General features: G+C 40.3%; 2 protein-coding genes and 1 long non-coding RNA gene across 7 annotated transcripts; 2 read left to right on the plus strand and 1 right to left on the minus strand.

Moving 5' to 3' along the window:
* The first annotated feature begins 1,706 nt into the window (after positions 1–1,706).
* On the plus strand, positions 1,707–2,284 carry LOC104588012 (uncharacterized). The gene is made up of 2 exons (XR_733700.2): positions 1,707–1,950; positions 2,062–2,284. It is a non-coding gene; the product is annotated as an uncharacterized LOC104588012 (long non-coding RNA).
* A 16,515-nt stretch (positions 2,285–18,799) lies between these two features.
* Positions 18,800–60,974, plus strand: CTC1 (conserved telomere maintenance component 1). Of its 4 annotated transcripts, XM_010245804.3 has the most exons (17): positions 18,801–20,072; positions 20,211–20,329; positions 20,465–20,539; positions 20,625–20,703; positions 20,830–20,892; positions 20,994–21,071; positions 21,528–21,725; positions 22,193–22,297; positions 22,452–22,736; positions 22,857–23,369; positions 23,489–23,812; positions 24,068–24,115; positions 24,209–24,300; positions 25,776–25,974; positions 26,149–26,266; positions 59,771–60,102; positions 60,617–60,974. In XM_010245804.3, exons 1-17 carry the CDS (start codon positions 18,924–18,926, stop codon positions 60,782–60,784), a joined length of 3,945 nt encoding a protein of 1,314 aa, XP_010244106.1. In that variant the 5' UTR covers positions 18,801–18,923; the 3' UTR covers positions 60,785–60,974. The 4 variants fall into 4 exon arrangements, 3 of the variants coding, with proteins under 3 accessions (XP_010244107.1, XP_010244106.1, XP_010244104.1); XM_010245802.3 differs by having other exon boundaries at positions 23,489–24,115; XR_016077575.1 differs by lacking the exon at positions 26,149–26,266 and having other exon boundaries at positions 18,800–20,072; positions 23,489–24,115.
* A 23,019-nt stretch (positions 60,975–83,993) lies between these two features.
* Positions 83,994–87,292, minus strand: LOC104588010 (Abscisic acid-responsive (TB2/DP1, HVA22) family protein). 2 transcript variants are annotated; one of them, XM_010245800.3, is made up of 7 exons: positions 87,055–87,292; positions 86,291–86,432; positions 86,090–86,188; positions 85,815–85,871; positions 85,648–85,711; positions 85,346–85,555; positions 83,994–84,599 (listed from the first exon to the last, which is right to left on the minus strand). In XM_010245800.3, exons 2-7 carry the CDS (start codon positions 86,320–86,322, stop codon positions 84,165–84,167), a joined length of 897 nt encoding a protein of 298 aa, XP_010244102.1. In that variant the 5' UTR covers positions 86,323–86,432; positions 87,055–87,292; the 3' UTR covers positions 83,994–84,164. The 2 variants fall into 2 exon arrangements, with proteins under 2 accessions (XP_010244102.1, XP_010244100.1); XM_010245798.3 differs by having other exon boundaries at positions 83,994–84,602.
* Between the last annotated feature and the right edge of the window lie 15,619 nt (positions 87,293–102,911).

Here is a 102,911-nt window from a genome sequence, read left to right on the forward strand (position 1 = left end):
TTTCGTCCTTGAAGGCAAAATTTCCCAATATAGTGCTAGCGTTGCTGGCTAGAATTGGTAATCCAGTTCACTTGTAGTTGCAGACTCATTCAACGCTGAAAAGTTACCCAAATAATTGTCCCACCAATCTGTTGTGATGATTCTTTTTTCTATAAAAAGTATTAGATTAATTATGGGTGAAAGACTTAAACCTCCCTTAATATTTCTCCTAAATACTAAATTTCCCTTCTCTTTTAATTAAATTGGACTAAGGTCTTTTTTTCTTTTTAAAGTTACATCTAACTAAATTATTAAAAAGTCTCTTTTATCCTTGCTAATTCTTCAAATTTTTGAAATAGTGGAATCCGAATCTGAGAGGGTGTGAAGAAAGACTTGTGATTTGTTAATTCATCAAATTCTTCAAACTATGGTTGCCATAGCAATTTCACTCTTTCTTTCCAGTTTGAAAAAATGAAAAAAGAAATAATAATAATAATAATAACAATAATAACAACAACAACAATAATAATAATAATATATGATCAAGTTTCTCATTGTAGTTTCACAAAAAGTGAGATTGGGGCATAATTTTTCATGTATCACAACAGTTTTCTCACATTGTACTGGCCTTTGATTGATTTATCCCTTGGAACCACCATAGAAGCTGTATGCGATTTTATCAATAACAATCAATTATTTCCCAACTTCTACTTAGGGGTGTCAATTGGATCAGGTCTAGTCCAATCTAATGAATATTTTGGATCATTTTGAACTGATCCAATTTAATGTATGGATCGTCCAATCCATTCAAATATGTTTTAATTTAGATTGGTTTCTACCCAAAGAGGCCACTGGTGTGCCCCCACTGATCAAAGGTCCGGGATCCACCATCGGCCCATCAGGGATGGGGTTTGACCCATCATTTAGAATTGGCTTTTCAAAATTAGGTTTTTCAAAAAAAAAAAAAAATCAGTAACATATAATGTTTTTGTCTGGAACCCACATTTGCTACCACAGTTTCATAGCCCTGCAATGAAATAAGTAAATCAAAGCCTTTACTTTGCTGACATGGCCCCACCCTGAATTAGATGAAGTGACTTCTTGGTGGAGCCACTTAAGTAGATCCAAGGTCATGCTTTCATAAAAGTATTTTTATAAAATTATTTTTATCGAAGTGGTTTTGAAAAAATATTTTCATAAAAGTGTTTTCATAAAAATTCTTTCATAAAAGTGCTTTTATAAAAGTAATTTAATAAAAATGCTTTCAAAGGGTATATTTTGAAAATTTGAAAGAAAATGAAGGATAAAATAGTCACTAATGCTTATTTAAGTGCTTATTGGAGAAAGAGACTACCAATGACCCAATATAAAATAAGTGCTTACTTTAAAAAAAATAAGCACTTATTTTTAACTTAAGCACTCCCAAATTGAGTTTTTCATATGATGCCATATGCTAACAGATCCTAACAGAATGCCAAGGGGGAAGGGAGGTTTTTGTCTAATGATGTCAGATAACAGGGGTGATCTTAGTCTAAATCCAAATGTGAGGGAAGATTTTAGTATTTATGAAAAATATGAAGGGAGGTTTAAGTCTTTTATAATTTTAATTACCCATAATACTTTCCTCACTGTATTTCCTTTTTTGTGTGGGTTATTTTCATGGTTTCAAACTTAAAGAAGTTTGTCTCATTTGGTGGAAACTATTAAAAAACTGAAAAAGATTAACGAAAAGGAGGGTAGAACTTTTTCTTTCATGTCTTTTTCAGTCCAAGATGGTGCCGTCGCGTGATCTTGTTCTTCCAGAGTCTTTCATCTAGGACCATTAACATCTTTGGCGCATCTTTCTTTTCCCTGAGACTCAAAGAGAGGGGATTGAGGGAGAAAGATGGAACCACCATCGACCCAAGAGATGGGCTCAAGAAACAATTTCTCGGCAGGCGAAGATGAGCAAGACAAGATTGTCAACGAATGGTAAGTTGTAATGAACCCAATTCTTCATTTCTCTTTTGTCCGTTCCTGTTTCATTAGATCTATATTTGTTATTATTCATTCTTTTTTTTTTCATTGAATGTTTTAATGCAGTTGTTCGTGCTTCTACGACTGCTTGGAGAGCCTCTTCGATTTCTTGTGCTGCTCCTATCTCTGTTAGCTCTATAGTCTTAATGTAGCTCTGTCTTCTTCTTTTTTTTTTTTCTTCCTGATTTCTCTGCAAATCGGAACTCAAGTACTGATTTTCTTATCTTCTAACTGATGCTATTTAGTACTCAACCGGTCATTATGTTGATATTGTTCTTTTCCCTGTGTATGTTTGCTGTCCACCTTCTAAAAGCAAAGATTCAGATTATACAATTTAAGGACCTGAGAAAAGGATGATAAACAAACGATGGAGCAAAACTCTATGGGAATTCCGATCTGGTTTTTGAGTTCTGTTCCATCCATTCTATTCGATCAAAAATGTGAGCCAGGTTGAACGCCGTCGGTTGATAAGCAAGAGAATGCATTTGTTGGTATGACTTGGGAGATTGAAGAAACCATATAGAATACAGAGAGTTCGGCTTCAGTCGGTGTAAGCCTGTTCAAACAGCCTTTACAGCGTAGCATTGGGAATATATCTCTACTACTGTATTTTATTTCATGGGGAGATATTCCCGATGTAAAATTGCAAGAGGCTGTTGGAATGGTGTGAGCACGGACTTGCACTGACTGAAGTTGATCTCATTTCTTACTCACTTTCTCTACCCACAGTACACTGCAGCCGCACATCATGGAATACAAGATGGAGATGTGCGGTTATAATTCAAGGTAGATAGAGTGTGGGTAGGGAGTTGTGGGCAGAAAATCCAGATTGCAAAAATACTTGGGAGTCCGTGGGCTCCGCCTCCTATGTTGATATATAGCCTATGGGTTATGCTAAATGAATAACATCCTTAAATCATGAATGCTTAAATCAGGAGATTGGCTTCAGTCAGTGCAAGGCCCCGTTCGAATAGCCTTTACAGCCTTGCATTGGGAATATCTCCATACTTCTGTGCTTTATTTAATGGGGAGATATTCCCGATTCCGGATCTTTTACAAGTACTTTTACAAAAGCACTTTTACAAAAACACTTTTATGAAAACATTTTTACGAAAGTACTTTTATAAAATTAACTAAGGATAATTTTGAAAGAAAATTTGAATAAGTGCTTATTGTATAAGCACTTAAAAAAAGCTGGAAATTTGGGCTTAAAAAATAAGCACTTATTTTGGGCTTATTTCCCAAACACTAATAAGTGTTTAATAGTATGGTCCTAGCCCAAATAAGCACTTATATTTAAGCACTCCCAAACATGGCATTAATATAATGAACATTTGAATATATTTATTTATTTACTTATTTGTTTCACATTGAAAGTTATATAGAATCGGAAGACAGGGGGAGGCTTCTCCATTCCATAAACCTCTCCCTTCCCCCTATAAACTCAGCGTGAAACAAACATGTTGGATTGACCACCACTCATAGCCTCTATAAACATATCTGCATACCATTTCTTTGAAGTTTTAACTTTCAAGCAAGGTATTTGATGAAAATAAAACGAGAAGTGTACGCTGATCCTCACAGGAAATGTGGGAAGGTTGTTCCACTTCAGTTGTGTTTGGTTTGAAATAAAAGGTAGGGAACGGTAAGGAAATCTGTCTATACCAAGTTTTCCACCTTTCTCTACCTTTTCTTTCAATCCAAACACAGCCTTAGCGTAGTAACATAGCACGAGAAAAAATGCAAAGTGGAAATATGACTAGGGGCCCAAATAGGTTGAAATGGAACTTTTCAATAAAATTATATAAATAATAGCTTTATTTTCTCCTATGTTATCCAACACCGCTATCGCTTAAGTTGCTTTTTGTTCTTATCAATTATGGACAATTTTTTCACACAAAATGTGAACAACTTTTTGGTTGAAGTAATAAGAAATAATTTAAGTACTCATTATTTAACAATAAATATGGCACTCAATAGTAGGGGTGAGCATGGGTCGTTTCGGTTCAGTTCTATGGTAGAACCTAGAACCTATCCTGTGAAGGTCGGTTCTAGGGTCAGTTTTGACTTTATTGGTTTCTAGATCTACCCGTGGAACCTGTTATTTGTTTATTCTCCTTTTAAAAACAAAGCATACTCTTTAAAAATTTGATTTTTAATAAATATAATATATATAGTTTAAAACTCATGTTATCTTTGTTGATTAAATTAAGTTAATATGGAGAATATCATTATAAGGCTCAAATCTAGATCTACCCATGAGTGATTGGGTTCAAATCTTTACATCCCCAAAAGTATTTTGTGGTTTATTTCAAGGCAGGTTCAGTTTCAAGGCAGGTTCTACTAAGTTCAACTAAGGTCAGTTCGGATAGGGTAAACCCCTAGACACTAGAACCGGCCGGGGCAAGGGTCGGCTCCAAGAATTTGGAACCAGACCCTATCCTATAACAGGTCGGATAGGGTCAGTTCAAGGCCAGTTCAAGATAGATTCCATTCAATTCTGGGTAGAACCTACCCATTTACTCACCCCTATTCAATAAAACCTAATGACAAAATAGGACTCATGTAGTCGATCTATAGAGTTGGGAAAAGACTTGGATGACGATAATATGCTAAATCCTATTGGAATGAAACACAAGCCCTTCCGCTAGGAAACACTTTCAATTTCTTTATGCTCGTCTATAGTATTCCTTGTCTAGGTGGTACCTACCATATGATATTAAGAACAATATTCCTTCGGGTATGATTGCAGAGCAATGACAAATAAACAAGTTCGCAGGAAAAGTGATATTTATTAGGATCTTCAAACGGATCTCCAGCATTACTTGGTATTTAGCAATTTAAGGTTGTGTTTGGTTTCAGTGCAATTTTATTTGCATTTGTACAAATGCATGGGAGTGCAAATGAAAATGCAACCAAATAAAAGTAAATCAGAATTTGAATCCAAATCATCTGCACTACAATAGTTTTGCATTAGTGCAAATACAACCAAACACAGCCAAGCTTGTGAGCAAATGGATGTGTCCTATTTCTACCTCCTAGACACTCCCGAATGCAAGGTGGTAGTTGGTAAATGTTCTGATGTGAGTCATGTGACATTATCAAACGCTGCCTAATCCCCTGAATTTTGAAATGTTGAAGAGGGAGGAATATCACTAATATTGTTTACAATTGCCAACATTGTCAACTATGTAGGTGAATTTTGAAATGTTGAAGAGGGAGGAATATCACTAATATTGTTTACAATTGCCAACATTGTCAACTATGTAGGTGTTTGGCATCGATGTCATTGCTTCAAAGATGTTTTCTGAGAAAACGGTGTTGTATGCATGAGGATCTGTTGCACCATTTTCTCAGAAAACGGTTCCTTTTTTCTTTTCTTTTTTTTTTTTTGCATCGATGCTACCACATAGGTTGTTTTCTTGGAAAACAGCATTGGTTTTGTTTGGTACCAGTGTTATGGAACTGTATTCAGCATTGGTCTATATGAGCTCCAAGAAACTCATGGGCAATTCGAAAAGATGGAGTCGCCACTCATTTTTTAGAAGAAATGGGACCTCATTTTCAGATTTGAAAAATTAACTTAAGTCTTTAATGGTAACTCCATTCTCCATGGAAAAGGCATACAACCAAGAAATTTTGGATTCCAAGAATTGGGAGAGGGAATGTGTTAGGCACACTTCTATCCAAACTGCTATAACAGCCCAATACGAGTCGTCTGGGCTCAAATTCTAGCGAAATGCGAATTAACAGGATTGCTCAAAGCTCCTGAAATTTGGAAAAAACATTCCCAACTTTTCTCAAAATTGATTTGGGGTGATGTTATCGGGTCTTAGGTACTGGTTTCCCTATAACCCTCGTATTTCTACCTCTTTTTCTCAATTTGGAGGAAACTGTGAATTCATAATTAATTTACTATAAATTACTACTAATCAATAGCAATTTCAATATTTTTTGAAATTTTAATAATTAGTTATAGAAAATTATTAGAATTGTGGGGATGACAATTTTCCCTACAAAACTAGGGCCTTACCCAACCCCAAACGGGGCAAGTTTTCTCAAATCCTAATCGGGGATGGGGCAGAGACAGAAAATATTTTTGCCCCAAATTAGGGATGGGGTTTGCATATAATTCCCTGAACCCGATGGTAAATTAGTAAAATATTTGAGGATTTAATATTGATTTTTAAAATATCTCTAAGTTTTCCTCATATTCTTATAATCCTAGGATCCCATAATTTGATTTATAAAATACTCCCAAATTGTCATAATCCAATTCCTAAAATGCTCCCAAATTATACATGTCAACTCACATTTTCTTGGTTGAAAAAATCGGGAAGAATTTCAAGGCCTCCGTTCTAATCACAACCAGAGCCGACAATTGGAAATTCTATGGAAAGGGTTGTATTGCTAAAACGAAGATGGAAGAAGATGCAACTAGGAAGCCGGTCAACAAAATAGTAGACCGAGCTGCACTCGAAGTTGCGCCTGTCAACTCCCATATTATTGGTAGAACAAGACAGGAAAGATTTCGAGGCCTCTATTCTTATCACAATCGGAGCCGACAATTGCGCATGTCAACTCCCATATTCTTGGTTGAAAAAGTCAGAAAGGATTTCAAGGCCTCCGTTTGTATTACAATCGGAGCCAACAATTGCACATGTCAACTCTCATATTCTTGGTTGAAAAAGTCAAAAAGGATTTCAAGGCCTTCGTTCGTATCACAAACGGAATTGACGCGCATGTCAACTCTCATATTCTTGGTTGAATAAGTCTGCAAGGATTTCAAAGCCTTCGTTCTTATCAAAATCGTAGCCGAGAATTGTGCATTTCAACTCCATATTCTTGGTTGAAGAAGTCAAGAAGGACTTGAAGGCCTCGTTCTTTCCATAATCGGCGCCGACAATTGGAAATTCTATGGAAAGGGATGTATTCATAAAAAGAAGACAGAACAAGATGCAGCTAGGAAGGAGGCCAAAAAATAGTAGACGGATCTGTGCTCCAAATTGCACGTGTCAATTCCCATATTATTGGTTGGAGAAGGTGATGAGCCTTTCGCATGACTGACAAGAGTTTGTTCTTGCTCAAGAGGCCTATCCTAATTAATTACAAAGGAATGATTTAAAAGCTCCAAAATTTCTTGAATGAAGTCTATGTTGATGACCGCATTTGCAAGCTTGCAACATAACACTGAATTCTGGGTCGTTTTCTATTGTGTGTGATGTAGGCGCATCTGGCTGGGCCAATGGCGAGCCTACACGCGTCAGGCGGCGAAGCACATAGCGGAACCAATTGGGTTGCGGGCAGAGCCGGTGTCAACACCTTGCGCTGGACCAATCAGGGCACACGCTAGGCTATGCTGGGTAGGCCTCGCGGAGCTAATTGCGCACCCTCACCTAGTGCTCCCAAACAATCACACCCTCAGTACGGACTACATCCAGGCCGTCCGAGGTCACCCTCCTCCTGGTGGCCTCAAGTACAAATAAGAGGTGATCTCCACAAAGTAAAAGATCCCAAAACTTAGCTCTCAAGCACTCTTCTTTCTCTCTGAGATCTCTTGCTCTTTAGTGGCCTTGTCCTTGGTGTCCGCACCCAAGACCTCATCCACCTTCCACCTCCTGTTACTTACTTGACAGTCAAAGTCTCCACCTCGGGTGCCAACCCAAGGCCTCTAACGAGCTCTCTCACCTCACAAGATCAATCTACCCGCCCTCGACCACCTCAAACACTTCGACTTCGGGCACCTCGTACCTCGGCTTAGGAGCGAACTGATAGTGTTGACCTCGGCCAATCGAAACATCAACAATAGGCGCCATCTATGGGAACGTCGCTAAGACTTCCATCAATCTAACTTGCAACCAAGACTTCCTTTAACATGGTACAAAACACCAGTAATGCCCAGAACTTGGTCAACAACATGCAATTCCAAGCGGTCCTAGACCGACTAGACCACCTCACCCGGTGTGTTAGGGAGGCATGTCCCTAGGCAGGAAGCTGCCCTCAGGGTGGCCGCCCCGCCCGGGCATCAGGCCAGTGGGGGCAGCACATCTACGGACCCGCTAGCCCTCGGCTCCGTCGACTCACACCAGGACAAGCCCTTCGAACTTGGTAGCAGCCGACATGCAAGCCAACCCCCTCGGCATGCAAGACCTCCTAGCCGAAGGGAGAACGAGCAGTATGGTCTTGCAACTGACGCCAAAGCCAAGGACACCGCCACCAATAAGAAATGCCACCTCCACATCGCACCTCAGACATTCGAGGCTACCACGATGACAGATGGGCCAAAAGGAACCGAGACATAGCCGGCCCATCCCACCGCCGAGGAGAACGAAAGGAAACTGAGGTACCCACCAGCCAGCAGAACGCTGATATACAGACACGGCTTGGCGTAGTGAAGAGATGAACTTCGGTCCAAGGCACATGACACTCGGAGGTCGTATGCCTAGTCAATGGGTCCCCCACCTCGCTCAACAGCCTGGTCGTGGTATACAACCTTTGCCAAGGTTACATGCCCAGACTAGATGTCAGGCCAAGGAATACGACCTGCTGGAGGTCACTGAAGGGATGGGAGATCCATCATATGGATGGCCGAACCATGCATGGTGGTTGGGAAAATTTTCAAAAATTTTTTCTCTTCCATCCGGAAATCGTATTCCCATAATTTAGAAAACTGCATTTTCAAGGTCGTTCTTGAAACAGAACCGACCCATATTTGAAACCAAAAGCAGAAATAGGAATATACCTGATACAAAATAACAGTAACAACCAACGTAGGTGTTCACACCCAAAGAGGTGACCAAAACCCGCCTCCACTGAAGATGACACAGGTTTTGGTGAGGCAGGATCAGTAAGGTGGTTCTTCAGCAAGAACCCTAATTCTTTAGCAAAAATCATGCAAGGGGCTGGTGAGCACAACTTTAGATTGTTTCTTGTAGCAAGAAACAATATCAAGAATTGTTCTTGATCAGATCAAAAGTGGAAATCAAACTAGGTAGGGGCAGCAAGAACTAGAGGAGAATTCTACAGATTTTCTAAGTGTATGAAATTGGTGAATTCGCCCCCTATTTATAGCCTTCTTTGGATCAGATTCCTAATCCAATTAGGAAGGAGTTTCTTCATCCAAATTTGATATTTAAATCTAGACTCATAAGTGGATAAGACATATCTTATCCTCTTGTTGATCCTAATCAGCTTATAAACCAAATTTGCCCCATTTAATTAAGTCACTTCAGCCTAGTTCGAAATGGGCTTTAGGCCTATTAAGTCACATAGCTCATTTTCCCTTTTATATGTTGACTAGTTTGGCTCTCTTTGTATGGTGTGGGACCCTAGCATTGATCTCCACATAAGCCATATGAGTTTAGCCCAGCCTCTATTACAAGGCTTGGCCGAATTCACTATTGAAGGCAGTAAACCCCTGAGCCCATCAGTATGGGCTCTTAATAGGCCCAACATTTATACTAAATGGTCCTTGGGTCCAGCCACCTTATGAAGACCCAAGGACTATGTACTTATGTGAGATTAGTCCATTTGGTATAACCCTAAATGGTCTTACACTTAACCACTCAACCCATAATGATCAAACACTACTCTACAAGAGAGGACCTCTCCCTCGGCTACAAGGTACAGTGTTGCACTCTCTACTCACATGGATCCCGGGAATTAAAACCTTTTGCAAATATTTTGTGAAACCATAATATATAAGTATATCTATATATAAATTTATTTTGCAAAAACAAATTTCAACAAGTTCGAAATTAATTGTCGGCAGTTTAGGATTCCATCAGAAATAGTGCATTCCTCGACCATTCACTTTATTTGACAAAGGGGTTGATCCTGTCACTATGATCACCCACTCAGGTGAATTCTCGGACTGCCCCAGCATACCTAGGTTTTGACTCCCGCTAAGGATCTCACTGATTGGCATATCAAAAATAGCCCAATCCGACACCTAGTGCAGTACCATAATCAAGTCTAGGGGTCAGGTGTAACATTCCAGTTTTGCACATCTATCTCCAAGGTCCAAGGCAATACTGGAATTTGGTCCGGTTCAGAGTTTTAATCAAACCCACACTACATGTGCTTTGGTCTGTCCCTGGAAGCTGAGACAAGTCACCCCAACCTTCTTGGCAGCACATTAGTGTTAGCCTTGGCAGGATATACCTCCCCAGGTTTATCCATCGACTGTGAAGATTCTAAACTAACACGAGTCTCATAAGTGTCCAGTTTAAGGGTATTAGACAGAAAACACACCATAAGAACATGAATCAATTATGCACTTTATTCAATTACAATAAATGTCAATAAGTACATCAATCTGATTGGAGCTAAGGGCATAACTGTCTAACAGCTCCCACTTGCACTTAGGTCCAATCGGGTACAAGTCAAAGTCCCATACTTTCCACGTGTTTCTCAAACACTTTATGTGTGAGTGCCTTAGTTAATGGGTCTGCTACATTTTTCGCTGATGCTATCTTCTAAATCTAGACATCCCCTCTACCAACAATCTCCCATAGTACATGGTACTTCATCTTGATACATTTTGACTTCGAGTGGGCTCGTGGCTCCTTAGCCTGAGCAATGGCTCCAGTGTTGTCACACAAAAGTGGAATGGGTGATGTGCTTGATGGAACTACTCCTAATTCCTGAATGAACTTCTTCATCCAAACGGCTTCATTGACAGGTTTACTTGCGGCAATGTATTCGGCTTCGATTGTGGAATCTGCGGTGGACCCCTATTTGCTACACTTCCAGCTAACTGCACAGGACCCCATCGTGAAAATGTATGCAGATGTAGAATTTTATCATCTGGGTCTGACTGGAAGTCGGCATCGGTATTACCCTAGGATCTATAGTAAACTACCATCGAATACCAAACAAAACTCTTTTGTCCTCCGAAGGTATTTCAGTATGTTTTTCCCGGTTGTCCAATGCTTTTGTCCTATAGATCTTTCAGGCTTACCTACAAATGGCCATTTCGTCACCTTACCCTGAAAGCAAGGCTCATAGGTTGGAAGATCTTTTACAGTTAGAAAATCCAAACGACTATCTTTTACCAACCTTGTGATACGGTCTATATTAATGTGGCCAAGTCGGTAATGCCACAGGCACGTAGGATTAACTATATTACAAGTTCTCTTCTTGGGGATTATTTCTGACATAGTTTCGGTTAAGTTTGTTTCTAGAGAATGATGGAGAACATAGAGACTGATGAAGCCAAAAATGCGCCCACCAATAAATGAGGCACAGAATCTGTTCACTCCCTCATGTCTAATGAGGTGGCTCGAACTGAGTTCAGTCTGCGGTGCAAGGCGAGTTATTATGCCGAGCTAGAGGTCCAAGCTAGGAGCTAAAAGGAAAAGATGTTAGACTGCCTAGGTAAATTTTTACCCAGAAGGACACTCTGATGCTTAAGTCAATGAGTGGTTCTTAGAGAGATAAAATACAAGAGAGTGAGAGCTTATGTGCGCTTAACCCTTGGGAGTTGTCCTGGGGTCCTTTTATAGCTTCTTGAGGTTCAGGTGTGGTAAGGCAATGTCTCTGAGCCTTGTGTGGAGCCGTTTCCTAAACCCCAGGGTGTATTGGTCAGTTAATTGCTAGATCCAAGCTGCGGTTACAGGTCGGGAGGTGGTCAACTTAGTGGTCCATTCTCCGAGCTACGGTTATAGCATTGTCGCAAGCATTGTTCGTGGGGTTGTTTTGGGCAAGCTGGGGCTGTCGACGGATAGAGCTCACCCTAACTTGACTGTGTACCTGATGCCGATTGCCATGTGTTACTCCGACGAGCTACTCTACTGTATTGGACGTTGTGGGCTGAGCTTATTCCAGCTCGGCTACATACCTAGTGTTGGCTGCCACGTGTCGAGCAGGCGAGCTAGTTTGCTGAGGGGGACGTTGTGTTGTTGATAGCATCCACATGTCCATCATCAAATGGGTTGACCAAAATGCCCCTCATTAATAGCCCCCCACTCTCGAGTCACTTTTCAGTGGACAATGAGAGTAGAAGCTCCTGGGGCATTTTTCATTTTTTTACCTAATTCATGTCTTTAAGTTCGGTTTGCGTTCGCGACTAGTCTAGTTCATATCATTGCTGCCTGATTTGCATGTTCGGTTAAGCCAGTTTGGTTTGGCGCAATTGGTGAGACCCATTGATGCGGGCTCTTTTAAATTTCAAAAATGTGCACTTCTTTCAAGTTTCGTGGTTGGCGCATTGACAAATTCAGCGCGTGTATCTGTAGCTATCAACAGCCTGTCAGCTGCAAGTGCTATTGGGATGTGGGAGATGTGCTCCTGTCACGAGCCGTTAATTCTTGATTATTGTCAGACGAGCTTTTAAATAAGAGGGGCCCTCGAGGTCCCCACTTTGCCTTTAGACTTTTTCGAGTAAGGTGAGGTTTTGGAGTTTTTTCCTGTTGAGGCAAGCTCTGTTTCTCTTGGGCGAGTTGTGTTTCTCTTCTTCTGTCAAGTCTGGTAGCAGTAGTTCCAAGTCCTTCCCAGCGTCTTTTCTTACACTGCCCGACAAGAGAGGACCTCTCCCTTGGCTGCAAGGAACAGTGTTGCACTCTTCACTTATATGGATCTCGGGAATTAAAACCTTCTTGCAAACATTTTAGAAACCATATATATACTTTTATGTCTTATATAAAATATATTTTGCAAAACAAATCTCAACGGTTGAAATCGGCTGTCGGCAGTCTTGGTTTCCATCAGTGAGAGTGCATCCCCGATCATTACTGGAAATCTGGTCCAGTTCAAAGATTCAATTAATCCTACACTGTATGTGCCTAGGGTCTCACCCTGGCAGCTGAGACAGGCCACCCCAACCAACTTGGTGGCACCAAAGTGTCAGCCTTGTCAGGATAGGTCTCCCCAGACCGACCCACTGGCTGTGAACATTCTAAACTAACACGAGTCTCATTAAGTGTCCAGTTTAAGGGTATTACACAGAAACATACCAAGGGAACATGAATCAAATATGTATCTTTATTCATTTACAATAAACTCATAAAGTACATCATTCTGATTGAAGCTAAGGGCATACAAAACTGTCTAACAAGCTTTTGTTCCTTGAGTCCGCTCATCCTTGATAAAGCGTTGGTTGCCTCGCTTGATGAGGTCCTCGATTTCAATCTTCAGGTTCCAACAGTTCTCAATGTCGTGCCCGTAGTCCTTGTGGAAACGACAATACTTGTTCGGGTTCCTAATGCTGGGGTTCCCCCTCATCTTGGGAGGCCATTTTACGTAATCATTTGATTGGATATGCATGAGAATTTCCTTTCTGTGAGCATATAGCGATGTAAATATCCTGCTTATGTGGGGGGTGTTCCCGGTCGTCGTCCTGCTCTTCTGTTTAGCGATTTGCTTTTTCGGCACGGCAAGCTGTTGTGCCTTCTTCTCGGGGATCTGCTTTTACGAGGCGATCTACTCCTTCGCCTAGTTCAGCTGGTGCTTGCTTCTTCATCCGTTTGTTTCCTTTTCCCTATAGTCTTGGTCTCCCCACCTACTGCTTCTTCTGTCCTGATGTATTCATGAGTTATAGTGAGGAATTTTTCCATAGTAGTTGGAGGGTGGAGTTCTAAATCTCATTTCAACTTTTTGTACTTAACACCATTTTTTGCCACTATTAGCTGTACAGAGGGATCCAAATCAGGATTTTGCAATCTTTCCATGTTGAAGCGCCGAATGTATTCCCTAAGTGGCTCGTTGGATTTCTGGACTATGTTGAATAAGCATGTAGTTAATTTAGAGTGTGGCGTTCTTGTGATCAATTGGTTGATGAAGAGTTGGGCGAACTGGTCCTAGTTTTTTATGGACCCTGGAGCCAATCCCAAATACCATAACCAAGCTTCTTCTTTCAAGGTGGTGGGGAACGCTATGTACATAGTAGCATCATTAGCTCTATGAAGGAGCATTAAAGCTTGAAAGTTGTTAACGTGCTCTACCGGATTCGACTTTCCTCGATAAGATTCCAAGGTAGGTGCCCGAAAGTTTTTAGGACATGGAGCTTTGAGGATTTCTGGTGCAAGGGGGTTTCCCTAGTCAGATCGGGTTGTTCAGATAAAGAGATTATTCTCCTCGTTGTTGAGCTACATTCTCTCGGTTGAGCTTCGCTCCTCGCTAGGCGAGCTGTATCTTTCTTCCTGCACGATGCTTTTTCTTTCTCCTGGTACCTTCGGTGGAGCTCGCCGCATTAGATTTGATGAGGGATTCTGCCTGGCTTTCTGTTGGTCCCTATTCATCTGGTGCCGCAATGCCTTCTCCGTTTGGAATGTGGATCTAGTTGCGCACTCGTGATTGTGGCTAGTCTTCTTGATTCAGGTGGTTGGATAGGGGAGGTTGTCAATTGTTGTGAGGTTGGCTGCTCCTGGGTGCTGGTAGTCCAGACATCGCTGGGTGTCAAGGCTGACTTCGTTGCTGAGATTGTTGGTGAGGTTGCTGGGATTGCTGATGGAACTATTGCTGAGGCTGCTGTTGGTGTGGTTGTTGTTGGGATTGCTGATGGAACTGTTGCTGAGGCTACTGCTGGTGTGGTTGTTGTTGGGACAGCCGCTGAGGTCGTTTTTGATATGGTTGCTAGGATAGCTACTGCTACTGTCCAATGATAAATGCAAACATGTTTCCCCATGATCGCATTTGTTCAGTCACGTTATTAACACATCATACCAAGTCATTAAACTGTCGCACATCCACTACTGTAGGAGGTGTTGTTGGCTCCACAGATGGGGGGGGGGGCATACTCACATTCTCTGCTTGTGGTAGTGGAATGTCGATTTGACCAATAGTGATGGTTGGGATTTGGCCATTGATGTTGGTGGAGGGATTTCCCGAGAGTGCCATTTAGAGAGCTTTCTTTCAGGAGTGATAGATGATAAAATAAGAGGTAAATAGGAGGGAATACTAGCTTTTTGCTGCGTTTCCCACAGACGACGCCAATTGATGAAGCCAAAAATGAGCCCACCAATAAATGAGGCACAAAATCTGTTCACTCCCTCGTGTTTGATGAGGTGGCTCAAACTGAGTTTAGTTTGCGGTGTGAGGCGAGCTATTATGCCGAGCTGTGAGGCCGACCTGGAGGTTTGAGCTAGGAGCTGAAAGGAAAAGAGGTTAGAGTGCCTGGGTAAATTTTTACCCGGGAGGACACTCTAATGCTTATGTCAATGAGTGGTTCTTAGAGAGATAAAATACGAGAGAGTGAGAGCTTATGTGCGCTTACCTCTGGGGAGTTGTCTTGGGGTCCTTTTATAGCTTCTTGTGGTTTAGGTGCTGTAAGGCAACGTCTCTGAGCCTTGTGCGGAGCCGTTTCCTAAATCCCAAGGTGTATTGGTCAGTTAATTGCTAGATCCAAGCTACGGGTATAGGTCAATTGCTGGTCGGGAGGCGGTCAACTAGGTGGTCCATTTTCCGAGCTACGGTTGCAGCGTTGTCGCAGGCATTGTCCGCGGGGCTGTTTCGGGCAAGCTAGGGCTGTTAGCGGATAGAGCTCGCCCTAGATCGACTGCCATGTGTTACTCTGGCGAGCTACTCTACTATATTGGATGTCGTGGGACGAGCTTATTCCAGCTCGGCTGCATACCTGGTGTTAGTTGCCACGTGTCGAGCAGGTGAGCTAGTTTGTTGAGGGGGACGTTGTGTTGTTGACAGCACCCACGTGTCCATCATTAAGTGGGTTGACCAAAATGTCACTCATCACAAAGTAACTTGGTTAAGAAAATAAATGAATAACATCATGATTTTCTTGAAACATAAGTACATTCTCGTCATCAAGGTGAATCCAATTTGGAGAGCAAAACCTCCGTTTCATCAATAGTAAGCAAACACGAGGGAGTAACAGTTACCTAGACAAATAACCTGTTATTTTTTTTTTCCTTTTTAATGGTTTGTTCTATAACCGATTGTACAATGAACTCTAAATTGGAATGGGCATGTGAAACGACCGAATTGTTTAAACTCCAAATCCAAATCGTCAGTACCCTATCACTTTGTTCCTTTTGTAGGGAAGAAATCTTAAAGGAAATGACACAGAAGAAGAACTGAGTTTGCAGGGAAGAAAAAGAAGAATGGATTTATGAATGAACTTTTTGTCAACCGTTAGTTGGTGTTGGTCGCCGGTAATTTGGTAACAGGCTAGGTTCAGATGAGAGGGTGGGAATAGAGCTTAAGTCTGAGATGGGAAGGGTAAATTGTGTTTTGGAAGCTTCAAGAAAAAGGCGCCTTTTTTTATCTGTTAGTGGCCGGTTCAACCAACCAAATGAATTTAGCATCCAAACCCTGTTAATTTGTTGTTAAAACCAATAGGGTTATGGGCAACTTTTGGGCCCTAATATCAATAAAAGCAATATTTATAATAAAATTTTGAAAATGAATTAATTTTTTAAAATTAATATCAATTAAAGACAAAAATACTGTTCATCTTCTTCCTCTTGCAATCTATTCATCAGAGCCACCGTCCGTCGCCGCCCACTGCCTCTAGCAATGACTCCGTCTACCTCCACCACCTCCGCCCACCTCGTTTCGAAACACTGCCGCTTTAAGAAACTCGAGAAGAGGAAGAAGAACCTAACAATAATGTCTGCTGTTCCGAAATATTATTGTTCTCAGTGATCTTATTCAACAAAAGTAGCTGCTCCCATGAGAAAACACATTATCTTTTGGAGTATAGGATGGTCTGTGCCATGGAGAATTCATCAGCACCTGCAACAGTTGTTGTCGGTTCAACCCACCAAGCTCAAAACCGACATTTCCTGGTAGCACCTCCCACTCGATGCTCGACTAACATGTTATGGTCTGCAGTGCTCTAAGTTGTGCCTTCAGGAATTCTATGTACTTGTACGCCTCTTCCAGCAACGTTGCCATGCTCATCTTCTTGTCCCATGGCATCAGCTTCAGCAAGCACCTCGTCCTGTCGCCGATCTTCTTCTACCGCTGCCTAGCCAATGTGCTCATGTGCACTGCAGCCGGTGACGGAGGGCTTCGCTTTGGCGCCTGTAGCCAAGCAATGGAACTAAGGTTCAGTAACGCGAAGTTTCTCACTATAGTTTCCAGTGTGTAAGAGTCGGTTGATGACGACGACTGGAAATTTACCTGAGGAGAAGATTCAACGATGACGAGCTCATTTTGCTGCATATGAGAACTAGTCAAAATTCTCGGATCCTTAGAAGCTTGTTCGATAGAACGGAGCTTCCGTAACCAATGAAATCTCCAATTGCAAAGAGGTAGAGTCTGATCGAAGCTTTCTGATTTGAAGCTGCACATTTCGATAGGATTGTCCATCATCAGTTGCTCATCGAATGGCTCGGGTTTGGGGAGTATTATCTTCTGCGAGTTGATGAAGCTAATAGAGCATTTCGGTGGTTGATCTCCGTCTGCATCGCAATCAAACATATTTTTGTTCCGAGGAGGCATGAGAGAGTCACTGAAGAAGCTGAAAGCCATAGGATCTGACGTCGAATTTAGTGGAATTCCGATATCTAATGGAGTAATTCCTTGATTTATGCCGGATGCAGCGGGGAAATGGAAACCCGCCGCCCCTAGGATGTTGAGGTTGAAGAAACCATCTTCGTTTCCCGATCCAGTGAAGGCGATAGGCAAAAGAAGGCCAGATGCTTCAGCAACAGGATTTGATGAAATATCTCTCTCCATGTTCCTTGTTCACACTTCACACGGTTCGCAGATGTTGCAGGCAACAAAACCGAAAATACATAAACTTTGGGAAATCAAATGAAGAGATGAACAAGGGATTGTTAGAACTTATTCATATAGCTTAAGATGAATCAGTAAACTGGGACTCAGTAGTGTCTAGAACTAGCTGCCGAAATGGCAAGCTGTTCTAGAAGCCCACCTAAGGCTCCCATTAAGAGAGGGAGTACATGGTTTTATATCCAATGGTTTGTAAAACAGAGGTTGATGGAGCTTCTTGTTTTACAGTTCCTTAACCATGATGGAAGGCCCCTCTCTAGGCGGTTCGGGCTCTACAAATAGAACCCCGTACACACCCACACTAGCCATCCATCGGTTGAGAGCAACCGTGACTAGAGAGAAGAATCTCCATTATGCTCTATTTTTTAGACTTTGCAGTTCAGCAAGGAGCAAAGTGTTATCTGGTTGGTTTTCTTACAGAGAAGAGAGAGAGAGAGAGAGAGAGAGAGGGAGAGAGAGAGAGAGAAAGTAACAAAGCTAGAAGAGGTGTTTCTGAAGGTCTCTAATGTCGGAATAAAGCCATGGATGCCAACTTCACATCAATAGCTTAAGGTCAGTTTTACTTATTTCAGTCCGTTTCTAGAGCAAAGAATGCTTCTATAGTCATCATTAGATCTAACTGGGATATCTCCTTACTCCTTCCAATCGTATTCATTGTTGAGATTTAAAGAGAGCGGAGTACAAAACGACAATAGAGGGATAGAAAGCAGTGTCGGGAGAAATGGGATAAGTTGATGGCGGAGTACAAGGAGGTTTCTTTGACGAATCTTCTCTGGCAATGTTGCTGGAGGCGAAGGCGGAGGTAGGCGGAGGCATTGTCGGAGGTGGGTAAAGGTGACAGAGGTGTTGACGGAGGTTACCGGAGGTGATGACGGACGATAGTACTGATGAATAAATTGGAAGAGGAATAAGATAAGCAATATTTTTGCCCTTAATTGATATTATTTTTAAAAAATTAACCTATTTTTGAAATTTTGTTAAAAATATTACTTTTGTTGAGATTAGGGCCAAAAGTTGCCCTTACATGCTATTAACCCAATCCAACAAGGCGACGTTTACACTCTGCACCCACACCCACCACGACTCTACGAGCGTTTAAAACCCCAGTTCCCGCTTTAACTCAGTGAAACACTCATCGTCTTCGCGGGAGCTTGAGAGAGAGAGAGAGAGAGAGAGAGAGAGAGAGAGAGAGAGAGAGGAGCTCCTAAAAGCTCGTGGTGGCATTTCATGGAATGGATGGCGTGAAGATCGTAACGATAGCGGAGCTTCTAAAACGCTCTCGCCCCCTCACAGGGGCTTCTTCGATCCACCTCTCTTCTTCCTCCACCATATTTACGAACGGTACACCGACTTCTCGTATTCCATCCGAAAGAAGCCGTGAATTCCAACTTCTCGTCGAAGCCCCAACGACGTCTTTTCCATGTCAAAAACCCAACCCTAACGTACTTAGCTCTCTCAACCATCCCACACTTATCATTGGAAATCTAAATCTTCCCTCCAGTGATGGTGGTTCCACTTCGATTCCGCTCTCTTGCAGCTCTAGATACAGTTGCTTTATATTCTCTGATGGCTCATCTACTGTTTGTTGTGATGTTCTGGACATAGATTTTAATATTGTCGGAAAGCAAATCCATGTTCTCGCTTGGAATTTTGTTCCTTTCAAGTATGGTGACTGTGGATTTTTGGAGATAGTTAGGTGGAGTCTTCCAGACACCACCGTATCAAACCTGGATGCATTTCCCTTGGGTTCAACTTCTTCTGTTTGCAAAGAGCACTTCAAGGCTGGTTCTCGTATTTTTGGCAGATTAGAATCAGTCAGTCCTGTTTCTGTCGTTCCCTGTACTGTCCAGAATCGTACTTCTGATTCTGAAAGCAATTGTGGCCAAAACTCCAGCAGTCGAAGAAACATGAGTGGATTCCTTGTGGAAATGATGCTCTGTGAGTGTCCCTTGTGTGGTTCCAAAGCTTTGGAAAATGCTCTTCATGACTCAGTTCAAGGAAAGAGTTGTCATGCTTTCCTTCGACCCGTGTTTGTGTACCTATTTGGCTCTGCTTCTTCTTGGCATCCTGCACTATATAAGTTGATTGGGAATGTAGTTTTATTTACAGGCCTGAAGAAGAAGTTGATTTTTACAGGGAAAGAGTCTTATGCGATGTTCACAACTACTGACAAAGCTTTATTGCATCTACCAAGGTTACCCGCACTACGGTTGCCATTTCGAAGTACCTTAATGAGGGGGAAGGGTGAGTTGGATTTGTATACTGGCATTATCACAGGGGTTTACATGCAAGGCATGGTTGTTGAATTGGACGGGAAAGTGTGGCTTTTGCTAACAGACCTTCTACTCGTCCCACCACATTCTCTAAGGGTGGGTTCTCTGGTATGTTGAGCTTCTTTTCCCTCGTTGTAGAATGCATTTATATATTTATATTTGTACATCCGTATACAATGAACATGGCAAAGTTGTAAACAAGGACATATAAAATGCTTACATATCTTAGTGTCAGATTTCTTGTAGATCTCTCTGAAAAATGTTCATTTTGTACAACCAAAATTTTCTTGGACAAAAGTTCTTTTGCTTGGGGCCTGCTATAAGACTTGCATTAATGTGAAGTCTTTTTCGCCATTGGAACCTCTGTGAGTATTACTAACTTGATCGTTCCCCCTTTTTACCGTTTCTGCTAACATAACGTTTCTAATGTAATTTATGCATTTCTTTTTACTTTGTGATGAGAAATTATTTGTATGACAAAATATACTTTTCTGTTTTAGGTGCCATATCCAGGCTCAGAAACAGAGCTTGTTGCGGAAATTTATAGATTCCTTGGTATTTTCTGCTAGATTATGGTAAAGGGTTGATGATGAGGATTCTAAAGTTTTGGATTTACTGATATCTGTTACTGTCCCTCTCATCCAACTGGTTTGGTTTCAGGTTATTACTTATGGTCTCAAGTTTCAGGAAAAAATTTTCAGGGATCTTATCTGAGAAGGATATTTTGGGATCTAAACATGTAACATTCTAAATTGGCTTCTTGTTGATGTGGGTTAATTCAATGAGAGCTTCTTGATTCATGCGGAAGCTTTTTTTTTCTTTGTTTCTGCCAAGTTGATATTGGATTTGTGCAATGTGCTAACAGAAAGTGGGACTGGTTCAGATGTATGCTACCTCATACTTACCTCCATGTGTATTTCAACCTCGGGTAAGTTGGTAATAACAGTTGCTTTAAGATGCATGTAGACATATATGACATATATGTTGGGTTTCATATATTTTTTATTTTCTTTTTTCCCCTTTTGGCAGCATGGGGTATTCATGGAATTCTGCAAGCATGATGAGTGTGGCTGTGGCAGTGAATCAAATTATGCTGACTTGAAATTGGTAAATTGTTAAAATTCCCTTTTAAAAGCTATATAAAAGCATCAGTTTTGTAGAGTACGAAGCATGGAATTATGCCTTTTGTGTTGGGTTTCCTCCTTTCTGGGAAACACGCCCTTGATTTCTTCTTTATATACAATACAATAATGTCACTTTTTTATTGAGATTAGTTTTGTTTTTTTAATAATTTGAAATTGAATTAAATAGGTCACCCAGCCAGCAACCTTTAACTCCAAATCCTTTTGTAATAAGCTACTTATGAACCACATAGCGACTGACCAAGATTTGCATATGGTTGTTACTATAAATCTCAATTTGTGACTTTTAACATTGGAATACAAATAGAACAATGTACCCACTGGCATGACAAAATTTTGACACATGTAGTGTTGCAAGGACTTATCTCAATTACGAGAATGCCAAAGAGTCATTCTGCTAATACTTTTCTCATGCTTGTAGGTTGTACCCATATCCAATCTTGTTGGCTATTGTGAGGCCATGTGGGTAAAATTGCTCGCGCAAATGGATTCTGATTCTGACATCATGGGGAATAGCAGAAACGTTAGTTTATCATGTGAAGAGAAATCTTATGGCAGGTTGATCAGAAGGATTTTTTCAAGTAAAGATATTGGTGTTGTTTTGATGGGCAATCTACAGGTTAAAATCACTAACAACATATGTTTCCTTTCTTTTTGTTGCTGTTCTTAATCCTTTCAACCACATGGACCTCTTCCTTTGTCTAAAATTAGTTATATCTTTTATTTGGACACTGGGGGAAATTTTTTATTTATGTTGCATATACATGCAGAGATGTGCATATAATACTTCTTTTGCACCGCAAACATGGATGCAAAATGGAGATTCAGACCTACTAATTTGCCTTTCAGAATAATAGATGATTGGGCAAAGTATTCAAGATGGACTTCCTGTATTGTGTATCTGTGACTAGATATGTGAATGTGTTCATTTGCCCTTTATGGAAGGAGGTTTTGTGAAGTTGGAATACGAATACCCTAAAACTAGTAACAAGTTTTTCAAGTGTTGGATCTTGGTGTGTCAATGAGGACAAGATAAGTTGCATGATCACTAATTGAAATATAATTGTGCTTATTGTTTTCATTCAGATTTCTCCATCTTCTGGGAGGTTGCAACTGAGCGATGTGACTGGTAGCATTGATGTTGTAATACCAGATTTTCCATCAAATTGGGATGTCAGCAGCATATATGAGGTGATATTTTCTGACAAATTCATTACCTGTTCCAAGCCCTATTTCATGTCATTTTTTTTTGAATGGGGTAATGGTTTCAGGACAGCTTTTCTGCTGTCCTTGTTAAGCCTCAAAAGTACTCATGACTTCTTAATTTCCTTTTCTTGCTTTTCAGGTTCAAGACTATAGTCTTGTCTTTGAAGGTTTACCCACACAAACTGATTCTTTGGGCTTGCTTAAGGGTGATCCGTTTTCGTGCAACAATATATTTCACCATGTTCCATTTACCAGAAAAATAGATAGATTGGCAATTTATGCCCACTTTTATCTGAAAGATGCAAATCGTGTGAATGTTCCCTTACACACTCCATCAATGGGTTGGAGTGGTAATCTCAAAGGACTTGAAAGTGGAATGTTCCACTTGCTTTTTATAACACACAAGTTTCCTGCAATGCAACATGTATGGTTTAAATGAATCTGCATATGCAATTGCTGATAATTACATTTCATGTTTCCTTGTGCTTTTTATTTTATTTATTACTATTCTTTCTTTCATTAAATATCTTATATAACGTGGCAGTTGCAAGGTGATCCAATTACTTCAAATATGCCAAGCTTGTTTGTTGAGGCCATGATGTTGCCTTGGGATTTGTTTCTCCCTTTGGAAAATGGAGGTACCCATCCATCCAATGCACCCATGGCCAAGCTAAAGGAAGACATGAAATATAATGTCACAGAAAATCTCCCAGAAAATTTATGTAATAAGAGACTTAAAATTGCTCCTGCATCAAGTAGGCCTTTAACTTCAGTCTCATTATGTGACCTGGGAAAATCCAGCGAGGAATCATACAATTGCCTGGGTGACTGTTTTAGTCCCTACTGGAAATTTAGCACCAACCAGAAAGCTGGTAGCTCAAATCATCTTCTTGAAATGCCATGTTTTGTCACTGCTAGGGCTTTCGACCATCAGAATACACTTAGGTCAGGAATCTTGTACCGCAAAAAACCCTATTCGAAGGATTGTATAGGAGCCAATCCAAGTTTTCAAAAGGTTTTGCTGGAGTTTAAGTTTGAAGGCTTTTTCAATTATCAGGTGTGATGGATTTTCATCCTGTTTATTTTACCATATTACATGTGGTTTTGTAGAAATCCATTAAGTTTTTTGCATGACCAAGCTTTGTAACACAAATTTTGTTCTTTTTTGTATTGCAGTACTTAAGAATTGGTCAATATTATATCTTGAAGCAGTGTATGGAAGAGCTACCATGTAATTCAGAGAACCATGGAAATCTCAACAATGGTCAAGCTCTTATAACTTCTACATCACCTCTGTGGAGCCTTTCATTTTTTCTCCATGGGACTTTGTCTTGTGAGCCACCATATGGGCACCCACCAGATGTTTACTCTAGCAGTAATACTGTGATTCTCTCTGATGGTTCAAGTAAATTGTTATTCCAGGAATTTCCAGGTCAAAGTCCTGAAACCTGTTCAGATGTCAATCTTTATCTCTCTTCTGATGCAATGAACCTCTTGAAGGTAGATATTGAAACATTGGAGAAGCAATCTGGTATGACCTTTGTGGCACCAGTAGAGGCTATTAATTTCTCTGTCTGCATTGGGATCAAGATGACTGTACCTGGATCTGCTATTCCAGATTGCAGACTGCCCGAGGGAAATTTAATATCACTGCATGGACACATAGTGGATGTTCATAATTTTGACTGTAATTCTGTTCAAAATTGTTTACGTTATGAAGCCATTGGTGATATTCATCATTTGAAGTTCTTTCAGGGATTGCCAAGCAACGTTTGTATTCATCTTTCCAATGACTGTAACATTGTAATTATGCTTTTCATCCCTTATTAATTTTATTTTTTATGTTCCAATTTTGATGTCAAATTTGATATCTTACATGGCATGTCAATTAATTAGGTGAGGATTCATGGTAACCTATGCAAACTTGTCTTTCCTATTGGAATGGGGCCAGGAGCAAGTGCAACTTTTCACCGTCTTCTTGTATTGGGGTATGCCTATCTTGAACTTATCCACTTGTATCTCTTTCCTTGAATTTAGGTTCTACTTTATATTGTCTTTCTATCTATCTTTTAGTGTCATTGAGTTCTTTTTAACTCAATGCAACCTTAAACCCAACTATATGGGGTCAGCTATGCCAGTCCTGGACTAGCACTCTTGGATTTTGGAAGCAAGATTCAAAGTACTGATGCACCCGTATACGGTGCAAGGGGTGTATTGGTTCTTCGAAGTTTGAACCTTGTGCCCACCTTTTTTCTAGTTTTTATTTTTCAAAAATAGGTCAGGGAGTAGGTTTTAGACCTGTCTAATTGTCTATCCCCTGAAATAGGTCAAACCCCCAAAGCTCTGTTATCTAGCATTCACCAGTATGGTTGTAATGGCTGATAGGGGTCAATATGTGACGAAATTTTGAACCTTGTTTGAAAGTATAAGCACATTAGAAGAGAAGTGAGGCACGTGGCCATGTATCAAAGATAAGTACAGTATGGTTGATACTGTTGTGTTGGAGAAAATTCACCCTGTTCATGAGATGTAAAAGAGGACGAGAACATTGGGTAGGCAGCAGGGGCTGGCCTAAAATCTTATGGGTGCCAGGCACACACACACACACACACACCATTTGTACATCATTCCTTTTCATAGCATAATAAAATTTTAAAACTTACCAATAAAGATAAATAATGCATTACTTACAATTAGAAAGTTCACCAGTTGAGAATATCAGATAGGTAGAAATGGATTGTGAGTTTGGAACAACAGGAGTAAAAGCATCTATTGCCATACTATATATTAAGAAAATGAAGATTTTTGGTTGAATAGAAAACTGATCCAACAGTGTACAAATTGTGATAATACATGTGAGACTGTATTGAAGTGAACAGGATAGTGCCACCAGCTAATTGAACTGAATGAAGTAAATAGATTAATTAGTTAGTAGTTACACAAGGCAATTAAAAAGCTGAAAGTAATTAGTTTCATATTTTTTTCTCAATGGAAGAACTTCTCATAGGGGTCATTGCTTGGTTTGATAGTAAACTCTTGGGCTGACAAGCATGAGAACACAGGTTTGAGTGAGAGCAGCCACTTTGTCCTAGAAATGTCCAAGGTAAGGTATGTATGCAGTCCACCTCTTCCAAGACCCCCAGATTGTTGGGACCAGCATTGGATGATTGCTATTTTTAATGGAAGGAACTTTTCATGTTGATCTGGTCATTATCCTATGATCCATGTTCTGTGTTGTCATGCTTAATTCTTAGACCATGGTTTGCATGTTAGACTCGCAGTTATTGAAAAAAGAGGCTTTCAATCTCTTGGTATGATCTATCCCTGTGTATATATCATGCTGAACTCTCTATTTATGATCTATCCATGTGTCTATCATGCTGAAATATTTATTTCCACACGTTTTACCTAACATCTGGAATTTCTAGTAGGAATCATTCGAAGATCCTTTTTTTTTCCTCAGGCAGTATGAACTGATGTTGACACCAGTGTCATTCATTGTAATTAACTCTGTAAAGGAAGTCAATCACCTTAGTGATACATGTTCTCATCAACACCCTAGTTCAGATGATTCATATGATTCTTTACTGGAAACAACCCCATGTGGCTTAATATATGAACTTCAGTGCTTGGAGAGTAAGACAATGCGGTTCAATTGCAGGGTAAGTTGGCCTTTGGACTGTTCACTTTTGTGTCCTTTTTCTGTGGACCAATATTTTGCATTTGCTCGGTTTTTGCCTTTCTTAATCTCTTATGACTTTGAAGGTTGATTTCTGGTTTCTTGAGTTGGAGATCTTGTATATTTGTTTATGGATTGCCTCTTGGGAATTTGACAGGTTTTGGCAATTAATGTCCTTGTCCTGGAAAAATCCGAAGGAAAGTTTGAGAAATTACCATTAAGGAAGCAGTCCAAGACACTTCTTGTCCGTATTCCACTTGCTGGTTTTGTTTTGGGTAAGTTTATGTTGTTGACACTACAAACACTTGATGTTAATCAAATAGGATGATCTATTTTAGGGCCAAAGAAAGATGATTCTAGAACTTAGGTTAAAGAAGACAATTTAAGAACATGATGCAGGATAGGATTTGCGTAGCCATTGAAGAATGTGATGACTGGACAAGATTTGTGTTAGGTCCAGCCCAATTCAGTCAATTCAAGTCCCAACTACTGAGAGGAGCTAGGACCCTTACCCCTAATACCTCAGCAGTTCGAAAGCAGGAAGAAGTTCTAGGTTTCCACATAAGAAGATTCCCTGTCAGAAGTCGTTTCTCCCATTATTTGAAGTTAGTTACATGATCATGTAATCTCTGAGCCAAATATATATGGCTAGAATGATTCCTTTAGGGCATAATAATCAAATTACCTTTTCCTCTCTTCTCTTTCAATTGTTTTTTCTTTTTGATAAATAAAAAAATCATATTCCATTAATTCAAAGATTGGTTACATGAAAATCCCCTTAGAGAGAAAGGTTTAAAATGTCGATGTCGGTGGAAATATCGGCCATCCAAATATAAGAAACATGTCGGAAATATCATATGGAAATATTGTAAAAATTATTGTTAAAGGACTTGTTCCCTTCGCTTTTTTCTATTTCTTTGTACAAAAAAGAGGTGGTCTCAAAATTTGTTTCACCTTTGGGAACACCCTTAGATCCTACTTGGGATTTTGGGTTTCGTAGAGGACTTAGGGATGCTGAAATTGAGTCTCTTTCTATTTTGCTTGGTTGTCTTAATCAAGTTTGTTTGGATCCCTCCAAGCCAGATAAGAGAGTTTGGACTCCTAGACCCATTGGAACCTTCTCTTGTGCTTCTTTCTTCAAGTCCATCACTCAACTTTCTTCTCACTAACCCTTTCCATCTAAAGAAATTTGGTGCATGCCAGTCCCCCCAAAAATTATGGCTTTTTGTTGGGAAGTATTCCATGGGAAAGTAAACACTTTAGACAACCTACAAAAGAGAAGACCTTTTCTCTATATTTCTCCTAATTGGTGTATCCTCTGTAGAGCTCACGGTGAGGATTGTTACCATCTACTAGTATCTTGTCCCTTTTCTGCAGACATTTGGGCTTGGCTACTTTCGTTGTTTGGGGGTAGTTGGAGTCTACCAGCAGAAGTTCACATGCTCTTCAACCATTCTACCTTTTATTGGCCTACAAAAATAGGGAGAATTATGTGGAGATGTGCTCGTGCTGCTTTGACTTGGACTCTTTGGGAAGAAAGGAATCTCATAATTTTTCAAGACAAGGAAAGGAACAGCCAAGATTTGAAAGACTGTGTGTTAAACAGGGCAATACATTGGCTGAAGACCTTGGAAATCTTCCATCAATTCTCCTTTAATGACCTTTGGAGAAATTGGTCAGCAGTAGCAAGGTGCTCATCTTTAAAGGACAAATCAATTACAAGCTGGTCTCCTCCACCCGAAGGCTCAATAAAGTTGAACTTTGATGGAAGCAACATGGGTAATCCAGGATTATCCGGAGTGGTTGGTGCTTTGAGAAATGAGAAGGGAGAGATTTTGTTGCTCTACTCAGGTCCCTTGGGAATTGGGAACTCCATCAGGGCAGAACTTTTAGCTGCTGTACAAGGGGTGCAACTTGCAAACCAGCTGGGGTACAATACCTAATAATCGAGGGGGATTCCAAGGTGGTGGTGGGTTGGTTAAAAAATTCTGAAGAGGCTATGTGGCGATACAAGAATGAAATGAAGAAATTTAGTTGGTTGACAAGGAATATGTTGGTCACTGTACAGTGGGTGGGGAGATCAGCAAATACTTTGTCAGATGTGTTAGCTAAGCAAGGGGTAAATAGGGAAGAATTATTTTGGGCTCAGTTGTGATTATTGTTTTTCTTTCCTAGTTTACTTGTAAGATTCAAGGAGGGGCTGCAACTCGTGCCTCTCGTTGGGATGATGTATGAACTCACTCTAAAGTTGCTTCTGAATCAATAAACTTATTATTATTCAAAAAAAATTATAAACATGGTGGAAACATTTTAAAATATGCAAAATATAGAAAGATGTTTTATGAAATGATTAAAGAAGGATAGGCACACCTTTTTAAATTAGTATCTTGTTGCAAATCATTAAACAAAGCTAAGAAACTAAGGTTATAGACAAAGAATACGTTCTGAAGTTGCCTTGTGAACTTCAAGATTCAGAGCAAGAAAATATTTAACTCATAGAAAATGTAAATGATTGTAATAGACCAACCAAATAATGTATTATACAAACAAAAAACTAATATTTAATTTCATGTTTGAAATGAATATTGAGCCTTCTCAAAGTGGTAATCATGTAAGTTAGGTGGACAATAATATTGTTACTTAACATATTTACAATAGTGTGCCACCTTATGTTATAATATTATCTCTTGGACTCTACATAGTATTGGTAGTGTTCACTGGGGAATATGTTGATTCTAGTAAAATTTCATGTCACTACCTATGGAAGTGGAAATGGAAACATGTCATGTTAACTATTTGTTGTACTCCACATGGTGCTGGTAATGTTCATTGGGGAAATGTTGATTCTTGTAAAATTTCGTGCCGCTACCCATGGAAGTGGAAATATTAGGGAAATTAGGGACATTTTAAACCATGGGCGCGAGGTGACATCCTCCGCATTATTTAATCAGTCCACCACTGTCTTAGAGTCCCCTTCAATCAGAAGCTGCTCCACACCCATTTCTTTTGCAAGAAGTATTCCTTGTATTGCAGCTAACAACTCTGCCCGATAGAGTTCCCAACACCTAATGGGCCAAAGTAGAGTAAGACAACCTCTCCAACCTCATTCCTCAGTACACCTTCCAACCTAGAGGGACCCGGGTTACCCTGGCTGCTCCCATCAAAATTCAGCTTCAGTGAACCGGGAGGAGGGGGGACCCAGCTAGTCAATACCCTTACCTTGGAGGAGGAACAACTTGCTACTGATAACCAATCCCTCCAACAATCAGTATAGGAGAAATGGTCAAATAATTCTAGTCTTTAGACAATCCCTCCGGCTCTTCTCTTTCAGTTGTTCAGGAGGCCGAGTCTCCCTCGAAGAGGCTCTTGTGGTGAGCAGTACTCACCAGATTGGTATTAGAGCCTGAACGGCACCCATGCCTCAGACCAGATCGACCATTGTAGATTGGATCAACCAGATGGAGGTTAACCCTCAACCAGGTGACCTTGGAACTTAAGGCTGGTAATACAGAGGGATCCAACCACAACAGTTATCAAATGGGAGCTCCACCACACGGGAAGGTAACAAAGGCTGATTTCCCTACTTACTCTAGTGGTGATACAACCCCTTGGATCTTCAAGGTGCAGAGGTTATTTGAGTATCATGAGACACCAGAGCATCAAAGAGTTGCCATAGCCTCCATTCACTTGGGTGGAGAGGTGGTTTTGTGCTTTTAGTGGTATAGAAGGTCCCATCCTCAGGGAAGAGTTGCCATAGCCTCCATTCACTTCAGTCTGCATGCCTGTGCTCACACCGTTCGAACAACCTCTTGCAACCTTACATTGGGAATATCTCCCTATGAAATAAAGCACAGAAGTACGGAGATATTCTCAATGCAAGGCTGTAAAGGCTGTTTGAACGGGCTTTGCACTGACTGAAGCCGAACTCATCTTCAGGTTAGCTGGTCGGAGTTCATAGAGGCTTTGTGTATGTGTTTCAGACCTTCAAGATATGAAGATTATGATGAACATGTAGAAATGGGGTGATGGGACAATGTTTATATTGTACATTGCCTGTATCTTATCTTGTTGTAATTTCTCCTTTTTTCCTTGTATTTGTATTTTCTCTTGTTTGTAAGGGGCATAATTGTCGTTTCACACTATTTAGAGTTAATATAATATGTTCTTTTCTGGGTGGATGAAAATACACACCTGATTCAACTTAGTGTCGTTTGAACTGCTCTAACATGGTATCAGAACAAGTTTGACCTCACTTCCTATGAAAACATCTTGGTTGTTAAGACTGTGATTGGGGCCTTCAAATTGACTTGTTGGAGTTGTTAAAGGGTTCTCTTTGTGATTGTTTTGATCAGTACGAGGTGAATTGCATTTATTGGGAAAAACTTCCTTAGAATCAGTGTTCTTGCTCTCTTTCTTGATCAACTTATCTGTTGGGGCTGAGATATTGCATCTTGGGTTGCCCTAACTTCATTTTTACATCTATAAAATCTCGTGGATATAGGATTTTTCCTGAAGGGGTTTTGGTTTGAACAAGAGGAGTCACTTTTTTGCTAGAAAAGGACACCCCTGGAATGGTAATCTTGCGTTCTTTCTCATTTTGATGAATTTCTAGGGCTGAAACTGGAGATTTTGTGTTGCCCTAGGCTGATTTCCCTTCTCCTTAAGTCTTGTGGTGATCTGAATTTGTTTTTGATCCCTTAGCTTGACAAATTTAGTTTCTACCTTTTTTGGGCCTGGAATCATTGTTGTACTTGATTATCAACTGTTCTTTGCTCATTTGTTGTATTGTTTCTACTATTTTGTGATGGAAAAGCTAGATTCCTACCTGCCAAGTTTGATGGAACAAATTACATACTATGGAAAATTCACTTTCAATTTTATGTAGAAGGGGCTTTGAGGTCTGGTTGATGGTAAAATTAAGAAGCTAGATAGTACTGAAGTTGAAAAATTACAAACATGGAGGGTCAACAATGCAAACATGGTTTCCTAGATTCTTAGTTCAAGCACTACAAATGTTGCAATACCTATGCGGAGTTTTCATATTGCCAAGGAAATGTATTCATACATGGAGAAGGTGTATCAACACTCCTATCTTTCCCGTTAGTACTAGGTTAAGACTAAAAACATTTCCTATAGTCAGGTTGAAAGGAAGATTGTTATGGGCCCGAGAATAGGATCTCGTCACGGGTCGGTCCAAGGGGAAAACCTCCTGTTTTCCTTTGTTCCTCCTTGCTCTTGATGAACCTATCTTGGCGCCCTAATGGTGATTTTTCCAAGAGATCACCTAACTCTCCTTGCTCTCTTTCTTGACTGAAATTTTTGATGGTTTTATTCAATATTCTCAGCTCCTTAAATAGGAGATTACAAGAGATAAGAGTCCTACTTTTAGGAAGACTCCTTGCTAATTAGGAAGACTCCCTACTAATCTATCCTACTGAACTGATAAGATAAGATAAGACTCCCTTAATTTATCCTACTGAACTGATAAGATAAGACTCCCTACTAATCCATACTATTGAACTGATAAGATAAAAACACTGAATAGATAAGACTCCTACTAATCCCTGCTACTGAAAGCAGATAAGGTAAGAATACTGAATAGATAAGATAGGATGAGAACACTAATTGCTGCTGCTGAGAACACTAAATTACTACTGCTGCTGCTGCCGGCGCCCACATCATTACTCCCCTCCTGGACTACGAGCTTGTCCTCAAGCTTGAATTCAGGATGGGTGTCTTGAAACACAGTCAAAGGAATCCCGGATAGGTGGAATGATTTTGCCCTCCTGGATCGGGTTCCAATGAAGAGGGTTCATCCTCAGACAGCTATAGTGAGATACCAAGATTTGACCATGCATAGCTGCATTCTTTGCCACAGCCAACTGCAGCCTTAAGGTACTTCTAAGATGTCTTGAACTGTAGAGTACAAAGATTGTGAAGGCCAAGCTGGTGCCACTGAACCGCATCATCTGGATCCTCTTCTATTGCCTGCTTTAGTGTGTACAGAGCCTGCTCTTCCACTTCCGTCAATGTTGCTGCAATTTCATGCTGAGCCTTGTGAACCATGGCAAGTCCTGCCCATGCTCTATCCGCAACCCATGAAAGTTGTTCAGTGGGATCTTGAGACCTTTCTGCATCCTTGATACGATGAAGCACAACAGCATATTGAGTTGACATGCAATTAGGCTCTAGTTTTGCTGTCTTCTCCAGGCACCTTCCAGCACTTCTATGATCACCAACAAAATAATATGCATTAACAAGATTCACCCAGATATGTGCAGCCCTAGGATCTGATCTGACTGCAGCTAACAAACACTCTTTTGCAACATTTGCAGCCACAACATGAGGCATACAAGCTCCTTCACCAGCACTTGCCCCAACACCTGCAACAACTTGAAGATATGCAATCCCAAGATTCTGCAACACCTCGACGACACCAGATTCCTGCTTAATCGGGACATTCTGGGTGTTGCTAACCTGCGCTAAGGCAACGATTTGCTGCTCGCCCGACGATTCTGCCACGTCTGGTCGGTGGCCGGTTGTGTTTGCAGCTCCTTCCGGGTTCCTTTCCTTGTTGGAAAAGTACAACTCCATCAAGCGCCTTAATTCTCAGACATCGTCCTTGATCTCGCGCACCTCCATGCTGTTTTCCACAATCTTGAGCTCTAGATCCTGAACCCTAGTCTTCAACTGCTCAAGGTCACCAATGACGCCTTGCTCTGATACCAAATTGTTATGGGCCCGAGAATAGGATCTCGTCACGGGTCGGTCCATGGGGAAAACCTCCTGTTTTCCCTTGTTCCTCCCTACTCTTGATGAACCTATCTTGGCGCCCTAATGGTGATTTATCCAAGAGATCACCTAACTCTCCTTGCTCTTTCTTGACTGAAATTTTCGATGGTTTTATTCAATATTCTCAGCTCCTTAAATAGGAGATTACAAGAGATAAGAGTCCTACTTTTAGGAAGACTCCTTGCTAATTAGGAAGACTCCCTACTAATCTATCCTACTGAACTGATAAGATAAGATAAGATAAGACTCCCTTAATCTATCCTACTGAACTGATAAGATAAGATAAGACTCCCTACTAATCCATACTATTGAACTGATAAGATAAAAACACTGAATAGATAAGACTCCTACTAATCCCTGCTACTGAAAGCAGATAAGGTAAGAATACTGAATAGATAAGATAGGATGAGAACACTAAATTGCTGCTGCTGAGAACACTAAATTACTGTTGCTGTTGCACTAAATTACTGCTGTTGCTGCCGGCGCCCACATCAAAGATTAAGAGTACTATGCCGGTTTCATAAATCTCTGTACTGAATAAGAGTACTATGTTGGTTTCATAATAGAAAGTAATGCATTTCTTAATGCACCTAAGACCGCAATATGAAGTTATTAGGGCAACTGTCCTTAGTAGGGAAAGTACCCCATCTCTTGAGCCATCCTTGGTGAGTTGTTGAAAGAGGAAACATGTTTGGTTACTCAGTTGATTGGGGTGGAGTCGGTTTTTCTTGCCAATAAGCCGAAATAGAAGTACCTATCAAAAGTGCAGTGCTATGAATGTAGATAATATGGACATGTTGCTTCTTATTGAAAGAAGAGTAACCTGTGTACTTATGTAAAACTGCATGGGCATATAATTACTGAATGTCCTACTAGGCCACCAAAGGGCCAAAATTAGGGTCACAAGAAAGTTAGTTGAAGGCCTATCAGGCTACGATGGATGGATAGAATGATGATTATGTGATTTCCTCTTCCTCTGGATCAAAGGGTGATACATTTGGTGTTTTAATTGAGGAAAAGGTGTGGTGACTTGTACCCTCGGCCATGTTCTTAGCCTTTGCCTTATCTAATAAATCTTCTTGGTGTTCCTCATCTAGCCATATTTGGATCATAGACTATGGTGCTTCCAATCACATGACAGGGGCATACACAAGTTTTGGTTAGTCTCTTAAACTCCATTTATGAATAAATACATTAGTACCAAGGATAAAAAAATCGCCACGTATCGGGGCGTATTGGCCAATACGTATCGTATCGGTCTTCCTGATACGCCCCTATAGGGGGTGGTTTGGGGTTTGGTCTAGTTCAGGGGGTAAACCAGCCTTAAATTGACCCCTTTAAACTAGTTTCAAAGAAAAAAATAAAAGAAAAATAAAAAGCGACCAAAGATACAGGCCGATATGCCCCTATCAACGTATTAGATTGTATCAATATTTTGAGCCTTGATTAGTACTACTAATGGTGAGAAACATGATATAGTAGGATATAATGATTTGTACTTGTCTACCTTTACTATTTCTCAGTTTCACCTTCCCAAAACCCTTTTTTTACCTAAGCTCATCACTAATTTGATTTTTGTTGGTCAGTTAGTTGAAAATGGTAATATTATTTCCTTTTCTCGTGATGGTTGCTTAATATAAGACCAACACACTAGAGTGGTAAAGGAGAAGAGGCATAGGTTGGGGTGGTTGTTCACCTTGGATTTTGGATAAACATTGGTTTCTTACTTATTATCTACTACTTTGAACTCTGAAGTTATTTGTATAAATTTATGACATCTTTGGCATAGACGATTGGGCCATCCTTTTGCAAATAAACTAGAGTTTTTATTTCAATTTGGATGCTTGATTTCTAAGAACATTTCTTTTAACAATATTGACCAATGTTTAAAAATGCAGAGGCGTGACGTGAGGCATTCCATTGCCTAGAGGTGTGAGGTGTAATTCAGAACGTAAGAGGCATAAGCCTCCTTAAGAGGAGGGGTGATGAGGAGGAAGAAAAAATTCATTTTTCTTTATTTTTAATAAAAATCTTTTATATTAAGAAAAATGAAGATGCATAGCACTAGTTGAAAGGGGGGTTGGGGGTTTAGGGGGCGAAGCCCCCAGCCAAGGGGTCCGGGCTTAGCTTTCGACCCACTTTCTTTCCCCTTCTCTTTCCTTTCCTTTCCTTTTCTTTCTTTTTCTCTTTTTTTTTTTCTTCTCTTTATTTCTTTCTCTTCTCCTTCCCTTTCTTTTCCTTTCTTTTCCTTTCCTTTTTTTTTCTATTTTTTCTTTCTTTCTAGTTTTTTTTTTTTTTTTCCGGTCTTTTTACATGATGTGTGCATGAAGCGCATGAGGCGTACACCTCTAGCATGCCTCATGAGGTGTGCATGAGGTATGCTAGAGGTGTTAGTGCCTCTAGCATACGCCTCAGGGTGTTTTGGGGGCACCTCGCCTGGAGGTGTGCCTCCAGGCGTATGCCTCCCACACCTTTTAAAACACTGATATTGACAAATCTTGCATTTCTTGTTGTTTGAGTAAAAGTCATGTATTGCCTTTGCCTTCTAATTTAGAGCATAGTAATGTTCCCTTTCATGTTATACATAGTGATGTTTGGTTCTCTTGTGGTTTATAGACTTGGATATAAATACTTTGTATCATTTATTGATGACTGCATCGGGTACACATGGATATACCTTTTTGAAAAATATATTAGAGGTATTCCTTACATTTAAGTTATTTCTTGTTATGGTGAGGACCTAGTTTAATGCCTTGGTGAGAGTCCTACATTCAGATTTTGGGGGGAGTATTACGATGGAGATTCAAGTGCTTTTTAGACCTTTTTGAAAGAGCAGGGAATTAAATCTAGGAGATCTTGCCTTAGTACCGCACAACAGAACAGGGTGGTAGAACACAAGAATGGGCATATTAAAGTTTTGAAAATCATAATCGTATTGTAAATCATAGAGAAAGTTGAATTGAATCAGATCATGAATCATACTTAAATTGTAAGATGATATACATTTTTTACAAACTTATAAAAATTTAAATATAAATATACTAAAAGGCTAAATATATAAAGGAATAAGATTTTATCCTATTTTTAATCCATATTTACCATCTATGTACCTAAAAGAGTAGAATTTTGTACTTATAGATAGAAGCCTAAGATGATAAAATCAAGTTTACTAAAAATGATTTATTTATATTATTTTAAGACTAAATATTGAGTTTGTTTTAGTAAGGGATTTAAAACAAGTCTTCCTTAACAAAATTAAATATAAAAAAATAAAGTAGAGAACTAATTCTTAATGGAATTTGTTTGAATCATAATGAATTGTAAAAATCATATAAATCGTAAGATTTACAAATCAAATCATAAAATTCAAATAAAAATTGTAAGATTTTTGCATGAAAGGATTCAAACATTAGATTCAAATCAACACCCATGGGATTCATGATTTAAGTCGTGAATTGTATCATAAGTGGTAAGGTTTTTACAACATTGGGGCATATTTTGAGTGTGGGGAGGACCCTTCTTTTTGACTCCCTTGCACCTAATTCCTTTTTGGGTGGAGGCGGCCGACATTGTTGTGTTTCTTATTAATTTGTTTCCTTCGTCTGTGTTATACAATTCTTCACCATTTGGATGTGTTTGTTTTGTTAACCTTTTTCCTCATCAGCACACAAGCTTACTCCTCAGGCGGCTGTAGTGTATTTTTGTAGGATATAGCTTTGATTACAAGGGTTTTCTTTGTTATGATCCCCAATTTCGTCGTGTGCACATCTCTTGTAATGTACTCTTTCTGGAAAATATCTTTCTTTTAGTAGAAATCTGCTGAATTAAAAAATATAAAAGAAAAGTAGTTTCTTGAAGAGAGAAGAAGAGAAGAAGAGAAGTTGAAAAGAAAAGAGAGCAATAATCTGGATGCCCCCTTCACTTATTATTTATACTAAAATAATAGAATAGTACAAAGACAACTATGCCCTTATAGGGCGGCAAAACATAAAACAGCATATATAACACTCAAAAACATAATAAAATTTGGACTCACATAACTACTATGGTCCACATCTCCTATCTAACTAACATAAAACATATACTTAGAAAAACATCATAAAACTAATTAATCTTCAACACTCCCCCTCAAGTTGGGAGTAAATGTCACACATTCCCAACTTGCATAGATCATGTTCAAACTTGTTCTTTGCCACCTCTTTAGTGAGAACATCAGCCAGCTGCAACTCTGAAGAGACACAAGGCAAATAAACTTCTCCGTTGTTACCCTTTCTCTTATAAAGTGTCTATCAACTTCAATGTGTTTTGTCCTATCATGTTGAATTGGATTGTGGACAATATTGATTGTAGCTTGATTGTCACGGCATAACATCATAGGTTTTTCTGCTTTCACCCCAATCTCACTCAAAAGAGATCTAACCCAAAGAAGTTCTGAGACACCATGAGCCATGGATTTATACTCGGCCTCTGCACTTGACCTTGCCACAATCGCTTGCTTCTTACTCTTCCTGGAGATCAAGTTTCCACCTACATAGGTACACACTCCTGATGTAGACCTCCTGTCATCTAAGCATCTTGCCCAGTCCGCATCTATATAGGATTCCAGCTTCAGACTCTCATGATTTGAGGAAAGAATGCCTTTGCCAGGGTGCTTTTTCAGATATGTAATTATTCTCTTAATAGCTTCCTAGTGCTGAACCCGAGGTGTATGCATGTACTGACTCACAACACTAACAACATAAGAAATATCTGGTCGTGTCATATACAAATACAACAGTCGGCCCACCATTCTTTGATATCTCCCCACATCCTTTACCAATTCATCATCCACACCATTAATTCTGTGATTTGGATCAATAGGAGTGTCTACTGGTTTGGTCCCCAGCTTCCCAGTCTCTCACAGTAGGTCAAGTACATACTTTCTCTATGAAATGAAGATCCCATGCTTGGATCTTACAACTTCAATCCCTAAGAAGTATTTTAGCTCACCAAGATCTTTGATCTCAAATTCTTGCTGCAATGATTTTTTGAGATCATCAATCTCCTCCAGATCATTTCCTGTCACTACTGTATCATCCACATACACAATTAGAATTGACACCAGAGCATCTCTCATCTTCACAAAGAGGGTGTGATCAGATTGTGTCTGTGTTTATCCAAAACGGATGAGTGCCCCTTTGAACCTGTCAAATCAAGCCCTAGGTGATTGGTTCTTTCCATACAGAGATTTTCTGAGTCTGCACATCTTTCCTTTACCAACATTTTCATAAAAACCTGCTGGAATGTCCATATATACCTCCTCCTGTAAATCACCATTGAGGAAAGCATTTTTGACATCAAGCTAGAACAAGGGCCATGAATAGGTGGCTGCTAGAGATAAAAGGATATGAACTGAACTCATCTTAGCTACTGGTGCAAAGGTTTCCAGATAATCAACACCATAGGTCTGAGTATACCCTTTTGTTACCAACCTTGCCTTGTACCTCTCTATCTTGCCATCGGCCTTATACTTCACTGTGAATACCCATCTACATCCGACTGTCTCCTTGTCTGGGGAGAGATCAACTATTTCCCAAGTTTGGTTTTTGACCAAAGCATCCATCTCATCTTGCATGGCTGTTTTCCACTCAGGTTTGGAGAGAGCCTCAATAACATTCCTGGGTATAGACACAAAATCCAGGGAAGAAAGAAAAGCACAGTAGGAGGGTGATAAGGCATTGTAGGAAAGATGGTGTGAAATGCAGTGGGCTATACACTTTCTCTTCTCCTTACGGAGTGCAATGGGAATTTCAAGGTCAGTGGGATCAGGGATCAACTGCAACAATGGTGTTAGGGATATAAACCTTATCATTAGAAAACATAACAGGCTTAGGCTCAAGAGGAATACTTGGAACTGTATCTGCCGAATCTGGAGTTTTAGAAGGATTGACAGAGAGTGGTGTGGGTTGAGGATGTGTGGAGTCAATCATCATCTACCGGCGCTGAAATTTCTGTGAGGCTGCCTGTAGTGGCTCAGGTAATGAAACTGGAAGTGCAGGTGCTGGCTGAACTGATGGAGGTACCACAGAAACAGGAAGGAATAGATTGTGAGTTCTCCTTCCCAAACCCCCCCCCCTGAGGAGAACCACTCGAGAAGAAAAATGTGGATTCAAAAAAGGTAACATCCATAGTGCCAAATCTGCTCCTCGACACTGGGTCATAACAGCAATACCCCTTTTGGTTCTGAGCATACCCAAGAAAAACACATTTCTTGGCCTTAGGATCCAATTTCTTGCGATGAGGGCCAAGAATGTGAACAAAAGAAACACAACCAAAAACCCTCAGAGGTATATGAAATATCTCTCCATCTGGAAAAAGAAGGCTAAGTGGCACTTAAACCCCAAAGTTCGTGAAGGAACACGGTTAATCAAATGCATGGCTGTAAGAACTGCATTTCCCCAGAACTCCACAGGAACTGAAGCACACACCATAAGACTCTTTGCCACCTCCACAATGCGTCTGTTTTTCCTCTTAACAACTCCATTCTGTTGCGATGTATATGCACAATTGCTCTGATGAACTACACCATGTTCTAAGAGATACGTGGTCAGGTCCTTCTCAAAGTACTCTCTGGCATTATTTAATCTAAAAACCTTAGTTCTCACTCCAAATTGTGTGAGAACCATATGGTGGAATTGTCATACTAAGTTAGGAACCTCATCATGTGATCTCATCAAATATATCCAAGAATATTATGTATGATTATCCACAAACAAGAGAAAGTAACGGAATCCTCTCATAGAAGGGATTTGATATGACCTCCATACATCAGTGTGAACAATATTAAAAGCAGAAGTACTTCTTTTATTACTTGGTTTAAAAGAGTCTACAATGCTTTCCTAATTGACAACTTTCACACTTCAAATTAGATAACTGAACAGATTCAAACAACTTTGGGAAAAGACATTTCAAAGAACTAAAAGAAAGATGTCCCAAGCGATTGTACTAAAGCATAATCTGTTTCACTGACTTTGACCCACTACTATTGCTGCTGCTGCTAACATGATGGCCTAGATGTCTCGAAATCTCATCCAAAAGGTAGACTTCATTCACCTCACGACCACTCCCAATCATCTTCTTTGACTTCATATCCTGCAAAACACAATTACCAGGAAGAAAGGTCACGGAACAATTCAAATTTTTTGTCAAAGAATTAACAGACAATAGGTTAGTATGAAGTCTAGGGACATGCAAAACAAAAGGTAGAGTTATATCATTGGTCACTCTAGCTGTCCCCTTTCCAGCAATGGGCATATGTGAACCATCTGCTGTAGAGACAGTCTCTACCAGAGCACAACTGATAGGAACTGAAAATGGTAGGGGCATTAGTCATATGCTCAAATGCTCCTGACTCTATAATCCAGGGAGGTCCCTCTTTACCTGAAGTGGATGCAAGATTTGCAGTTGCATATGAAGTACCTATATGTGCAAAGGAAGTGGTGTAGTTGGCTCCTGCATTCTCTATCCATCTGGAAGGCTAGAGTTGGGTGAATCTTTCTTACTCATAAGCTGTCCAAACCTCTCCAATTCTGTTTTCACCGCTGCTACTGCAATGGATTCCCAATCAGTTTGGGAGAGAGGGGCTGAAAAGTCTCCTGTAGTGGCTACATTTGCATTTCCCTTCTTGTTTCTTATCCGAGCAGGCATAAGATTTGGATGAAGCTTCCAACAAGTGTCCCTGGTATGCTTAGGCTTCCTGCAATAATCACACACCAAATCCTTCTTATTTTCCCTTCTAGTCTCACTACTCCTCCTGTCTCCATTCGACTTAGGTTTGGTTGTACCAACCATAGCCGACTAGTCAATCCCAGGCAGCCTCAGCATTACATTTCTCCTACTCTCCTCTCTAGAGACAAAAGCATAGGCCTGAGAGAGTGTTACACCCTCCCTAGAAAGAATATGCTGCCTAGCAATGTCAAATTCAAAGTTCAGCCCCGCCAAGAACTCAAAAACCCTATTCCTCTCTACCAGTCTGTGATAAGTTGTTGCATCATTTACACTTTCCCATACCACAGTTTCTAAGTGATCTATTTCCTGCCATAGGGTTTTCAGCATGGAGAAATACACAGCAAGAGGTTTTTCTCCCTGTTTCATACTTATCACCTGAATTCTTAACTGATAGGCTCTGACTTCATTTTGCTTCTGAGAGTAGGTTTCAGTCACTCCATCCCAAATCTCCTTAGCAGTATTAGCCCATAGGAATTTTTTTGCAATATGAGGTAACATAGAATTACACAGCCAGGACATTACCATGTAATTCTCTTGCACCCATCGGGAAGAGTCTGTATCAGGTTTCTTCTCCTCCCCAGTGAGATACCTTGATTTTCCACGGGCACCAATAGCCATCTTAGCTGATTGTGCCCACTCCAAATAATTTGTACCATCAAGTTTTACTGTAGTAATGATTCCAGACCCAAAAATATCACTACTACCTCCAACACCCAGTCCCACAGTATCGGTAGATTTCATCTTGGTATTTCAACTCTCCATCTTACTTCAAATAGTTCAACAGTAAGAAAAAAATAGATTGGAGACCTTCAAAAAATAATTTAATATCATACACAGAAACCAACCCTTTTGGAAGAAGAAAATCCTAGCTGGAGGGAAATCTCTCTCCTCCCCATGCCTCCTAACAGAGAGAAAAATGAATCGATCACTTCGGGAGGCCCAGAAAATTCCAGAAACCAAACCGCTCTCTTCAGAAAATCAAAAGAAAACTTACAATATCTGGGTGCCCAAGATCAGATAAAAAACAAAGAGTCCAACTTTTCTGGGACTCTTCCCCGTACTCCAGTTTTTCCTGATTTTGATGCCGAACAGTAGATCACCTTCCTGATGTCTAGATCCCACCAAAAACTCCAAGAACTGGGCAATCTATAGTAGTTCAATCAGCCCTTTACCATTTCATGCAGTCAGCTGATCTAGGGCTGCATGAGAATGCTTCAAGAAACCCTAGCCGATGCTCTGATACCAAGTAGAAATTTGCTGAATTAAAAAATATAAAAGAAAAGTAGTTTCTTGAAGAGAGAAGGAGAAGAAGAGAAGTTGAAAAGAAAAGAGAGCAATAATCTGACCGCCCCTTCACTTATTATTTATACTAAAATAATAGAATAGTACAAAGACAACTATGCCCTTATAGGGCGGAAAAACATAAAACAGCATATATAACACTCAAAAACATAATAAAATTTGGACTCGCGTAACTACTGTGGTCCTCACCTCCTATCTAACAACTAACATAAAACATCTACTCAAAAAAACATCATAAAACTAATTAATCTTCAACACTTTTCTCACATGGAAAAATCATCTACTTCGTCATCTTTTCCTTCTACATGACCCTTCTAGGTCTACATGAAGAGGCATCATCAAACTACTCCAGCCCCTGCACCTTTGCCCCCTACATTTCCAACTATTGGATCTCTGTCTCCTATTGATCTAGTAAGCACTCGACTCTCTTCTACCCCTTATTCATCTCTTACCTTAGATCCATCTTTATGTCATTATACTTATGTTTCATGCCCACCTGATCACTATGGCTTCCCATCTGGCATAGTTCCTTTTCCATTGTGTTGTCTTTTATAGAAATTCCCAAGACTTACCAACAAGCTATGGTTGCCTCGCATTGGATGTTGAAGTTCAGGCATTACTAGAAAATGATATATAGGACTTGGTTCACCCTCCACCAGATGCTTTTATTATTGGCATCCACTACAAAGAGACTTTTACTCCTATAAATGGGAGCCTTGATAGGTAGAAAGCTCATCTAGTTTTGTAGGGTTATAAGGAAGAATATGGCATCGATTACGAAGAGACTTTTGCTCCTGTAACAAAAATGACCACGATGCATATGATTGTTGCTATCTTTGCTATTAAGAGGTGGGTCATTCATCAAATGGATGTGAAAAATGCCTTCTTGCATACGGACTTGAAGGAGACAATTTATATGAAGCCATCTCCTGGGTATGATGTTGTACCTAAGATGGTTTGTTGGTTGAAGAAGTTTTTGTATGGCCTCAAACAAGCACCTAGGGCCTGGTTTGAGAAATTTAGGTCCACCATTATTGATGTTGGGTTTACTCAAAGTTCTATTGAATACTCTTTGTTCTCCCTGAGAAGTCCTCATTGGCACCATTTTGTTGTTGGTATACGTGGATGATATTTTAATTATTGAAGATGATATTGATAGTATTTCTTCCTTGAAACAAACTCTAAGTCACTCATTCAAGTTGAACGATCTTGGTCCTATCTTACTTCTTGGGCTTAGAAGTGTCTCATTCTAAGAATGGGTACTTTGTCAATTAGCAGAAGTATACTCTTGATTTAGTAAAATCAGCCTCATTGATGAATGATAACTAGGTTAATACTCCTCTTGAACTTAATCATAAACTCTCTAAGGAAGATGGTGAATTTCTTGTTTATGATATCTCGTACCGGCATCTGGTTGGTAGTCTTGTATACCTCAGAATGACTCGGCCATAAATTTTATTTGCAATTCAGATTGTCAGTTTGTCTCTACCTTGTGGAAACCTCATATGTCAATAGTTCTTTGGGTTATCCATTACGTTTGAGGGACCCTGTCTCGTGGCCTCTTCTTTTCTTCATCCTCCCCATTCACTCTTAAGGCCTATGTTGATGTTGATTGGGCTGGGTGCCCTAACACTAGATGCTCTACTATGTGGTGTGGTGTTTTTCTCAGAGATTCTTTGATATAATGGAAATGTAAGAAGCGACAAACTATCTCTAAATCATCTACTGAGGCTAAGTACTACGCAATGTCCTCAGCCTGTAGTGAATTGGTGTGGCTCTGTGCTCTCTTGAATGACATTAGTCTTTCTTATTCTTTCATCCCTCTCTATGCTGATAATATCAGTTCAATCAAGATTGCCTCTAACCTGGTATTCCATGAAAGAACAAAACATATTGAGGTTGATTGCCACTTCATTAGGGATCTATACCTTGCTGGCCATATTACCCTTCCTCATGTGTCTTCTAGTCTTCAACAAGCAGATCTCTTTATCAAAGCTCTAATATGTGCTTGCCATTAATTTCTCAGTGACAAATTGGTGCTTATTTCCCAACATTAGATCGAGGGGTGGTGTGTCCAGAAGCGCGTCGTTAAACACCCTGGAACACCAGTTTAAACATTTATAATTTTTATCGTTTCTCAAACAACTACTACTGTAGTAAATGGGTGAGAACGGGTTGTATCCACAAGGAAGCAAGGGTAAAATTAATATATACTTAGATCCGGACAAGAGAACACAATCGAGAATTGCAGAAAATAAGAAAATAGAATCTATTATTGCTGAAATTAAATGTTTCAAATTTTAACAAAACAATAAATAAAAATCAGAATTTAATAAAGTATGGGAATCAATAAAGGAAATAAAAGAAATAAATAAAAAAATGACCCAAAATCCGGATTCGGTAGCGGTAGCTGCAGATCGGCCAGACAACTTGTAGAAACCCCTCCTGACAAGAACCAGGTGTCTGTCCTTTCTACAACCCTCGAACCCCTCGAGACACCTTAGCCTTGAACCGAACGAATTCAGATCTGCAAAACAGAGAAACAAACAAGAATTAAATCTAAAAGATTGCAGAAATAAAAATAACAGAAAAGAAAAGAATGGTTGATCAGATCCAGTGGTGGTAGTTGCACATTGGTTGAACAGCTTGCAGGAATCCCTCTTGACAAGATCTGGGCGTCCTCCCCTTCTACAACCCTTGAACTCCTCAAGAAACCTTAGCCTTGTTAACTGGGTGAATTGGCCAACCCCTTCTACAGGGCCCCTAGGACCCTTTTTGTAGAGAAGGGTGGACACAACTAGAAATAGGGAGAAAGATGAGGGGGCGGCAGCTGGGATTTAGCAAAGTTAGGGATGCCCTAGGGTTTCTAATGGATGGCTAAGATGGTTTTGAGGTGATCCTATGGCTGAAAATAAAAGGAGAGGGCGCCCAATATTATGTAGGGCTGAGATTTGGGCGTCTAGAAATAGAGGGTGTAGATTAGAACATCTAGGGTTGAAGGGTTAAGATTAAAAGAATAGGTGGTGCCCTAGATTGAATGGTTGGGATATAAGATGGAGGGAGTGGCTGAGGTTTGGAGGTGAGGGGCTGAATGGTGAGGATTAGTAGAATAGGTGGCGCCCTAGGGTTTAAAAGGTATAAAGGAGAGCCCTAAAATGAGTGGTTGAGATTAAAAGAGGTGGAGGGTGGAGATTAAACACCTAGGGGTGGCTAGGGTTTGCTAAGAGTGAAAGGATTAGGTTAAAAAGGCTCCCTAGGGTTTGCTAAGGAGAGGGGAGCATGGTAATACAATAGGATGGGCGCCAGCTGGGTTTAGCAGATAGGAGGCGCCCTCCTGTCCTCAGTTCTTTACAAAAACACCCCCTCTCTTAACTGGTCTTCACACCAGCTTCCCAAAAACTGCACTTCAGCCTCGAAAATTTCCCAGTTTTCTACATAATTTGCACCAAGACCCTCAGAGGTCACATAATTGATTTTAACTGGGAAAAGGGTATACTTTGACTATTCTAAGGCCGAAAATACCTCTGAATTGATGCCCTTAAGGCATCAAAATGCAGGGTTATCAAGGGGGTGTAGAAATATGGGCTGATGATGTTTATATTGTACAATGCCTGTATCTTATCTTGTAATTTCTCCTTTTTCTCGTATTTGCATTTTCTCTTTATTGTCCTTTCACACTATTTAGAGTTAATATAATTTGTTCTTTTTTGGGTGGGTCTTCATTCACACCCGATTCAAATCAGTGTTGTTTGAATTGCTCTAATAGAACAACTCTCCAAGCTGAAGCATATTGGCTTTGTTAGGGATTACCAATTGGAGTTTGAGAGGCTTGCTATGTTGGTGTTTGGATGGCCAAAGAAGGCTTTGGTGGGATGTTTGATCAGCAGACTAAGGGATGATATCCACCTAGAAGTGAAAGCTATTAGCTTTGTAGTCAGCTACTATTCTAACCACATCTGGTCTGGCCCAGTTCCAGGAGTGGCTTGACCAACTAAGGCAGGTTAATCGATCCTTGGGTCCCATCCTCAAGACTCCACCCAAGACCAAGTCCAATAACTCCAAGCCCAATGGAGGTTCAGCTAAGTCGGTGGGAATTAGGCCTAATGTGCCCTTCAAGTGCCTTTCCTGGGTCGAGATGCAAGCCCAACGCGAGAAGGGCCTGTGTTACAATTGTGGTGACAAATTTGGGCCAGGGCACAAGTGTAAGGCTCATCAAGTTTTAATTATGCAATTGGATGAGGAAGAAGATTGGCCAGACGTACCCAGTCTAGGGGCCAATGTGACCAAGTCCGAGGGCCAGACCAGGATAACCCAAAGATCTCTCTCTAGGCTCTAATGGGAGCCTATGTTCATTCCAGTCCATGAGAGTGAAAGGGAAGTTGTAGGGAGGGTGTATGTATTGACTGAAAATGGGTCTTCTATGAATTTCATCACCCAATTGTGTCTGTACCCGGTCTATGGTTCATTAGCTAGGTATGACTATACACCATATTTCCCCATTCTTTCTGCATGTAGCTAATGGCCAAAGAATTGTTTGTGGTGGAATCTATAAAAATGAAAAGATAATGATCCAAGGACACACCATCCATGTGGACCTCCATCCCTTGGACCTCTCTAGAGCTGATGTAGTCCTAGGCATCCAATGGCTATGTAGTTTGGGCCTATTGACTTGTGATTGGACATGTCTGATTATGGGTTTTGTGTTGGAAGGTTCACCTTGCCACCTTCAAGTGTCCACTCAATTGTTGCAAAGAAAGTCTTGGGACCATAGAATCCTACTCTTGCCCGGGTCCAAGCCCATTAATGCCAGGCCCTACCGCTACCTAGGAAGGTCTTGGGACCATAGAATCCCGCTCTTGCCCGGGTCCAAGCCCACTAACGCAGTAACGCCAGCCCCTACTGCTACCTGTATTTTCAAAAGATTGAAATTGAGAAGATAGTGGGGGAACTGCTCAAGAAGGGGTTTATTCAGGCCAACAATAGTCCCTATTCTTCTCTTGTTCTCTTGGTCAAGATGGGACATGGTGGTTTGATGAATTGGGCTCAGTCATGGTTTTCTTTAACATGGACTTGAGATCTGGGTATCACCAAATTCAGGTACACCCTGAAGACGTTCCTAAGACAGCTTTTAGGATGCATGACAAGCACTATGAGTTAGGGGTGTCAATTGGACTGGATTTGGTCCAATTTGGTCTAGTCCAAGGTGAGTCCATTACAAATGGACCTGGTCCAATCCAGTCCAATAAATATTTTGGACCATTTTGGACCAGTCCAGAGACTGTTCAATCTGTTCAAATTCCTGTTAATTTAGATTGGTTTCAACTCAAACCTGGTCCATTGACACCTATGTTCTTATCTTCTATCAATGGACCTGATATTGGCTCAATCCAATATAAATTCATTATGGACGGACCAGGTCCAATCCAATATGTCATATTGGTCCATCCAGTCCGTTCAAATTCAATGTCTTATTGGTCCGTCCAATCCGTCCAAATGGATTTTGATTTGGATGGAGTCCAACCCAAAACCGCTCCATTGACACCCCTACTATGAGTTCCTTGTCATGCCCTTTGGCCTGACGAATGCACCATTCACCTTCCAAGCTATCATGAATGAGGTGTTCAGACCATATTTAAGGCATTTATATTGGTGTTTTTGATGACATCCTTTTCTTTATGAAAGATTGGGATTCCCACTTGCATCACCTTCAGCTCACCTTACAGTTATTGAGCCATCACCAGCTCTGTGCAAAGCTGTCCAAGTGCACCTTCCGCCAAACTCAAGTACATTGCCTTGGGCATGTAATTGCAGCAGAAAAAGTATTGGCTGATCTGGACAAAGTTGTTGCAATGCAAGAGTGGCCCAGGCCACTACGGTAAAGGCCCTATGAGGCTTCCTTGGCCTCACAAGATACTATAGGCACTTGCACTTCATTAAAGGGTATGGCCTCATGGCCTCAAAAGGCATTTGAGCTTAAGCAAATAATGTCTAGCCCTCCCAGTCTTGACTTTACCAGGTTTCTCCCAGCCATTTGAGCTTCAATGTGATTCTTCCAGGCTGGGAGTGGGAGCAGTTCTCATGCAGAAAGGATAGTCAATTGCTTATTTTAGCAAGGTTCTCTCTCTAATAGCCCAGGCCCAATACACATGCCAAAGAATTAATGGCTATCATGCTAGCAGTTCAGAAGTGGCATCCGTACTTGTAGGGATGTTTGTTTGTGATCAGGACTGATCATCGCAGCCTCAAATACCTCTTGGGACAGAGAGTTCACACCCCGGAGCTGCAAAAATGGGTCAGTAAATTGTTTGGTTATATGTTATAGAACACAAACCCAGGCCCAACAATCAGGCTATTGATGCTTTAACAAGGATGGAGGAGTTGGCCCACCTCATGTGCTCACAGCCCCACTATTTCATTGTTTGATGCTATCAGGCAAGAGGCTAGAGCCGATCTTGGCTTGTAGCAAATTCGTTCACAGTTCCAACAGGACCCCAATACAACACTTGGGTACACTTTAGTGGGCCTGGATCTTTTTTACAAGGGGTGGTTTGTAGTAGCCCCCCAATTGGCCCACAAGTCAGAGCTTCTTCAACTTTTCCACAATTCAGTATTGGGTGGACATTCATGGGACCTTCAGACATCAGACTCTTAGGTGATTAGGCAACCATTATTATTGGGCTGTAATGCATCGGGATGTTATGAAGCATGCAGCTGAGTGCACCATGTGCTAACAACATAAATATATGGCTCAATCTCCAGTAGGTCTCTGGCAATCCCTTAAGATTCCAGAGCGCGTATGAAGCTATATCCATGGACTTCATCACAGGTTTTCCGCACTCATCAGGAAAGTAGTGACCAATGTTTTAAAAGGCGTGGAAGGCGTACGCCTAGAGGCGCGCCTCCAGGCGAGACCTCCCCCAAACGCCTTGAGGCGTATGCCAGAGGCGCTGACACCTCTGAGGCGTATGCCTTAGGTGCAAGAGGCGTATGCCTCATACGCTTTTTCATGAGGCGTGCTAGAGGCATACGCCTCATGCACACCTCATGTAAAAAGATAGAAAAAAACAAAGAAAAAAGAAAAAAAAAGGAAAGGAAAGAAAAAGAAAGAAAAGTAAAGGAGGGAAGGAAAGAAAAGATAAGGGGAAAGAAAGTGGGCTGAGGACAGCCCCCAGACCCCTTCAGCTGGGGGGCTTCGCCCCCTTTTCGATGCCAGCCCAATTTGGTTTTTTTGTGTTAGGGGTGATATGCATCTTCATTCTTCTTAATATATAAGTTTTTTTATTAAAAATAAAGAAAAATGAGATCCTCCTTCCTCCTCATCCCCCCTCCTCTTAAGTAGGCTTACGCCTCTTTGTGTTTGGGAGGCTTACGCCTCTTACGTTCTGAACTATGCCTCACGCCTCTAGGTAGTGGAATGCCTCGCGTCATGCCTTTGCGTTTTAAAACATTGATAGTGATTATGGTTGTGGTTGATAGACTATCAATTTTCTTCTCTTCCACACCCCTATTCTGCTTCAATGGTAGCTAAAGTCTTTGTTAAAGATGTTGCTTAGTTACATGGGACCCCCAGCTCTATAGTTTCAGATCGGGATCCCACTTTTCTCAGTCAGTTTTGGAAGGAATACTTTCGTCTGCAAGGCACTTGTCTATACAACTGCACCAGTTACCATCCATAGTCGAATGGCCAGACGGAGGTCTTCAACCAATGCTTGGAGACTTATTTACGGTGTTATGCAGGAGAGAAACCAAAGCAGTGGGCCACATGCTTCCTTGAGGGCCCATTTATCTGTAAAAATTGGCTCCAACCCTACCAGCCATAAAAATGAAATCAAATGATAAAAAAAGTAGAATGCGGTCATCAACAAAACCATGTTCAGGTTGGTCAACACAGATGCCATGGCCATGTGAATTCTACCCAGGTAGAAGCAAAAGACCAATTCTTTAAACCAGCTAGAAAACTAATCAAATATTGTTAATCTCAAAGTTTCTTATCAAAGAAAGGTTAATAAAAACCATTAATTTGAAAAACAATGATAAACAAAAGAAGACATAAAAGGGTTCTGATTTTATAACTGCTGATTGATAAAAAAATCATGCATTTGTTTTAGACGGAAAACAGAGCAACCAGATAACACCCAAACACTCTTCAAATTGTAGCTTAGGGGTTTTGAAAACTTTAAACAGCTGAGTGAGAATCTTTTTGGAAGTTAACAGGTGGAATCCTAATGGAGGGGGTCTTTTTTGCAAATGAAAGTTCAGGGGGGAGGGTTCACTGACCCCATAGTACCGGGGGTGGGGGTCTTTGTAATTTACCCTTTTACATACTTTCTTGCCACATGGCTCCAGTCTGTCCATCCTTTGTCCTTTTGGACTGGCAGCTTGCATCGAATAATATCTTCAACTTATCCACCAGGCCATCCTCATCTGCCCTCATTTTTATGGTGGTCTTGTTTTAATTGTCCAACATTCTTCTGTTTAACCTATAAAACTTCCTCTTTAACTTTGTGGTAGAGGCATTTTGCCCTGAAAACACATCTCTATTTCATGATTTCAAATACCTTATTCTAGTTCTATGGACATCTTCTTTTGTTGTCAATCTAGTTCAATCTTTCTTTCCTTATGGATAATTGAACCAAGATACAGAAAATGATAAGTTTGAAGAATAACTTGGTCAATGGCCACCAGTCTTATACATCTTTTTTTGTCAGTGAAGGAAATAAAAAAGCATAACTAGTTTCATATTTGTACTGCTACACTTACTACATACCTTAGTTCAGCTTGTAAAAATATCCCAATTCTTTCCTTTTATTGTTCTACCTTCATATTAATTCCTCTAGTCTAGTTAAGCAAAAGTAAGTCAATTACACAAATGTAAATCAAAAGTTGCTTTTCGACATGCCAGTCAATTACACAAATGCAAGATGATATGCACCAGTGTTGGTTTTTGTTGTAACTTGTTGCAATTGGAAACTGACCTTCGATTTCCTTTGTTAGTGTTGCTTCATCCGTTTACATATTACTGGTCATTATACACTTGAAAGTTGGAGCATAGAACCCAAATATAAATGGATGCATGTGATTGGAGAACCCCCCTCCCCCCAAAATAACTATTTGTGGGACTCATGGAGTTTTATAAGTTGCATGCCTATACTCCTTGAAGAACCAGAATATTAGAAATGACTGTTCTGTAGGGAAAAAATAAACTTAGAATTGTTGCATTACTTAAGGCTATGGGACCTCATATGACTTCTTGGCTTGGGTTTTGGCTTAGTGGCTGATTTCTATTAGTACTCATCTCAAGGAATGCTGTGGATGGATGTGCTTTCCTTGTGCGTATTGATGTAGGAATGATATGAGAAGCAATGCTGTGGATGAATGTGCTTTCCTTGTGTGTATTGATGTAGGAATGATATGAGAAGCAATGCTGTGGATGAATGTGCTTTCCTCTGATAGCTGAAACCCAAGGTGCCTTCATTGGGGGAAGATTGGGACTGCAAAGTTGGAAAACTCTCTTCCAAATATCTGGGTATGCCGTTGGGTGAAAACTGCAAGTCCAACTTTATTTGGGATCCCATCATAGAGAAAATGGACAGAAAATTGGCTTCATGGAAAACCAAATATTTGTCCAAAGGGGGCAAAGTAACTCTAATCAGAAGTGTGTTGTCATCCCTTACTGTTTTTTACTTGTCTCTATTCCTGATTCCGGCCAGGTGGGCAGCTGTGTTAGAAAAGAAGATAAGGGACTTTCTCTGGAGGGGTTGGAAGGAGTCAAAATGCCACCTAGTCAACTGGGGAAGGATCTGCAACTCCAAGAAAAATGGGGGTCTAGGGATCAGGCCAGTGAAAAATATCAGCACAACCATGCAAGGAAAGTGGTTATGGAGATTCAATGAGCAACCGAATAGTCTGTGGAGATCAATTGTGGCCAATACGGGTCAAGCAGAAGAGAGTGAGATACTGAAGAAGCTAGAACATCTTATGGATGCTCCCTATGGAAGGCAATTCAAAAAGTTCAATATCAGTTTTTGAAAGGAATAAAATATGAAGTTGGGAATGGCCTCAGGGTGCTATTTTGGAAGGATTTCTGGTATGGGGGTGGCCCTTTAATGACTCTGTTTCCTGATCTATTCAAGATCTTGGTTAACAAGGAGGCAACTGTGGCTGATTGCTTGGATAGACAGAATGGTCAGTGTATCTGGAACCCCCAATTCAGGAGAATTTTAAATGATTGGGAGGTGGCTTCTTTGGTCAGGTTATTTTAGTTATTGGGTGAAGCAAAGATAACAGGAGTAGGAGAGGACAAGAGAAAATGGCTCTTCAAGAAATCAGGCACCTTCTCTGTGAAATCCTTCTCCCATAGCTTGTCTAGGGAGGAGCCCTCTGCTTTCCCAAGTGACAAAATATGGATTAGATCTGTTCCTTCTAAGCTGGCTTTCTTTGTTTGGCCAGCAATGCTGGATAAGATTTTAACAAAAGATAATTTAGTTAGAAGAGGTATAGAGGTGGAGGACTTGGGCTGCATCTTATGTGATGGAACTGTGGAATCCTCTAGTCATTTGCTGATCCACTGTAACTTTCATTGGATTTGGATGATAGTGCTGAATCTGTTTGGGGTTAAGATGTGCTTCTCAGCTGATGTGAAGGGATTTATAGCAGCTTGGGCACTTGGAGGTTTATCCAGGGCTGGAAAGGTAGCATGGAGTATCCTTCCTGCAGCAGTTTTTTGGGCAGTATGGTGTGAAAGAAATAACAGGCTATTTGAAGGGAAGATAAATTCCAAAAGAAGTTTTTAACAGAATTATGGGGATGACACATTCTTGGTTGGCAACTCATCAGTTATTCAAAAATAGGCATATGCTTTCCTTTTTTGATTCAGACTTCCTATTTGTAAGGAATCTATAGTCTTTTTTTGGTCTTTTGGAGGGTTGGAAATCTGTGGATAACTGTTTCCTTGGTGTACAGCTTCTCACTGTACAGAGGCTTCTTTGTATTTTGGCTTTTGATATTAATGAATTACTTTACCTTAAAGGACACTCAAAAAAGAAAAAAAAGAAGCAATGAAGTTTTTATATCTTAAAGTCACGGTATTAAGGCAAAAAGCATGAGGTGTGTGTATTAGCTGCAAAGTGATAGTAGATAGTGAGGCTGGGAATATCATACCTCACAAGGCACAACAAAACATAGCTTCAAATCAAATCATATTTATTCCATCTCTTATGGTGAAGCCTTACAATAAAAGTCCAGGGTAAGCCAAACCTAGGCTTTCCTTAACAAACTCAAATAGTTGATGGCCAAGAATAAGATTTCTTCAAACTAGATTATGTGACACCCAAGCAGTTTTCTGATTCCACATGAATTCTTAAAATCAAGTAAGAACCACTTCCTAACATAATCCAAGGAAACCATAAATTACTAAAAATAGTAAATCAGGAATTACTTAAATAGTAATTCCAATAATTACCATAAATAGTAAGTTTCTTTTTAGTAAAAATAAAATAGCAAATTTCTAAGACTGAAATTTAGCACCACAACCACCTAACTCCCAATAAATTTCCCTTTGTCGGCTGCTGAAATTGTGGACCCCCATTGAAGCCCAATGGGCATTGGGCCCAGTAGAAGATCAAGACTGTAATCAGTCTTGAATCCTAATAGGTTTTAGGTTTACAAAACAGAAGAAAAGTGAGAGAAAGGAGAAGGAATAGAAGAGAAACAGAACACAAGGGGTTGAAAGGAGGGACAGATTCTAACAGACCTGCCGCCGCCACTCTCTTATTATTTATAGGTTATGTTCAGTACATAATGGAAAAAGACAAATCTGCCCTTAGTACTTACATGATAATAAAGTAAATAAAAACTGAAATAAATAACAACTGAATTAACAAACTGACCCAAACTGACACTACTATAACTGAAACAAATAACTACACATGCTGTCCTACGAACACAGTGGGGATCACTGCTGTGGGGCCCACATCAGTGTTCTCTACACTCCCCCTCAAGTTGGGAGTAGATATCTATCATTCCCAACTTGGATAGGTCTGTCTGTCTCTAACTTCTTCCTTGGTACAACCTTGGTGAGGATATCCGCAAGCTGCATATTAGATGTGATATATGGAAGACACACTTCTTGTGATGTGACCCTCTCGCACAAAATGTCGATCAACTTCGATATGTTTAGTTCTGTCATGCTGCACTGGGTTGTGGGCTATATTAATAGCTGCCTGATTATCACAATACAACATTAAGGGCTTTTCATAGTCAATACCCAACTCTTCAAGTAGTGACCTTAGCCATAAGATTTCAGCCACTCCGTTAGCCATTGACCTGTATTCTGCTTCAACATTGGAGCGGGAAACAACACTCTGCTTCTTACTCCTCCAAGAGACAAGGTTACCTCCCACAAGGGCACAATATCCAGAGGTAGACCTTCTGTCATCAACACTCCCAGCCCAATCGACATCTGTATAGACCTCCACCCTCATGTGATTATTGTTCTTGAGCAGTATACCTCTACCCGGGCATCTCTTCAAGTATGCTAATATTCTCTCTGCCGCAAGAAGATGAGAAGTTCTAGGGGAGTGCATGTACTGGCTAACAACACTAACTGCATAACTGATATTTGGCCGAGTGAGGCAGAGATATAGGAGCTTTCCAACCAACCGTTGGAACATAACTTTGTCTTCAAGAGGCTCCCCGCCCTCTGCACTAATCTTATGATTTTGTTCAATGGGTGTATCAGCAGGCTTAACACCCAACTTTCCAGTTTCCGCCAACAGATCTAGAACATATTTTCTCTGAGAGATAAAAATCCCCTGCTTGGATCTAGCAACCTCAATACCCAAAAAGTACTGTAGTGCACCAAGATCTTTCACCTCAAACTCTTGATGAAGGAGCTGTTTGAGGGACTCAATCTCATGGCTGTCATTTCCTGTCACCACAATATCATCAACATATACTGCAAGTAGTGTCAGAGAGGACTCCACCCTCTTGATGAATAGTGTATGATCTGACTGGGCCTGTACATAACCAAACTTTCCAAGGGCTAATCTGAACCTATCAAACCAGGCTCTAGGTGACTGCTTCAAACCATACAATGCCTTGTTCAGTCGGCAAACCTTCTTACCTGTCTCTGTATCATAGAATCCAGGAGGCAACTGCATGTAGACCTCTTCCTGTAAGTCTCCATTCAGAAAGGCATTTTTAACATCCATCTGGAACAAGGGCCAAGAATGATTTGCTGCAAGGGATAACAAAACTCGGATGGTGGACATCTTGGCTACTGGGGCAAATGTCTCCAAGTAGTCTATACCATAAGTCTGAGTGAACCCCTTTGCGACCAGCCGGGCTTTGTACCTTTCAATAGAGCCATCAGCATTATGCTTCACAGTGAACACCCATTTGCATCCCATCGGTTTCTTTCCTTTTGGTGGGTCAACTAGTGCCCAAGTATTATTCTTCAATAGGGCATCCATTTCGTCTTGCATTGCATCTTTCCATTCTGGAACTGATAAGGCTTCTTGCACTATTCTTGGAATAGGGACATTGGCAATGGAAGTGAGATAGGACCGGTAAGATGGAGATAGACGATCATAGGATAAGAACTGTGAGATGCTGTGAGCTGTAGAAGTGGTGCAATATCATTTCCCTTTGCGAATGGCAATAGGGAGATCAAGGTCATTCACAAGAGGGGAAGTGGCAACAGTGGGAGGTGTCTCAGTAGGCTTTGGATCTGGAGCCGCAAAAGGAACTGGAGCTGGCCGGGACTGCTGATGATTAGGATCAACCTGCCTGCATCGCCTGTGATAGAGTCTCAACTCCTTCTCCCTCTAACCACCCTCACCACTACAACCTTCATTACCCAGTGGAATAGGTAAAGGAACAGCCCCACTCAAAACAGCCCCACTTCCACTCTCACTGCTCTCCCCCTGAGGAAAGAAACTCAAAACTGCCCCACTCTCACTACTCTCCCCCTGAGGAGAAACCATAGGATACTAGGGTGTCTCCTCAAAGAAGGTGACATCCATGGAGACAAACCTTTTCCCTGAAACCGGATCATAGCAGCAATAATCCTTTTGAGTTTGTGCATAACCGAGGAAAATGCATTTGGAGGCCTTAGGTTCAAACTTGGAATGATGGAGCCCGAGAAGCTGAACGAAACAGGTACAACCAAAGGTTTTAAGGGGAACAATGAACAACTCTTCGTCTGGGTATAGAAGGGAAAAAGGGGTTTTCATATCAAGAACCCGGGAAGGAACTCGATTAATGAGATAAACTGTCGTGAGGATAGCATCACCCCAGAAGCGAATAGGTACATTGGATGTAAACATAATGCTTCTAGCCACCTCCAAGATATGCCTATTCTTCCTTTCGGCAACGCCGTTCTGCTGTGGTGTATAAGGGCAAGTGCTCTGGTGAATAACTCCTTGGCTAAGAAGGTAGGAGGTCAATGGCTGAGCAAAGTATTCCTTTGCATTATCAGATCTAAGGACTTTGATTTTGGCCCCAAACTGAGTGAGAATCATCTGATGGAAGTTTTGGGTCAGAGCAGGAACCTCATCCTGAGAACGCATAAGATAGACCCAAGAAAAGCGGGTATGGTCATCAACAAACAGTAGAAAATATCTGTACCCACCCATAGAAGAGATATGATATGGCCCCCAAACATCAGTATGCACAATATTAAAAGTGGAATTACTCATTTTATTAGTTAAAGAATAAGAGGTTCTACAATGTTTGGCAAACTCACAACTCTCACACCTCAACTTTGATAACTCAACAGACTCAAATAAAGCAGGAAACAGACTTAAAAAAGAAAAATGACCTAATCGATTATGCCAAAGCATAACCGTACTCAGACTGGGAAACAAAAGACTTCTTATCCACTGATTCCTCCCGACGAGAACTCTCTCCAAGCAGATAGATCCCATTCGTCTCACGGCCAGTCCCAATCACCTTCCTCGTCTCCATGTCTTGAAAAACACATGGGTCAGGGAAAAAGGTTACTGAACAGTTCATGTGTTTGGTAATACTACTAACTGAAAGCAGGTTAGTATCAAGCTTAGGAACATGCAAGACAGAAGATAAAGAGATAGTATCCGATAGCTTGAAAAGGGGGCTGAGGCTGCATCATGAATTTCCTCCTGGTCTCTTCACTATGCACCAGGGAGTATGCTTGAGAAAGGGTCACACTATCTCTTGTCAATATCTGTTGTCGCACAATGTCATATTCTGAATTCAAACCAGCCAGAAACTCAAATACCCTATTCGTCTCGACTTGCTTTCTGTGAGCCTGTGCATCTTTGGGACTCTCCCACTCAAGGGTCTCTAGATGGTCAATCTCATGCCACAAGGATTTCAATGTAGAGAAGTAGACAGAAACTGGCTTCTCTCCTTGTTTAAGGCTGTTCACCTCACACTTCAGTTCATAGGCTCTGACAACATTAAGGGGTTGGGAATATGTTTCTTTCACAACATCCCATATCTCTTTGGCTGTCTTTGCCCACAAGTAATTTCGGCTGATATGTGGCTGCATAGAATTACACAGCCATGCCATAACCAAATAGTTCTCTTGAACCCACTTGGTGTATGTTGGGTCCTCCTTGGAAGGTTCTTTCACATCTCCCAAGAGGTAACCCAGTTTTCCCCTTCCTCCAATAGCCATCATGGCTGATTGAGCCCACTCCAAGTAATTTGACCCATCAAATCTCATAGTTGTAATCTGAAACCGGGTTTCAGATATACTACCATAACTGTTGTTTCCAAAACTACTTTCTCCCTGACCCTTAAACTCCATCTTTGATCAAGAATCAGTGGCTACAAACTGTTAGAGCCACTATACCAGAAAACAGAGTGAAATCAAGTAGGTCTGAAATCTGATCTGAAACCAACACAAATATGATCTGAAATCTGATCTGAAACCAACCCAAATCTGATCTGAAATCAATCGCGTATCCCAGTATATGCAAGAAATCAACTCAAATCTGATCTGAAATCAATCGGCATGCACAGTACCAGGCAGCCTGTCAAGGTTTTATCCTCTAGAAGAGCAATCTGAGATGCTATTTTCTGAAATCACTACTGTGGGGCCCACTGCTGCGAGAGCAGAATTAGGGTTTCAACTGTAGGTCTGAAATAAGTGCTCAGCTGCACTCTCCAAGCAGTCCGCACAAGTGGGACTTGTCGTAGGGTCAATATGAAACCCTAAAACTGCTCACCTCTGAGAGGGGGGGGGGGGTTCGGCCCAATAGTCAAACCCTAGAAACAAACTTAAAACAGTTCGGCCTCTCCTTCTAGATAGGTCCAACCTATCTCGACTGATTGTAGTCTCTGAAACTAAATAAAAAAGAATTACTTATGGATTTCGGTTTACTGCCTTCCAGGGTTACCTGAACCCTAACCTTCACTGCTTATTCCTGATTACCAACTCTCTGCAAGCCGTGGCAAGTCCTCAACTGCTGCAAACCTCTCCTGGTAATCTCCAAGATTCAGCCGCCGAATACTTCTTCATAAGCTTCCAGCCCTAGTTAGTCCTCATGTGGTCGGCTGGACTAGACACACATGAGAAGCCCTAGATAGGCTCTGATACCAAGTAGAAGATCAAGACTGTAATCAGTCTTGAATCCTAATAGGTTTTAGGTTTACAAAACAGAAGAAAAGTGAGAGAAAGGAGAAGGAATAGAAGAGAAACAGGAGAACACAAGGGGTTGAAAGGAGGGACAGATTCTAACAGACCTGCTGCCGCCACTCTCTTATTATTTATAGGTTATGTTCAGTACATAATGGAAAGGATAGATTTGCCCTTAGTACTTACATGATAAATAAAGTAAATAAAAACTGAAATAAATAACAACTGAATTAACAAACTGACCCAAACTAACACTACTATAACTTAAACAAGTAACTACACATGCTGTCCTACGAAACAGTGGGGACCACTGCTGTGGGGCCCGCATCAGTGTTCTCTACAGGCCCCATGATGAAAACTCCTAATTTTCTAGACTTCTAAATTGCATATAACCCCTTGATTTTTTTTCCTTCTTTTCACCTGCATCACATATACCTCCTTGGTTTGTTTCCTAATCAATTTAAGTGAACCTTTTGTCTTTTAGACCTTTCTAGTCAGAAGTCAAAAATCATCTAGTGCTGTTTTTTGGTTTAATATAACTTTCCTCAACTTTGTGTTTCTCTCTTATTATCTATCAAACCAAATATAGCCGGAAAGAATTTTGATTGTGGTTATTGTGTCGAGCTTTAAAGAGAGTTTTGATCAATGCTGCCCATAGATACCTATCACTATTCTAGAAAACAAAATATGGTCAAGTTGATTCAGTCATTCTTAATTATGCGAACCTGTAAGAAACCTACAGGACCATGCCATACTTGCTTTCTACCAATTTATGAACTTGAACTTTTCAGTTGCTATTCCAATTGGTTTATGGGTAGCAGTATGAAATTTCATTGGGGTTAGTGCATGTCCCCATGATTTCTTCAGAATTAAGCTAACCACATTCTGTAAGAAAACTAAGGTTGTGTTTGGATAAGCTTCAGGATTTATGCTTTTGAAGTCCAGAAGCACAAAGCCCAAGAGGTTTTTTTCTTTGTGGCTTAAAAGTGTTTTGGCTTTACGTTGATTTGTTTTTAGAAATAATTCTTACCAAATGATAAAAACATTTTTTACTCAAATTTGTTTTTCACAGCCCAAAGCTCAAATTCCAAAGCTTATCCAAATGGAGCTTAAATAACAACATATCTTGTTCACCCTTAGTTCATGATTCCATCTCTAGCCTTATTTGAGAGTCTTAAAGGCAAACCCTGGACTATATGTCATACAACTTTCCTGTACATCAGGTCACCTTTGTCTTTTCCTAACAATTATTTTCTTTTTCTTGTCTCCCCACTTGTTCATGCATTATCTATAGATGATGGGTCATCATCGTTTTATTGCTGGGCCAATGCCAAGAGAGCAGCCACAATGCTTAGGTTATATGAAAAAATATCAGACAAGGCACTCAATAGCAGTTGCTGGAGATTGAAGAGAACTCAAACGGACAAGGCCACAAGTACTGCCATCTATTATTTGGATAAGATCTTAAGCAAGTATAACAGAATCATAGTGAAGAATTGCGGAGCAGCACTTGATTCGCCATGTCAAGACCTTACCTTTTCAGTCACTTCAGATAATGTCTTCAGCAGCTCAGATGAGAATCTCCTGAAGTTTATCATTCTTAATGCTTGTGGTGGCTCTGTTTTGGTGAGTTTTCTTTTTCCCCCACCCTTGGGATCATGTATTAAAGAATGTTGAAGAACTTGGATTTGATTCTGAGGTCATTTTTTCCAGTATATGATCTCGCTTGCTGCCCTGTATAATTTGACTGAGTTGGACCTATCATTTAGGAAGCAGAATTTAAGAGTTGGTATTTGGAATCTATCCAAATCTAAACCCCTGAGAAGCTCTGGGTTAATTAAGGAGTTATTGAACATTATATTCACGTTCAAGCACATTAGCATGTTTATGTCTGTCCTCAAGTTATATGATGATACATATAAAAGGCCATTACCTAATGCTGGTCCTGACTACCTGGGCGTCTTGGGAGTGGATCACCACCAAAGTTAGGTCCATATCCACTTAATCCCTTCCAAGACCTGGGTAGCTGGGATCATTGTTAGGTAGTGGCTCTTGTCTGCTGTGAGAGAAAAGAAAAGAGAAACAGAGCATCTACCTAGAAATTGATAATTCCTTGCTTAATTTTAACCTTTCTTTCCAGAATGTTGTAGGCAGTGTTATGGATTCAGATGCTATAGTGAAGTTACAGAAAGAGATTTCGGATATGGAGACACTAAATCCTTCAGTGAAACATATATGGGCCAGAGAAGTTCGGCATTTGAATCATCTGGAAGATGCAAGGAACAAGATAAAAGAACTAGTTAGATAAGGATCATTTGTTACTTGTAAATTAATCAAGTTCCATTTGCCTTTCTGTTGTATTTCCATGTGTACATTTTGTTTATATATGCCATAATTTATTATTTCCAAAGCTTTGAAAGCATTCTACTAATTATTACCTCTTATTGTAGACATGCCTGATTTTATTATCAAGATCTACCATGAACTATAAAATACTGAGATCAGAGAGTACTTATTGAAAAGCATGCCAAACTGTATGCATGGCCTGTTTTGTGTTAATATTTGTGTGGCCAGACAAGTTTTACACTATCTCAAACTTGTAGTTTTATGTTGTCTAGCTAGGTGATTGGCCTGCTAACAGAATCAAAATGATCGGACCTGACCCTTTTCTAATTTAGCATATGGTACTCCGTACTCCTTTGATAACTTTTGAGTGGCAACAACTTTATGAAGGTTAATAGAAGCTTTTGTTAGAGCAGTGTATCTTCGATAAAACATGCACTAGAACTGGCTTCTTGTCCTTCTTTACCTAAGAGGGAGCCTCAGAAGTCGGAACAAATTAATCTGGACATTGAAAATGAATTAAGCTTTTGAATTGGCAGAAGCCACATAATTATCATGTGGGACAAAATTTATAATGGAGTTCGAATGGACTCCCCATCGCACGCCCCACAGGCACATCGGCCCGTGCATTTGGAACATCTCCCATATTTATCAGGGGGAGATGTTCCAAATTCATGGTGGGTGCTGGTGGGGTGTGGGGCGTGCTCTGTGGGGCATCCATTTGAATCGTTCGCAATGGACCCGTTACAATGTATTTGAGTTAAACATATCATCTGGCACATCTTTAACTAGCAGCCTCTCAAGTCTTATGGGCTTTGATTTTCCTGAACCAGGACCTTCCTATACGTACCTGGATCTAAGCAATCTTCCCTTTTCTTTTTCTTTTTTGCGGGTTAGCCTATGATACCAGAAAGACGTGATGCCAGAAAAACGTATATCCAAAAAAGCGGTATATAAAAGTAGTAATCAATCGTGTTTTTCTTATGGCTGCAAACAGATCGGATTGGATTCAATAAAAGTTGTATCTGTTTCGATCTGAATTCGAAAATAATCTGTTGGATTTTTAAGAACATGATTCGAATTCCAATATCTTATCAGATGTCATAGTTCATAACTAATGGATCACATTGGAGTAATCCAAATTCGATCCGTTAACTAAACGATTGAATTTCCCGATCCAATCTGATTTGTTGGGATCGAGGGAGGTATCCGAATTCTGCTCTTATTGGATTGGATCTGATCCTACTTATTTGCAGCCCCAATCTTAAATCTGGCAGCATAGATTTTCCCTGAAAGGCTATTATTACCCAAAGTTAATTCCAGGCTCCCAGCCATCTAGGGTCTTGGGAGGGGTACACAGGATACATATTGATTTTATGTTGTGGATAGAAATAGATTGTATTGGGGTGAACCAAATTTAATTCAACTATAAATGGATCAAAATTCAGATACCTTAATCAAATTGGATTCCAATTCAAATTCAGGATTCAGACAAAAGGGGTAACAATTGCAGCCCTACTTCCATCAATTATGTGCAAAAAAAGGGGAACATTTATGCTGCTGGTGGGCTGGATTATGTACCAACTACCAACTAGCTTGAAGGTCCCTAAATCCCCCTCACAAGAACTAATAAGGAAATAGCGCAACAGGAAATAGAGTACCAATGTATGTATGTACAAAGGGGAAGAAAAGAAAAAAAAAAAAAGAAATACTCACAAGAGCTACTAGGATTTTTTTTTTTTTTTTTAACGTGGTAAAACCAAACGGGGAAACTCCACGGCCAATAATGGCATTAAATTCCACTATTAACAATCCAAGAAGAATTAGAATCTTAAAATGAGCATGGACCACTTAGTGTCCAACACTTCAAGAGAGCCAAAAATAAAACTGTTTTTTCCCCTTCTACTCCCACATACCAACACCAAAGGAAGGAGGTTTTTTTTCAAACTGTCTTCACTCCCCCAAGAACTAAGGACATGGGGTTGTGGGAAAGGCCCCACACGTCCTAATGCACTTGGGTTTTCACTTCAGATCAGCTGGAAAGACATGATACCGGAAGAGCTTTGAACCTTTGACCAATCAAACCATCCCCTCTCCAGTGAATTTTTGATAAATACATGAACATGATTGGTTACCATAGTCTAACCCATTTATCTAGGGAATTGGTTTGAATGTCATGTGCCTATTAAGGACTAAGGAGTCATAAATTCAAGTCCCAAAAGTTATTGTCAATTTAAGATTTTAGTTCAAGTAAGTCACCAAGTTATCATCCTTCCATACCTTCTAATTTTCACAATCTCACCTTCTTTGGCTTCAATCAAACCACCCTGATTGATGCCAAAGAAGTTGATCTTTGTCAATAGATCCAGCTATCAAAGAGATATGCAATGTTGCTAACCACCCTGATCTTTGTCTCTCCTCCATTAATCCCTACTTAACAGGGAAGGTAGATCTAGTTTCCGTCCTCGAAATGCTAATAAAAGCTTGTAGTCATGATGCACAAGCTGCATTGGCAAGTCCATAAAAAGATCATCTACAACCCGAAATCCTCCTCTCAACTTTCTACCTACATGGATGTGTGTAGAAAAAGATACTGATGCAATAAACAACCTTCAAAGTGCAACAAATGCAACCCTAGATCATAACCCATTAACTTAGTGTCAATCTGTATTACCAACTCGTATGGTAGAAAAAGAGGAGCTTTTCCGAAGAAAGTACAGATAATAAATGTGTAGGTTGACAAATTTATTGAAGAATATTTAATACAAGAGGTTGACTACCTAGATTAGTGAACATGATGGTGGTGAAAAAGGCTAATGGAAAGTGAAGAATCTATATCGACTTTATCCCACAAAGTCGACACTTATGTAGATGACATTCTAGTGAAGAGTCTCAAACCCAAGCAGCAACCTAGAAGAAGTCTTCAGTGTCCTCCAACAATATCATATGAAGTTAAATCCGACCAAGTATGCCATTGGCGTGAGTTCAGGTATATTCTTGGGATTCATGGTGATTCAAAAAGGAAGTGAAATTAACTCGATTTTTTTTTTTTGAGCCATCCTGGACAAGCTATCTCTTTAGTCTATCAAGAATATGCAATGACTCACAAGTTGAATTGCAACACTCAACAAGTTCATGTCTAAGCCCATTGAGCGATGCCTGTCTTTCTTCAAAGCTCTTAAGAAGGTGAAGAGTTTCTAGTGGGCCGAAGAGTGCGAGTAAGATTTCTAACAATCAAAGTAGTACTTGTGCTTGCCTCCCTTGCTGACCAAGTTGAGCTCTAGTGCTTGACTGCTCATGTATCTCTTAGCTGGAGACGAGGTTGTCAACTCTGTCCTTGTCAAGGAAGAGAACAACATATAGAAGCCCATCTACTATACTATCAAGGTACCATAGGATGCAAAGACCAGATACCTAGACCTAGAGAAAATAGCTTTAGCCCTTGTGACCATGGCACATAAATTTTGTCCCTACTTCCAAAGATACAGCATCCTCATACACATCGATGAACCTCTTAGATAGTTGTTATGAAAGCATGAGACCAGTCAACTTGACCCAATAATCTCCTCAATCGATCCAAGAGCTCGTCTTCCTCGTTCTTAGGAGTAGGAGCAAGTGATGTTGTCAAAAGTCATATAAGGGTTGGATCACAACATGGACCAATTGGAAGACTACAAGTAACTGAGTCGAGGATTGCCATGTACCCTAGAGCCTAGACGATCCAAGGACCAACGAGGTGGCACCTGTCCATACGGTCGATGACCTAATGCTAGTGTACGTTGTAAACCTCAAATGAAGGGGGACATGTGATGCCTCTTATGTCTCCAAACCCCTCATCATGCCTCTTGTGTGATACATATGGAGCACACCCCTGCAGCCTCGGTTGAGGGCAACCTCTGAACATTACATGTGTCCCAAAAATGAGGAGCACATTGGTTTTATGATGCCTATAAAAGGGCATACCACCCAAGGTAAGGACATACACTCGCAAACACACACATACACACACACACACACACACTTTTGACTACCAAATTCCTCTAGCTCACTAGCTTTTGTAAGCTCTTTAGCTTGTTTGTATATGACTAGCTTGTCACAACTAGTTTGGCCTAGTCGACCTCTTCATTCTCTTTACTGACTTGAGCATCAGAGTGCTCCTCCCCAAGGAACCACCTCAAGGCCTCTTACCTTCTATATGTATGTAGATAGTTGGATCCACCTTCATTCATTCAATTCATTGGGACACTTCATTTGCTGCTTATCCACTTGGCTCAAATAACATCAAATATTGTGAGCTCCAAAAAGTTGGTGAATAGCTCAAAACAAGGACTCGCCACCCATTTTTTAGAGGAAATGGACCCTCTATAAACTTTGAAAAAATGATTTTATTTTGAAAAATAGTGACTCCATTTATCCATGAGAAAGACACTCATCCAAGAGTTTGTGGATTCAAATGGATTAGGAGAGGGAAGCTATTAAGCACCCATCTCTCCAAGCTACTGTAACAACCCAATATGGAAGTTGTTTAGGATTAAACTTCACAAACTTCAATTTAATAAGATGTAATTCTAAAATCTCGTAAAAAATCCCTTCCAACATATTTTAATCTTGGTTATGAGGGGATGTTACTAGGAATTATGTGCTAATTTCCCTAAAATCATCACTTCTCTTCCTCTAATGCCAAAATTGCAAGAAGCTTGAAGATAATTTTCCAAAGACTTGGAGTCTCAATCAACCCAAACTTAAACTACCCAGATATGTTATAAAAAACAAACCAAATAAACAATAATTAACTAAAAAAACCAATATAGGTTAAGAGACTTAGCTTTTTAACTTATCCTTGATTGAGCTTGACAAAAACTATTCTAGAGCCTGGGAATGGTGTTTTTAACATTTGGACCAAGAGAAAGGTTTGTAGCTCCTTATGCAAAAGAATGAATACTTGAAATGTTTCTACTATTTTTTTAAGAACATGAATACAAAGAGAAATGGGCTGATTTTGGCAAGTTTTAACTATATATTTTGAATTTTTCTTAAGTTCTTGTTAAAAATGGTTGGGGATTCGAATGGGGGTTCTCTCTTTCGTTTCTTTCTTCTTAAAAATCACTTCTAGCACTCAATTTCTGTCTTATTTATAGAGAGGGAAAGTTGGAAAGGTCTAAAACTTGTCCACCAAGTGTCATAGGGTTTCAGAAAAGCCTAAACATGTACGAAGATTCAAAAACTCAATTTAATAGGCTTTTCCAAAAGATCTCCAAGGGTTAATCAATCAAACCAAGATTTCTAAGAATTTTTCTAGGGTTTCTCATGCCCAATGGGGTTATTTTTCAAAACTATCTAATGGGCCATTGGGTTTAAGTAAAGGTATGAATCAGCCCCCACTCTCTTGAGGTCTTAGGTTGAGACAGATGGAGGGGTGATTTAATCTGGTGTGTTGAAACATAATCTTCTTATTTAATAGTTAAACGTGTGAATTAGGTAGTGAAAATTGACTTATTAGGGTTTTTTGGGTTTTTGAAGATGGTGATGAGGTTTGATTGGTCCAATAAAGCTTGGATGATGGATATCTATGGCTTGACATGCTCTAATTAATATAATTTGCTAAAACAAAATCTTGGCTTAACGATAGGTCAAACGAGGGAATTTTAGAATGAAATTTGGTGGGTAGGCATTTTAAATGTCCTAAATCTGATGGAGGAGGTAAATCTTTGGTTGGAGATATGGATTGAAAGATTTGGTCCAGATCAAGATTTTTACCCTGTGGTTCATCAACCAATAATAATGCTTGAAACAAAATCTTGTTTGCCTAATGGTCAAATGAAGGAATTAGGTGATAAACTTGATGTACTAGGGTTTTTTTAGGCCTCTAATCATGGTGGTGAGGGTTGATTAGTTGAATAAATCTTGGATGATAAAGATCTATGGCTTAACATGCTCAAATCAATAAGATTTGCTAAAATAAAATCTTGGCTTGACAATGGGTCAAATGAGTTGGGATGAAATTGGGTGGGTAAGTATTTTTGAATGTTTTGAATGTGATGGAAGAGACAATTAATTTTATCAAAGAGGTGGACTAAAGGATTTGGTTCAGACCAAGGTTTTAACTTATAGTTCCTCAGTTAATAAGAATGTTTGAAACATAATCTTACTTGTTTAGGAAGGAAATGAAGGAATGCAAGGATGAAATTGAATGGATGGGTTATTTTGGGGATTTTGTCTTAATGAGAGGTGTTTGGTTTCTTGGACTATAACTTCTTGTGTGCTTTAATCATACATGTCAAATTGAAATTTTTGTTGATCGAACGATTAAACAAGAGAATTTTTAAATGAAATTTGGTGTACGGGCATGGATTAATATAAGAAGTCGAGTGAAAAGATCAAATATAAGAGAAGAATTTGTTAATCTTAGTTGTCTATTTTTATTCATCCAAAGTCCTTGAAATGGAATCTTGGTATTTTTATGGTTAATTGTCGTATATTTGATGTGAGATTTGGGGGTTAATTATATTTTATTATCCTCGAGGAAAGGAATGTGCCAAATTTGATTTCATAGAATCAAGGTTCAAGCATTGCGTAATAACTAATCAGATTTACCTTGAGAATCAATTTTGATTAGAATTGAACTCAAACCGGGCCTAATCAACCATGAGTCTGAACTATTCAAGCTCGATTGATAGGGATTAACATCAGAGTGGGAGAGGTGGGAGGATAAGGAGAGCATAGCACTATAGTAGTGTTTTTATAACAAAGCTGAAACATCTATTATTGAATAAAAAATTAAATGGGCATGTCTCATCAATCAATTTTCAAGATCTGTTTTAAAGCTTCTCTTACCATCTCTTGTTGGGATTTATCATCTCTTTGATTCTTTTTGAAAATTTAAAAGAATATAAATGGTAAAACAATTAGAAACTATCTTTAAGACCCCCTAAAAAAACTTAGGGTGTCTTTAAGTCTTTTATCCTTACTATAATCTATAACTTTTTGGACAAACATTACAAGTGAGAAGATCTGAACCTGGCATTTCAAAAAAAAAAAAAAAATCTGAACCTTGGTCCATAGGTTGAAAGACAACAAATTCACCACCTACACCATGTTTCAACTTGTCATAGTTGCATGAATTTTTAATCTAGACTTCAAATTTTCTCTTCCTATTGTATGTTTGTCAATAAATGTTAAAAAAGTTTATTATTAAAATTTATATATTTATGAATATTAACTCATATTCTATTTAGTTAAATTAGAAATGCTCATTTTTTCTATTGTTTTTGCTTGTTAACGATTATTAATTGTGTTTTGATGGTTCACACTTAACATAAACCACTGAAGTATTTGCTTCTTATATGTATATGACTTATTTATTTAAGTTTCCTAACATATCTGATGGTGTGCGATCTAGAGGCTCCTAACTGGAGTACAACTCGAACGCTAGTTGTCTGGCTGACTGATCAAACTACAAGACAAATGGATCAAAGAACTTGGGGTGGCTAACCCGGTGAGGTTGTTCCGATGCTTAAGTCGGTAATGTGAGTGGCGAGCTAGAAATTTATGTACTAGTAGGCTAGAGGGCAAATAATCGCGCGTACCTGGGTCTTAGGGGTTGATGCCCTTATATAGCTGGGCTACCGTAAGTCTCGCGGAACGCTCCCGAGATTTTCGGCCCGAGCCGTAGAGATCCGTTTCTAGAAGGTGGAAATCCCGCTAACTGACGAGGATTACCATTTTCCTTCGATTCAGATGGGATAAAGTAAATGCTTACGGTTACACAACGTGATCCTAAAAGGCTCGGAGACCATTGTTAGGCTTCTAGATATCTTCCATGTGTCACTTTGGCAAGCTTGGTCATCCCAAGATACCTGGGCTTTGGTGCTATCCGAGGTGATTGAAGAACCCGAGGTAATCTGACCTGCCTAGACAACCGAAGATGTTGACCCGACTTGCCGAGGTGGCCGGGGGTGTTGACCCGACCTGTCGAGGTGGCCGGGGAGGTTGAGTCAACTTGCTAGGTGGTCGAGCATGCTGAGTCATGCGTCTAGTCATTAGGTTGTATCCACATGTCCACTGCTTACTAGGTTGGGCCAAATCACCCCTCATTAGTTGCCCTCCACTCCCCGTGCCAAGGGTCCTGACCTGGTGCGGGGAGGTCACGACGAGGCTAGGTCGATTTGGCCTGGCTTCTTCTAGATTAGTACCCGGCTCGGCGGTCCATCATCAGTAGTCCGCCTGGTCCGACCGCGTACCCAGATCGCGTATCAGGAATGCACGGATGTCACGTGGATTCCAAAACTCTGCGGATGTCAAAATACATGCTCAATTGTTTTCATCTCAAGGAGCGCTTGACCAGTTTGAACGAGGACCGTTGGATGCTTTAGATTTGGACCATCCAAGATTGGTTATCTTGGCTATAAATAGGGGCCTTGGGGTCCCATTTTGTTGTCTTTCTTTGGAGTTATCATGTTTGGAACTCGCGCTTTGGTGTCCAGGTTAGTGGTGTCTGCCCTTGTGTCCGAAGTTGCTTTTCCTTCTTTTCCGGATAAACTCTCTTTGCTCCAATTCGTTTCTTTGTTCCAACATGAGTGATAGCTTTTCACTTAGTAATAGCTAGTCCGCCCAAACCTGGGAAACCTCCTTGGCTAGCGAGGATGAGTCTAGTCCGGCCGAGGTGACCACCTCAGCTCAAGAGCACGAGGTCGGTGCTATAGAGGTGACCACCTCGGCTAGCCCTACAGACTCTAGCCCGGCCGAAGAAGCCCTTGTTCAGGAGCATAAATCATCTAGTAGTAAGGCATCCTTCGGACCTCCCAAAAAGACGTCTAGGCTGGCCAAACATGCCAAGAAATCACGGGGTCCCGATAAGTTTGGCCCTTCGATTCTATCACCCGAGAGACTTTAGGCCTTGATCCTCAAGTACAAACTCCTCGAGAACCTCAAGTACTCCATTCCCTCAGGAGAATATCCCTAGCAACACGACCTGGGATGAGATTACGATCTACGAGGAGCAACTCGTGGCAGGACTATGCTTTCCTCTGCATCCCTTCTTCATCGAGGTCATCAAGTATTTCAATGTCACTATGGACCAGTTGCACCCGAACTCAATTCGGACCCTCATAGGAACTATCTCGGTCTTTCACGACTTTGCATACCCTTAAGCTTAGAGACCTTTAGTTCGCTTTGTAGAGTAAAGAAGAATTCCACCGACCTCGTTCAAGAGGACAAGTGGAGTTACTACTTCTCCTTCTGGCCTGGGTATAAGCTCCTCAACGATTACCCGAATAAGGTCCCGACTTGGAAAAGGAGGTACTTTACTGTTTCTACTGAAGGGGGGTGGCCTTTTCCTACTCACTGGAGGACATGCATTAAGGACCCCGAGGACAAGCTCAGCTTGAACCAACGAGAAGAGATATATTTCTTGGTCAATCTCGAGTTGTCGACAAAGGAGTACTTAGCCAAAAAGATGCTCATTGAGGCCGGGCTAAGTCCTTCGGGTAGGTCATCGCTTTAGCACACACATATTCCTTTGGTTGTTCTTTTGATCACTTTGACTGACTTGGTAGGTAATTTTTGTAGAACCATGTCTGACATTCCTAGTGCCGAGCTTTTTGGGGATATGAAGAAGAGGAAGAAGAGGAAGAAGAGGACATCATCAAGACATAACACCCCTCGTTAGGTCACCAACTCCCCCACCACTGAGCCCGCAACCACGAGTGCCCAAGAGCCTCCGGTCATCAACCTAGTCGAGGAAGACCACGAACAGACTCTGCCTCCTCCACCCGAAGCAATCCAGTCTCCAGTACGCCAGGTCACTACCCCCGGGGTTGGATCCTCCAGCGAGGGCCCCGAGCATCCTGAACGTCCGAACCTGCCTTCTGAAGAGAAAGGATGCGGTCTTCCCTCCCAAAGTCCAGAAGTTTGTTGGGCTACCTATCGACCAATTGTTGTCTTGGGGTGTGAGCAGTTGCATGGTGGTATGTCTCCGACTTGGATTCTTTTAACTGCTTTGGTCTTCAATACTTGGCCTAATTCTCATCTTTGTAGGTGAATTCTATACTACACTCCCTCGCCCAACAATCCGAGCTGCCAAGGTGATGGCTGAAGAAGCGGATCAAAGGGCCTTCCCCACCCAGGTCGAATTGTCGAAGGCCCGCGGCCACATCCATAAGCTCGAGAATGACGTGCAAGCCCAGAAGGATTTGCTTGAGCATATGATGAAGGAAGCCAACGAGCTGAAGAAGACCATGAAAGAGCATGAGGCTGCCTTTGACGAGGAAATAGAGAAAGCTAAGGAGGCCGTTGTCGCTGAGTTCTAGAGTTCAGTGAAGTTTCGGGAGCTGAAGATGGAGATTGGTATTGGTGCTTATAGAAAGGGCTTCAAGCTATGCCGGTGGCTGACCAGGCGTGAGTTCCCCGACCTCGACCTTCGTGCCATCACCACTATTAGAGTCACTGATGCCATGGCTACGGAGGCCGAGTAGGACCCGAACTTGAAATAAATTAGCGACGATGACCTTGGTGAGGGGAGAGTGGGGTTGATGGTAGTTGACGAGGTTGTAGGGACCAATGAGGTTGCTGCTGTCGAGGACGCCATGGAGATTGAGCCACCCAAATCTGTCAAGCGTGCTGAAGGTGGGGACGAGGAGCCCTAGGGCAACTAACTTATTGCCTCTTTTCTTGGACCTCTTTTGTACATATACCATGTACCGAGCCTCCGAGCTCAGTTTAGTAGATTTCTCTTTCCCCCCTTTTTCTAATGTATTAGAACCATCCTTTTTGCAACGAAGTAATGAAGCGCTTTTTGTTCTCCATTCTGTGATCATTTGTGTTGAATTTTCTTCTAAGTGTAGATTATCCCGAGGTGTCAAGCTGGTGAGCTAGGCATAAGTAGGAATAATCCGAAGTTGGTACGAGCTGAGGTGTGCAAACACTATAGGGCATGTGCCTGACCTGTCTGCATACTAATGTGGCTGAAATCGAAATATTTGGTCTTGTCTATGTGGAAGAGGCAACTAGGCCTTATGTTGCCCATGTCGAGGAGGTGACTGGGTCTCATATAGTGTCGAGATCTTTTATCAGCTCGGCACCTTAGCCCTTAGGCTCTGGGAGAGACTCATAGTCCACTCTCATGTGCATGCCTTGACCAACTCGGTGGTCTTCTGGACTTAAAAAGTTTTTTTTGTGGCTCACTGGCTCATATGTAGTACCTCATCAAGTTGTCAATGTTCCAAGTGCGGGGTATTCGCTTCCCTTCCATTGTCTCGAGCTCGTACGTACCTTCACTGAAAACTCGTCTCACCCTATATGGACCTTCTCAGTTTGATTGAGCTTGCCTACACTGGGCTTAGGTACCATTACCTTCTAGAGTACTAGGTCACCAACTCGGAACTGGCATCTCTTGACCCGGGGCATTGTAGTACCGAGCTACCCGCTATTGGTAGGCCTCAGTCCGGATATAGGCCAGGTCATGTATCCCCTTGATTAGGTCAAGGTTGTTCCGCAATTTGTCGTTGTTAGCTTCTTCGTCGTATGCCTCAAGCCGCAGGGTCGGTACTTCCATCTCAACTGGAATAACGACTTCCGTTCCATACGTCAAATTGAATGGCATCTCTCCTGTTGTGGTCTTGATAGTCGTTCTGTAGGCCCAAAGGACGCTGGGTAGCTCGTCCATCCACAAACCTTTAGCTCGTGCCAAGTGAGCTTTCAGTCCATGGAGGATGGCCCTATTTGTCACTTCAGCCTATCCGTTCACCTGAGGGTGTGCCACCAAAGTGAAACTCTGCTGGATCCCCATCTCGGCACACTAGTTCTGAAACTTGATATCTTCGAACTGCTTCCCATTGTCTGATATTAGCACCTTGGGTAGTTCGAAATGACAAACTATGTTTTTCCAGAAAAAGTTTTGCACGTTCTGGGATGTGATTGTGACCAACAGTTTGGCTTCCACCCACTTCGCAAAATAGTCCATTACCACGACTAAAATTCTCCTCTGCCCGGTTGCCAACGGAAATAGACCGAGAATATCCATCCCCCACTGAGCAAAAGGCCATGGGCTAGTCAGATACTTCAAGTCGGCGACAGGTTGATGGAGGATGTTGGTGTGCCTTTGGCATTTGTCGTATTTCTTGTCGAGCTCGAGCGCATCTACTTTCATGGTGGGCCAATAATGTCCTTGCCTTAGAGCCTTTTGGGCGAGCGCCTTGCCCCCGAGGTGTCCTCCACAAAGGCCTTCATGGATTTTGTGGAGTACCCGGTCTGCCTCTGAAGGCTACAAGCAACGTAGGTAGGGGAGCGTAAAGGATCTTCTTTACAGTCGTCCATTGATAGTAATGTACTGACCTGACTGACGCTCTACCCTTCGAGCTGTGTTACGGTTTGCTGGTAGGGTCTCGTAGAGCAGATAATCAACAAGCAAGTCAGCCCATCTCGGTTTTGCTGGCAACACGAGAGTGACCTCTTCTGCCCCTTGAGAATGTTGGGCCAAGGCAAGTCTTCTATGTATACCATTCTCATGGTGTTGTCACTTGTACTTGCCAACCGTGATAATTCGCCAGCCTCAGCATTCTCTGACCTCGGTATTTGTTGGATAAACCAGGAAAGGAAATTCGGTAGGAGTTCCCTTACTTTAGCCAAATAAGCTATCATTGTCAGGTACCATGCCTTGTACTCGCCGTTCACCTGGTTTACAACTAATTGTGAGTCGTTGTATACTATGATGTGTTTTGCGCCGATCTCCTTCGCTAAATTCAGCTCAGCTATAAGTGCCTCATACTCTGCCTCATTGTTCGATGCCTCGAATCCAAACCGGAGAGTGTAATCCAGCTTCACTTCGCTTGGCCCATACAGTATGAGTCCAGCACCACTTCCTCGCTGATTAGACGAACCGTCTACATGGAGGATCTAGGGCTCCTTGTCCCAGGTCGGGCCTTCTCTGACCTGGACCGGTGTTGCACTGGTTGACGCCTTCGACGTGCCAACTAGCTCAGCCACCTCAGGGGCCGGCGTGCTGAACGTGCATTCCACCATGAAATCTACCAAGACTTAATCTTTGATCATTGGGCGTGGCTCGAAGCGGATGTCGTATTTGCTTAGTTCGATGGCCCACTTAGTCAACCTGCCTGAGACCTCGGCCTTCAGTAGAACATGCCTCAAGGGTTTGTTGGTAAGGACAACAATTGTGTGGGCTTGGAAGAATGGGTGCAGTTTCCGAGTTGCTACTACCAGTGCATAGGCCAACTTCTCGATGTCAGGATATCTGGTCTCGGCTGCTTGCAAAACCTTGCTTACATAGTAGATGGGCCGTTGGGTTCGGTCTACTTCTCTAATTAGTACCGAGCTAACCACCTCGTCACTTGCAAAGAGGTATAGCTTCATTCCATCTCCTTCTTCAGGTCGGGTTAGAACCAGTGGGGTACTTGGGTATTTTCTCAGCTCATTGAAAGTGAGTTGGCACTCTTCGGTCCACTCAAAGTTTTTGTTCCTTTTAATTGCCTTAAAAAAGGGTAGGCACCGCCCTGCCGACCTCGACATGAATTGGTTTAGGACGGCTACCTAGCCAGTTAACCTTTGGACTTCTTTTAATTTTTTTAGGCGGTTTCATGTCCAATATGGCCTTTATCGTGTCGAGTTGAGCTTCATGTTAAATTTCCTTAGAATTTGAAAAACACAATTCAAATTATCAACTAAAGAGTTTGAAAGATGGGTCTTCACGGCCATGTCATCAACATAACATTCAACTTTATTACCAATCAATGCTTCAAACACTTTGTTTACAAGATGCTGGAAGGTTGCTCCAGCGTTTTTCGGTCCGAAGGGCATTACTTTATAGCAGTAGAGTCCTAGTTCAGTTACAAATGCCATTTTTTCCTGGTCGGCTAAGTCCATCCTAATCTAGTTATAGCCAGAGTAAGTGTCCATGAAGCTCAACAACTCGTGCCCCAAGATCATGTCTACCAGGCAGTCTATTCTAGGATGGGGGAATTAGTCATTTGGGCAGGCTCTGTTGAGGTCGGTGTAGTCGACGCACATTCGCCACTTTCCATTGGCCTTCTTCACTAACACGGGGTTGGCCACCTAGCTCGGGTATTGGACTTCCTTAACGAAGTCTGCTTCTAAGAGCTTCCCGACCTCCTCATCAACTATCCTCCACTGTTCCGGGGTGAAGTTTCGTTTTCTTTGTCTAACTTGTCTAACTGAAGGGTCCACATTAGGTTTGTGAGTAATTATGCTAGGGTCTATGCCGGTTATTTTTGTCGCGGACCAAGCAAAAACGTCTAAATTATTGAGTAAGAAATTTACCAATCGCGACCGGAGTGGTTCGTTTAGTAGATCACCGATCTGGAGGGTCCTGTTTGGCTCGGTATTAGAGACCGGTACCTGGACAATCTCCCCCACCACCCGTATGCTCGGGTGGTGGCTCTAGTTCAACATCTTTCGCCAACTTTGCTTTGCCCTTCAACGCAGCTACATAGCACTTACACGATTTAAGTTGGTCACCTTGTACTACCCCCACTCCGCAGCTCGTTGGAAATTTCATGGACAAATAGTAGCTCGACACCACCGTACATAGGGCATGCAAGATGGGTTGACCTAAGATGGCGTTGTAGGGGGACGGGGTTGTGACCACTAGAAATGTGTGTTCGAAGAGTACTAAGTTGGGCCATGCCCCCACTGCAACTGGCAGTGTGACTTGGCCGAGGGGTCTAACCACTTCGCTGCTAAACCCGACTAAGGGCATGTTTGCTGGCTTCAAGTCTTTCCGACTTAACTGTAGCTTGTCAAACGCTTATAGGAAAAGCACATCTGTCGAACTCCCGGGGTCTACCAGTATCTGCTTCACCTCGAAGTCATTAATTACGAGCTTGACAATGAGAGTGTCATCGTGCGGGTACTGGATTCCACGTGCATCGTCCTTGGTGAAGTAAATAGGCTCCTCCACCCGAGGTCGCTTCGGTGGGTTCTTTGCCTCTTGTTCTAACTCTTGAATTGAGGTCTTTCCTACTGCTATGCTGCACCCCACAACAATGGACCCACCGGTGATCATATTGATCACCCCGCGGATTGGCCTGTCCTCTAGTGGGGGCTACTAAGGTGGGTTTTGGTTGTTCCTTCTGCTTGACTCTGGAGCTTCCCTTCTCTGATTGGCCTGTCGGTTTGTCGTTTCCTTGTCTTCATGCTTGATGAACCTTTTCAAGTACCCGTGGTGAATCAGCTCCTCGATCTCATCCTTGAGATTCTAGTAACCTTCTGTGTTGTGCCCGATGTCCCAATGAAAGTGGCAGTAAACATTCGGGTTCCTGGTTGCTGGGTCTCCTCGCATCCTGGGAGGCCACTTGATATAGTTGGAATCTTTGATTGCCAATAGAATTCACCTCGTTTTGCATTGAGGGGGGTGTAACTGGTTCTCTCGACTGGAGGGATCCTAGATCATCGACCTGACCTAGAACCCCGAGGTGAGGATTTGCTTCTCTTAGGCGATTTGCTCTTCCGCTGCCAGTGCTTGCTGCTACTGGTGCCTTCATCATCTCTCTTCCTCTTCTCTCCTTGTTAAATCTCTGCCTTGGACCTGAGAGCCTCTTCCATTCTCATGAATTTGTCGGCATCATCGCGGAATTTCTCGATCGTCTTTGGTGGGTGCACCCCGAGGTGCCAGGAGAATTCGACATGCTGAACTCCTTTTTGTGGCACGGTGAAGCACACAACCGGGTCAAGGTCGGGTTTCTGCAAACATTCTTCGTTGAAGCACTTAATGTAGCTCCTGATTGACTCATTCTCTCTCTGGACCATGCTCAGAAGGCTCGCTGCAGATTTCGGGCACTTCTTGTGATAAAATGAGCAGTGAACTGTGAACGGATCCCAGCTCTTGATTGAGCCTGGAGCAAAACTCCTACACCATAATCTGGCTAACCATCTGAACGTGGTGGAAAAGGCTACACACATGCTCGCCTCATCTGCTCTAGCGAGCAATATCTAAGACTGAAAACTGTCAACATGATCATTGGGATCAATCTTCCCATCATAGGTCTCTAGTGTAGGTGTCTTGAATCCTTGTGGCCTCGCGGCCGAAAGTATTTCTGGTGCCAGGGGGAGGGCTAGTTCAATAATAATAGATCCGGCTGTGCGGCTACCAAGCTCACTTCCTCCTGCACCCTGCTCGATGCCACTGGCAGGTTACTCCTTGGTGGACTGTTGTCCGACGAGCTTTGCAACGATGTTTCTTCTTCGTGGCTTTGACATTGGTGCTATTTACCTCGATATTTTCTAGAACCTCACTCTGGTGCGCTCGCATTCCCGAACACTATCTCGAGGTGAGAGCTGGTTCCTGTTGCTTGCGTCTTCTTGGTCGCGAACTGTGTGTTGGCCACTAAGAGGTACAGAGGGGTCTCGGTGTGAGTCCGCACCTCTTGCCCCAAGCGGGTGGTTCCTGACTTGGGGGTCATAGTTCTCACATCGCGAATGCTACTGTGGGTTGGTCCTGGTGCGGCGGCTGTTCTCGGGCCGATCTTTCTAATTCGCCACCTAAGAAGGTAGGGGTGTGCACTGACCTTCGACTCTATCTCGAGGTGGGGTTCGGACCCGGGGAGGGGTTGGGACCTGTGTTGTCTTTGTGCTTCGGGGAAGAGATCGACGCACGCTTTGCTGATGTTGGTTCTGATTCTGATTTTGGTTTGGTAGTGGCGGAAACTGCTGCTGATACTATTGGTAGAGGTAATACTACTGGAATTGCTGGTACTGATGCATCTGCTACATCTGAAGTTGCATGACTTGGACACTCTGGACTAGCTCGTCAAACTGCTGGTGCCCGACTCCAGGAGGGAGTACGGAGGGCTCTGGGACAGAAAAGGTGGTGTCCACCTAGGGTAAGGGGGCGTGTAGCAACTGGGTAGTGAAAGTCTGTGCTTGGCATGTCTAAACCCTCGGGATGGTCAGGGGAATGTTTATCTGGCCGATAGTCACCGAGGGCCTTCAGGGTGAACAACAGTGTGGTCATGCCCCCAGTAACACCCATATCAATGCCCTTACCGGTGTTGCTCAATGATGCCATTGAGTACTGTAAAAAGTGAAAGAGTAGGAACTTAGCTTTTGTGTAACGTTTCCCACAAATGGCGCCAATTGATGGCGCACGATTTGGAGGCTCGTAGCTGGAGTACAACTCGAACGCTGGCTGTCTAGCTGACTAATGAAACTACAAGACAAATGGATCAGAGAACCCAGGGTGGCTAACCCGGCGAGGTCGCTCCGATGCTTAAGTTAGTAATGTGAGTGGTGAGCTGGAAAATTGTGTACAAGTAGGCTAGAGAGCAAATAATCGCGCGTACCTGGGTCTTAGGGGTTGATGCCCTTATATAGTTGGTTTACCGTATGTTTCGTGGAACGCTCCCAAGATTTTTGACCCAAGCTGTAGAGATCCATTTCTGGAAGGTGGAAATCTCGCTAACTGATGAGGATTACCGTTTCCATCTGATTTGAACGGGATAAAGTAAATGCTTACGGTTACACGGTGTGATCCCGAAATGCCCAGAGACAGCTGTTAGGCTTCTAGATATCTTCCATGCCACTCTAGCAAGCTTGGCCATCCCAAGATACCTAGGCTTCGGTGCTATCCGAGGTGATAGAAGCACCCGAGGTAATCCGACCTACCTAGACAACCGAAGATGTTGACCCGACCTTCCGAGGTGGCCGGGGGTGTTTACCCAACCTGTTGAGGTGGCCGGGGAGGCTGAGTCAACCTGCCAAGTGGTCGAGGATGCTGAGTTGTGTATAATCACTAGGTTGTGTCCACGTGTCCGCTGCTTACTAGGTCGGGCCAAATCGTTCCTCATCAATATCTATGCATCTCTTAAAATTGTCTTTCTATTTTCTTTGCATTTTTTTGGACCTGCCTGGTAACATGAACCCATGCTCCCGTTGGGCTTTTGGACCTTTATCTTTCGATTCCCATGGGTTTTTGGTCCCCTTGGACAGACGTCTTTCAGTCTTTCTTAAAAAAAAAAGCTAAAAGATAGTCTAACAATAGGTTGAAATGGGCAACTTTATCAAGAGCCATAAGCCCATGGTTGTCACAATTGCAAATTAGTTGCAATTATGCTGGATACTGGAACTCGCATCACCCGAGCATTAGAGATTATTGTCTTAATCAAGGTTTGATTAATCTCAATGCCTAAAAATATTAATTTTTATTATCATTTAAATAGTTTTCTTTCTTTTTTGCATGGTATAGTAGTGATAAGAGAAAGCATATCAAAGTGCTTAAAATGTTAAAAGCTAAAGGAGATATTTTCTTTACAAGTTTATATCATATTTTTAATAGATGAGGCTTTTAAATTTAATAGCAGACTTAAAAGGTTGGAGTTAATGGGGTGGGAATTGTTATTAGGGGAGTTAATAGGGTCATTTCATGGGAGTGGGTGGTGTGAGTGAGAATTAAAATAAAAAAACAATTATATTAAATTATAAAAAATGGGTCAGCTTTTGGTTTGTACCATCCAATATTACCTTAAAGGCTTAAACCATAGTCTTAATACTCAAGTAGTTCAACAAAAATGAGCCTTTTTTTTATTTGGTCATTAAGAGTAATGTATCCATACTATTATTAAGAATGTGAACAAGAGTGTGGGACTTTTGTTTGACTAAAATACCCCAATTTTTTAATTTAGTCCCTCTCTGGTTGTAGGGCTAAAAATGTCATATGAATAACCCCATTCAAATACCTCTCATTAAGTCTTATATTTAAGGTATTAATTCCCATTAACATTTATTAAATCTTATTCTTGAATAGAATACCCCAATTTTTTAATGTGGTCCCTCTCTAATTGTAAGGTCACAAAATGTAATTTTCTCCTTATTTAATTCCCTCTCATTAAGTCTTATATTTAGGGTGCTAACTCCCATATTGAATCCTATATTAATTAATCATATAAAATAAAAAATAAGTGTAGCAGAATAATTATTTTTATTGATGATAGAAATAACATACAAATTTAAAACCAACTCAAAATGGAGTTTTCCTATTTGGCCATGAGTCAGTGAAATGTGTTAACCCTTGATGTCATAATTAAAATAATAATAGAATTTAAAAATATGAAAATACACAAAAATATAAAAAAATACAAAAAATGTAGAAAACATTTGGACACTTCTTTAATATCATATATTCATCTTTTAAACAAAAATAAGTGTGGCAAGTAAGAATAATTTTTATAGACATAGAAATATAAAAAAAAAGAAAAATTTGGAAAACATATTATTTACTATCATCATTAATTAGGGGTGCAACTTAGGCAGGTCTAACCCAACCTGAGATTTTGCATGGAGTGGGCTTGCATTTTTGGGCTACAAGTTGGGCTTGGACCAGAGAACTCAGGCTTGACCTAAAATTGGGTTGGGCTTCGGTTAAGGCATTGGGTAGCCTGAGCCCAACCCATACATGTGTGTGTGTGTGTGTGTGTGTGTAGATCAGTATATGTATAAAGTAAACATACCTTTGTAAATGAAATTTGCACATATTTTCAATTAATTCTACTCTTAAATTGGGTCATAAAGCCCATTAAAAGATGAATATGTAAAAATATGTATATGAATCCTTTCAAACCCGACCAAGCAACCCATGCCTGATTAATCCGACCCAGCCCAGCCTGAGCCCAAGCCTAAACCCAACCTGAGTTGTTTTTGGGTTAAGCACGGGTTGGGTCTGGTTGATAAATTTAGGCTTAACATCGGGTTGGACTAGGTCAGAGCCCAAGGTTTGCACCTTTAGGGTTAGGTCTGAGTTGACCTTCAACTCGACCCAACCCACCCAAATTGTATCCCAAATCATCATCATAAAAAATTTCCACGTGCGAAGTACTTGCACAATTACTAGTAGAGTATAGTGAATACTAGCGGGGACCCGTGCCATGCACGAGATTTATTAAACAAAAGCTAAATAATAGAAACACATAAAAGTATATAATTGTTTTATATTTTTTAATTTTTAAATAATTAATAATTATTTATATTTTATATACTACTTTTAAATTTTTTTTTACAATACAAAAATAATAATTAATTTCAGCTAAGGTTGTTCATCAAATTGATGAACCCAACCAACTTGACCTGAATTGGTCGGTTTTCACTAATGGTTAGTCGTTTTTGGGTGACCAACTTCCCAACCTGACTAGGTCGATTTGGTTGGACAAAATGCATACAATTGAACTGAACCAACTTGTGAACATTCCTAATTTCAGCTAAATTAATAGTCTAATCTCTAATAAATAGCAATAATTTAATCTCCAAGAATTATTGAAAATTTATAGCAAAAATGTACAATTATTGAAAATATATTGATAATGAAAATACAACATATAACTAATAAAAATACTATAACTACAAAAATACAATAAATACTAAAGAATATATTAAATTAGTCAATAAATAGTGTAATCTCAAATAATAGTTTAATCTCTAATATTAACCAATAAATTATAACAACCATACAATAAGTACAATAAATTAAATTTAAAAAGTTAAATAATAGTAGTTTAATCTCCAATAATGATTAATTTTTTTTTTGTTAAATAAAAAAACAAAAATAGATTTTTACATAATTATTGAAAATGTATTGTTTAGTATATATAAATATATAATAAATATAGGGGGTGATGAGAAAATTTAAGTGGCTAACATCCAAATTAACAATTAGAGTTCGGTAGGAAAGGAGATCAGCTAATGGGACGACATATCTTCTTGCCAAGCAAGGGGTTCACAGGGATCAATTGTTCTGGGCTAAGTTGTAATTTTGCGTTGTTTTTTGAGACAATATCTCGTGCCTCTCTTTGGGATCTCTATTATGTAATTTTTGTTGGCTCATATTAATCATTCTTAATAAATCACTTTATTACTTATAAAAAAATAAATATGTATTAAGATTTTAAAATTATTTTTAATAAATATTACTTTTTTTGAAAGTTATTTTCTAGAATTATTAATTGATATAAGTGAAATTAGTTACATAATTGTGTTATTAATTTTGTAAAATATTAAATTATTATTAATTTGAATATTATGCTATAATTATTTTTCTACTTTTAAGTTTTTTTTTTATTTTTTTACATAATTTTGTTATTTTAACTTTTTAAAACCTATTTATGTTAAATATTTCATTATTTAAAATATTAATTTATTTAAATATATATATATATATTTCAAAATTTTCATTATTTGGATTTTATTTATTTTATATAATATTAAGTACTTTGTTATATAATTATTTAGCTATTTTCAATATATGTCATTTAAGATATTTAGTTATTGAAATATTTAAATAATGTTTTATTTTTTAATGTTAATGTTTTATTATTTGAATTACATTTAAATTGAATGAATCTATATTGTTAGTACATAATTTTGTGATGAATTTTGTAAAAATATAAAATTATGAATAATATGAATATTATTAAATATATTATAATTATTTTTTGTGTTTTTAGTAAATATGTTAAAGTTATTATATAATTTTTTTTAGAATATTTAAATAATTTTAATTAAAACTTTCTTTAGATACATATAGATAAAAAGTGGGGGGAGAGGGTAAATAGGAATAAGAGATAATTTAGGAGAGAAGATCTACTAAATTAGAGATAACGTAGGAGATAAATAGGAATTATAGATAATTCAGGAGATAAATAAGAATTATAGATAATTTAGGAGAAAGTAGGGGAGAGGTAGTTTAGGAGAATTTTAGGAAATGATATTATTTAGGTTATTGGGAACATGAGAGGGAGAGAGAGATTTTAAGTACTTTTATAGGGAAAGGAGGCATTTCATTGGTTGTATAAAAATGACATGAATTAAAAAAATAAATAATTCAAAAAAAAGAGAAAATTTCTAGACTTCTGTGTTTTAGTGTGTGTGTGTATAGCATTGAAGACTAAACTGACTAGCATATGTAATGCCTAGTCTCTTACCGCAAGGATCTCTAGAAATGTCATACCTATCTCTATGCATATGTAATGCATAGAAGGGTCATATATATGTTACGCACCCTAGCCGTGTGATGATTAAGTGGCAACCTGGGTTGATTTATTCCTCTCACCTATTGGGTAGAAGTTTGGCATGAGTAGGGTGACAAGGAAGACGATTAGACAATTTAGGGTCCATTTGGTTCATAATCGGAATCGGAATTAAAATTGAAATTGGAATCGGAATAAGAATAAGAATCAGAATAATCTATTCCCATAGTCTGTTTGGTTCAGACATGAATGAGAATAAAAATTAAAATCATTCATTCCCAAGTGAAGGGCAGGGAATGGTCATTCCCTCAAATGGGGGAATGCCATTCCAGCAATGGAAATAAGATTCCAATTCCGCCCAACCAAACGGGGCCTTAGAGGCTAGAACTCTCCTTATTTAAGCAAAGATTTTAAGCCATACATGGGGTATGGCCTATGGGCTTTTAATTTCAACGAGCATGCCTCGCCAGTCACCAAGCAAAGGGGCGTCTGATCAAGAGTTGATAAGTGGGCCTAGTTCATATCGCGACATCTCGTTGAACGGTTCTTGACGACGACATTTGGCAAACCCACTTAAATGTCAACAGCACAGAGCAGAGAGAGAGTGAGAGAGGATAAAATGGATAACGTTAACCATCCATTCCTCTCGCTGCTGCTGCCCCACGTTCCAAAGGAATGGAAGCGAGTGCGCTCCCTTCCCTCTGCCCAAAACCTTCAACGCTTTTCCTCATTAACAAACCCTTTACCACCCAAATTTTCCTGCACACTGCTCCCCGGCGTGTTCAGCCTCTGAGAGCTGGGCCAGATGGTAGCAGCGGTAGCACTGGTGCCAACGGCGATGGTGGCGATACTCCTCCACCCGTCACACCAGCAGTTGCACCGCCAGAAAAGGTTGAGATCCGGTTCCGACGGGGATCGAGAAGAAGGTCAAGACAACAGGACGGCAACAGTGCCGGTGGACTACCCAAAGCACCTGCGCCACCAAAGGACTGGGAATTAATGACTATCACTGAGAAGGCAGTGGAGTTGTACATGGGGGAGAAGGGTCTGCTGTTTTGGCTCAACAAGTTTGCATATGCGTCCATATTCATCATCATCGGAGGATGGATCCTATTCCGTTTTGTTGGTCCCTCGCTCGGCCTCTACCAACTCGACTCTTCTCCTTTGCCCCCCTCAGCCATGTTCAAGGGCTCATGATAAAATCAACGAATTGAACAAGTACAGAGAAACAATGTACATCATCAATACCATCTATCTATCAATCCATCACCTATTACTCCCGTCTATTTTCTTACTTTACATTTGCTTCTGCAACCAACAAATTGCCTGAGATAAAAGATAACCAGAGTAGCCAAGAGTACTTTCCTAGCGGTTTGCTGCAGCTCTCGTTTTCCTCAACCTTCCACGTGTCACCCGGATGGTTTCCTCCATGACTGTCTCCTGTTGAGGGGGTTTCGCATTTCCATTAGCTGAAGATGAAACTTGTTCAATGACTTCAATCTGCATTTCTTCTGCTTCTTTCTGAGTTGGTTGGCTGGTGGCTTCAACTGCGGGCTGATCATTGAGTGTTGTTTGTGAACGCACAGCTGCAGCAGGAGAGGCTGCTCTTGCGGGAACAGGAGAAGCGCTGGCTTCTTGTGGTTCAAGTTGCTGCTCAGTTGAAGACACACTGGAAGTTCGTGATAATGGCTGCTGGGCTTTATGTTGCAGTTGCTGCTGCTGTGCATGCACAGCTGGTTCGCCAGTTGGTACAGAGGGTGGAGTTGGAGGTTGACGAACTGCCCCACCCTGCTGTTGCTGCTGCTGCAATGTTAACAAATCATAGTTCAGCCCTGTAATTTTGTTCTGTTGAGTATCAATGAGCAAACCACTTAATTCCTTAATATTCCAGTACTTTCCTTGGTTTGGATCCGTTTAATGTCATAAAAAGCACGCGTAAATGTGTTATGGAAGCATGGTCGACTAGTTTTGCATTTATGCACTTCTGAGATTTTGATATTTCAGTGGAAACACTCAAAATACCGTTTAGTGGAAAGCTGAAAATAATGATCTGCTTAGAGAATCTACAAAATAAATCATAAATTGAGATTTCAACTTTGGCTGATAGGATTGATATGCATGTAGTTGATGCATTAGAAGTTTAGAACCAACAGTCATCCTGCTACTGTATCAGCCTCTACAAAAATTAATTGAAGATTTGTGAGACGTTTATTTTTCCCTTTATGATGCCTGCAGCTTACCAGTGGATCACTAAAATATTGTGCTTTGATTGCTTCAGGACCGAAAAGCTCCTGTAAGTATGGCTTTTTAACAGTGGGGGTACTGTAATTATTAGTTTTCAAAATATTGTGTAGTGGATATTCCAATTAGTCCCTGTCAATTGTTTTTCAACTCGAGAGATACTACCAGCAGAAATGGAATTAAAAACCTGTTTTATCCTGAACAAATGGTTCACAATTCACCTAAAGAGGGCAAAGTAGGGCAGACCTTATGATGAAGCTTCATAAAAAAGGCTTATTTATGCTATTATGCTTATCATTTGGTACCTGAGCAGGCCGTGGTCTTGCCGCTGATTGTGATGCAATATATTGTAAAATCTCAAAAACCCTTGTCTGACCATAATTTGCAGCTCTTTGCCAATACAGAAGTGCAACATCCCCAGCTCTGGCCCTCAATTCCAACAAGTTACGATCAATTTCGTTCTCATGCTTTGCAAGGTATGGCCGAAAGAAAGAATCATAAACGTATGTTGTTCCCTGAAAGAATAGAAGTAAAATAATAGGGGCAACAATTCAGAGTTTCAATAAACTTACAACATCAATCCTCCAAAACCAAGTAGATTATATACCTTTGTTTTAGGATACCACAAATATATGAAGAATGCCAATTTCGCCTCACTGTACATTGGCGCCCTTTCAAGAAAGTATTAAATAAACACCATCAGGATCTGGAAAGACCCAAAGAGGTGTACAACAGAAAAGATATGGTCTCCATATTAGAGTTAAAATTCCTTACCACGAAATAAAAGTGTCACCCACTCTCTCAAAGACTGTCAGGACTGCAACTAAAATCCTAACATTTGACAAAAACACTTGTTAATTCTGGAATTTTGTCCTAAGTAGTGTCACTAAAAGCTCAATCACAATAAGATGCATGATATTAAGAACTTCAGCATCTAATCCTGATGAATTAATTTGCACAGTGAACACGGTGGAGAGAATGGTTAATCATACAACCTCATTCCTCTCATACAAAGTCTCAAAAGATGCAGAAAAGGTGAACTCACTAACCAGTATTGGCACCAAAACCGCAGTTGCTCAATTTCTGGTTTATTCTTCTCCACAGTTTTAAAGCACTCGTAAGCGGGATAGGCATAGCCAAAAACCATCCTGTGAACACACAATCCGAATATTCAAGTATACAACTTCTCCAGCAAATAATGCAAAACATAAAACAAAAGAAAAAGCACGGGATTCCAGAGAGCAACATACACAAGCCCTCTTGTAAGAAATGAACCTATCATTTCGTCTGGTTAACAATGCAAGGAAAATAATATTCTCCTCTTGCTTCTCAAGCTCTCAAAACGTGTATTTGGAATTTGACCCCCACAAATGTTGTCTTTCCAATTGGTTACTGTCAAAGAAATTTTGATTTTCCAATCAGACAAATAACACAGCTAGGGGAAATGGAAGATAAAAAATTGTAAGAGATCCGGATACAAGGCATCGCGAAAAAGTAACAATAAAGGGAGATTAACAGTCAGAATCCACTGTTCAGAAGCACGAGAAAAGAAGTAAATCACACTTGAAGCTGCCGCAGCGACCAAAAAATTCGTCAAATTACAAAAAATTGCCAAGGCAAATCAACCATTATTACAAAATAACTAATAAAAAAGAGCGTTGCAAGTGCTAAATTAGGGCAAAACGGTATCGATAAATTCAGTCAAACGAACTGAACAGCAGAAAATAGCAAAAAGGTAAAAGGGAAAAACTGAGACAAAATTGGGATTCAGCTAAGAACAAATAAAAATACACATACATTATTGAATTGAAACATAAAAGTAGAGTTGTTAACCAAAAATCTAGATGCCAGAAAAGCAAAATCCACGATCATGGAGACAATAATCATACAAAATAGAACCAGAATTCACAAACCACAAACCCAGGCCAAGGCAATATTTACTTCAAAAAAAGACGAGCTGGAAGAAAAGTAATTGACTAAAAGGAGAATAAAACAAGAAGGACACGATCTTAACCTTTTGATAATTTCCGTGAAATGAACAGAGAACTCTTATAACGAAGAGCTTCAGCAAAACTGGAGAAACGAATCTGCCGTTTTCAATAGAGAGTTGAGGTGGAGAACCGTCCTATATAGCCTTTGCTTGCTTCCGTACAGTCGAATCGGCGCGGCCAGAGCGCCACTGGAAGCCAATTCGGCGAGAGAGAGAGATTTATCGTTTTGAATTTCTTTTCTGACGTTCTCTCCGGGTCTCTGATGTGTTTTGAGTTCTGCGAAAGGAAAATATAGGCACGTGTGTTGAGAAATCTCTTATCGTTTGATTGATGTCTGCATCACAGCGTTCAGGCTGAATCCAACGGTCTAGGTGCCCCACATTATTTGAAGCCGAACAGGTGGATGAATATGTCGTAACTACACTAGCGAAACTTGAAATCATTTAAATGTCAAATATTTAATTTATTTTGTGGAAAATGGATAAGGAGAGGATTAAATAAAAGCGATTTCGGACAAATAGAAGATTACCGATTAAAGACAAGTATCTTTGCATTTTAAATGTTAAAGTCATTACTCTATTCGTTATACCAATTGAAGGGAAGCAAGTTAAAAAAAATTTCCGAAATTCTGGCCATTTCGGACAAGAATCTCAAATTTCGGTCGAAATTATTACGCTCCAAATATTTTAATTTTTCATCAACGTAAAGTATCCTTATGAACAGGTTCAGTAAATTGATTAAGGTGCCGTTTTGAAAGTCTTTTTGGGAAGATATCCTGGTAGTTCTTACATGAAGATGATGAATAGAAAAAAATGCAAGTGTGTTTCCTATTGGGCTTTTCATGTCTTTTCAATGTATTGGCTTTTGATGGCTAAATCTATCACAAACCAAATGGGAAAAGATCGAATCATAATCTGTCAAGCTTGTAAATAGCTAGAAAATTGCATGAAAAAACACATCAAACGGGGACTAACTCTACCGTATAATGTCTTTTACCCTTAAGTTTTTCTTGATAATTGTCTAAAACCTCATTTGCTGCTAACTTTTGGTCACAATCTTTTCACATGTGACATCACATAAATGATATATTTTTGGGTAAAATACAAAAACCTCCCTACAAGTTTCTTACAATCATAAAAACCTCCCCTTTAGTTTCACTTTAACAAAAACCTCCCCTAAACTTTTAAAGAATTTGACAAAACCTCCCCCCGTACAGAAACGTTAAACTCGTGCATCAATTTTTTTGAAATGTCCATTTTACCCTTTTGTAAGTTAGTTAATATACTTTTACTGAAATACCCCCATTTGAAAATCGACCAAAAAACTCCATTCGACCTATTTATCCTTTTCTAATCCCTGAACTCAACCGTACGAGGAACACAACTTTTTGATCTTTCAATGTCCCTTCATTCCATCGACTCAAGAAAAGGCAACCATTGACTCTTTCACTGCTGAAGCTTACTCCGATCAGGTAAAGAAGGAACATTCGATGCTTGGGACAATGGGGTTTTCTTTGAACTCCATTGACCTCTCTGACAACTTTCTTCAAGGTGGGTTTTTCGTATTTCTTCACAAACATGTCAAGTCTATAGAAGATTAAGCTCACAAACAACTAGTTGAGGTCGAACATTTCAGAGATTGCATTACTAGATGTGCTTTCCTCTATTGATCTCTACTCAAATCAACTCCATGGACCACTATCACTGCTTTTAGGCACTATCAAAATCAGACTTCTAGAGCTTGTAGACATCTTAAACAATCAAATCACATGTGAGATTCCAGAGTTCAGTGAAAGTTCGGGTTTGAAACTATTGAACTTTACAAGCAACAGAATTTCAGGTCAAATCCTAGATTCAGTCTCAAACCTGATTGAACTAGAAAGGTTTGATGTTTCAAGGAACCAGATTAAGGGCACCATCCTTTAAGCTTAGGCCAGTTACCAAAGATACAATGGCTTGACTTGTCCACCAATGCTCTTAGTGGCAAGAAATCAATGCTCTTAGTAGCGTCCCAAATAGCTTTCTAGGCCAATAGAGTCTCAGGCATGCAAGTTTCAGGACAAACAAACTTTGTGGAGGGATATCACAATGGAAGCCATTCAACATTTTCTCTATGGCTGCTTACACCCACAACCAATGCTTATGTGACAAGCCCATGCCACCTTGCAAGATAAACAACCTACAGGGGTAGGGTCAGTGAATTCCTTTATTTTTCATGCCCTATCAACATTTTTAGATCAAACTAAGAGATAGTTCTATTTCATAATAACTGAAATCCTTTATTTTTTTTTACTGAATACACTATTACACTTATTGTTTGCTTGTTTTTCAAGGGAAGTAGTACATTGGATTTGATAGTGAATTTAGTTAGCTTTGTACTCAATAGGGGTGTCAATCAGCCAGTTTTGTGTTGGATCCAATCTGATCTAAACCTTATCAAATCGGATTTGGACAGTCTATATAATTATTGGATTGGGCCAATCCAAAATAAATTGGTTCATATTCTTATTGATCTGAATTGGGCCTAAACCAAATTTCCAATAATCCGATCATAAGGCCAAACCCTTGTCCAATTTGAAACTGATCAAAACTGAAGCCGGCATAAATCACTTTTATGAAAGTATTTTAACAAAAGCACTTTTACAGAAGTAGTTTTATAAAAACACTTTTACGAAAACACTTTAACAAAAGCACTTTTACAAAAGTACTTTTACATGAAAACAATTTTACAAAAGAACTTTTAGGGAAGTAGGAAGTACTTTTACGAAAGCACTTTTATGAAAGTACTTTTATAAAAGCATTTTTATGAAATCACTTTTATGAAAGTACTTTTATAAAAGCACTTATACAAAAGCACTTTTATAAAAGAACTTTTATGAAAGTACTTTTATAAAAGCACTTTTATAAAAGAACTTTTACGAAAGCATTTTTACAAAAGCACTTCTAGGAAAGTACTTAAGTACTTTTACAAAAGCACTTCTATGGAAGTACTTTTACGAAAATACTTTGGTTAAAGTACTTTTACAAAAGCACTTTTAGGAAAGTAGTTTTATCAAAGTACTTTTGTGAAAGCACTTTTACAAAAGTGCTTTTTCAATGCCAAAAGGGTGTATTTTTGTAATTTTCAGATTTCTTCATTTTAATATATTTTTTGTAATTTTTATATGTTATATTTTTTTATATAATTTTTGATATTTCATTCAGTTTGGATTGGATCCAATCCAGTCCACTTATATTTTAATGGATTGGATTGGATTTGGACTGGATTGGGTCCAGTCCATTTGTAAGTGGATTCACATTGGACTGGATCGGGTTGGACCAAATCCAGTCCAATTGACACCTCTAGTACTCAATACTATTTAGGTTATTCAAGAATAAGAATTACACCATTCCTTGTATTAGTATTCAATCATTCCATTAGAATTGCGAAGACACCGAAGAGCCCATTTATAGGCTTGTTCAACTGAATCATTGTATATATAGATAGATAGATAGATAGATAGATAGATTGATAGAGAAAGAGAGAGAGAGAGAGAGAGGGTGTTGAATTGAAATTGGATTGCTATTATGAAATGGATTCCACTAACAAAACCCAATGATCACAACTGGTTTAGGCATTTACATATGGCAGTCAGCCCATACATTAAGGTTACTCCAAATGGCCTCCATGAGCTTTTGCTTCCGCTTCCTCTTCCCTCTCTGAGCTTTCTTGCTCCTAGTATAGTAAACAGGCATTTACAATAATGTTATTAATAGTATGACATTGAAATGAGAAAAATCATAAGCAAATAATTCAGTGTGTTAATAGGGAAAAGCAAATAAGCACGGAAGTACCCAAATTCATCTTGATCTTAGAATCAAGGCTACAACTATGCATATCGATAAGCACCACGGGGACATCCTTATTACATTCTTCACTGCAAATCAACAAAAACCCAACTCCCATCATTAACCAATAAAAATTAAGAAGCCGCCTCAAGCCCAACACTTGAGTAGTGCTAGTAACAATTTAGCGACATTAGAAACAGATCTGCATGGAATCAAAATACTATACATACTTCCTCCCAGAAACCGAGAAACAACAGAAGAAGATGCGCAGAAACAAATCACAAGGCTTAACAAATAGAACCCAAAATCTCAAGCAAAGAAAAGAACTAAATAATAGATGAACTACTGATTGAAAAGATGAAACTTAGCATCTAGTGAAAGCGCTTCCATCCTTGGCACGTTTTAGAGTACTTTTCTGCACTTCAACCTTCTTTCTTGCTCTCGGAGTAGACTTTAATGAAGCTCCTGCCATGTTTTGTTCAACAGAGAGACCAAGCTAGTGAGCTAGAGAGAGAGAGAGAGAGAGAGAGAGGTTCAGCGGTGAAAGAATCAACGGCTGCCGCTTCTTGGGTTGTTGGAGTTTGAAGGGACATTGAAATAGGAGGAAGAAAATGACAAGGATTACTCTTTCCTTGAACCGATAGTTTGGATGAAAGATCAAAGAGCTACATTTCTCGTATAGTTGAGCTCAGGGATTAAAAAAGGATAAATAGGTCGAAGGGAGTTTTTTGGTTGATTTTCAAATGAGGATATTTCAATAAAAGTAGGGGTGGATTCGAGCCAAGCCAAGCCGAATACTTGGTTATTCGAACTCAGCTCGTAGGAATAGTATCAGGCTTTAGCTCGAGCTCGAGCTTGACTTAGTTCGTAGCTCACAAGTTCGAGTTCGGCTCGGCTCAAGCTCGACTATAAGCCAAGTTTTTTTTTTGAAAAATATATTTTTTTATTTTTTAGACAAAAATTAAGAATTATAAAAATTATTTAATATTATATACAAAAAATAGTTATGAAAATTATTTTCTATTATACATGAAAAATAAAAATACTATATCAATAAAGATATTATTATATATAATAAAATATTTATTATGTATGTATGTATGTATGTATGTATGTATGTATGTATGTATGTATGTATGTATGTATGTATGTATGTATGTATGTATGTATGTATGTATGTATGTATGTATGTATGTTTATATGTATGTATGTATGTTTATATGTATGTATGTATATAATAAAATTATTTATTTAATACTAGGCTCGTGAGCCTTATGAGAAGAGTTTCACTAGGCTTAAGCTTGGCTCGATTAGCAAATGAGCCTTATATATCAGGCTTGAATTCGGCTTGAAGCTCGGTTTAAACCGAGTCGAACCGAGCTTTTCACAAGTCGAGCTCAAATAGCTCATGAAAGGCTCAGATCATGGCCACCCCTAAGTAAAAGTATATAAACCAACTTACAAAAGGGTAAAATGGATATTTAAAAAAAATGATGCACTAGTTTAACGTTTTTCGTTTGGGTCAATGACGGAAGGGAGGTTTTTTTCAATTCTTTAAAAGTCTAGGGGAGGTTTTTATTAAAGTAAAACTAAAGGGGAGGTTTTTATGATTGTCAGAAACTTCAGGGGAGGTTTTTGTATTTTATCTTATATTTTTTAAAAATTCATAAAATATCCTTTTATGGTTATGATGTCAAATTGTATCAATTGTTATGACCAATATCAATTGTTCTATAACTGTCTCTGACCAGTATGGATAGTTTCCTCATCAATCAATCGAGCAACTCCGAGCAAACCTAATCTCTTTGGAGAAACCTAATCTCTTTGACATGGATTATTGTTAGTAACTACTTTTCCTTTTCTTGGGTGTACCAATTTAGGTTTCTATTAAATTTGGGAATTGATTAAATAATCAAGATGGTTCCTCTATTTTTCTGAAGCTTTATTGTTATGGATGCGTTTTCCACCGCCAAATTGTTTTAAATGTTTTGAATTTGAGATATCTTATTGTTTTCTCCAACTATGATAAACTGATAAACACCTTCCCTTTCTAATGTAATGTTCAAGTTGCTAAGCTCCATTATGGATGATTCTCAATAATTACAGGATCAAGTGAATCCATATTAAGATGAATCGATCAACTAATGATAGCGAAGAAAGTATGCTTTCAAAGGATTAGATTGATTTACCATCTATTGATGACAGTAGCTATGGAAGAACTATGGGTGGAGGGGTGGTTTTAAAGAAAGGACCATGGACATCAATTGAAGATACAATTTTGGTGGACTTCATTAAGAAGCATGGTGAAGGAAATTGGAATGCTATCCAAAAGCATTCAAGGCTTCTTAGATGTGGGAAAAGTTGTTTATGCTAGATTTCTGGATTTGTTTGAGGTTCTCAGGAGTCGGCTCCTGCAAATGTTTAGTTCTTAGGTTTTTGTATTTCGAAATTGATGGCCCTTTTCTGGTTTTTGTGACCAAACACAACATCGATTATGTTTAGGTAAGGAATTCCGGTTCATTTAACTTAATGGAACTATAGTTTGGATGTTGACAGTTTTTCATAATCTAAGCAACCTTGACATCAACTAACCGAGGGCGGTGATTCAGCCTGTTAGCCTTTGGGCTTCTTTAGTGGACTTCGGAGGTTGCATATCTAAAATTGCCTTAATTTTTTCAGGGTTGGTTTTGATGCCACATCGGGTGGCTATATAGCCGAGGAACTTACTCGACGTGACACCGAAGACACACTTGTTTGTGTTGAGGTTCAGGTTATATTTTCTTAAAACGTCAAACACACATCGGTTAAATCAGTGGTAGGAGAATCAAAACTTTTACTTTTTGCAACCATGTCATCTACATAAACTTCTACTTTATTTCCATTTAAATTTGAAAAAAAAATTATTTACAAGATGTTGGTAGGTTGCCCTAGCATTCTTTAGGCCAAAAGGATTGACCTTATAACAATAAAGCCTAATTTCAGTTACAAAAGTGTTCTCTTGGTTCGTTGGATCCATCTAGATCTAGTTTTAACCAAAATAGGAGTTTATGAAGCTTAGTAGCTCGAACCCTAAGGTGGCATTTACCAGTCTGCCTATCATTGGGAAAGGGAAGCTATCCTTTGGGCAAGCTCAGTTTAGGTCGATATAGTTGATGCACATACGCCACTTCTCATTTGCTTTTTTGATGAGCACCACATTCCTTATCCAAGTCGGGTACTCTTCTTCTCTGATGAAGTTGGCATTGATGAGCTTCCCAAACTCCTCATCCATGGTCCTCCATCGCTTCAGGGCAAAGTTCTTTTTCCTTTTCTTTACAAGTTTAACCAAGGGATCTACATTAAGTCTATGGGTAATAATAGAAGGGTCAATGGATGGCATGTTGGCAGGTGATCAAGCAAACACATCTATATTAGAAGCGTAGAGGTTCATTGAATCAAGATCTGATTTGGACCATCTTCTCGGGCTAGATATCAGAGATCGGCACTAGGATGGCATCTTCTATTAAGCGAGCTCTGTCTTTGCTAAGCTTTGGGAGTGGTTCTAGGTCAAATGCTAGCTACAGTTTTGCCTTGCCTTTCAAGGCCGCCATGTAACACTTTTAGGACTCTAACTGGTCCCTGCACACTACCCCAATTCCATTATCAGTGGAGAATTTCATGGCCAAGTGGTATGTGGATACCTTGGCTTGGAGTGCATGCAAGATGGGGCAGCCAATAATTGTGTTTTAAGGTGATGGTGTATCAACAACTAAATAACTATGGTTGAATGAAATCCCATTCGGTGGGGTCCCACTATAACCGATAGGCTGATCTTTCCTATAGGTTGAACGACCTCCTCACTGAAACTAACTAGTGGTACATTGGTAAGGATGAGGTACTTCCTCTGCAACTACATCCTTTCAAAGGCTTCCAGGAAGAGGATGTCCGTCGAGTTGCCGCTTTCCACCAGGATGCACTTCACCTCATAGTTGTGAATGATGAACTTCACTAGGAGGGTGTCATCATGGGTGTAGTGAATCCCTCCCATGTCGTCTTCAGTGAAATAAATCACCTCCTTTGTCCTCAGCCTTTTGAGGGGGTCTCCTCGTTGGTGCTCAGGTTGCGCATTATGCCTTTCCAACTGATGAGCTGCAACTCGCTACTACCAACCTATTGGTAGATAGTGTTGATCGCCCTAGCGAGTGGCTATTCATTTTGTTGGGGCTGGTCTCTCTGTGGGTTCCTCAGCGGTTTGGTCGTTATTGATGAATTTCTTCAGATACCCTCGCTGGATGAGCTCTTTGATCTCATCATTTAGTTTCTATCAATTCTCAATATCATGCCCTTCTCTTCGTGGAAGTGGCGGTACCGATCCTAATTTTAATTAGCTGCATTTCCCTTGAGGCAAGGTGGCCACTTCAGGTAGTTGGTCAACTTGATCTCCATTAAGATCTACCCCCTCCTTGCATTCAACAGTGTGTATTCTTATACTTCATGGGGGAGTTCTGGAGCTTCATGTCAACAATTGTGCGTGCTACTACTTTCGCCTCAGTTGTTGTCACGTTCCTTTATCTTGTCGGCTCTGGTGAGCTCTTCATGTATGTAAAGTGTCTCCTCAACATTCATGTATTTCTATGGCACGGTCGAAGTGTTTGACTAGTTGACCACAAGGATCTCCACCCTAGGACTGAGCTAGCTTCTGGCAGGCTCACGCTTGGGGTTCCTCCAACACTTGTTCCACGTGGACCCCGATGCTGAAGCTATGTTGTCCGACCTGATCGAGGTGGTTGCCTTTCTAGTCTCCTCATTAGGGACATAAGTGGTGTCCCATGCTTCGGAGGTTTGGGTCCTTGTTGGATTCTTTGGGACATCGGTAAGTCGATGCCTATCCTCCAGTGGGGTGACCGACCTGTTGATATTTTGGTTATGGGGTATAGGTTATGCCTGTAATGGCACATGGGGCAGCATTGGCCTGAGAGCAACAAAGCTGTACTCCTAGGACTACATGCACAAGTCCATGCTCCAGACATATTGCATTAACTCCTGAAAGGTGACTAATCCATTGAAGGCTCAACTACCTGAGTTTTCCCCCAGCGAAGGTTCCTTCATTTTGGTTGTTCTTTGGTGATGGGGAAGACATGTTGAGATCTAGAATAGAGCGGTAAGAATTTGAACTAGCTTTTCGTTCAGTTTCTCATAGATGACACTAATTAATGAAGGACGAATCACCCAACTTCCTTGCTAGAGGACAACTCAGACGAATGGTAGTTGAGGTTGGCAAACTGATTTATAAGAAACAGGATCAAAGTACCCAGGGGTTTGGACCCAAGCTAGGCACACCAATGCTTAAGTTAGTTACGCTAGAAAGTAAGAAAGTGGAGAGATTTGGAAAGAAAGAGAGATGGTCTTGCACTTAATCTCCTATACCTTGTGAAGGTGTAGAGGTGCCTTTTTATAGGCCTCGGGATCCAAGAGTCATGTCCGAGATATCTGGGATTGATAGGCCTTATTGGCCCATTATGTTTAGGGCGTGTTCTATTGGCATTGGTGTTGATCCTCATCTAGTCTTTCTAAAGCGTACAGGACTAGGGGTCATCCCTGCCAAGTGGATGATGTGTCACCATTTGTTTTGGAACCAATAGGTGTGCTAACTAGATATGGATAGCCCACCATGTAGGTTGATAGCTTGGAGATTGGAAGGCTGAAGGGCGATTACCACTAGAAATATTAGTCTTTAGCGGTAGTCAATTAAAACTACCGCTAAAAACCAAGTGATTGCCACTAAAGTAAAAGCGTGAACTGCCTAGGGTTTTGCACTTTCCTCCCCCACACCTCCTCCTCTTCCCGCCCTCTCTATCTCTCTCCTCTTCTAGCCGACTCTCTCTTTTTCAGTCATTTCTTTCTCTCTCTCGCTCTGCACACCATTTGGTTAGTGAGCATACCAATTATGTTAAGAAATCTTTGGTTTTATTCATGTTATTATCATTTTCTAAGATTAACAGGGATCTACCATTTATTTGTTCCAAGATCTAAGAGGAATGGAGTTGATTGCATTTTTTGTTATTTAAAAGACTTGCACTTTAGATATGATCACCTCAAATGAATTTGGCTTTAATACTATTCTATTTGATCTGATAGCACAGTCAAATTTAGCCTAAATTGTCCAATTCCACAGCAAAATCTAGAAATATTTATACATTTTTGTTAATAAACTCCCTTATTGATATTTATAAGTCCTCTCCCTTATTGAATCCTACTCCATCAAATCTTTGGAACCCTAACTTTCTCCAAAGTAAATAATTGCAGAGTCTGCAAATGTGTTCCAATTGTTAGCTAATTTGGTGATTATAACCTGTTGTATTGCGGGTGGGATATTCTGCACCTACCCAGTTTGTCATAATGAATGATATTGGTCTATCTTTAATTGAGGTTCTTTCTTTGTCTCCATACTTGGTCTTTATTATGTGATTTAATTGATCAATTGCCACTGCCATTGAGTAACTTTAGTTTTATGTTCGAATCACGCTAAACTCATTTTTTTAAAGTGAAATGTGGTTTATTGTTGTTAGACGAAAGCATGGACACAGACGCGTGGTACGCTGCTGCATTGGTGTGTATCAGATCGTATCGCCCGATACTATACGATACATATCGATACAGTAGTGTATCAGACCGATATGCATGACCAGCAGGATAAGTATCCAGTTGTGACATATCTTGTGCCAGTGAGGTCAGATAATGATATGATATGCCCTGTATCAGGTGTATCGTGTCAATATTTTCATCCTTGGTTGAGATAACCCTACTTGGGCTATCGCCCTCCTCTGTGCAATGGCCTACATGCACCTCGTTCTCTCTTCCTCGTTGACCACAACCATATCTTCCAAAGAAGGAATAGTTAGTTGAGGCCGAAGAGATGAAGCAATACATACATACATACATACATACAGCATTGCGGACAAGGTGTAGTCCTGTACATCTAACCTCACTATTCACCTGACAACCGCCAACTCCTCCCTAGATAGCTCAGCCTCGATCAACACCTTCACCTTGGTCTTTGAGATTGACAACTCAGCAGGGAACGGCCAGCCTCAGGCAGCGCACAAAGAAGAACCCGTCCTTCTAGTGTTTCACCAAGGAGGGGGCTCCAATGAGCACCTTATTGTTCTGTCGAGCCAAGAAATAATAGTAGCCCTACAAGTGCTTCTTCAGGTGGAGGAAGTATGTGAACATCAATAGGGTAATGTCCACGTTGTGAACCATGCAGTATAGTAGAGAAGGCCGACTAGGTACCCAAAGGACTTGGGTATAAGATGGATCGGTTGGACGTGGTACCAGCTAGCACCGCCGCGATGCCCGCACTCAAAGGGAACCTTAGCCCAACTATTAGGTTGTAATCATAAATACAAAGATCACCCAAATGAGCTAAGGTGGTCCTCTCACTTATGTCGGGACATCTCAGCTCGTACTCTTCGGGGATACAATAAAGGTCTCTAATACAGGCCAAGTCTCGAGGTGTTAACCTACATGGAGAAGAAGCGAAGCAGCTGCCGAACCGTGCAGAGGTGTCAAGCCCCTCTTTGGACACCACCTCTATGTCTACCTTGGCCTCGTTGGTTTCCTTAACTTCGGCCTCCTCCGCTGCGGTACTCTCACCCTCAGGCCCCTCAACTTTGGCCCCATGGGTGTCAATCTCGCAGAGTATGAGCGCGGTGGCCTCAGGGTGAGACCCCAATTCGGATTCTCTACCCGATGTACAAGAGTCAGACGAAGAAGAGGAAGAACAAGAAGATGAGAAGGAAGATGAAGACATCTTACCGAAGAGTAATACTGCGGAACACCTGAAACACTAGCCGAGGACTAGCACCCACCGAGCTCATACGATCACTTTCACCCAAAATGACAAAGTGAAATGGCTCGCAACCTCCCTTTATATAGAGGCAGCCAACTGTTCAGATCAATCTAGATCAACAACGTAGAACTCCTACTGTGCTTCGCACACGCGTACACCTCAGGAAGACGAAACGATGCGTTTGCCGACCCATAACGGAAATGGCATGAGAATCAAACTGCCAGCCCACCCATCAAACTGGTCTCACCTCAGACAACCAACTCAAGGACAATAGAGTTCCTCAATCGAGGAACTAGGACTCTTCCTCCCAGCCGCGATTGAGCACTACATTCATCGACTTCAGAACTAGGGGAGTGGTTTTTAGGTTATTGTCGATCTGGCCTGAGGGCGCCATGTGGCAGACTCTGTGGCCGCTCCCTTTGGACCGCATCAACATCAGCTGTGTAACAAGAGAGCATGACTAGGAAGGAGTGTCCCACACGGACCTTGAAGCAGATTCTGCCGGGGATGAGGGAAACCCCCCGAAGACCTCGGTGGACAACCTCATCCCAACAACCCCAGACACCCAACCCGACCAAAACATAGACCTTCAACTATAAATAGGTATGACACGCTCAAGGTAAGGGTCTTTTGGACTCAAAACTCAATTAAGCACCCTTCTTGCAGTTACCTCGGTCTTGATTAACCCAAATACCTCGGTTCGTCATGACTGATCTCTTTACCACTCACTAACTTGAGCGTTAGAGTGCCTTCCCGGGGAAAAACTCCTCATGCCTCTGACTCTTCCTGTGATTGCAGATCTCAGTGTGCGACTTTGTCCTTCCACCTCAACCTTGTCTAGTTGGTAGGACTATCTAACTACAACATCGGTTCAAAACACCTCGGAATGGATAACATCACTAAATATCCTTATGAGGAAGCTATAGCAACCATAACAGAAGAATTGGAAGTTGATCTAATGCATTTATTTTCAATATATCTTATTTAGCAACTATTTTTCTTTGTAAGGGGTGGGGATTAGTTCATGGGCTCAATTTGAAGGCCCATAGGTCCAGGTCTAGGAATCAATTCCAAAACAAAGGGGTTACTACCCAATGCTTGTTCCAGCTATTTGGAGTTTTGGGAAGGATGGAGTGGATATGGACCTAATATCTTTTTTTTTTTTTTTTTACAAAGTGAACATTATTAGACCAAACATGTGTTCTAATGCTTGTTTTCTTGGTATTTTACTTATAAATGAATAATTGAGAATTTTAAATAGGGGAATGTGGAAAATGCTATCCTAGGGTCTCTTTGGTTCGAGGGAATAAGAGACTGGAATTGGAATCGGAATGGCCATTCCCATTCTGAGTGTTTGGTTGATCGGAATGGGAATCTCATACCCATTCTAGGGTTTTTGTTGAATTTTTCAAAAATAGAGGGGAGGCTTTATGATTGTCTTAAACGCGACTTGGTTTATTTGTTTCTTGTTACAATTATTTATGTTCAACATTTACATGTATATTGATCATTAAAAATTTCACGAGTTGTTAATTCATGAAGTGCCTAATAAATAAAGATTAACAATGAAGATTCAGATTTTACTGTGACGGTTGTGTTTGGTTGCAGTGTAATTTTATTTGTATTAGTACAAATGTATAAGAGTGCAAATAAAAACAAAAAGCAAAATTTAGTTTAATTTTATTTTGAATTTTATTTTATTCTTCTTTAGGTCTTATTTTATTTCATTTGTTCAGCAACTAAACAAATTAAGATAAAATTTAAAATAAAGATAAATATAAAAATTTACACCCAAAACATTTGCATTGCCATAGTTTTACATAAGTGAAAATAAATTTACACTGCAACCAAACACAGCCGTCATATGAAAAATCCTTTTCTTGGCATCTTTGATTGTACCAAGGATTCCAAGGCAAAGCTATAAAGATAAAGGCATAAAGGTGTGAGGTTAGTGGTCCAAAAGTCCTTCAGATCTTCACCACATTGTCGCCTTACCGACAACCCTTGCCACGTGAAAATTTTTTATTTTTCTATTTTTTATAGAAAAGAATAAGAGTTCAATAACTGGGATTGGTAGAGGATTCCAAGTGTGGGTTGGGGCACTGAGCAGCTTGTAGACAATGTAGAGGCTCTCCCATCTTTTCTCATATCTTCTTTGATTGGTTCATGTCGTTCAACTGAAAATATCATCAGGTAGGGTCCAATTTACTTTGGATAGGTGGGTCCAGCCCCACCAAAAACAATGGATGGATACTCAGAAAATGTAGGGGTTGTTTGACAAATTTAATTTTTTAGGTAAATCTTTCAACAGCCCAGTAAATAAGAAGGTGCATAGAGATTTGGGATCTTTTCTTTAGAGACCAAGACTATTTGGTTCACATCATGGTCTACCAAGCAGTTGGAAAGGCTATTTTCAACGCCAAAAAACCAAAAGCTTCATTTGAAGTTTCCTGTTTTTTGGCTTTTTTTAGTCTTTTCATGTGTGTGCTTGCTTTCACGTCTTTCATTCTACATGATACTAAATAGAAATACACTATTTTTTGGTCTTTCAAATTTTCCACATACCGAAAAATATGCCAAAAAGATATGGCAAATACCACCTTAAATAGTTGTAGCAAAGAAAATACAGAACTATCAGAAGTTGATTTAACATCCAAGCATACAATATCAGGCCTAAAGTGACCATGCAACACTTAGAACCGTGAGCCTTTAACGAAAATGGGGCAAAGGCACAAAGTTAATAAAATTAATTAAGTTGCATGTCATGTGCTTTGGGTCAAATCTGGGTTTGGTGTTAGGTATAGAGCACTTATCCTCTTAAGAGGATAATGTTTAATTGTTAAAAGAGTTCAATCTAATTCATATCTAGATAATCTCTTAATTAGATTAGGAAAGTGCTCTATTAAGAGATAAAAGAAGAAGGGGGCAAACTAAACTTGGACACCTCTCTCTCTCTCTTGTTCTCTCTTGTCTCCTAAGAAACCTTAAAACGACCTAGGCTTTCAAAGCTAATTTTGATCAGTTTTTTTCTCTGTTTTTGCAAGAAGAACTCAGAGGTTCAATTACCCCACTCAATCCAAACAAATCGGATAGCAGATTTGTTGAAAACAAGTGTTGTTGAATCGGTTCTCTGTATACTGCGCCATCTTCAGTTTGAGAACGATTTTGGGACTGATATTGGGCATCAACTACCATCTTGGGAGCTGCGATTTGTGTCTCCATATCAAATATAATCCCCCTTCTCTTTAGTTTCAAATTTGGTCTGATTTAATGCAAGAACAATTCTGAAATTTCATATTTCAATTTATCGAGAAATTGGTTCCCAAGAAGGTTAGAAAAAAAATTTTAAAAATTCGGCTGGCCATCTTGCATGGTTCGACCATCCATCTGATGGATTATAACCCTATTCCAACATATGAGTCTTGCACAACCTCAATTAAATAGGATGATCAAGTAATCAAGATGCTTGGATTGGATGGACCTCTCTCTATCTATCTCTCTCTCTCTTTAAGTCACAAGACTATATTTGCCCGAAAATCCATATTTCGTTTTTTCCGATTAATATTTGACATTTTCGTGAAGGACATGGCCAGTGATGCTAGTATTGTCTATTTTCATGCACCACATGATGTTAACTTCTGTAAAATTAGGTTAAACTTGCATTCATACCTTATGATAACCGAAGATGTGTCTTGAGCAGAAGATGTTGAAGGCTAGTCGAGTTATTGAAGAAAAGCCAGCGGTGAATATATTGAATCTATATTAGGCTTTTACGCTTCATAAGACCTGAAATTTATTTAAGAGGATATATTAGGCTTTTTATTAAGGAAGGGATATATTAGGTATGACAATGGGATGCCCAAGGGGGCACCCCATAACGCTCAGGAGATGTTCCCAATACAAGGTCGGGATGCGTTGTGGGGCATTGTGGGGCACCCCCTTCTGGAACGGTAATGTGAATTCATAGAATGTAGCATTTAAGTTTTATTAGACAATATTGCGATTAAGGTTTTAAAAGGCTTAAGGCGTAGTTGAGACATAATATCTCAAAAAGGTAAGGTTGAAGTGTTAAGGCATTGCTTGATTAAAATAACATATAATATACCAATTTAGATGATAGGTGTAAATATCCATAAAATAAAAATTTAGAAGAAAGAAAACAACTCAATTAATTTGATCTATGCAAAAAATTAATAAAAATAAAATAAATCCATTAGAAAAA

The sequence above is a fragment of the Nelumbo nucifera genome, chromosome 6 (genome assembly GCF_055504915.1).
Source record: "Nelumbo nucifera cultivar China Antique chromosome 6, China Antique-T2T, whole genome shotgun sequence".
In the NCBI taxonomy this organism is placed as follows: Eukaryota; Viridiplantae; Streptophyta; class Magnoliopsida; order Proteales; family Nelumbonaceae; genus Nelumbo; species Nelumbo nucifera.

Excerpts from the sequence above, each read along its gene's own strand:
- LOC104588010 (XM_010245798.3), bottom strand. The coding sequence starts at position 86,322 with ATGATAGGTTCATTTCTTACAAGAGGGCTTGT. Across the intron at positions 85,872-86,089 it reads CGGTTTTGGTGCCAATACTG|GATTTTAGTTGCAGTCCTGA; the intron begins GTTAGTGAGTTC and ends GTCAAATGTTAG. Across the intron at positions 85,556-85,647 it reads TGTGGTATCCTAAAACAAAG|GGAACAACATACGTTTATGA; the intron begins GTATATAATCTA and ends CTATTCTTTCAG.
- CTC1 (XM_010245802.3), top strand. The coding sequence starts at position 18,924 with ATGGATGGCGTGAAGATCGTAACGATAGCGGAGCTTCTAAAACGCTCT. Across the intron at positions 20,893-20,993 it reads CATGTGTATTTCAACCTCGG|CATGGGGTATTCATGGAATT; the intron begins GTAAGTTGGTAA and ends CCCTTTTGGCAG. Across the intron at positions 24,116-24,208 it reads TTTCCAATGACTGTAACATT|GTGAGGATTCATGGTAACCT; the intron begins GTAATTATGCTT and ends TCAATTAATTAG.